General features: G+C 41.4%; 5 protein-coding genes across 9 annotated transcripts; 1 reads left to right on the top strand and 4 right to left on the bottom strand.

The window, feature by feature from the left end:
- Positions 1-18,358: 18,358 nt before the first annotated feature.
- IVD (isovaleryl-CoA dehydrogenase) lies at positions 18,359-33,447 on the bottom strand. Of its 2 annotated transcripts, none has more exons than XM_074289287.1 (12): positions 31,138-33,447; positions 29,368-29,457; positions 29,176-29,227; positions 25,458-25,627; positions 24,977-25,070; positions 24,577-24,713; positions 23,721-23,817; positions 21,634-21,727; positions 20,517-20,598; positions 19,772-19,876; positions 19,423-19,530; positions 18,359-19,109 (listed from the first exon to the last, which is right to left on the bottom strand). In XM_074289287.1, the coding sequence occupies exons 1-12, from the start codon at positions 31,318-31,320 to the stop codon at positions 19,089-19,091; spliced, it is 1,233 nt and encodes a 410-aa protein (XP_074145388.1). In that variant the 5' UTR covers positions 31,321-33,447; the 3' UTR covers positions 18,359-19,088. The 2 variants fall into 2 exon arrangements, with proteins under 2 accessions (XP_074145388.1, XP_074145387.1); XM_074289286.1 differs by having other exon boundaries at positions 18,359-19,088; positions 19,458-19,530.
- A 6,327-nt stretch (positions 33,448-39,774) lies between these two features.
- On the bottom strand, positions 39,775-45,977 carry KNSTRN (kinetochore localized astrin (SPAG5) binding protein). 2 transcript variants are annotated; one of them, XM_074289270.1, is made up of 10 exons: positions 45,913-45,977; positions 45,089-45,514; positions 44,798-44,892; positions 43,827-43,944; positions 43,081-43,128; positions 42,809-42,914; positions 42,532-42,625; positions 41,665-41,726; positions 41,107-41,181; positions 39,775-40,648 (listed from the first exon to the last, which is right to left on the bottom strand). In XM_074289270.1, exons 2-10 carry the CDS (start codon positions 45,139-45,141, stop codon positions 40,517-40,519), a joined length of 783 nt encoding a protein of 260 aa, XP_074145371.1. In that variant the 5' UTR covers positions 45,142-45,514; positions 45,913-45,977; the 3' UTR covers positions 39,775-40,516. The 2 variants fall into 2 exon arrangements, with proteins under 2 accessions (XP_074145371.1, XP_074145370.1); XM_074289269.1 differs by lacking the exons at positions 45,089-45,514; positions 45,913-45,977 and having other exon boundaries at positions 44,798-45,049.
- A 3,678-nt stretch (positions 45,978-49,655) lies between these two features.
- Positions 49,656-70,705, bottom strand: DISP2 (dispatched RND transporter family member 2). Its single transcript, XM_074289265.1, has 8 exons — positions 70,564-70,705; positions 65,651-65,986; positions 65,358-65,387; positions 64,545-64,668; positions 64,060-64,175; positions 63,492-63,619; positions 62,133-62,230; positions 49,656-61,602 (listed from the first exon to the last, which is right to left on the bottom strand). The coding sequence occupies exons 1-8, from the start codon at positions 70,689-70,691 to the stop codon at positions 58,309-58,311; spliced, it is 4,254 nt and encodes a 1,417-aa protein (XP_074145366.1). The 5' UTR covers positions 70,692-70,705; the 3' UTR covers positions 49,656-58,308.
- On the top strand, positions 56,991-129,454 carry CCDC9B (coiled-coil domain containing 9B). Of its 3 annotated transcripts, XM_074289267.1 has the most exons (15): positions 56,991-57,113; positions 104,898-105,163; positions 107,276-107,359; positions 107,750-107,825; positions 122,379-122,492; positions 123,047-123,154; positions 124,237-124,425; positions 124,668-124,784; positions 125,297-125,445; positions 125,793-125,851; positions 126,356-126,409; positions 126,825-126,921; positions 127,582-127,639; positions 127,722-128,258; positions 129,070-129,454. In XM_074289267.1, the coding sequence occupies exons 3-14, from the start codon at positions 107,322-107,324 to the stop codon at positions 128,238-128,240; spliced, it is 1,578 nt and encodes a 525-aa protein (XP_074145368.1). In that variant the 5' UTR covers positions 56,991-57,113; positions 104,898-105,163; positions 107,276-107,321; the 3' UTR covers positions 128,241-128,258; positions 129,070-129,454. The 3 variants fall into 3 exon arrangements, with proteins under 3 accessions (XP_074145368.1, XP_074145369.1, XP_074145367.1); XM_074289268.1 differs by lacking the exons at positions 56,991-57,113; positions 104,898-105,163 and adding an exon at positions 105,235-105,582; XM_074289266.1 differs by lacking the exons at positions 56,991-57,113; positions 104,898-105,163; positions 107,276-107,359; positions 107,750-107,825 and adding an exon at positions 120,965-121,132.
- Positions 129,455-136,298: 6,844 nt separating this feature from the next.
- On the bottom strand, positions 136,299-139,671 carry INAFM2 (InaF motif containing 2). Its single transcript, XM_074289264.1, has one exon. The coding sequence runs from the start codon at positions 138,983-138,985 to the stop codon at positions 138,554-138,556; it is 432 nt and encodes a 143-aa protein (XP_074145365.1). The 5' UTR covers positions 138,986-139,671; the 3' UTR covers positions 136,299-138,553.
- Positions 139,672-140,046: the final 375 nt, after the last annotated feature.

The following is a 140,046-nucleotide window of genomic DNA, read 5'->3' as shown; positions in this document are numbered from 1 at the left end:
GCTTTCCAAAACAGCAGCAATCAAGCAAGCAAAATAAAAATCAGACACATTTAAATAGCAGATTCCAAACAAGGTCCTTTGATTCCCAACAATATCCTCTCTAAGACTCAGTTCTCCCATTTGCCAAATTGGCATAGCTAATTCTAATTATACCTCATAAGACTCCTGTGGGGAAAGCAATTTGTAAATGTTGAAGAGTTATATAAATGTGAGTTACTAATCAGAATTATTGTCCCTAGGTCCTGGATTAGGGACAAAGGCAGGAGAAAAGGAGTTGGACTCTCAAAAGCAAGAAGCTTTGAGGATACATCTCTACCATGACTTTCCTCTTGGATTCAGTCCTCTTCCTCACTATTAGAACCCATTCTTTCTAATTTCCATAATTAAGGGAATAAATATTTATATAACCTATACTATATACATTTATATAAACTACTGAATTCCTGAGCTAAGAACTTAGCTTTTCTCAATTTGAGACTCACAACAACCCTGTAAGATAGGTACAATTATTATCCCTATTTTACAGTTGAGGAAACTAAGGGCAAATTAAGTTAAATGCCTTGCTCAGGGTTATAGAGCTACTTAGTGTCTGGGGTTACATTTGAACTTGGGTTTCCTAATTCCAGACCCAGCTCGGGACTCACTGCATCCTGAAGCTGCCTTCTCCAGCTGCAATCCTCTTTTAGCTAGATGTCTCCACTTAATGCCTACGTGATTAGGTTTTGGGTTATTGCTATAACAGGTCCCAGGAGGGTCCATTCCTAATTCTCCCATTTTCTGGGCACAGAAAGATGAATGGCTCTCAATTTATCCCTACACTCTAATGATTCCTGTCACTGCTCAAGTTGCCAAAGCCTGGGTTTTGAACTCTGCTCTGATCGATGTCCTCTCCTTCTGGAAAGAGTCCCTGAAACTCCTTTTCTCCTTCCTCTGTACTCATTTCTTGCTCAAATGAGATAGTCTTTTCTTTCATTCTCTCCAGTCCCTTTACCCTTCATCTTTAAGGATAAGGTAGGAACTCATCCAAAGGCTTTTAGGCAGTTTTGTCCCCATAGAAAGCATCACGAGTAGGAATGGGGAGAATCCAGGATTGAAATAGTATCTTCTCTCTCTATTTCCAAGAGAACACTAGGAGGCATTTGCAGTGTAGATGAATAAATGAACGAATGAAAAAGCATAATATACAATATTTATTAAGTACTATGATAAATACTAGGGATGCAAAAAAAAATTTAGTCTCTGGCCGGTACATTTTAATGGTAGAAATAACCCATAGAGGGGAGTTGTGGCCAGGGAAGGGTATTTGGGTTTGGAAAATTATAGAGAAGAGCCATGGAGGGTAGACTTGGCATACTTTTTGGGGTAACAATAGAAGTATTGATTTGTTTATGGTTCCAGACTAGATGTGGGGAAAGGTTTTCTCTTTGGAAAACATTAGCCAGTGAGCTTCTTAGGAGCAGATACTGTGATTTTGTTTTTGTTTTTTGCCTTTCTTTATATTTCTAGTGCTTAGCACAGGAAACAGCATTGTTATTGCTTAATTAATGAATGTTTGCTGATGAAAGTATGGATGAGGTGAGAGGGCAGGTAGTGAGAAGGGCACCACCTAGATTTGGGCCATAGAGTGAAGGATAAGGTGGGATACAGAGCTTAAATTTCAGAGCTGAAAGGCTGACTGAAAAATTGGAGAATGACTGAAGATATATAAATGCAATGAATATAAAAACAACAAATATGGAAAAGTCCCGTATAACTGGTACAGAGTAATGTAAATGGAGTGATGAAAACAATATATACAATGACTATGGTGTACATAGTAGGTGCTTAATAAAGGCTTATGAATGAAAGACTAAAAGTGAAAGGAACCAAAACAAAACTGAAAGATGTGTATTGATACAAATTTTGGCCCCCAGATGAACCGAGGAAATGTACCTTTCTTCTTTTGTAGGAAAGGAAGAGGGGACTATGGGTATGGAATATTGCATATCTTATAAGATACAGTAATTGTTTCATTTGATTTAACATAGCTATTTTCCTGTGTCACAAGAGATGACTCAGTGGGGCAGAAGTATATTCAGAACTGATAACATTATTTTTCAAAAAGCACATGAATAGAAATTTTCTTTTGAAAAGGAGATGCTGGGACAGGTAGGTAGTTTCGGTACATAGACAATGATTTTTGGAATCAAGAGGACCTAAGTATATTTAGAATCTATGGGGGTGGGCACAGTGAAACGATGCTGGAGAAGAAGCTGAGAAATTGGGGATAGAAAATGAGACAGGAAAACTGAAAGGGGAGGGGAGAGATCTGAGTGTGTGAGATTGTATAGAATGAGATTCTATTAGCTCTAAAGGCTACCTGACTTTAAGCCCAGCACTTTATACAGTGTGCCATCTAGAGGCGTCAAAAGGAAGAGAAGAAAATCTTCAGACAGTAAATTTTGAGTTTGATCCCTTGCAACATTCTAGATTGAATTATTAAAGAAATAGTGGATGTCTAGGAAAGGCTCTGATGATCACAAAGAATCAGTACAGTGCTATCAAGAACTAACCTTATTTTCTTTTATGACAGGGTCACACAATCTACTATACAGATTTTAGCAAAGTGTTTAATAAAGTATCTCGCAATATTCTTTTTTTAAATTTCCCATTTCATTTTTAAAAATTCAATTTTATTTTATTTGCAGCTCTGAATTATTTCCCTCCCACTTCTCTCTCCCACTCATTGAGAAAGCAAGAAAAACAAAACCTGTTATAAAACTGTATAGTCAAGGAAAACAAATTCCCACATTAGCCATGTCCAAAAAAAATTTTGCTTCCTTCTACCCTTCTGCCCATCATTTCACTATTTATCTGGAAGTGGGTAGAATTTTTCATCATAAATCTTCTGGAATTGTGGTTGGTCCTTTTGATCTCATATTATCATTGAGAAGAAAATCTGGCTAGCCAGTCCAATTAGCTGCATTTGGAACTGGATGAATGGCTATATTTAAAAAATAGTCATTAATGGTTGGAGAGGATCAATGGTTGGAGGTTTACAGTGGAGTACTAAAGAGATCTATGTTTAGCCCTGTACTATTTTTTTTTGTCAGTGAAACCAATAATGACATAGGAGGGCACACTCATCAGATTTGTACAAAGTTGGGAGGAATATATAATATACTGGATAACAGATTCCTAATTCAAAAACATCTCGATGGGCTAGAGCATTGGGGTAAAATTTAATAGGGACAAATGTAAATTCTGAACTTGGGTTCAAAAAAGTTCATTTAACAAGTACTGCACGAAGGGTGGGTGGAGGCCTGGTGAGAGCAGTTTGTCTGAAACCGATCTGGGGGTGTTGGTGGACTTCAAGATAATCATGAACAAGTGTGTAATGTAGTAGCCAGAAGAGCTGCAGAGAATAGTCGGCTGCACTAAGAGAGGTATCATTTTTACAAATAATGAAGTACCAATCCTGTTGTACTCTGCCTTGGTCAGGATACAGCCATAGTGTTGTGTTCAATTCTGGGTGCTACAACTGGGAGCATGATAAGCTGGAAATTGCCTGGGAGAGGGCAACCAGTATGATAAAGGACCTTGGGTTTATTTCACATGAAAAAAGTTGAAGGAATTAGTCTGGAAAAAATAAAGTTTGTTGGTGGGGCAGGGGAAAAGGGGAAGTGGGTCAGAATAGGAATGATGTGATGGTTGTATTTAAATATTTAAAGGGATGTCATGTGGAAAATGAATTTTACTTTTCTATTTGACCTGAGAGGGTAGAAACAGGAGCAATGAATGAACGAATGAATGAAACACTTAGTATATATATTGTACTAATCATTAGAGGTACAAATGAAAGAGAAAAAAAATCCCTGTTCTCAGACAGCTTCCATTCTAATGGAAGAGATAAAACACGGAAAGTATCAACTGTAAATCAGATGAAAAGTCCCATAGTACTTAGGACATAACAGCAGAACAGTTACTAAATGCTTTTCTTTTAATGTCATTTCCATTGATAAAATCTTAATTTCTGATGATAAATCATTTGTCAGTGCCAAGGGCTTTGGCAACAAGTTCTTTTTTTGACTCTTCAAAGATTTTCAAAGAGGTGAATCTGTGGAATCTGAGAATATTGAGTCTGGAGAAAAAGCAAGATTTAGGGGGAGCATGATAGCTGTCTTCAAGTGTTTCAAAGGTTGTCATGTTAGAAGATAGATTAGATTTATTCTTTTGGAACCCTAAATAAGATTTAGAAGTAATGGGCACAAGTTTCAAAGAGGCAAAATTAGGCTTGGTGTTAGGAAAGCTTTCCTGGGATGTAATGAGATCTCTGTCATTGGAGGTTTTCGAGAAAAAGTTGGCTATCCATTTGTTGGATATGTTGTATTAGAGATCCTTTTGCATATGAGGTTGACTAGATGGCCATTGAAACCATGATTTTCTGTCAAAAAGCATTTGGGATCAGGAAGATTTAGGTTACAATTACATTTCTTACAGTTACAAGTTTTATGTGTATGAACTTCCTTATCTGCAAAAGGGTATATGGAATAATTATATTACTGATCATCCAAGGTTGGTAGGCAGCTGGATGGAGCAATGGATGGAGCTCTGGGTCTGAGTTCAAATCCAGCCTCTGACTTTTTCTTAGCTGTATAATCCTAGGCAAGTCACTTGTTTATTATTTGTTCTTTGTTTTTGAAGAGTAACAATTGATTTTACAGATGAGGAAATTAAGCAAGCAGGGTTAAGTGACTTGCCTCATTTAAATCCAATTCACTCCAAAGTTAAGACATTATCCTGTGATGTCATTGGTCTTCTTCAAAATGAAGAACAACTTACCCTCATATCACAACTTCAACTTATTTCACAGGATTTGGGGAAAGATAAAATGAAATACAGAGTATTACTAAAAAAAATTAGTATAGTTTAAGTTTAAAAATGTACTTACCCTATATACACAGAGTGATTAAAACTTTAAAGAGCTATATGGATGTTAGCTGCCACTGCTGCTACTATCACCACCACTTCCCTCTCTCCCTCTGCATCTTCCTCCTTTTCCTCCTTGTCCACTTCTCCCTTTTCGATTCCCCTTCCTCTCTTTTTTTCTTCCTCCTTCTCCCTCTTCCCCTTTCCTTTCCTTTCTCTCTCTCCCTTCTTCCTATTCCCCCTTCACCCCTCCTTTTCCTTTTTCTTCTTCTCCTCCTCCCTCTTCCCCTTCCCTCCTCTCTTTCTTTCCCTTTCCCTTCCCTCCTTTCTCTCCCTTCTTCCTATCTTCCCCCTTTCTATATCTGCTCCTCCCCTTTCTCCTCCTCACCTCTTCCTCCTCCCTATTCTCTTCTTCCCTCTTCTCCTCTTTCTCCTCCCCAATATTTTTCTTCTTCTCCCTCCTACATCTCCTATTATCTCACCCTCTTCAGGTACCATGTACCAGCTTCCATTTCAAAATTCACAAGATTTAGACTTGGAAATGCTTTGAGGTCACCTAGTATAGTCTCCTCACTTTTTAGATGAAGAAACTAAAGTTAATTATTAGTCAGTTATCTAGCATTTATTAAGTGCCTGCTATGTACCAGGCACTGAGCTAAGTGCTAGGGCTACAGAGAAAAATAAAACCAGCCCCTGCTCTCAAGGAGTCTCTAGTGGGGGAATACAACATATCAACATCTATGTACAAAGAAGATATAGACTAGATACATGGGAGATAATCTCAGGGAACACACTAAAATTAAGAGGGATTGGGAAAAGCTTCTTGCAGAAACTGATTTTTAGCTAAGTCCTGAAGGATGTTTAGCTGAGCCCTGAAGGATGCTCTAGAAGCGTAAGGGACAGTCAGTGCCAGTGTATAACATCAGGTGGAATATCCCGTGAGAAAGGTAAGGCAGTCATTGGTTGAAGTTGGTACATCACTTGACTCCTGCTGGCCCTCTTGCACTTGGATGTTGACGTGATTAAGCAGTAGGGATGTGAAGTTGACCAAGATCTTGCCCAGTCACCACTGCCACTACTTTTGCCCTGGCTGGCTATGGTGGCAGCCAGAGCCCTAGGCAGTGGAGGCTGTGGGACCATATCCTCTACCTCCATATCCATCCCTTCCCAGCCAAAGAAGCTTGGACTGTGTGGGATTGGGAAAAGTAGAAAGGTCGTGGTTCTCAGAAAGTGAGTTGGATCAAGAAGGGAGAAGTCCAGCTGGGCTGGGCTAGCTTGTCTCTCCATAGAGTCCCACTTGCTGCTTTGGGGAGTTGGGTGAGGAGGGATGGTTAAACTGCAGAACAGAGATATACTCCTATGGGAAAATTTGTTGGGTACTCTTCATTTTACCACTCATCATGCTTTCTGGAACCAATTAATGGCAAGTACCGAGGTACTGCTCTATATGAAAAAGAAGTAAAATGTAAGAAGATTGGAAAGATATGGAAAGGGCTCAAGTTATGAAGAACTTGGAAAGACAGCCCTTTGATCCTGGAGGTAATAAGGAGCCACTGGAGTTTCTTGAGTAGGGGAATGATATAGTGAGACAATGCTTTAGGAAGAATAATTTGATAGCTGAGTGGAGGATGGATGGAGTGGGGAGGGACTGAAAGCAAGGAGATAAATCAGCAGGCTGTTTTGTAGCCCAATTATGAGGTGATGAGAATCTATACCAGATTGTCAGAGGAAAAAAAGGGGAGCATGTAAAAAAGGTATTTTTAGAAATGACAGGACTTGACTACTGATTGGCTATGGTGAAGATGTGAGAGAGGGTGAAGAATCAAGAATGACACCCACAATGTGAGCCAGGGTGACTTAGAGAATGTCTCTCCATAATTAGAGGGAAGTTAGGGAGAAAAAGGAATATATGAGAGGGACAATAATACATTCAGTTTTAGACTTAGTGTCTAAATGTTTGAAATGTCTAAATACTCAGCTATGTATATAAAACCAGAAAAATGTCAGAAAAACCTAGAGAAGAGAGGTATCAGGGAGAAATGGGTATTTGACAGTGCCAAAGGCTGCTGAGAGGTAAAAAACAGTAGAAAGATTGAAAAAAGACCATTAGCCTTGGCAGTTAATAACTTTAGAGAGAATAGTTTTAGTTGGATGAAAGGTCTAGAAACTAGATTGTAGAGTTGAAAAGAGAATGAAAGGAAAAAAATAGAGGCAAATTTATACTCAATTTAGAGCCAAAGAAAAGGGAGAAGTGATGGACTATGACTAGTGAAGATGAATAGTTCAAGTGAGAGTTTATTATGAGGGTGGGGAGACATGGGCATGTTTTAGGAAATAGGAGATCAAGGAGTGATTGAAGATTATTCAGAGAGTAGGATGACAAAGGGAATGATCTACTGGAGAAGACTGGATGGAATGGAATCACTTGTATAAGTATAGAAGTTAGTCTCGGCTAGGAGAAGGGCCATCTTGATATGTGAGCCAAGGGTGAAGCAGGAGATAGAAGCAGAAGGCATCCCGGTGATGTGAAATGAAAAGGAAGGGAGAATAAGGAGTTCTCTTAGAAATGACCTCAATTTTTTTTAGTGAAAGATGAAGCAAGGTTATCAGCTTAGACTGCTGGAGGGAGGCGAAGGCATGGGAAGTTTAAGAAGGTATGAAAAGATTAAGAAAAGGCTCTGTGGTGAGTGGGATAAGGAATTAAGAAGGTATTAAAAAACAACTTTGCTATATCAAGGGTTCAGTTGAGATTATATAACATAAAGTTAGCGTAGCATTATGACTTTTTTTTAGAAGACTTTTTTCAGTCTTTTTCAGGGATAGGCCTTTGAATCCCAATCCAACAATCATTTCACTGATCCTTGCTTTCCATTTACTCCTTTATCTTTTAGAGGGCTACTTGATCTTCTTAGAGTTGGAAGAAATCTTAATGATTATTTTACATGGATCCCATTAGCTAAAGTTTGACTTATCTAAAGTTAATTCGATTATATTCAGTAAATACTTGAGTGTACAGGTGCTGGAGAATTCCAAAACAGAAGCTAAATGAACTGTGATGCTAGGGTAATAGTGTAAAGTCTTTAGTGGAAGAACATGGCTTTAGATAAATAAATATAAATAATATATTTTTGGGGGGTGGGGAAACAACTTGGGAGATACAAAAAGGCCCCACATAAGAGGTGGCACTTGAGTTGAGCCGTGGAGGAAGCCAGGAGATCTAAGAGACAGAGGTGAAGAGGGCATTCTGGATAGCCCAGGCAAAGGAATAGAAGTGGGAAATGGGATATCACTAAGGCTTAAGTAAGAAACACAGAATGAATGAGCAGAAATCTGTAATAAGCCTGAAAAGGTAAGCAGATTGTGAAGTTTTGCATTTTATATCATTGGCAAATAGGAAGTCAGAATTGTATGAGCAGAGGAATGACATAGTTAGACCTGTATTTTAGGCACATCATTTTGGCATTTGTGTGGAGGATGGTTTGGAGAGGATACAGGCTGGATGAAGAGTATTGCAAGGGGGAGGGGAAGGAGAAAGAGAGAATTTGAATCTCAAAAGTTATAACAATCGAATGTTAAAAATTGTTTTTCCATGTTAATTAAAATGATAAAACAAAAACAAAAACTTTTTTGCAATAGACAAGAAAAAGTCATTTTCCCATATCTTTGGATGTATCCAATTTTAAGTATTTTATTTTTAAAATCATAAAAGTCGTATTTTCTTCCAGTTACATATCAAGATTTTTAGCATTCATTTACAAGATTTTGAGTTCCAAATTTTTCTCCCTCCTTCTCTCCCTCACCTCCCTTCTTATGAAGATGGCAGCTAGAAAAACATTCTATATAAAAAGAAGACTATTGCAATAGTCTAGTCTGGATGGGATGAGGGCCTATGTTAGCTATGTGTGTATAAGGGGCAAATGGAAAGAATATTGTCCTCATGCTGCCACTAGGGGGCAGGGTGTAGCTGACAACACTTCCAAGTGTGTGGCCAGAATCAGATTAGAATGTAATTCCTACCTGATTTTAATGTCTTGATGTATTAATAAAAGATAAATGCATGAACATGTGATTTTCTAAGTCAATATGGAACCCACAAGGCAGTTTGAGGGCATCTCCCTCTGTACATTTCTATTTGAGTTTATCGTCGTTGATACAGACACAACTTGGCAACCGATTGGATATGATGAGGTGGGGGAGTGATGGATGAAGGTGAAGAACAGAATTCAGGACATTAGGAAGAGGGCTGGGTTCAAGTGGAAAGATAATCTGCTGAGTTTTTAAAATGACAATTTCACTTAACTAATCTATGTAATGCTATCCCAATTAAATTATTTTTAAAATATCTTACTGACTTAGAAAAAATAATACAAAGTTCATTTAGAAGAGCAAAAGTCCAGGAACTTCAAATAAACCGGGGGAAAAGATGTAAAGCAAGCAGATTTAGTAGTATAAGATTTTAAACCATATTAGAAAGTGAGAGCATTGTTGAAATGTAAAATGGATAATGTTGATTATTCTAAATTAAAAATTTCTTTTATAAATGAAAATTATGTGACCAAGAATAAAAGGCATTCAGAAAACTGGGAAGAAATTTTCAGTCTCTCAGATAGAATATGATTGGGTTGGAATATTGCTGTGGTATAGGAAATTATATGTTGATTGATTTAGAAAAACATGCTAAGACTTTAACTTATGAGGCAAGATGCTACCCACCTTCAGAAAATCAGATGATAGAAGAAAATGAGCACAGTAGAGGCTTATATATGTGTGTGTTTATATATGAATGTTTATGGATATCTATGTGTATTATATATGTATGTGTATAAATACTGTATATGTATATGTGTATATATATATATACATACATACATATATGTATGTATGTATGTATGTATGTATGTATGTATCCAAGTTTATTTGGGTGGGGGAAGGAGAGAAAAAAAATCAAGTAAAAAGTGCATAGTGGAGAACTAAAGAAAATCTATAAGTAAGCAAAGAAAAGTTGTACAGCCTTGAAAACAATATGTAATGTTTATTATACAAATTTTCTTGAAATGGACATTTATTACTTTATATTGAATCCTCTCATGTTATACTGTGTACCTGGTGACTTTTTTTTCCTGTTCTTATTTTGTACTTAAGTTTAAATTTAAAAACTTAAAAAATTCAAAATACATTTTATAATATATTTATCAAATCTACAGGTGATATGAATGAGAGCCCTCATATGCTAGGAAACAGAATTGGTTATCTTAAAAGATTTTGGACTGAAATGATGGTTGAAATTTAATAAGATAAAATTTAATGGAGAAAAATGTAAAACACCACAGTGTCGTATAGCTGAAAAAACCCTAGTTTTGAAATCAGAATACTATGCTTTGGAGCCAGGCTCTCCTACTTACAAACTGAGTGATATTGGGCAAGTCACTTAACCAATTTAGGCTTGTTACTTGTAAAGTGGGCCACTCAGAGCAAATGATATCTAAGCTTTCTTGGGTTATTAAGATCACTTATACCTATATTGGATTAGGGAGGTAGGTGTTACTAGACAATATTGAGTTAAGGACATTAAATGACATTAACGGACTAGAACCTGAGTTCCCTCATCTTACTGTTACTTCATTAGTAAACATTTATGGAGACCTACTAGATGAAAGAAAGACCCAGACCGAACTACCCAAGAATACAAGAACCATGAGATCATTAAATACTGCAACGAGACTATACAATGATCAATTCTGATGGACATGACTCTCCTCAACAATGAGATGATTCAGGCCAGTTCCAATGGTTCAGTGATGAAGAGAGCTGTCTACATCCAAAGAGAGGACCGTGGCAGCTGAGTGTGGACCACAACATAGCATTCTCATTCTTTCTGTTGTTTGCTTGCATTTTGTTTTCTTTCCCAGTTTTTTTCCCTTATTGATCCAATTTTTCTTGTGCAGCAAGATAACTGTATAAATATGTATACATATATTGGATTTAGCATATATTTTAACATATTTAATATGTATTGAGCTACCTGCCATCTAGGTGAAGGGGCTGGGGAAAGGAGGGAATAATTTGGAACAGAGATTTTGCAAGCATCAGTGTTGAAAAATTACCATGTATATGTTTTGTAAATAAAGAACTTTAATAAAATAAGAAGGAATAATTGTATTTTAAATCTTTTCCTAAGTGTCTAGTGAAAGACTGTCCAGTTATAGGAATTTCCACTTCTTTTTTTTGGAGATCAGGGGCCCTCTGTATTCACTCCTCTTTTGAAGGACCCAGATGGAATCTAAAACTGGAATCGACCTTCAAGATCACCTAATCCAATTCTGTTCTTTTGTAAATGGAGAAATTGAGATTGGAGAAGAGGCTATCCGATGTGACCCTGGAAAAACTGGAATCCAAACTCAGGAATTCTGACTCCAAAATAAATGTTCTTTCCAGTAGAATAAGAGGTGCTATTTAAGTTTCAGGCAAGATGAAACTGAGATATTACAGAAAGTTTTTTACCCTTCTCTTCAAAGATGACTGATGACATCATGGGGTGTTATTTTGACTTGAGCAGAGTAGTACAAAGTTATCAGCTTCACTCTCTCTTCCAAACCAGGGGCAAGACAAAACTCAAGATAATTAGCCATGGTCAAGGATATACTGAATGCCCTTGTTTTTTATTTCCAACCAAGCTTCAAGAGCTCTACAGCGCCTGCTTCAGCCATTCAGGACCATTGGAACAAGTTATTCTCATTTACTCATTCTACCACGGGACATACCCCCTAACTCACAGATGGGTTTGAGGTCTGTTGGTACTCCCCAACCTGGTTCAGACTGTCTGCTGAGAGTTTTATTGGGATGTGGCTGCTTTGCATGCTACAGCTTCTCAGAGGTGAGAGCTGGGTGATACGTGCACACTAAAAGTTGATAAGCAACTTGAAAAAGGGCTCAGGAAAGGCTCACACCATAAGTGCTAGTCTCTCTGACCTCCCCAACATGTGTTTGTGTCTACAAGTGTATCTGAGACCGTCAGTACATTCAACCATTTCTCAGTCATTTCCAACTCTTCATGACCTCAATTGGGGTTTCTTGGGGATTTACTGTTTCCTTCTCCAGTTTATTTTACAGATGAGGAAACTGAGGCAAACAGGATTAAAAGTGGTTTGCTCAGGATCACACAGCTAGTAAGTCTGAAGTCAGATTTGCATTCCTGAAGATGAGTCTTTCTGACTTCAAATCTGACTTTCTATCCATTGAGTCACCTAGTTATTCTATATCTGAGAATGACATGTATTTTTAAATGTTTTATTGATGCTTTTATATGTTATTTTCACTTTCCTCCTGTAGATCAAACTTTTCCCTGTTACAAAGACAAACTAAGCAGACACATTCTATATGTAGTGACCATACCTAATAATGTATGCAAGATTCCGTTCTGGGAGCTCCCTACCATTCTTCTTCTAGAAGACATGGCTTTTTTCATTTTCTCTAGGACCCTTACTTTTTTCTTTCTGCTTTTTTTCCCCTCGGTGACAATTGAGTTAAGTGACTTGCCCCATCTAGCTACCCTTATTAATAAATCTTCAATTACTGAGTTTGATTGCTTTTGGTGATTGCTTCATTTGTATCATTGTAGTCCTGTATTTTGTTCTCTTGATTCTTTTTGTTTACTTTGTATACTTCTTTATACAATCTTCCCAATGTTTCTCTCACCTCTTCATTTTCCTCATTTCTCATTGCACAATACTCCATTGTATTTATAGATTATGATCTCTCAATTTCTTGCTAGTTTTTTTTTCCACCATGAAAAATGCTGTGATGATTTTTGTTGTTTAGTCCTGACTCTTCATGACTCCATTTGGGGTTTTCTTGGCAAAGATACTGGAGTGGTTTGCCATTTCCTTATCCAGTTCATTTTACAGACGGGGAAACTGGAGCAAACAGGGTTAGGTGACATGTGCAGAATCACACTGTTAATAAATGTGCTGCTAAGTGTCTGACACCAGATTTGAATTTAGGAAGATGATTTTTATCCTGTATCCACAATCACAATATCATCTTGGCATATATTGTATTGTTGTCTCTGCCTTTGACTTACTTGGGGGTATATATGTATAGCAGTGAGATATCTAGGCCAAAGAGTATGGACAGTTGTCTTTTTTCTTGTATTATGCCAAAGTGAAATAATGGGTATGTCTGTGTGAGTCATTTGTTTTTGGGTAAATAAAGCATATGTGATTGGGTCAGTAGTTTGTTTCTCTCTATTGCTATTTTCTTTCTCTACTAGGCTTAATTGCAGATTTTTTGGCAATAACCTTGGATTAGGTACTAAATCTAGAAGTGGAGTATTTTATGACAATATAGAAGAATGCAGCTTATTCTTGTTATTGTTTTTTTTTCCTTTCTCAGGCAAAGACTCTCCATGATTGACAGCTGTGGAGGTATAGCTGTGGCAGGGTACCAGGCTGGCCTGTTTCAACTTTCAAAGCCCCTCTAACAAACTTAAGGGGTTCCATTGAGAAAAGTGTGCACCCTTACTGCTCCGTTCCAGCTCCACGGAGATGGATCTATGCTTTGTTATTATTTTCTAGCTGTAAATTAGAGTATTTAAATACTTTAAAGAAATAATTCAAATTTGCAAGACCTAAAAGTCATTTTTCAATTGACAAAAGGTCAAAGAATATGGATAGGAAGTTTTCAAAGGAAGAAATCCACTATAAACAACCACATAAATAACCATATTCAAACTTACTAACAAGATAAATACAAATTGACCGAAAAAAAAGGGGGAAATCTCAAATACCAGAGAAGCTTAGGAAAAGCGTCACATTAATTATTGATGGACTTGTGATTGGCGCTGGCGTTCTGGAAAGCCATTCGGAAGCTGCCCCAGAAGTCATTAAACGGATCGCGCCTGTTGATTCACTAGATGCCACTGGCTAGGGTCACATCCCCAAAGAGATGAAGGAGAAAAAGGTCTCGCGTACGTGCAATTAGAAACTTTAACGATGTGGGAGAAGAACCGAACAAATTATGATATAGAATATAATGAGATTCTATTGTTAGGAGAAATGGTGAAGGGGGCATTGCAGAGAAACCTGGAAAGATCTGTATGAGAGGATACGGGGAAGTTACACGCAATAAACACGACTCTGAAAGCCTTTAAAACCAGTCAGTGAGATAACAATTGTGATTCCAGTAGACTGAAGACGAACTGAGGGACTAAATGTGCAAAAACACCTTGTGTTTTGACCAAAGTAGATTAATTTTTGCTAGACTCTCCGTATTTGCTGTAAGCATCTCCCCCCAACCATCGAGAGATTATTCATTAGAAATAACTGAACTAGTAATTTTTGCACTGCCTGCACGCGGTCTGGAGCCCCCGGAGGGGCGGGTGAGGCGCGCGAACGTGGACGGAGCCTCGCTAGCCCGGACCCTTTCGGAGAAGGCTCATTGTGTCCCTGTGCGGGGGGCACCGTTCCCCAGAGCCCGCCTGCTCTTTCCCTTTCTCCAGGCTGGGATACTCCCTGACCCTTTGCCATTCGTTTCTCAGGGAAAAGTCCCTGTTCCGACTTCTCAGTCAATTCTGCACGCGCGGGTCCCTGACCCCGGGAGAGCCGGGAGCGGGGGCGCTGCGGGCGGAACGCGGCCCGACGTGTGTCTGCCCGGCGGAGAGGCAGCGTGTTTCTTTTCCTGGTCATTGTTCGGTCTTTGCGCGCATTTGTGTGCCGAAGGCAGCCCGGCCCGCGCACGGGCCCGTCCCTGCCCTCGGGGGCTTACCCTCCGAGCGCCGCAGCTGACAGCCCCGCGCCCCGCGCCCGCCCGAGACTGGCTACCGGGGAAAGCCGGGGGCGCCAGGGCGGTCGGGCAAGACTGCAAACCCCGGGCCGCCCCTCGTTCCTAATTAACCGAGATAGTGCGCGCCAAGGAGGCCCCTGACTGCCCCAAGTGCCAACGGAGGCCCGGGGACTTCCAAGGGCCGTCAGACTGCCGGCGCTGACCAAGCCTCCCGGGGGGGGGGGGGTGGGGGGGGGGAGCGGCAGGGAGGGCTCGCGCAGTCTTCTGGAATTCCGGCAGGGGGCGGGCAAGCTCCACGAGCCCCGCCGTCCGAGCAGGCCGGCCGCGGGCCCCGGCGGGGCGTGGCGCCGAGACCGGAGCCGAGCTGGCGGAAGATAGCGCCGCCGCGCGGGCCGCAGTCCGGCCGCCCGCCCAGAGCGCGCTGCCCAAGTCCCCGAGCAGGTTACGGCGCCCTTCCCGGCGGCCGCTTCACCCTTCCGGTGCCGCGCGCTCCTCGGCAGAGACGGAGCCCTTCCCGGGGTTTTTCAATGCACAGACCAAACCGTGCAGGACTAAACGGGAAACTGCTTATCCTGAAGTAAAAGAATGTTAAAGTTTGCGTGTACTCCCCCCCCCCCCAGGTTAAGGAAGGCAGGGGCCGCTTTGGGGGCTCCCAGCCCTGCTCCCCCGTCCCCACTAAGTTTCCGCCTCCTCGCCCAGCAGGAACGCCGGGCTACATTCTCCTTGAGGTGGATGGACCGGGGGGTCCAGTCCGGAGCCCGGTAATGGCTCTCACTCTGCTGCAGACCGTGCACTAGACTGGGGTGGGCGTCTCGCCTTGGGTCACTTATGAGCAAGATTACAGGACTCGAGCGCTGGACAAAGTTCAGAAATTACCCAGTTCATTTTCTTCCCTTTACAGATAAGGAAACTGAGGACCGGACACTGAAGCTTGCCCAAGGTCATACAAATGCAGCATTTTTTTTTTTTTTTTGCATGTTACTGCTTTAAGACCACCTTTCCTAAACCCCTGAATGGTCATTTTTATATCTCTGGCTAATTTAAACCACTGTATCTTTTGAAAAAAATATTTATTTTAAACATTCTTTTAAAATCGAGTTCCAAATTTCTCTCTCTAACCTCCTCTATCACTCATTAAGAAAGCAAACACTGAAATTATACATGTGATATATAAAACATTTCCACACATTGCCAAGAAAATAGAAATAAAGTGTGAAAATTATACTTCAATTTGCACTCAAACCACTGGCTTTTAATGGTTATTTAAACCAGATCTTACCAGATGCATCCTCATGTAACTCCTTTAAGATATTCCCCAATCCTACTCTGATTTTACTTGAACTTTTCATTTAAAATAGAGTGTAAGGAGGAGAAGCTAAGGAACAGCCCACTGTGATTTATCCTAGAGTTCCATGCAAAAGCACTAAAACCCGGGGCTAGTTAACAGAGGGACTCAGGCAGGCAAGAAACCAAAGGGCTGTCTGTCGCAGTGCTTGGCCAGTCCTGACCAGAAGCTAGCCACAGGTTCTGCTGAGCATCATGCTAGGATCTTCCCTCTCCCTCCCCCGATTCCCTGCATGGCAGGGTGCTGAGGAAGGCATAGAAGAAAGCAGCACAGGCTGGTGGATTCAGTACAGCAGCAAGCTCAGTCTCTCAAGCCTCCCACTTTCCCCTGCTGTCCCAAGTCACAAGACCCCAATTCTAACTCTAAGCTCCACCGCGGACAAGTGACCACCTCTCTAGCTAGGCCTCAATAATAACAGCCAATGTTTACTTATAGTGATTTAAGGTTTGCAAAGCACTGGATACATGACCTCATTTGTGCGACAACTTTGTGAGATAGATATTATGCTGCCCATTTCACAGATGAGCACAACAGTCTGCAGTTTGTCTGGTGTTACATAGCTACTAAGTGCCTGAGGCAGAATTTGCATTCAGGTCTTCTGACTCCAAAGTCTTATACTTTGGATATTATACCGCGTAGCTGTCCCAAATGTCCTCACTGGTAGAATATGGAGGTCCCTTTCAGCTAGCTTCTTACGTGTCCACTAATTTTAATGTGCCCAGGGTAAGCCAGTGGAGAAATACTTAGTTTTGCCAGCTGGTTAAAAAGATATGTGTGTATATATCCGAGATGTGTGTATGTAGATGTATGTGTCTGCACATGTGTGCAAATACACACGCATACTTCTTCAGGAAATGTTAGCCTTTTTTGACTTCTCTTCCCACTTGGCTACCCTTGATGGTCTCTTTCCACTTGTTTGGTAGGGGAGAACACAGGAGAACAGTGCCAAATAATTCATATAATTCTTAATGCTGTAGAGAGGAAGAACTAGCTCTTTCAGGTCATTCACTAAATCTCTTAGGACAACAGTGAAGGCTAAGGACAAGAATGAAGATACAGGAATTTACATAGTGGCCAAGGAACAGGACATCAGTCAGAGTAAGAGGTCAGGAAAGGGGAAAATACATTTTATAACAGATGGGCTTGGCTCACTCCGTGTGTTACAAAATAGCCAAGGCCAAACTACCGTGACCAAAAAAAAAAAAAAAAAAAGACCTCAAGGTCTCAAGGAAATGCAGTCTGGAGATTGGCCAGCAACGTCCAGGTTGAACTGGTGACTGAAACAACCACAGGTGGAGTCACGAGGATGTAACTTAAACCCTGGTGCTGGGAAGGTTAGTGAAGAGGGCTCTGGGATGCCCTTCAATGCCCTTCAAGAATGCACATGAACCTTCCAGCTGCAGATACAGGCAACACTTCTAAAGGGGGCAAAATAGGTATACACTAACAAAGTTAGACAAAGTAACTATTTGATATACTTTCTAGTTCAAATAAAACTTTAAAACTTAAAAAAAAATCCTTGTTGCTCATATTTAACATGTATTGATCTACTTGCCATTTGGGGAGGGGGGGGAAGGAGGGGAAAAATTGGAACAAAAGGTTTGGCAATTGTCAGTGCTGTAAAATTATCCATGCCTATATTTGATAAATAAAAACTATAATAAAAAAAATCCTTGTTGCTTTGTCCTTGTGTTCTCTTAATACATGTGTGATTCTGGGATGTATACAAACCACATTAGGGGAATTTAGACCACTACAGTATTCTTTCAAGTCACTCCAACAGTGCACTAGACCATTCTCTGCTAAGCTCTAAGGCCACTAGAAGTTAGGTCAAGATTTTTGGTACCTTTTTAAATGACAGGTGCTTTCTTGGGGCTGATGCCCCAGAAACTATTTGGTTTTGGGGGGAATGAAAAATATCCAAGTCTTTGTAGGGTTACCTATAAGCAAAAGGATCAAGGAGCCTGCTAGGTGTGATGTGGCCCCTCCATCACAGCAGTAGGGTGCTTATGTGAGGCAAGAGTGAAAAGACTGCCTCATCTAGAAGAAACGGGCCTTAAGTGTCCCCAGCCTCAAGCTTCTAGGAGGCAAGACTGTGGAGTGGGGAAGGGAGATAAGATAATATTTCACTTCAGGGAGGAGGGTAGAAACAAAAGGGAAAAGCAGCAGCTGAAAAGGGGCAGCCTGAATGATTAACTCATTCTTCTCTTCTCCCACAGCTATAGTAGGTGGGAAGGGTTCAACTATCTAAAAAGTTCAACACAAACTAGACAAAAACCAAACACCCCAAAACAAACCAAAGAGGGAGAGATGGCCAACGATCAGTACTCTGTAACAATTTCCAGGAAGAATTTATGTGACTGATCATTAGGTCATCATCATTACATTTTGAGCTAAATAAGAGAGAGCACATTGACTTCTGATTACAGCAGACACCATAGAGGAAATCTGGCTGGAGTGCCTGGCGGTGCTTGTGAGAATGTGCAAAGGGACTGAGGAGAGAAGCAGCAGTTTTTTTAAAAAAGAAGAAAACCAAGGAAACTAAGCAACTGTTGGCACACACACGCTGCTCCTCAGACAGACAGAGGCGAGCCACCTCCGCTAGTGGAGAGGAAACCTTCTCCCAGGCAGCAGGGGAAGTATGTCCACCCCAGGGAAGCCCAATCCCCTTTCCAGCAGCACCGGCGCAAGGCCTGGGCAAATACTCTGGCAGAGGCTGGCCACAAGAGCTGGGTCGAGGTGGTCTGAGTGGGCCTGCTGCCAGGGTCTCGCGCTCCTTGGTGAATCTGCCCTGTGTTGAAGTCCAGCTGGCTAGGCAGACAGCTGGCAAGGTTGGCCTCCTGCTGCCCTGGGGCACAGAAAAGCTTCCACAGAAGGGTCATTTGGCTGCTCTGCTGGGGAGGGCCACAGACTTCTAGGTGCTATTTGAAAGCCTCATTGAAAGCCCGGCCAATGACCAGCCTCCGAATCTCACTGGTCCCAGCCCCAATTTCATATAGTTTGGCGTCTCGAAGAAAGCGTCCCATAGGGAAGTCATTGATGTATCCATTGCCACCTACAACCAAGAAGGGATCCACTGACATTAGTGGGAAAAGGGCGTGTGAACTGGCCAATGATGTGGGAAAACAGTGGATTTTTGCTCTCATTTCTCCTGGAGCTAAATTAGGGAGCAGATGGTGGTGGGGGCCCTGAAAGAAGCCCAGGGAACTATCTAGAAGGGTGGAAGGAGCGGGCATTGGGCTGGTGGTGGCAATGATGCCCCTTATTCCCCATTCCTCTGTAGTTACAGGTAGCTACGTATGTCTACACAGGAGATATGCAGCCATGTGCCCCACCAACTCCAGGCCCCAGTGTATCGGGGGCTTGGGGAACGGCTCCAACTTGGGCACAAAACCTCGGCCGAGGGGTGCAGGGGGGCACTCACCTAGGCACTGGATGCCGTCCAGAGCCACTTGTGTGGCTGACTCCGCTGCATAAAGGATCACACCTGCACAGTCCTGTGGGAGGATGGCACCACTCTGTACCTCTGAGAGGGCCCCTGTTGGACCCTGACAGAAGGGAGCACCTCAAGAGCCAGGAGGGCTCTTTGGGTAGATCTCTGCCTGAGTAAGGGAAGGAGTTACCCAGAGGCTGGTATACAGAGAGAACCCCTTCTTCTTTAGCACTCCTTCCTCCCTTTTCATTGCCTGTGGGTCTGAAAGCCCACCCCATCCCTTTTCTCTGACAGGAGGCACTTACCTTGGGAGTGTGACGCCCTTCATCACAAGCTTTGGCAACATTATAGGCATATTGCCGACTGGTTATGAGGCGGGTGTACATGTCTGCCATTTTCCCCTGCATCAGCTAGGCACAAACAAGTATCCAGGGTTAATATTTCTAGTCATTTCCTTCTAGGGAGTGGCTCTGGATTTCAGGAAGGAGAGCAGCAGCAGCACAGGGAAGGAATTAGGAAAGGAGTCCTTGGGGAACTTGCTCAGGGTACTAGTGTTGGCTAAAACCTGTGAAGGACAGTCTCCATCATTCCACCCTAAAAGACCTGGGCTTAAAAGTGCTTCCTTCTAAACAGCCTTTAAAGGGAGTTATTCACTTCCCCTTACGGGACATACCTCCTTCTTTTCCACATCTTTTCTATCTCCCACCACTGCCCCAAATAATAACAGAATGTTCCCACACCAACATCACAAGACAAGCCCTGAATTGACACAGCACAGCCTCCCGAAAAATCAAGCACATCTGCAGTAAGGGAACAAAGGAATGTTTAGTAAAGCCCTTTTCCTACATGAAAGCACCTAGAGAACAAGGGACTGGGCTGTGAGTCTCATGGATACTTCTTGTGTGCCATGAGTCTAAATCTATGGAGATGATCAAAGAACAACATTCAAGGCCACTGGGCTGCTGTTTCCACCAAAGGAACTTCAGCTAGGGAAAAGCCACCTCTGCATCCCAGGCCTTGCTTCTTCCTCCCCAGCCAGATCCTACTCACTTGAAAATGGCCGATCTTTTGGCCAAAGGCTTCCCTCACATGAAGGTAGGGGATGGTGTGATCCAGGACGGCTTGCATGATCCTGCCAGAGGGAAGGGAGCCCTTCAATGCCCATCTCTGAATAAGGAGAGATGGCAAAGGAGTAGGGTGGAGAGATAGAGCAGCACTAGTGATCACAGAGAAGCAGGACTTAGGGATCAGGGATGGCAAAGTCACAGAACCTTTAGGGACAACAAGGAGCATGATCTTCTGATCTCTTTCTTCTTATCTCAAAGCACTTGAGAAGTAGCAGATCACAAATGAAAAAGGACAGAAACAAAGTCAAAGACTTGGGTTCTCAAGTTAACTCTTGCCACTTAATACGATTGAGTCTCAATTCTCTCTTTTGAAAAACAAAGTATCGTTCAGTAACTCTAGTCAAACCAAGTGAGCTCTAGAGACTATTCTAGCTCTGTTTTTTTGGGAGTGAGAGTGGAGATGGGGGAGTATGTATCTGGGATCTGGGATATGAAAACTCCTCTCACAGATTCAGCCTGGGAACTCACCTGCAACTTCTAGTATAACACTCTGGAAACACCAGGAGGGTAAGTGACTTACCAGTATCCCAGTCAGTATGAATGTCTGTGTGTGAGGCAACACTTGAACTCTGTCCACTATATCAGACTGCTCCTCTGTCCAATGACTATATTTAATAACTCACTTGTATAACTTGTCCTTCTCTAACAGTTTTCAGTAGGGGAAAATTGAGATCAGAAAAAAGCAGTAACTCCTGCTACTCCTTGGCAGCAGGTGTTTAGAAGCCAGGTCTTGTGCTTCAGCCTAAATGCTGAACCTTTTTATTTTGCCCTAAGGTACATTGTTTGTGTGTGTGTGTGTGTGTGTGTGTGTGTGTGTGTGTGTGTGTGAGAGAGAGAGAGAGAGAGAGAGAGAGAGAGAGAGAGAGAGAGAGAGAGAGAGAGAGAGAGAGAGAGAGAGAGGAAGAGAGGAAGAGAAGAGGAGAGAAAGAAATCACCTTTGTCCCAGGGAAAGAAAAACTGAAACCCACAAGTGAGGAATCCACAGCCTTGAAGGGAGGCTGCTAAGAAGTGAGACTCAAACCTGGATAATGCACACTTACCCCAGGGGGCCACCAGACAGCACCAACCGCTCCAAGTCCAATCCACTCATCAGTACATAGACACCCTTATTCAGATGACCCAGAACGTTGGAGACTATTGGAGAAAACATCTAGTCATTTGAAAGCTGCCAAAAGACAGTATTGTTTCATCTTGGATAGAATGATATCAAAGTACACATTACTCCTCACAGTTCTAGATGCATGAGAGATCTTATAGGTCCCACGATGACAGAGTTAAGTTTTTTAAAGACATACTTTCTGGAGGGCATGCTGTACAATCAAGAGTTATTACTCTTTAAAGTTAACAAAACACATTGCTCACAACAACTTTTAATGCCAAGTATTATTTGCTATTTTACAGATGAGGAAAAGGGACATACAACTATCAAGTATCTGAGGTGGAATTTGAACTCAGGTTTCTTGATTCCTAGTCCAATATTTATTCCATCATACCATGATGGATTAAAAATCTCTTAAATTTACAAGGTTACATCTGCTTCCTTCTCATGTTTCATTGGTCAGATCACCTGCCCATGGTTTTTAGGAAACCTGAGAGAATGGGTAAAATCAGGTCACTTCTTTGGGCTCCTATGCTCATCTGCAAATTAAAGAGATTGGACTTAAGGTCTCTTTCAGCTCTGAAACAATCTCTATGATGGCCACCTTAGTCCCCATTTAGGGTCATGATAAAAAACCCACTTCATGTTCCCCCTATAGATACCACAATAATGGTATGTTTCCTACATACCAGTTCCCAGGATTTCTTGGGTTATAGTAGTGGGTCTAAATTAGGAAGATTGTGGGGACTAGTGATCTGGGTCAAATCTCCTTCTAGGAAGGATTTCTACTCTGGTGGAAAAAGAACTGGATCAGGACCTAGAGTCCTTGGATTATGATCATGGCTCACACTTATTAGTTGCATGAATAACATTTTACATCTCTGAGTTTCTGTTTTTTTGTAAAATGAAGGGGTTTGGATTGTGATCTCAAGGTCTCTTTCAGCTCAATCATGTAATCATCATTTGGAACCACTACAGAAACACAAAAAGAGAAAGGCAGATTTTAGGCCCTAAAAGCATTGCACTTCTATGCTCAGTGACACAAGGTCTTTGCTGAACATTCTTCTGGATAACACACCAGGACATTGGATATCCTTGGAGACAATGTGACTATCCCATTAATAAAAATGTCTTTTAGTCCTGAGTTTACAGAGATAATGCATTTAGTGAATTGAGCTTTGAGCTCTTAAAAAAAAACAACCTAATGATGGGTAAACACTAATCCACTTACATTCACTGCCTTGGGATAAGAATAATATATTGTTAGGCAGGTAGCTTGGGTAGGAAATCTAATTCAGAATTTAACAGTAAATGGGCCATATGGAATAATCAGACCAGCACTGGTCCTTCTTCAGCACAGTCTTGCCATTTTGCCACCTTGTCACAGATGCTGTTTCATAGGTACATATGAGGAAAAGAATATGGATGGTAAATTAGCATCCCTCCACTGGGTCTACATTGAGAGTTGTGTTCGATATTTTTTTTCATCTTTATTAGTGAAAAGTTAAGTTGCTAGTTTAGAAGAAAATTATTTGTACTCAGAAGGGAATTATTGGCTCAGTATAGATTCCAATTTTGGTCAAGATTAACATGAACCAGAGACCTAACCTACTTCCCCACATGAGAACTATGATTTATCCCCCCCAAGTAGGTATGACTACCTAGAACTATCTAGTCAGAAGTAACCTCTTTCCAATATCTAGACCCATGAAAATGGCGGCAGATTCAGCTAATTACAGATTCTAAATGGGGAGTCTAAAAGGACTTTTCAAGGAAGATTGGGTTAGCACAGAAGGCAGCATGAAGGGGGAAAAACATGGATTTTAAGTCACAGGAGCTGGGCCTGAAACCTGTTTCCAATGCCTGTGTGACTGGATAAATCAGCTAACTTTTGAGCCTATTTTCTTGACAGTAAAATGAAAGGGTTGGATTTGATGACCCACAAGAGACTCTTCAGGTCCAAATCTTTGATTCCATCATTTCTGGGTAGAATGGCTAGAAACAGGGCTCATCCTCAGGGACACTCACCAGGGACCTTGCAGTTTTCAAAGATCAGCTCACAGGTATTAGAGCCTCTCATTCCGAGCTTGTCTAGTTTCTGAGATGTGCTAAATCCAGGCATGTCCTGTATGAGAGAACAAGAAATACCCTGAGGCTAGGTCTTCATAAAGGATCAAAGACCCTCACAATGAGAAAACTCAGTGACCAATTAGATCCAAGGAACAACACATTAAATGAGGAAGGGTGATTTTTGTACTCAGGTAATGCAGAGGATGCCAAGCCTCATGACCCTAGTGACCCCGGGTCCTTGTAGATCTCATTCTAGCAGATAGCTACTCAGGTCACCCAAATTCCTAACGGAGCAGAAGACAGGGGAAAAAAGAAAGACTGGTCTTTGACCAACAACACAAAACATTTACAGGAGGTTTTTTTAATCTTCACATGGTACCAGATGAAGAACTACATGCAAGTAAAACTCCAGACATAATTCCTGTCCCTTCAGAGCTTAACAAACTTTGATATAGATGAATGGACAAAAAGACAAAAAAAAATCATATATATATAGCTTGAGAAGAGATGTTTTATACAGTACATGGGAATTATAAGCATGATATGTAGTGTAGGAGGAAGTTTAAAGATAGGTGTAAAGTGGTTAGAAGCAAATTTGTTTGAGATAGGTGAAGAGGTTAGTTCAAAAGCATAGGAAGAGATATAGGAAATGAGTTAGCCTAATTAAGGGTATGTTAGACTTGACCTATAATGTAATATAAAGCCAGAGGGTATTAGGAAACAGGGTCAGAACTGGCAAAGAAGAGTATTTGGATAGTAGAGGTAATCTTCTGGTTTTAGTGCATCCCTCTGGGATGTATTTGCTCCTGCTCACCTTCTCCACAATGAAGGCTGTAATGCCCCGAGAAACCGGCACAGCAGATACATCTGTCTTGGCGTAGACAATGAGAATGTCAGCATCTGGTCCGTTGGTGATCCAAAACTTTGTGCCATTCAGGATGTAGTAATCTCCTAAGGAGACGCAGCTCTGGATAGTCAGCCCAGAATACTTGTTTCCATTTTAATTAGTCAGAGACTATTGATTCTTTTTAGAATAGGACATTCCCAGATCCAAGAAACAGGGACTAGTACATTTATATGGCACTAAGCCCAAATGCATCTCTGCTCTCCTGCCACATTCTATCTATTCCCCATCCCCATCGCTTGCCCAAAGCCTTTCCATGATCCTGTCATGTTAGCCAGATGCCCAGTGTTGAGACTAAGAGTTATCACACCTTTCTTTTCGGCTTTCAGCTTCATGGACACAACATCAGAACCAGCATTAGGCTCACTCATTGCCAAGGCTCCAATGTGTTCCCCACTGATGAGCTGTGAGAGAGATCACAAAGCCACCATGAAAAAACCTCTTCCAGCCGCACCCATTGTACCAAATTTCTGATGCTTTCATTTGTGGCTTCTTCACCCTTGAAAATTTTCCTTTTGGATCTGAGAACTGGTAAGAATCCAGGAAAAGAAAGGTAAATTTTTCAAGAATTAGAGTGGTCTCTATCTCTTGTCTAAATGTCTAATGAAACATGTCAATCTCTATTTCTATAAGACCTCACATACTGGCTCTATCAACAGACTGGCTCTAGAATGCTGAGTTTTATTCCAATCATATCAGGTAAAATTAAATCATCAGCAAGGGTACCTGAATGACAAGTTATTCCCAAATGCCATTTTAGCATAGTACACACCCCTCCCATACATCTTTACCTTAGGGAGATATTTCTCCTTCTGGGATTCATTTCCATTTCGTACAAGCTGATTGATACAGAGGTTGGAGTGGGCTCCATAACTGAGCCCCACAGATGCAGAGGCTCGGGACATCTCCTCCATTACTAGCACATGGTCCAGATAACCCAGGCCTGAGCCACCATATTGAGCTGAGGTAGGGAGAGAAGGAGGGGGGAAAGAGATAGCAAAAACAAAATAATGGCATCCATAAAATACAACTGCTTTGAATTCTTTAGGGGAAATATGCCATGAGTGATACATTTTCAGACATGGCCAATGTGTTGATTTGTTTTACCTATCTGTACTTATTTGGTGCACAAAAAGGTTTTCTTGGTGGCAGGAAGTCATTAGGAAATGACTATGACATATACAAAGAAAAGAGCATTAAAAATATAAAATCCTAGAAAGGGAATCCATTTTCTATATAGGTATGAGAGTTTTGTGTAACAAAAGCCTTTGCCTTTCATAGTCTCTAGCAGGTTTCATCGAGACCATTCTTAAAAAGTCTTTCCTGCTTGCTAGGATCTGGCAAAGTCTCCAACAACTCAGGGTCCCTTATATGCCACAATGAAGCATTAGATCAGAAGCTGGGAGAAGGGAGGGAGAGAAGTATTACTTGGTAATAATGCCTCGATGCTTAACTCATTAGTGATTCTAATGATGGGAATTTCAGGTCACATTAGATTAGAGATTAGTTACCACAAAAAGGCATTCAAATAATTTTTACTTTTAAACCAGTCAGGTCCAAAAAGAAATGAGAAAATGAATTTCCCTTCTTTCTTAAGTGTGAAATACGGCATATGCTTTATGATTTGACTAAAGGATTAGCTAGCTTTGTTGAACTGGCTTCTCCTTCTGTCCCCAATCTTTTTTTCATTCTTTGGACAGAGGAGATAACTCAATGGACTTGGGGAAGCACATGACCAAAAATTAAAGTGCTATAACAACAAAAGTAATAATTGAAAATTAAAATAAGACTTAACCAGGCTTCCCCCAAAAGTGAAACATGATTGCCCAAATTAGAGGCTCTTTCAGGTTGTAACTGGAGGAAAATGTTTGTTTGTGTTAGTTAATATAGTAAAGCTTAATTGTTTACTATATGATTTAGTTACATAATAATTAAGACAACGTCCATTGTACTTATTTCTTGAAATAACATTTAAAAGTTTTTTAAAAGAGAGAGAGAAAGATTTTTTTTATATTATAGCTTTTTATTTACAAGATATATGCATGGGTAATTTTTCAGAATTGACAATGCCAAGCCTTTTGTTCCAATTTTTCCCCTCCTTCCCCCCATCTCTCTTCCCCAGATGGCAGGTTGACCAATACATATTAAATATGTTAAAGTATATGTTAAATACAATATATGCATACATGTCCAAACAGTTGTTTTACTGTACAAAAAGAATCGGACTTTGAAATAGTGTACAATTAGCCTGTGAAGGAAATAAAAAATGCAGGTGGACAAAAATGGAGGGATTGGGAATTCTATGTAGTGGTTCATAGTCATCTCCCAAAGTTATTTTGCTGGGTGTAACTGGTTCAGTAACGATATTGTTTTAATCTATGCTAAGAAAACCTCAGTCACTTAAACCTGTCTTCTCCAACCCCAAAGGCCTGTGGCATTTTCTCAATTGGAAAGGTAGAGCAGGGTGGATGGTACAGTTGGCTAAGCTGTTATATATCTTGTGTGTGTGTGTGTGTGTGTGTGTGTGTGTGTGTGTGTGTGTGTGTGTGTATGTCTTTAAAGGCATTTATTTTGAGAACTTAAAATCTGCAAATTTATTTTAAAATGTTAACTTTTTAGAAAAAAGCCTATATAATGTTTCATTGTTTTTATCCTATCCATTAATATTCTACCATAAGAAAAATTAAAAAAAAAAATCAGGTCTCTTTTCAAGATTCCCTCAACTCTACATGTGTGTGTGTTTTTTTTTTAATTGAGTTCTAACTCACATTTAAAATAAAATACTTTCTGATTCAACATATTATCTATGGGGACTAGTAGAGAACTAGCACTCTCATTTAGGAGGAGTCAATGACATTTTCCCCCTTCTTTTAATTAAAGTTGGAGAACTCCTTGCTATAAGGAACCACATGTGAGGAAGCCACAGAAGGGCCAAAGAAGAGTGTATCAATAAGAATGTCAAAGGAGAGAGGCCTCAAAGCCAGTTAAATGTAATATTGACATTCTTAGAGTAAACAGAGAACAAAACAAAGGGAATTAAATGTTTCCTACACCCAAGGTCAGAGAATAAAAAGGCTTTACAAATCCTCAGGTTTGGAAACCTGTGGTAAACAGCAGGACAAAGCAGATTTTTGTAGCAGGGATGGTCTCAAAAGTCCTAGGCTATTCCAGAATGGCATGGGAAGTGGGAATTTTAGTTACTCATCAGAAAGAGTACTTGGGCTTCATACCTTCTAAGCTCAAGTTCCTGTAGCTTATTAAAAAAAACCAAACAAACACAACCCAAGTCCTCAGGGTTCAAGATCAAAGCTTTTGGGACCAAAGTCATAGCAATCTCTTTCCTCTTCATTTTCTCTCTTCCCCAAATCCGACCTAGCAGCTCTCCACATAGAACCCTGACTGATAATTAAACCTACATGCCATAGACACATATTTTATCTTCGACATGCTATTCCCTCTGTCAGCTCTTCCTCTGCTGATTCTACCTATCCTTCCAGACTCCGATAGCCCTGCTGGATCAGCCCAGACAGATATGATCAGAAGATTCTAGATAACAATCTTTGGACTGCAAAGATTATATTGTGGAGACTAGTCTAACACTTCATTTTGTAGCAGAGGAAACAGGCCTGGAGAGGTTAAGCCACTTGGATGGCATATTGGATACCACAGTAATTTGTACATCTTCCCTCTCTTCATAGATTTTAATTGCCTTAAAGAAAAGAACTCAGTCCTATTTCCCCACAGTGCTTTTCACATGGTGAAAACAAGTGTCAAATAAGTTCAATTGAGCTCCAACCACACCCAAGTTCTTTGTGAGAGGGGAGGCTTGGTGAAGCAAAAAGCAGAATAAGACATGTCTATGGATTTCTCATTATCCATCCATTGTTTGGACACCGGTTAAATTTAACCAGAGATGAAGATTTTTAGGGACTATGGAAAACAGGTACATTCATTCACTCTTGATGGAACTATGAATTGGTCTTGCTATTTTGTAAAGTAATTTGAAACTATACTCAAAGAGTGAAAGAGGATAGCCACCGTATAAAGTTGGGAATTAACAGATAAGCTTTGTGATCATATTGATTCTGTAGTTGAAGAGGAAGGAGGAAGATGTTAGGTAGAAAAAAAAATAGGATGCTCTGAGCAGGGGTGGGCAAGAAATTGAGGATGCTGAAAATAACTGTGTGGACATGTATACTGTATTTAACATATACTTTAACATACATAACATGTATTGGTCAACCTAACACCTGGGGGAAGGGGTGGAAGGAAGGAGGGGAAAAATTGTAACAAAAGGTTTTGCAATTGTCAATGCTGAAAAATTACTCATGCATACATCTTGTAAATAAAAATCTGTAATTAAAAAAAAAAATAAATTGAGGATGCCGAGTCCTGCTGGGGAGGGTGAAGGAGGAATCTCTTGTCAATAAATACTAACTCTCCCCAACTCTGAGAATAGTGGCTACAAAGACCCTAGGAAAATTTGTTTTCTTTAAGGGCCAGACTCACCAGGGGCTGTAATGCCCAATACGCCTAGGTTTCCCAATTGCTTCCAGAATTCCTGAAAATAGAAAAGAAATTGCAAAACTAAGCCACCAGTACCTGACATGTAAAGTAACTGCACAGAACCCAAACACTCAATTCCAAGCCTCTTAGAGAAAAGACCCATTATTACCGGGTAGGTCTCAGCCACAGACTTACCCGAAGGTCCTTAAACTCGTTGGTCTGATCAATTTCTTGAGCCTTGGGGGCTAAGTGTTGCTGAAAGAATTTGAACATGGTCTGTCGCAGCTGGGGAACAGAAGGGAGGGGAGAGCTGGATGAATATGCATTGTTGGAGGAATCACTCACTCTGTAGGGTACACATGCTTTCCACATTCTCATCTGGAGGTCAGAGACCACCCTATGGCACACGGGAAGAACCAATCTCAGCTTGAGGAGGGGCATCAAACAGACGCTGAGGTAAGGATCTAGAAACGAACCGTCATTCCAGAGGAGAACAGAGCCTCTCAATTGGCTCCAAAACTATCAGGAGGATCGCGCCATCAAAGGTTAAAAACGAAAAAGGGTCTTAGAGGTGAGGGAGTCTAATCTCCAAGTTTATAAAGGTGATAAGTGAAGAGCCTAGATCTGAGTTTATCCCCAGACACAGACAATTTAAATGGTTAACCTCCTGGTATGGTCTAGATTTGGTTAGGACTCCTCAGATATCTTCTGCCCAAGATCTTACTTAGGTCCTCGACAGAAAAAAAAAAAGAAAAAAAAAAAAGTTCCCACTTCTGGAGTAGATGATGAGGAAACTGAAGTTGAGGAGTTAAAGTCTGGCTAGCCCAACATTACCAGGCAATGGTAATGCCTGAGGCAAGATCTGAACTCTGATCTCCTTACTCCGTGGTATTTTTTTTTTTTTAAGCCGCCCAAGGGCTATTGTTATTAAGTAGGTTAACACAGGAGGATAGGTTGATTGTGTGGGAAAGCATAAAAAGGCAAGAAAAATGCCAGAGGATTCAGGGACTGTTGGGTTTAACCCAGATAAGACCTTGTAGCGCAGGGGTGTCCGACTCTTAAATGACCCCATTGGGGACTTTTTGGCCAAAGATACTAGAGAGGTTTGCCATTTCCTTCTGCAGCCCATTTTATGGGTGAGGAATAGAGGTAGCAGGTGACTCCCCCAGAGTCACACAGCTAGGAAGAGTCTGAGTCCGCATTTGAACTCAGGTCTTCCTCACTCCAGGCCTGGTCTCTATTCACTGCGCTACCCACGTGTCCGTTAGACCCGGAGGTCTCTCAGTTCTCAGTCTCGATTAAATTCGCTGTCAGCCATCACGGAAACTCAGTTCACAGTGGGGGGCCTTACAACGCCACAGGGAAGAGGTGGCTTACAGAAGCAGGCGCTACATAAGGAAAAGCGTGACCCAAGCTTAGTGCATAGTGACCGGGAGCATCACCAGCAGCCTGATTCTCTGGAACGGTCTGTGCTTCCTGTGTCCATATCCCCTGAGAACGCCCTGGGACAGTCTTTACCAGAATGCCTTTTAACAATGTTAAACGTTAATCTAAAAAGGAAAGGCGAAAGCTGGCCCGGACTGCGAGTGGCGGAACAGCGCCCCGGGAGTCTCTCTAGAGTCCCCGAGCCTTGCCAGGGCCCGCCTACAGCGCCCTAGGAAGCTCCCAGCTCTGGCTCGGGCCGCCGACCTGGCGGCGCAGCCCACACGGGCCGGAGACTGCGGGAGCCGCTCTTCTCGGGTGAGGCCCCCAGGCACGCGGCGCAGCAATCCCAGCTCCCGCTCCAACTAGAGGAGGCGGGGGCCGGGCTCGTCTGTCAGCCTCGGGCCTCCTGGAACTGGAGAAGCTGGGCCGGGCCCGGGAAGCCCGAGCCTCGCTGGGCAGATCGGGGGAGCCAGGAGACAGCGCAGTCTAGCTGCCGCTCGCACGGCCCCCAACAGCTAGGGCCGGGGACACTTTTGCTACCTGTTTTTGCTCTTCACTCAGCCCGTTTATCGTGTCATCCACAGGCATCGTCGAATAGCCCCTCCGTGAGGCGAAGAGCGCGGGCAGCCGCAGTTTCCCCCAAGGCGGGCGGGCACAAACCAGCCAGGATGCGGGCGCCATCTCTGCTCCCAATCGCCGGCTTACGCTTTTGGCCCGGGCCATCCCCAGCAACTTCACCAATCCCCGAGCGCCTCTGCCTCTGCCCAATCGGTGAGGGGGTGGGGCCCCAGCAGCCTATGAGTGCTCAGGCCCTCCGAATGACTCTCCCCCCAGCCCGAGTTTCCTTCGAGCCAATCAGTGTCCTGGGAAGTGGGCCCCCTCCCCGCGAAGCGCCGGGTGACCGCGGCAGGCGGCGGCGCCCACATCTCGGAATAGCCATTACTAAGGGGAATGATTAGCGCTTCTTGAGACTGTCCTGCCCTTCGTCACTAAAAGAAAATAAGAGCAATTCCCTGGCAAACTGCTCCAGCCTGCAGCACTGCCGCGCACGCCCTTTGGACGCGGGGGAGGCGGTGGGGGCGGCGGCGAAGGCGTCAGTCGGAGAATCTCAGTCTCTTGCCCCATTCTTTTTACAACGCGTAAATAAGATGGTTGAAAGCAAGAAAACAATGACAGCCTGAAATGGTTGTGTAAGGGGACGGAGGAGGACTCTATCAGTCTAAGGTTACAGTTATTTGTTTTTGTTTTGTATTTTGCTGAGACAATCGGGGTTACGAGACTTGCCTGGGTTACACAGCCGGGAACGTTAAGAGTCCGAGAGCAGATTAGTCCCCAGTTCTCCAGATCTCGGACTGGTGCGCTAACCACTGCGCCCCCTAGCTGCCCTCTTATTTGAAATAACAATCGCATTTCGGTAGCGCCTACCAGGTGCCAGGCACTGTACTAAGTGCCTTTTTTTTTTTTTCAGATGTTACCTCAGTGTCTCCTCCCAACAACTTTGGGAGGGAGGTGTTATATTTTTCTCCACCACAGGCGAGTAAATGGAGTTAGACTGAGGTTAAACGACTTGTCCAAGGTGATACACGTAGTGTGTAGGCCTGATTTGAAATGAGATTCTCCTGATCTGGGCCTGGCACTTCACCCATAGTGGTGGTGATGGGCAAAACGTAAACCAGGGCCTAACCCGTAGCGCTGCTGGTTTCGTGGGCAGAAGAGACATCGCCAACCTGCTTTCCTGGGAGGCTACACTCGGGCAGGTGCGGGGCCACGCGGATTGCTGCCCATTGTTCAGTGACAGGCTTTAAAATGACAAAGTTCCCTTTTGTTTGTCAAGGAGATTAGAGTACCCGGACTTAAATCACTGCTTCCCTCTCCTCTCAGCACAATCAGTTGAGAAATTTCCAAGAACATATATGTTTAAGGCCAAAAGGTTTTAGAGTTGAGTAAGAGACAACAGCGAGCTGACAAGTATTAGAGCTTATGGCTGCAGTCCAGCACCAGGATCAGGAGTGCGCTAGCGTTTGCAGCTGCGGGGGATTAGGAGCCCTTCTTGGGTAAAGGTGAGAGTGCAGAAGAGCACTCTTCTTCTCCCTGGATCCCACCAGCTTGGAAGAAGGGAAAACTTGCTGACCCACCTCCCCAACCCAGAAGTCCACGGAAAACTGCAGAGTTAAAAAAGCCTGAAACTTGGCACAGAACCTTCTCGTCCTTTAAGTTCAAAGTCAAAAAATAGGTTGAAAAAAAATGAGCACAGAACAACAAAAAAAGAACTTTGCCACAAAAAGTCACTATGGTGTCAGGGAAGATGTAACTCAGAAGAAGCCATAAATGAAAGCTCAAAGAAAAATCTAATTGGACACAAGCTCAAGAATTATTCCGGGAAAAGGTTGAAGAGAATAAAATTTCTAAGGGGAAAAATTAGCAAAAGAAATAAGGGATGCAAGAAAATAATGAAAAGAGAGTTAAAAGCTAATAAGAGAGACACAAAAGAAATACTGAAGAAAATAACACCTTCTAAAACAAAATTGGCTAATTGGTAAAAGAAGCATAAAAATTCACTAAAGAAAAGAACTCCTTAAAAAACAGAATTGGCCAAATAGAAAAAGAGAGACAAGATTCATTGAAAAAAATAACTCCTTAAAAATTAGAATTGGACAAAGGAAAACTTGAATCCACAAGGCAGCAAGAAATAATGAAGTAAAAAAAAAATGAAAATACAGAAGAAAATGTGAAAACTCTCATTTGAAAAACAATTGATCTGGAAAATAGATTGAGAAGAGAAAGATAATTAAGGAATTATTGAACCACTTGAAAGTGATGATCAAGAAAGAGTCTAGATATTGTATTTAAAGAAAATATAAAGGGAAACTTTCCTGATGTCTTAGATCCACAGGATAAAGTAGAAATTGAAAGAATCTACAAAGAGATCGCAAAATGACAACTCTCAGGAATATTATAACCAAATTTCTGAGCTCCCAGGTCAAGAAGAAAATATTGCAAGCACTCAAAAAGAAACAATTAAAATAACCTAGAGGCACAGTTAGGATCAGACAAGATTTTAGCAGCTTCCATGTTAAAGCAGTGAAGGGTTTGGAATATTGAAGGGATATTCCAAAAACCAAAAGGCCTAGGATTATAACCAAAAATAATCTGCACAGAGAAACCATATATAATTCTTGAGGGAAAATGTACATTTAATGAAATAGAAAAAAAGAATTAATAACTACATTATGCTAAAAAATATCATAGGCAATAGAATGATCTAAATTTTTTACAGCATTTTTGTAAAATTACAAATGTTTTTGTCTGATAAAGATCTAATTTCTCAAATATATAGGGAACCGAGTTAATTTTACAAATGTAACAGCTATTTCCCAATTGCTAAATGGTCAAAGGATAAGTTATTTAGTAGTTTCAGTCTTGTCCAACTCTGTGACCCTATTTGTTTTTCTTGGTGAAGATACTGGAATGATTTGCCATTTCTTTCTCCAACTCATTTTACAGATGAGGAAACTGAGGCAAACAGGGTTAAGTGGCCAGAAGGTCAGATCTGAATTTGGGAAGATTGATCTTCCTGACTTCAGACCCAGCACTCCATCCACTGTACCACTCAGCTGCCCCAAAGGATTATGTGATCTAGTCCAACCATTGTCTTCAACACTAAAGTGATTCAGGCCAATTCCAATAGATTTGTAATGGAGGGAGTAATTGACATCCAGAGAGAGGACTATGAGAACTGAATATGGATCACAACATAGTATTTTCATCTTTTTTGTTGTCTGCTTGCTTTTTTTCCTATTTTTTTTCTTTTTGATCTTATTTTTCAACATGATAAATATGGAAATATATTTAGAAGAAAAGCACATGTTAAACCTATGTTGGGTTACTTGCTGTCTAGGAGAGGGGAGAGGTAAGGGAGAGAAAAATTTGGAACAAGTTTTGCAAGGACGAATGTTGAAAACTATCTTTGCATGTATTTTGAAAAATAAAAAGCTATTATTTTTAAAGTGCTATAAACTGAGTGCATATTTAAGAATAATTTTCTTTTTTTGGGAGGGGGGGAAAGGTGATACTCCTAATATGGAAAAATGATTACACATGTATAACTAATTGCCATCATTTAACTTGCTTAAACATGTGGAAAGTATGGGAAGAAGAGAATTTGGTACTTAAAATTTACATAGAAAGTAATGTTAGAAAAAAAAGTAATAAAAACAAATTTTTAAAAATATTTTTTAAAAAACTACCACAAAGGAGGGGTTGGATAGGGCTGCTGACTGTGGGGTCCCTTTAAATGTAAGGTATTGGGAGATCCTCAGTTTTCTAGAGTTAAGGCCCAATAAGCAAACACTGAGCTTGACATTAACAATCTTCTGTGCTGACCACCCTCTGGATGACCTCCTCTGGCAAAATCACACAAGTATGTTCTGAGCTCAGATACTCTCCAGACAAACTCAGTACAAGACCAAGCACCCATGTTCTAGTCATGCTATTCTGCTTTGAATCAAACTTGTCTCATTGTTGCTGTTACCCTGAATTGTCGGGGCTCCAATTTGCGGTGTAATCGCTGTGCAGGTGATCCCTGGACTCTGGCACTTGTGTCTAATTTTCCTCCTCTGCTTGCCAGCCCTTTCCTTCACTTTGTGGATTTTGTTTTGTTTTGGCTTTTTGATGAGATTAATTGGGTTTAAGTAATATGCCTAGGGGCACACAAAGTGCCAAGTGTCTGAGACTGAATTGGAATTCACACCCTCCTGACTCTGGAGCCTGAATTGTATCAACTGGGCTATCAGCCCCATGGTTCCCTCCATTTGAAACTTGTGTTTGATTACTCTGTTGGGGTCCAGCCATCTACAGGTTAGAAGCGAATTTGATTCAGTTGACATTATGGAGGAGATTAACAAAGCCTATGTGCCGTGAATTTTGGGAACCAATCTTTTCTTTTCCAATATTTCAAAATAATGGAGGCTGCAGAATTGTATTAAAAAAATTGAGAATCTCAGTCCTGAAAGTCTAGGCTCTTTGGTATATTTATTATATATGGCAGCTCTTCTGTTAAGGGCTTACCTTAATTGTGCATACCTACTGCTTTCCATCTCTTTCCATTTACCTGGCACCTGAAAATTTCTGTTACCCACAGCTGGACCTATTTGAATTGAGCAGCTTGTCCCTATTTCTTGATTTGCAACTTGCAGTGACTCAAAAACAAAGAAAAGTCTTAGTCAAAGAAATCCAACCCTGTGTTCAAAAAAAAAAGGGGGGGGCTCTTGTTTTTAAATGGCTACCTAGGCTAAGACTAAGAAATCTGAGCCTGATGACCCAGCACCTGGCATTCCATACACTAACAAGAAATCTACCTATTCTGTCTTTTTTTTCTTTATTCTTAAATCTGGAAATTTTGTCATCAGTCCTGAGAGAAAAGAAGATGGTAAGATAGTGTCTTCCAAGTGAGAGAGGAAAAAAACCTTTCTGGATGACCTCTGAAAGTAGAGGAACCAATTCAGCCTGAAGATAAAACTGAATCATTCCCCCCCCCCAAAAAAAAAAAAGTAAATAAAAATTTAGGTCTGGCATTTAAAGTAGTTAGTAGCCCTGTGTCACATGAAATGTATATATTGATGAAAATCAGTTTTCAATAGCCAAATGATGGAGATTCTGACAATTTATGTATTGTAAAGGTTTTTGGAATTTTCCCATTCTAGGTAGGGACTATTGGTATCTGGGGAGAGGAGGAGGAGAGCAAGAGTATTATTGGTAGCTTAAGAATGAGCAATGATTTATATTTTATTGAATGTAAAATGTATTCTCTTAGCATTGTATGTATTCTGTATCTAAATTCAGCTGATTTTTTTCCTATGGTCTCATCAACCAAAGGAAAAAGGTTAAAAAAAAGGGAAAAAATTTTCTGTTCAAGTTTCAAAAATTTTTAAATAGTTTCATTTAAGTATTTCTATTTCTGATCAAATTAAGAGTTTAGAAAGGAATACAGATAGAAGGGAAAGAGATCCTTTCCTTATTTGCAGAAATTTATGGCAAAATATGGTAACTGGCAGCATGACAAACTAAGACTGAACTTGTGACTGAAGTATTAATCTGTTTAACATTTTATATATATATATATACATACATATATATATATATATATATAGTGATGGGATTAATGTTTTAATAGTTTCTATAAATTGGAAAAGCTTAGTGTGTTTTAAAGGCCATTGGTATTTAGGACTGTTAAAAGTAACAGATTTTATGGAAAATGCATACAAACAACATCCAGACATCTCTTACTCTTTCCCTAGCCTGGAGAGTGAAAAAGGAAGGTGATTTTCCCAATTAGAGAATGCTCAGGCCCAAACCAAAATAATGAAAAGTTTTTCCTGTAATAATTCCAAAACCAAAGTTTGCCTTTTGAATAACCACTTAACTCTTATATTAACTTTCCAACTCATAGACTTAAGTCAAAGGCAAATTTAGAAAAATAAAAATATTTTGAAAATGGAGTTATGATCCTTTATGAATGATTTGGTAAAACTTTACCTATTTAGAAGCAAGGTCACTTGAAACTAAAATGGACCATGCACTTATATGCAGTGTTTTGCTTGGAAAAATGAGAAAAGTTGTTGCAAAAACTTTTGGTTATAGAAGAAAATTATTTGTGAAGTTGATTGGGAAATAAACATGTGAATGATTGGCAAAGTAGCAGTGAAGGAAAGTTTAGTACTGTATCATGATGTAGAACTACAAAAAAGCCTAATCAAAGTCCATAGGATAAAAGGGAAAGACAAAGGAGGTTGTTTGCACTAATATGTCAAATAATTAGAGGGCACTATTGAATAATAACTTTTTCTAAAAGATAATAATAGACAGTAATTTTCATCCAAGTTGGGACAACATAAAGTTCTCAGCTTTGCCAATTATCAAAATATCTAGTATATGCCAAAAAGAAAATCCAGAAATTAGTAGAATATTAGCAGGAAGTTTAAAATGATTTCTCATTGAAAGAGGAAAATGGGAAGATGTTTGTAAAGTTGTGAACTTCACAAGAATTGCTTTTCTAAAGCTTCATTTCATAAATATTTTTATTCTTATAGATATGTAAAGCAGCTGGTACATGAATATATGAAATCTGCATTGGTTTTCTTAAGAATAAAATGGGAATAATGCCATCTATCTTGCAGAGTGGTTGTGAGGATCAAATGAGCCATTTGTAAAAAATGCATTTAACAGGACTAGAATTGTAGTAAGCTTATTCCCTTCCATTCTTTTACTCTGAATGCAAGTAGTACAGAATGCTAAATATTGATAGAGGAATGGAATGGTTTCTGTAGCTAACCTGACTCATTCAACTGCATTAATGTCATTTGGTTGGTGATTAAGATTTGTTTCATATTTTAAATTCATACTTGACATAAATGAGTTTCTTACATTATAATATCTTTGTATAGAAGAGAAGTTGTGGGATGTTATCTAGATGCATCTTTAGGATATTTTTTCTTTTTGACCTGAATGCTGTGATTTTTAAATTTAGGAGGCAGAGGTCCCTTTTAGTTAAAGACTGTTTTAAGAATTCAAAATGCTGAGGGGGAGGGGAGGAGGAAGAGGAAGGAAAAAAATTAAGTAAAAGATTCACAGCAGAGAACAAAAAAAAATTTAGAAGGAAGCAAAGGTAGCTTTGAAAACAATTTATATCAATTTACATGTTTTCCTGAAACATCCATCTATTTATATTGAATTCTCTATGTTCTGTCCCCAAAAAATCAGTGTTCACTCATGGTTGTCAAAGTCTCATTGTCATTGAAAAGTTTTGTGGGGCCTTGCCAGATTCTCTAAAGCTTTGCACTCTAGTAAGATTATAAGGTCTTAACTCTAAAAGCTACTGGGGAAGGGCATATAAATGGGAACCGTTCTTCCCTGAGACTTGGGATAACTTCATTTAGAGAATACAAATCACCAAGGTGAGAATGCACTCATGCTGACTGAACCTCACAAATACTAAACAAGGAGGAAGGAGGAGTGTAGATGTGCCTGGAGCCAGCTTGTAGGCCAGAGGGAAATCTGTAGTCTCCCAAACTAGGTAACACCTCCATGAGAAGGGGTTGCAGGAAAGCTGCTGACTGAGGTGCTCTTTGCCCGCCTGCTCTAAGGTCTCAATGAATGACAAATCAGAGGTGGGATTATGGATGCTTCCCAAGTGTCATCTATTCCCTGGAGTCTGGAAAAAAGCCTACCTGACAGCATGTGGCTACATGGAGGGAGGGATACAATTAGAATTGGGACAAATGAGGAGAGTGGAGCCCGGAAAGGAACACCAAAAAAGAGAGAAGCATCAGTGACAAATTTTGGCTACCTTCAAATTCACTTCCTCCCTGACATCACATGGGAAAAGGCTTTTGCCTTTGAAAAAGGAGCCCAAGGATCTCAGTGGCTTCGAGTACTATTGTAGACAATTTGGGATGGGCATGAGAAGCCTGATCCAACTGGGCACATGCTGGTCACCTAGAGTCTTGTAACAAATATTGGAAATAATTCTTAGATAAATAGTCTTATTAATGGCCCAGGGAAAAAGAGCCAAAGACCAGTAAGGTCAATACTGTGTAGAGGCACAAATTAGTTTTTAAAAGATTGCTTGCTTTCATTCCTTAATGTTAAAGAGATACACTTTGTGAAGGACTTTCTCCCCAATGTCCCAGCCCAACCCCAAAGCCCCTGCTAAAGTGCACCACCTGGAGCTGGAGGGTGGAGTGGTCACCTATCCTGTCTCTTGCTCTGATCATACAAGGGATATTCCCTTCTCATAGGTTTGGCCCCAGCTCCTCCAAATCACCAGACCACTGTATCATCTTCTCCCACCACCTCAGGCAATTGGGGTTAAGTGATTTGCCCAGGGTCATACAGCTAGGAAGTGTTAAGTGTCTGAGGGAATATTAAAACTCAGGTCCTCCTGACTTCAGGGCTGGTGCACTTTCACTGCACTGCCCCCAATATATCCTCTTAATTTATAATCCTTCTACAAGCTTTACCATCTAATTTGACACTGAGCCCTAATGACCTTTCATAGCCCTGAACTCATATATTTTTTCTCTCAAGTAAAATGTGCGTTCTTTGAATTTCTATTTATAAACTCAGTATGTAGCATAGTACTTGGCACACACAGTATTTAATAACTCCTTTTCCATTCTATTTTAGTGCAAAAATATTTATTTGTAGACGTATTTTAGCTTAAGAAAAATTTAAAAAAATACCATCAGGCGAACTGGACCAAGATGATCCCAGTAACACATTCATTCCAAGTCCACTATCCTAGTCAGTTATTTCACAAAGATATCAATCATCCATTTGTACACCTTCCCTCCTTGTTTAGGAAAATCTAAGTTAACCCATTTCAAATTCAGAAATTTGGCTGGAAAACAGAAAGGAAGCAGCGTGTGGTAGACTTCATGCCATAAAGATATATTTAAATTCCAACTGGGAAGGTAAAACCAAAAAAATATGGTTCAAATCAGATTATGACAGCATGGTACTCTGCATCTCTTTTCTTTTTGTCCACTCTACAAACTCTTTAACATTTCTAATTTCCAATCCCCAATCTGAAAATGATCCTTTTGTTAACTCATTTCAATTTCTGATTTTGCCCTCTAGCTGAATTGCTAGTTAGTGACCACAGCAAGGTAGCCCAAGGATCCAGTTTTCCTTTTTGGATTTTAAGGTTGTCCACATACCAATAGATGATTCACATCTCTGGTTGCTTGGCCAACATAGAAGCTTAAAAGGCAGGAATGCTCCTCATGACAAACTTGGATTATTCCAACTTTGTTTCTGAAGATATTTTAGTTGGGACAGTAAGGGAAGTCCTGTCCTAGGAAGACTTAAAAAAATGTTCTTATAGGTTGGCCTTAGCTGAAGGAACAAGCCCTCTTTCTTCTCAAAGTGCTAGTAATTGTTCCATTTGCTCAAGGGCAGCTGTAAGATCATCTCTTTTGTTGTTAAATGCTGCCTGTTTTTCAAGGAAATGAGTTCTTTCCTCTTCTTCCATCTTCAACTTCACTTTCAATACCTACAAAGAAGGAGCCATTGGGAAAAAAAAATTCACTTGACTCTTTGGGAAATATGGCAGATGAATTTATAATTATCATTCTGTTCCACCAGGGAAGACACAAAATGGCAATTAGTAAATTATATATGGTTGTCTTCTATATAAATAATATGTATTCTACCATCAATAGGACATGTTTTTTATGAGTTTTTTGAGTTTTACCACCTGAGTGTTATAGAGTTGGTATGGCAGTAATCTAGATGATTAAATTCTTAAATAATCCAGAATTCTAGATTTCATGTTATTAGACATATTTGAAAAGTTCAAATGTGTATTCAAGCTTTAAAGCAGGGAGTTTAAATGTATTGCCAAAAGATCATCAACTCCATGAGCTGTATACAACTTTTCATCCTGTGCCAATCATGGCTTTGGAATATCAAGAATATAGGGAATGCAAAACCTCAAAACAACACACTTACCTGTAATTCCTCCATCTGCTTTGTAGCTGTCTGATTAAAAAGCTTCAGTTCATCTTTCAGACTTTCCAGAAGCAACTAACATAAAATAAGATGGAGGGCAATCTTTGGATCAGAAATTAGATCAAAAAGAAAATTTGGATCAGAAACATAAAAGTTTACCTATTCTAGTCAAATATATTGGTGTTATAAACTATTTTACTCCAAAGAGAATTTGAACGAGCTTCTAAAGTGAACAATTATCTTATTTCAGAGAAGGAAGAGAGAAAATTTGGTCCTTTGCATCATATAGTTCACTCCCAGAAGAAGGGAGAATTTAATAAGGGATGTGAATGAAAAAACTATATATGAGATTTAGATTTACTGATAAAAAATAAATAGCTACCTACTAATTTTTAAAGAAAAAATTTTTTGGTCTAGACATCAGTCTTCTCTTCTGGATAATTAAAGGTCAAATTATGCTTAGCAAGTTTAACATCATGCAAGTCCACTCTATTTTTAGCTATTTTTTTTTTTTACTATAATCAGCATATATAGTATAGAAAATACCCAGTCCCTCACCATAGACTCCATTTGACATTTCATTTTTTGTTGCCGATTTTCCAGGATCTGTTTGCCTGTAACTGATAAGTATGTCCCCAGTGAGTGATTGATACAGAAGTTCCTGAGCCTTTATCTTCCCCCTCATCCCAATCTACCCCAAGAAATTGAGCAACTACTACATATAACAAATTATGTTAGATACGTTGGGAAATGAAAAATGATGTTTCAATTGAGAAGATAAGATAAAATACAAAATATTTTGAATGCCTACTATTTCTAAGAACATAAAAACCATGCTATATGCAATATACCAAGCAGTACAGGCAACTAATCTTACAAGAATTTACACATGAGAAAGATATCATTCTTATCTGTTAGCTACACAATTAGATAGTGAAGTGGCTAGACTACTAGACCTGAAATCAGAAAGATTTGAGTTCAAATGCTGTCTCAGATACTTATTGGCTATGTGACCCTGGGCAAATCATATAACCTGTCTGCCTCAATTTCCTTAACTGAAAAGTGAAGATGATAATTGCACCAACTTTTCAGAATTGTTGTGATAACAGAACAGCAATAATATTTGCAAACCATTTTGCAAATCTTAAAGAACTATATAAGTAACAGCTATTATTTATGTATTCATTATTAAACAAAAGCTTCTACTGACTCTCACTAAAATCTTATCAGCCCAACAACCTTTCCTCCTTCTCTGCACCTATCCCCCATACTCTGACTCTAACAGCAATGACTATGTTGAAATCTTGAGGATCAGTTGTCAATGAGCTAATAACAGGAATTATGATAATGTGAGGTCCAACTCTTTCAAAGTCAGATTAACAAAGAAACTCTGGAAGCTTTCACAGAAGGGCACAGGCCTCTCACCTGGGTCAATGTTACCACTCTCCAAAACTGCCAAGTAGCTATCCTGAGATTTCTCCAGCAGCTCCACCTTTTGAGTCAGCACCTTCAACTCTTCCTGTGAGATCACAAGGTTTCCAATCAGTCTGCCTTCCAGACATGGCCTCTACAATTTCTCCTACTTTGGCTAGGTGTGGCCCAAGCCTCCCTTCCTCCACATCAGCTCTGGGGAACCTTGTGTCTTTGGGCTACTTGAAGGGTCATCCCTCGGGATTCCTATTCCACAGGACTGACTTCTTACCTGGCTTTCAGTCAGCTTTAGTTGCAACTGCCTGTTAACTGTCTCCAACAACTGGTTTTTCTCTTTGAGCTCTTCCTCAGCTTTCTGTTGATTTAATGGTTTGTAGCTGCAATGATAATTTGAATCTAAATTATGCTTTAAAAAAAAAAAAAGCTAAAAACATTTTCCAGTTGCTAGAAATGACAGCACTGCTTAGGCAGTAGTCTGTGACACTAAAATAAAAGGACACTAAATTTGAAAACAAAAGCAGTTTCATTTGCCCCAAGATTTACCTCTTTTTAACATTCTTCTTAATAGCAGAATCCATAGTCTTCAACTGCCTAGAGAGTCAACAATACAGAAAAAAGCCAGTGAACAACCTGAGTGTCGTTGGCATTGAAAATCATTGGCTTAAAGCTGTAAGGGTCCTTTAGCAATCATTTAACTCTTCCTTACTATGGCTATAATGGAAACCAGCACAGAGACTCTTTTAGTCTGTAGGAAAAGATTGGGGACTACAAGCCACACCAGTATTATTAAAGGGACTTTCTCCCAGGTCCTCCAAATTTATTTCTAACCATCTCCAAGCCTCAGGGCTAAAGGAAAGCATATTTATTTCAGCTCAGAGTGTTAGAAAGAACTCTGAATTTTCTACAATAAAGGGAAATGGGCTAACAAAACCAAACCATCCAAAGATGAGCTCTAAGATGAGCTTAATTAGAAGTTATGACTCCATTCAAACATGACTAATCGGTTTATTTCCAATTCCATTATAGACATTATAGCTACGTAAAAGGTTGTGATGAGAGGGGAAAGGAAAGCTTCAAAATACCTCTTATAGATTTCAATTTGTCCTTTCCAGAACAGACCAACAAAGAGATTTGGGGGACTGACTGTGAGATGACACCTCAACAGCAGTGTGCAGTAATTCCTATGTCATATTCTACCGAAAACTTCCCGTTCAGTTGTGGTTCCTTGGAGTCATTCCTACCAAACCGTGCATCTGAGTACCGGAGGCTGTTTCTATCCAAGCTCGTACCTCTGCTTGGTGGTTCTGTACAATTCATTCTCTGAGCCTGCGGGGTTGAGAGGTTTGTGGAGTTCCTCCTTGGACTTCTGGGGTATCTTACTCTTAGAAGCGCCCCGAGGATGTGTTTCTGAGAAAGGAAATTTTGAATAAAGCTTTTTATTCTCAAAACATATGCATGGAGAATGGGACAATATTGACTTTGCACATGAGCCGCGTTAGTTCCAGGTCTATCCCGTCAGTACTTATGCAGGATTTATCCTCCCCTGCCGGTCTCTTCCTGCACCTTTAACTCTAAGTCCCTGGGCTCTCTGCACGTCTGCCCTGACTCCTCCCTTTTGCAGAGCGCGGCGCTGAGGCTGGAGCCGTAACAACCACAGACTGCCCCTGTTTTCCGTGCCTCGCGCGGGAGAAGGGGACCAGTCCGCAAGGGCGCTTCTCGCCCGGGAAGTTTCCTGGCTGACTGGGAGTGATGGGCAGTTTATCGAATGCCATGTGATCAGATCTGTAAGAGGAGCAGGTGGCCAGCTTGGAGCGGGAGAGCGGGGAGATTTATGTGGGGCGGTTAACTGGTAATGAAGGCAGTGATCCAGCTGTGGGGGAAGGGGCTACCCCAGGGAGAGAGAAGGGGAGCTCAAACGCCGCGCTCCTCTAAAGGCCTTTCCGAATGCTCTAGATAATTCATGCTGTATTTCGCAACAACCAAGACTTCGGACCCGTTCTAGCTGTGCGGCTCCGGGCAAGTCACTCGCACCTCTATAAGCCTCCATTTCCTCATCTGTACAATGGGTGAGAAGTTTGTGAGGCGGAACAAACGAAGAAACCACCGTGGAGCGCTTGGCACGGTGCCGGGCCCGTAGTAAGTGCTACACACATGCTAGTTACAGTTCACCTGCGCTATCCCCCGTTCCAGCCCCGCCCCTGTATTTGTGCAAGCTCGGCCCAGGGCCGGAAGCAGAGCTCGGACCGGGCCCGTCACTCACCCGCTGGCGGGCCTCCGCCCCACGCCGCCGGGGGGGCCGGGCCGGGGAACGCGGGCCTCGCCGAGCTCACTTTCGCCGTGGGGCCGGGCTGCGGTCTGCAGGGAGCGGGGCTCCGTTGGAAGCGAAGCCTAAGTTCCCGGGACCCCGGCCGGCTGCCCATGCGGGACGGCCCCCGGGACCCCTTCGGAGGAGACCCTCCCTTCGTGGGACGCAGCCTCCTTCCCCGTCCCCGCGCCTCCCCGCCCCACCCCCCGGACTCCGGGGCCCCTTCTCCTTCCCAGCTGCCTCTACCCGGGACGCTCAAGTGCCGAGGCCGCGGCTCCCAGTGTGCACCCGCTCTCCATCACCGCTCCGACCCAAACCGCCGGCCGCTCGCGCCTCGCGATTTCAAATAGAAACTTCCCGTGCCAGGGGGCGGGGCGGGCCTCACCCCGGCGCCGGCCGTGGGGACGGAAGCTGAGGGCGCGGCCATGCTGTACGGCAGCGAGGCCCGGGAGAGGCGGGGACTGCCGGGACTGGCCGGTGGAGCCGGGCGGCCTGGGGCGGGGCGGGCCGTTCCCGAACGCCCGGTTAGGGGCACTTTCCGTCTCTCCGGGAGTGCATTTGGGTCCGGAAGGACGTCTCAGCCGTCTAAGCGAGTGTCTGATTTCCGCGGGATCCACGGCTGACAGCGAGGGCCCGGCTCCAGGTCTGGCGCTCCGCCGCCCTTATGTGGGCCTGTGATTAAAGTACAGACTAATTAGAAAGTATTATTGAATTAATAGTCATTTTAGATTAAAATACTTATTTTTGCAATCTTTTGCCTTTATGTCACTGTTATTTCTGAATACGTGTCTTCCCCAGGATCATTGTAATAAAGAAAACAGAGGGAGAGAAAACCGTGCAGCGAATTAAACTCCATCCGCCGTGCCCGCAGATGCAGTTTCCCACACCCATCGTTCCTCTGTAGTTGCAATTTGTAATTTTCACTCAGGAAAAATCCGTATTCTTATTTTGCATTTTTCACTTTGGCAGAAATCTATATTCTCACCCCTCAACTTACCCCCCTCCAAATTAAGAGTCAAAGAAAAAAATTCCTGTTTTAAATGGGTCGTTAAATACACTTTCACACTGGCCTTGGTCCCTCCCATCCCCCACTGCCGCGAAGTTCCTCTCTCCGAGTCTGTCGGAGCAAAGGGACAGGGGTTCCTCACTTCCTGATTTCAGAAACGGTCTCCAGTCCGCGTGCTGATTTGAAGCACTCATTCTTTCACCTTGCTGTCGTGTTCTTTGCTCCCCGGGTCCTGCTTGCTTCGTTCTGCGTCCCTTCACACGAATCTCAGGCTTCCCTGAAATCATTTTCTTCCTTTTTTACCCACCAGTACTCCGCCGATCCATCATTTATGTACAGAACATGTGTAGTCATTCCACACTCTGAGCGCCCTTCAGAGCCCCATTCTTTGCCACTTTAAAAGATGTTTTTGCACAAGCCTAGTTTGTTTTATTAATCCCTCCCTTAATCTCTCCACTCTCTAACTCACCCCTTCTTTCCTTTCCCTCCAATGTCTCTGGTGCATGAAATGCACTTCTGCGCCCACCTCTGAATGTGATGTAAACGAGGGCGAAATATCAGCTGTGTCCTCCCCACCTTCTTGCTGGGTCAGCTGTCTAGTTGTGGGCCTGTCTCCCTAACCTTCCTTTCTCTCCCCCAGCTGCCCCCAGGGTGTGCTGCCTCCCCTCTTTTTGTATTCTTCTCTTAAGCTCATTAAGACATAAGAGAAGCACCTCCAGGTCTTCTGGCTGAGAAGACTCCCTAGATGATCCCCCTGATCATTTCTCCATATTAGGAAGCAGGAAATCCCAGTGGTCCTCCAACTTTTACTGTCCCTCAGACTGTGGGAGGCCGGACTCTAGTAAAAACAAAGCTCACACTCTGTCTCCGCCCCTCAGCCCATTTGCCATAACCAGAGGGCGGCATAAACATCCTCAGGGCCGCATAAACATCCTCAGGGCCGCATCTGGCCCCAGGCTGTAGTGTGAGAGCCCCTGCTGCCCTAGTGTAGTCCCTTAGCATTGCTTATTTGTTTACCTTTTTAGCTTTCTTTTAACTTGTGTTTGAACTTTGAAATTTCTACCAAGCTCTGTCTTTTTCATCAGGAATACTTGGAAGTCGTCTATTTCATTAAAGATCTGTTCTACCTCCACCTCTTCCCATGCTCCAGTAGCTTGCTCAATGTTGCTGGGTAACGTTTGCTTTCTGGAATCTGGGTTCCAAATTGTCCACTAAATCACGTTTAATTCCGACTCCTCGGTAGTTAAATGTTGCAGGTAGTATTTGTTTTTCTTTCTTTCACCTGGAACTTTTGTATTTTGGCTATAATTTCTAAAGTTTCCATTTTGGCACTTCTTTTAGGAGGTGACTAATAGATTTCTATCAATTTCCACTTTTTCCTCGGATTCCAAAAGATCTGGGCAGTTTTCTTTTAAGATTTATTGAAATGTTATTTCTTTGTTCTGGCTATGGCATATAGGTAGTACAATGATTGTTAAAATTTTTTCTCCTTGATATATTTTCCATGTTCCTTGTTTTTGCTGTAAGATACCTTACATTTTCTTTAATTTTCTCATCTTTTGACTTTGTTTTGATATTCTTGTCGTCTTCTATTCCTTTTAATAAATTTTAATTTTAGTGAGTTTGTTGCTTTAATAAGATTTTGTGCCTTTTGTGACATTCCCTTTCTAATTCTCCCATAGCTCTCATTTCCTTTTCAATTTTTGACTAAAATGTCCTTATTTCTTTTAGAATTTTTTTTAAACTTGTTTAATCTTCAGGAATTCATTGAATTTGGGCCCAAGCTTTGCTTTAGATGTTTTGGAGTAATTTTCATCTGCTATTTGTCTCAAATTATCTTGCTACCATAGTAGTCCTTTATGGTGGATTTTTGCTCATTTCTTAAGTCTATTTTCTGACTCTGGACCCTAATTCTAGGCTCTGTACACTTCTGGGCTTGTGCTGCGGTTGTATTCTTGGTTGTATTCTTTTGTGTTATAGGGACAGGCTGGAGATCTGCAATCCCAAGGTGATTTAACCTGGGGCACAGTCTGTTGTTCTGGACTGATCTCTGCAAGTTCCTGACCTGGGCTTGGCTTGAGCAACAGTAGAATGCTTTTGACTCAGTTCCTATCAGCCAGCAGCAAAGCTTGGCAGATCAGAGTGATAGAATTGTGCTCTTTGCTTACCTTTGGCCTGGGATTCCTGACCTGGCAATTCTTTTGCAAGCTTCAAACTGAGGTAGGATACTAGAAATGAAATATCTGTACTCCTTGGATCTGAGCCAATGAATAAGCTTCTGCTTGTTTCTCAACTAGATCCTTTCTTGTTGTACCATATGAGACCTGCTTACCTGGGAACACTACTCCCGGGTACCGATCTCTTCTTGTCAGTCCCGGTGGGCACTAAAATTGTCTCCTCTGCATGCAGTTCCCTGGTAGGAGTCTAGAACCTTCTCTTGCCCTAAGGTAGAATCTCTTTCTGAGCTCCCATATGCAGTATCTTCCTGGCCAGATCTTGTCTGCAGAATTTTCTGCCTGTTTCTGCATGCTAATCTGGGTTGGTCAGATGTCTCACTAGAAGTTTTTCTGGATTTTCCCATCTGCATTTGGTCTGGTGTGTTTTCTAGATCTGTTTGGAAGCATTTGTGACGAACTTGTTCTTGCTTCTTGCGTTTCCTCCTTAAGCTTTACAAAATTTTCCCCACAATTTCCTAAAAAGCTTTAAGGTCATCTAAAAACATAAAATGGAACTGTTCTTAATCATTGTCAGCACTTCCCTCTAGGGAATTTTGGCAAATGGGATGTAGAATGTACTGTGGATACTGATGTAGCAGGAGCCTCAGTATCAACTGAGATCCTGGGACAGGATGAATGCACTCTAAAAGCACCTTAGACCTTGCAACCGAGGGGAGGTATATAATAGAACTGATATTTACCAGCATTTCCCTGATATGGGTTCTTTCCCCTTACCCACAACAGAAGAAGGCTCAGGACCCTCCTTCCTTTCCAATTCTTAGGGATCAGTTTTATCTAAAGACACAAAGTTTTCTGTAGGAACTGATTGACATTTTGTTTCTAGCCTAAATTCTTGTTTTGGAGAAGGAGAGTGTCATCATTCCTTCTACTCCAAGTTCTAATCGCTCAACTGTATTGTTCATGGCTCTGAAGGAATTCTACCCTTATATCATAAAAATCACTTTAAAATTTTCACTTACTGATTAGATTCTCAAATTCCAACTTGGTCCAAGAGGGCTTGATCCATACTCTTCACATCCCAGTAATTCAGAACTCTTCTAAGTAATCATTCTAATGTCATTCCCTAACCCCCACCTAGTTTCATTACCCTTAATACCACCTCCAAAGTGTCACTCATTCCCAGCCTACTCCTTCCACTGAGCCCTTCCATTGTGTGAAATGCCTGCTCCATAAGTAACAAATTTGCTTTAATCTTAAATCTTTTCCTTTCCAACTCCTTCCATCTTCTGACTTTTACTGGGGCTCGGCTCCCTCTTGGTGACACAATTTCCCTGGCCACCCTTTCTAGCACTGGTTGTACTTTCACTCATTTCCCTTAATTCAGTGATTGTAGTAAGGGAGTTGGAATACTCATAACTTCCAGCTTCTCCCCCTACTGCTATCATACTTGATTCCATTCAACTCCAATTTTTCTTTAGCAATTTGTTCCCTCTATCATCTTATGGATATGTACTCTCTCACTTATGTTTAATCTCTCCTTTTCTATTGGCTGTTTCTTTATTGCTTACAAATTTACCCATATCTCTCCCCCCTTTAAAAAAAAAAACCCTCATTTGATCCTTCCCTCCCCAATAAATAAAGTACTTAAGAATTCTGTCAACAATAGGTATCTCTACCTCCTTTCCCCTTATTCTGTTCTTTATTTGGCTTCCAATTCTATTATCAAATGGAAAATGTTTTCTCTAAGGTTACTATTGATCTTTTAAGTACTAAATCTAGTGGGTTTTTTTTAGTTTTTATCTTTTTTTAAGCTCTTTACAATCTTTGACACTATTCAATCATCTTCTTTATTTTCTCATATGTAGATTTTTGGGCCCTTATTCTTTCCTGGTTCTCTTATCTATCCAACTTCTCCCTCTCTATCTGCTTCCTTGGATCTTCATTCAGATCATGCCTGCTAAGCATGGGTGTCTCACAGAGCTCTTTTGTGATCTTTTCTCTCTCTTTCTATATTATTTTTGGATGATTTCATCAGATCTCATGGATTCAGTGAATGTCAACACTGATTTTCAAAATCTATTTATACAACCCTTAATTCTTTGCTGACTTATAATCTATTTTCAACAGCCTGTTCTAATTTATCTTGAACTAGAAGCCTAGTAAACATCTTAAACTCAATAAGTCCAAAAACAAACTTATCTTTTCTTCTAAACACTTATCTCTTCCAAATTTCCCTAGTACTATGGAGGTCACCACCTGTTTCCTAGTCCTCTGGGCTCACAATCTTGGAGTCATTCTGGATTTCTCACTATTTCCTAGGCACTCCTCCCCATATCCAGTCCAGGTCAAGGACCATCCATTTCACCTTTATAACCCCTAATATAACTCTTTCACTCTTCTGATTCTGTTACCAATCCAATATAAGCTCTTATCATCACCTCATGCCTGGTTTATTACTATAGCCTATTGGTGAGTCTCCCGGTTTCAAGTTCCTTCCCACTACAAATCCATTCTCCATTCAGCTGCCAAAGTGATTTTCCTAAAGTGCAGCTCCAAATATATCATATCCATACTCAATAAACTCCAGTGGCACTCTGTCACCTCCAAGATTAAATATAGAATCTTCTGTTTATTGTTCAGTTTGCAATCTATTCCTCATTCCCCATCATTTCCAATATTCTTATGCCTTATACCTCCTCTTCTCATCCCCACCCTCCACATATTCTATTCCAATGATACTGGTCTCCTTGCTGTTCCTTAAAGAAAGTACTTCATCTTTTGGTTGTTGGCATTTTACTGGCATACCCATATTTAGCATGTTCTCCCTTCTCATCTCTTTCTCCTGGCTTCTCTGGTTTCAAGTCCCAACTAAAAAAAAATCATACTTCTTACAGAAACCTTTCCCAATCCCTCTTAATTCCACTGCCTTCCCTGTGTTGATTATTTTCCTATTTATTGTGTATGTGTGTGTGTGTGTGTGTATGTATGTGGTTTGTATATAATTGTTTGCATGTTATTATCCCTCTCTCATCCCTGCCATCAGACTAGGAATTCCTCAAGAGCAGGAACTAACTGTCTTTTGCCTTTCTTTGTATCCCCAAATTTACACAATGCCTAGAAGCACATAGTAGGTGCTTAATAGATGATAATTGACTAACAGGGAAGTGGTTTGAAATCTTGCCATAAAAGGATGATTGGAAAAAAACCTGGATCAATGATATTGTCTGGAAAGGAAGATGTGACTATATGAAAGGTTATCATCATGGACTAGAGGGAATAAACATGTGTCTTAATGGACGGAACTGGTGTCAGAAAGTCACAATATGTCAGGAATCCATTTGAAAGAAAGAGGAGTTTTATAACAAAGCAGTTAAGAAAGTAGAAGTGCTTGTTTTGGGAGGTAGAGAGTTTCCCATAATTGGAGGAAGATTAGATGAATATTTGACATATTGCAAAGGGCATTCCGTATGTTAGGTCAGAGCTGACTGAAGAATAATAAAATGGCCAGCTAGATGGTACAGTGGATTTAAAAGTACTTGGCCCTGGAGAAGAGAAGAGCTAAGTTCAAATATTGACTTTTGACACTTCCTAGCTATGTGACCCTGAGCAAGTTACTTAACCTCAATTGCCTCCAAAAAGGAAAACAAGGTAAGAGTGCTTTATGTCATCTCATTTTATCCTCACAGTATTCGATTATTATCCCATTTTATAGAAAGAGGTTGAGTCATTGGCCCAAGGTCACACAAAAAGTATTCTGCCTCGTAAGGCAGAATTTGATCACAAGTCTTCATTCTGAGTGCAATTCTCTATCCATTGCACCACTTAGCTCACTTTAAATGATATCCTTGGGTGCTTCTGACTGGGATTCTCAGTTTTAACTCCTAATTTTGCCTTCTAATGGACTTGGGTGGCTAAAGCTTGGCTTATAAGTACCTATGTAAGATTCTAGGGCAGAAGGTAAAACTTTAATCCCCATTGGTAGTTCTAGTCTCTATTTTTTATCTCCCCTTCCCCACACCCACTCTCTACTTCCTTTAATAGCCTATGTTATTTTTGGCTCAGTTGTTGGCACAGGTGTTAATATACACAAAAAGTCCAATCAATTGGAACATTGACAACTTGCTTCAACTATCTAGATCATTAATCCTTTTAGCTCTGGATGCCAAGAGTAAAGCCCTCTTAAAGATGGATGAGTATGAACGGGGCCAGAAGTTAAAGCCAGCTGAGTTACTATCCCTTTGTCAGAAAAATGTTGGCTTAGCTTCAACAAGAGAACCATGTTAATTGCCTCACATAGTAAGTTCGTCAAAATGCTTGTTGACTAACTTATTGATTGACTTTAATTCTTTAGAAGTAGTCATTTTGATCAAGGATAGTGCTCAAGTATTGTTTGTCTTTCTAAGGTCCTTTGAACAGAGCCCTAGTTCAGGCCTGGAGAGGATGAATGAGACAATAAAGCTTATTTCTCTTTCTTGGGGCCTGTAAAACTATTGAAATGACTCCTAATTTGATATTCAGATCTGTTGGTTTCTATTGTCAGGATATCAGAAGACACCTTGTTTTCTAGAGCTAAAGTCTGTCAAGCAAGCTGTGCCCTGAGCTCGCCATAACAACAATCCTTTGTGCTTACTCTCTGGATGATCTCTCCCTCTGACAAAATCATATAATTATTGTATGGCTTTGATCAGAACCAGGTATTCTCTGAGCTTGGACAAGTTCCAGTTACAAAGCCCTGCTATGAATCAAACTTGTCACATTGTTGTTGTTACTTCTCGTTGTCCGGGTTACAGCTCACTGCAAAATCATTGGCATAAATATTGAGACCTCCCCATGTTGCTTCTGGTCCCCATATGAAGGGCAGAGCCCTGGTCCATGTGTCTGGATCCCTCCATAATTGCAAGCTGTTTCTCTCACTTTGAAATTAAACTTCTGTTTGATTCCTGACTTTCCTGTCTCTGATTTACTCTGTTCAGTTCTAGCCATCCACAAGTTAGAGGCTGGTTTGGTCTGGTAGACGTTATATATCTCTTTGTTCTCCCTCCATTCCTTCCTCTCCCCCATCAAAACATAAAGGATCTTCCCAACAGTGAGAATGGACTATGGATCACTCATATAATTTCCAAGAGGACTCGTAGTCCTGGTATAAATATTGAGATTTCCCCATGCTGCTTCAGGTCCCCATATGAGGGGCAGAGCCCTGGTATATGTGTCTGGAACTCTACTTGATTGCAAGTGGTTTCTGTCACTTTGAAATTAAACTTCTGTTTGATTCCTGACTTTCCTGTCTCTGATTTACTCTGTTCAGCTCTAGCCATCCACAAGTTAGGGGCTGGTTTGGTCTAGTGAACATTATATATCTCTTTGTTTTCCCTCCATTCCTTCCTCTCCCCCATCAAAACATAAAGGATCTTCCCAACAGTGAGAATGGACAATGAATCACTCATATAATTTCCAAGAGGACTCGTAGTCCTGCATCTAAGAGATTGCATGTTGCCTTTACATAAAGGTTAGATTTGGAGTATGTTTTGTAAACCTAGGCATAGTAAGAAAGTGTAAGGAAAGATATACTCACTCAAGTTTCTTTCTTCTACTCTTCCAGGACCTGAATCAGAGCTTAAGATAAATTACCTTGTCAACCTCAAGTGAACCCACATTCCAGGGATTCTTGGGACATGTAAGATTTTGACTTGGGTTATAAAAAATTTCACAGAAGTATTCCAGAAACTATCTCATAGATATTTTAAAATCAACATATGCAAAATGCACTTATTATCTTCTCCTCCTCTCACCCTCCTCCTTCTTCCTTCCCTATTATTTATTGTCAAGGGTACCATCATCTTTGCAGTCACCAGAGCTTACACCTAAGTGCCATCCTTGACTCCTCATTTTCACCCTCCACATCCAACTAATTAACAAGTTCTGTTTTTTTTTTCCACCTTCAAAATATCTGTCATATAATTCTCTCCTCTCTTCTGACACAGTACCATTATCCTAGCATGGACTCTTATCATTTCATACCTGAACTATTTCAGTAGCCTGCTGAATGATCTCCTTTCCTCAAGTCTCTTCCCATTCCAGCCTGCCATCTACTCAGCAATCAAAGTAATCTTCCTAAAGCATAGGTCTGACCTTATAGTCCCATATTTAACCAATTGCAATAGCTCCTTATTACCTCTGGGATCAAATATAAAAAACACTTTTTGGCTTTATTACCTGCATCCTTATACTTTATACTCCTTCTCAAAATCTGAAATACAGTGACACTGGCATCCCCTCCTTGGAACTCTCTTTGTCTTTATCTACATGTTTTACCTTCCCTGGCTTTTTAAAGTCTCAGCTTCCTCTGAAAGAATATTTATTTCTTATCCTTTAAATAATATTAGTACTTCCCCTTAATTATCTCCAGTTTATCCTGCGCATAGCTTTCAAGTGCCTCATTTAGTCTCAGAATCAAAGTTGATCTGAGAGGATGCTGGCACACCCACCATACCATCTTGGAGACTATTGCCAGATTAGGGTTAGAAGCAAGATCTAGAAGGACTTTAGACATCCAGTCCTTTTATTTTATAAATGAAGAAACTGAGGCCCAGGGAAATGAAGTGACTTGCCCAAAGTTACACAAGAAATAAGCAGATTCCAATCTCCTGACCATTTCCTTTGTCCCGGATCTTTTAGCTATATCAAGCTGCCTCCTGTGTTCTGAAAATAGTGCTTTGCAAATAGCAATTTTGCTTATGATATCAAGGTGGCTAGGTGATACAAGTGCACTGGGCCTATAGTCAGGAAGACCTGAATTCAAATCTGGCCTTAGCTTCTTATTGGGCAAGTTATAATTTCCCATTGCTCCAGTTTCCTCATCTGTGAAAAGGGGGGGGGGTAATAAGAGCATCCCACCTCCCAGGATTGATGTGAGAATAAAATGAGATAATCCTTCATTGGCTCCTCAAGGCTGACAGAACAAAGTCAGAACTCTAGCCTGATATCCAAGGCCCTCTGCAACTTCTGTTCCCTTGCATAGTTAACTTTATAACTCATCATTTCGCAATAAAACTCTATCATATTCCCAAATTGGCTTGCTCTTGGTCCCTGAACAAAATATATCCATTCCCATCTCCTTGTCTGGAATTCTCTTCCCCAATTTTATTTATTAAGTTCCATCCTTCTTTCAAAACCCAAATTAAATTCTCCTTGAGGCCAATTTCTTACCTTTCCCAGTCCTTGGTGATTGAAACTTCTCTTGACTAAACTGTTACATTATCATCCATACCATTTGTTGGGCATTTTTAGAGTTGGGTTGTTCCACAGGTTTCCATAAAATATTTATTGTATTTTTATTGATCTTTTAATGGATACATCCTGTTCTCTCAACTAAATTGCAACCTTTTTGAAAGCAAACTGTGCCCATCTTTGTACTCTCAGCTTCTAATTCTAACAAAAATCCCTGCCTGTGCCAGAGGATTTATTTCTTAATTTTTTTCCACCAGGAGCTGTGTTGGGAATTCTAGGTAAGGAAGTTCCCTCTACCAAACAGCAATTTATCAGAAATTCTGCTGCAACCTACACTTTAGGGAGTAGTCTGGGGTACTGAAACATTAATGGAGGGTCACCTAGCCAACATATGCCAGAAGCAACACTTGAATCTGAGTCTTTCTGACTTGGAAATTCCAAATGAATGTGACTTAGTGATTATATCCTTTTAAATATCAGATCTCCTAGCAAATCAGAAAAATCTCTCAAGAAGGTTCTTTGAACTTGGTAATGGAGTCAGAGGGGGCTAGCAAACACTGTAGGATGCTGGGATGGGAAGAACCGGTGCTGAGTGAACTTCTGTCCAGTATTAAAAACAGACCCTTCAGAAAGCAGGAACAGTCTCAGGATAATAATTTCAGTAAAAATGATGCTTTTTCCCTATCTCCCCTCTCTATGTCATGGTGTAGGATATCCCCCTCCCCAAGCCTAGAAGGCATAACCTTGCTCACCTCCCTCTGCCTTTTGATACTCTTAGATTCCATTAAAGCACAACTGGAGTTTTCACTTTGTACACACACACACACACACACACACACACACACACACACAGGAGAGACAGTGTGACATAATATTTAGAGATCTGCTTGCTGGGGCAAGAATTCCCTTCAAGTCTTGACTGATACATATTGGCTGTATGATCCTGAGCACATCTCTTCATATCTCAGTTTTCTAGGCAGCTATCCACTTTTAAATTGCAGAAAAAAATAACAATTTAGATTGGTAGAAATTCCTTACAGAATTCTTTACATAGATAAAGTCACAAGTCCTTTAAAAAATTATCTATTACATGAATGTATCTATATCCATATCTGTCTATCTGCCTGTTTGTGTATCTGTCTATTTACTTATTATCAATCTATTTATAATCTTGTCTATGTATTTATCTACCCAAATAACATCTATCATCAACTTATTTATGATTTATCTATTTACTTATCAACCTACTTATCTCTGATCTGTCTATTTATGTCTACCTATATCTGTCTATCAACCAATCTATTATCTATCAATCTATGAACTTTCCATTTATCATCTATATGTTGTTTCCGCTAATAAAGTATAAGCTCCTTGGGAGTATTTTTTTGTCTTTATATCACTAGACTTAGCATAGCACTTAATACATAGTAACTTGTTGATTGATTACCTTATCTCCATGAGCCCGTCCCAAAAGGCAGGCACTCCAAGATTCTGCCTTATTCATATTCTAATCACAAACCTTACTGCCAGCCACTTGGTAACCCTAAGTGGGCCCAGTTCACTCACTAGAGTGCTCTGAGGAGCACATATCTATATCTTCTCTTGGGAAGTTCAAGAATCGGATCAGCCTGAATGCCCATTAGCTAATAAAAATCTCCAGCCAGATTCAGGAGATGGATGGCATTGAAGGATCAGGGAAGAAGCTTTGGAATTTGTCTTAATGTTTACTGTTTCCTCCCCAGATTCATTCGAGGGACAATAGGAAGAGACAATGAGCAGAAATCTGGAGACTTATACCCTGCCAGTTTTGAGAAGGACCCTTGATTGGTGAAGGAAAAGGTACCCATAGAGATATGAGGAGGTAAATGTTTTTGGGACAAGGAATAGCTAGGGCAAAACTTGTTAGTGGAAGAACCCTAGTGAGTAAGTTAAGGGGCTTAAGGATCCTCGGCCCCCATAAGATCCTTCGTCCTCCAGGAATTCTACCCATTCTCTTCACCCCAATGAAAATCATCAATCCCTTTTTTGATTTTTCACAGGGCACTTTGTACCTCTTTACCCCTATAACATTCTACCTTATGTCATAATTCCCCTTATAACACTACCTTATGCATAATTATTGTTTATGAGCTGTTAGTCTTCTAAGTAGATCTTAGATTTCTTGAGGGTAGGAATCATGTCATGTATCATTTTTATATCCCATGCCTTCCTTGGGGGTTCAGTATATCTTTGTAGGAACTTAATGCAAATGTTGAGCTGAATCCAAAATGCAATGCTTCAGGAATAGAAGGTGAACTTTCCAACTCAAGGAACACAGAGTCATAAGTAGAGCCGCTTTTTCATTGTTCTCTACAAAGGAACCCACCAAACAGATCTTTACCTCCCTCTCCCTGGTTATACCCTTCTTGAGTCTCAAGATATTTTCTGGTCACACCCATAAAACTGAAAGGGCAAGGGTATCCATGGTACAGAGACCCTGGGGCCCAACTCTGGGGACAAAAAATTTATTTGAAAAAGGAGCATGAGACAGTTCTGAGGAGATGCCCAAAGTCTAGGCTCCAGGAGGCTGCTGGGAGGCCTGCATTATTTTTCTGGTCAGTAAGAATTACTTGGGAGGGATTTTCTTGGCTGATCCCCAAGCCTTGATGCCTAACACTGAAGGAGCACCATGGAAATGCAACTCTGGGAAGCATTTTTTTCTGTTCCTTCTCCAGCCAGGGCACAGAATTCCCTGCTGGGATTTGCCTTGCTATTGAATTTCCTCTTCCGTCTTATCTTGGCAATACCTTTCACAGGAAGTGTCCTCCTTTTCTCTTGTAAGGAATGGAGGGGCCACACTAGCCAGTATCACAAAGACAGGCCAGTCTTTTCCTCTGGAGAACCTTTTAGCTTGTTCTACTCCGGTTGAGAGTAGATAGTCAGTACCACAACTAGACCATCTGGCAGGGCTCTAAGCTTCCCCAGCAGTTTGGTGCAACATGTTGGTGCTTGGGGGCAACTTCAGACTCCAATCTGGCCTTTTCATTCTTCTCAGTCTTCATTCTACTGAAGGAGTCTCAGCTGCTATAACCAGAATTTTGGGTGCTGGATCTGCGGAGCCATACATCGGGCAAATTGGGCTGGCTATTGGGCAGTACAACAGCGCCACCATCACTGCCTCCCACACCACCACGGCCCTTCCAGGAAGAGCTACTCTGGTGGGAAGCAGGTGATGATGGGTCATAGACGGTTTCCCGCAGGGCCAGCCACAGAGTCTCACGTTTTCCATTCAGTTGACCCCTTTCTGGAGCTGGGGATCTAGCCACATCTTGAACCTCTGGGGAGGAGACCGCTGAATCAGGCACTGGAGCACTGGGCTCTGAGGTGCTGAGGCAGGTCTCATCCGAGACGCTAAGCCCTTCCAGAGAGCTGGCTGAGGAACAGAGGCAGTGAGGGGTCTCCTCTGCCTCAGCCTTGGGGGAATGAGTAGGAGTGACAGGCTGGGTTGTGGATTGCGGAGTCCCCGTTTCCAAACTCTGGGAATCCTTTCCAGCCCAGGCTTTGGGGGCTGGGCTACTCTCCTTATAAGGAGAGGAGGTCTGTAGAGCAGGGCACTCGTCAAAGACAACTTGATGGTCCAAAAGGGGCTCCTGGGGTTCAGGCCTCAGAGTTTCCTGGTGGATAGGTGGTGGAGGGGCCCGGGGATAGCAATGACTTTCTTGGAGCTGCAGATCTTCAGACAGCATTGAAGGACGATGGGACAACTTGCTAGTGGCTGTGCTGGTATCAAAGCTGTTGCTTCGGCGGCGGGCTAGGGGCTGGAGCTCATACTGTTCAATGAATGCAGCTGAAGAGACCCCAGCAGGCCCTGGGCGGTGGCGGGCAGCCTTCTCCTTACCAGGCTCATGGACTCCATAGTCCCGGGGAAGGCGGCCACAGGGCCAGAGGATCTGGCCACAGTTCTTCTCAGGTCCAAAAAAACAGCAGAGGGACTGGAAGAAGAAGCTGGCAAAGCCACAGCTGATGCATTTGACCATCATGAGGAAGATGCCTAGCTTGCGGTAGAGTAGGACTGTGGCAGGTAACATGAGCACTCCCGCAGAGAAGAGGGCAGAGGCCCCCACGGCGGTCGCACAGCTCATCTGGCGGAGGGAGAACGCCACTCGGCTGAGCCGGTCCGGGTGGGGACAGAGGTGGTAGGAGATGCAGTAGTTCACGGTGAAGTCCACAGAGAGGCCCACGGCAGCGGAAAGGAAGAGAGACTCGGCAGCATTGAGCTGCCACTCCAGAAGCACGAGCAGTCCCAGGGTAAGCATCACAGTGCCAGCAATGGCTGTCACAGAAAATAGACTGAGCAGCACATTCCAGGTGCCCAGCAGGAGTATGGCAAAAGACAGGGCGATGGCCAGCCCCAGGACCACCACAGGCTCTGTGCTCAGGCTGTGCTGCAGGCTGTAGAGGTCCAGGCGGCTGGTGAACCAACCATTGCGTAGGCCACCGGGGGCTGTGCTCAGCTCTCCCTCCAGCCAACGGCTCACTTCAAGGTAGAAGCGGTGGGTTTGGCTGTAATCCACACTATAGTGGAAATTAGTCTGAAACTGCAGAACCAGGGCCACCAGATTACCCTCCGCATCAAACCGAGGCCCCAGGTCCCTGACCCCATCGGGACTCTGTTCCAGGGCCATCATCTTGAGACAATGCAGGAAGAGCTGGGGACCAAAGGGGAAGTGGAAATGGCCACAGCAGAGGCCAGGGCCATGGTAAGCACACCGGTGACCAGCCATCCACCGCTGCAGCTCCTCCACAAAACAGAGAGTGGGCTCCTCTTCCTGTTCAACATAGTAGAAGCTCTGATTGCGAGCCCGGTGGCAAAGCGTCAGAAGCCAACGCTGGGCCTGAGGGCCCCGAGCCGAGAAAGTTGGGTCACTCACCAGAGTGCCATTGCTGCGGGGATCCAAGGGATCTCCTGTGTCTACAGGGAGGATGCCCCACACCATGGCCACGGGCATGTGCCCACCTTCTCCCTGAGGCAGGCGTTCAAACATGAATTGTTGACGGTATTCGGCATCAAAGCGCTCAAAAGGGTGGCTAGGTCGGAAAACTTGTCCCCTGGGCATGGTCAGAGTAGGGAGCCGCAGTCGTGGGCTGAAACCAGCAATATAGGCCCCTCCTGCTGCCAGGGCGGCAAACCAGCAGATCCAGATGTAACGAAACTTAATAACACTACAAGGCAGCAGCCGCTGGAAGAGCAGATGGGAGGTGCCCGTAAGGGCCCGTTGCAGGGCACGAAGCTGACGCTGCAGAGCCAAAGCTAACCGCTGGTGCCCACTGCCACCCCAGTAGCCCCAGGGCCGATCTGCACAGGTAGGAGCCAGGTAACGCTCATACAGCACCATGGAGGAGGGCAACCAGGTGAGCATGAGGGCCAGGTTGACCAGCACAGCAGTACCCATATAGATGGCAAAGCATCGGATGGCAGTTAAGTGACTCAAGTAGCTGGCATAGAAAGCTGTGCCTGTAGTGAGTCCAGAGACCAAGAGCAAGTAGCCAAAATGATGCATGGTATGGCTGACCCGTTGGGGGAGCCCAGATGAGGGTAACTGGCCCTTGCTGAGGCTCCACAGGTCAAAGAAGACCAGAGTGTGATTGGCACAGATGCTGCTGAGCAAGACGATAGCAGTCAGATTGACGAAGGGAAAATAGGCCAAGCGGAAAGCCACTCGGTAGAGGAAGAAGGCAACTAACAGGGATCCTACCACTACCAGCAACACCATAAGTGTGATAAAGAGGGAGCGGAGGTACAGGGAGATGCTGAGAAAGATGGCTCCCAGCGCCAGCACAGGGTACACCGTGTCCCGGGCGAGGTAGTGTCGAAACAGCTGCTGCTTGAGGCCCAGGTCCATTCCTGTGATGGAGGTGTAGTTGTCGAAGAGCTCCCAGGAGGAGGCCAGATTGTCCAGGTATATACCCATCATGGAGGCCCCTTTCTTGGTAGGCAAGAAAAGAAGACTGTACTTGAGGGAGGGCACCTGGTAGTCAGCAGTCTGGGGACTCAGGAAATCGCGATCGACAAGGAAATGCAGAAGCTGGTAGATGGCACTGACTCGGACACACTTTTCAGGCACGTGGGTACAAAGCGGGTGCTTCTCCCTTTGGGTACCCAGGCAGGTGGGCACAAGGGCCCCACGGTGGTAATAAGGGGCACAAGCCCGTAGAAGAGCCAGTGTGCGGACAATGTCCCCCTGGGTGATGTCCAGGCATGAGGAGCGGTTATAGAGCACAGCAATGTAGTTGCCTAGGGACCAGCTAGGGCAGCACTCATTGGCAGAGGTGCGCTGACATAGATCCCTGAAGTGGGCATGGGAACGGATCTGCAGAAGGACAGCAGTGGAAGGTTTCAGGAAGCTCAAATGGCTGAAGGGGTATCCCAAGAATTAGACTATCCCCTTGCCTTCCAGAAGGATACAGAGGAGCAGGATGGATTATGTGGGGACCAATGTCCTCAGCCCTCACCTGATGTTAATTCAACAAGTGACCATCTGGCTTCTAGCTTAGAGGAGTTTTCCCTTTGAGGAGTGGAGGTTATGAAAGACACTTTGGAGAACCCAAAGAACAGCAATAGGTCACTCTCTTGTCTATTTAATTGGGGAGAATGGAGAGGAGAGTGGAGGGAAGCAGGCAGATATAGTCAAGAATAGGAGGAATAAAGGATGAGGGCAAGGAGGATGCCAGGGGCAAGGTCATTGCCTTGTTCTTTACAGGGATTTCCCACTTAGAATAGGGTCAGCCACCTCCTGGGAGCTTTTTCTTTCCCAAACAGGTCACATGTGATCCTATCCAATCCTCTCCTCTCTTCTACCCTTTCCATACCCTAATGTCCCCACAAACCCATATGGCTCACCTTCTCCTGCTCAATTCGACACATGGATTGAATGGCTTGCAGATTCCACAGGCTGCCGGCTGTGGTGGACATGAACACCAACTGGGAGTAACTCTTCTCTGCAATACAAACTCCAAGAACTTTAACCTCCAGTCTTATAGACTCCTAAGGACCCCATTCAGGACCCTAAAATCCCCATGGGAAGTGGAAGAGACTGAATCATCTCTATCTGTGTGATAAATGGGGAAACTGAGGCACAAAAAAGGGAAGAGATTAGTCTAGGCTTGTATGATGAGACAGGAAGGGGTAAAAATAATTTCTGATTCTTAGTGTTCTCTTATTATACTAGTCTCAGGTAGGATAAACACTTGAAGTTTTCACTAAAGAGAAACTGAGGCACACCCTATTGCCTCTTAAAAGGGAATCTAAATTGTTACCGGGAGTTGTCTAGTTCCTGTTGACACAGGAACAAATAATTCCATGCTTATCCTTAAGATGTGATTCTTGGAAGATCATTCCTCTTTGGCATACCTAAATGCTTGTTCACCTAGTTCCCAACCTTTTAATTGGGTGCTGTGTCTATGGTGAATAGTCCCCTTCAGGGAACTAGTTCAAAGGAACAAAATGTAGCCAAAGCTGCCTTGCTAAAGTCAAGCAATTCAATAATTCTTGCAATCACAGACAGTTCTGACCCTGGATTTTAAAACATACACTTCAGGCATCTTTTCCTCAGAAGGCAGATAGCATGGGTACCATAATCTCCATTTTTACTGCTGAAGTTTCACTAAATCCTGTCCCACTTTTAAAAACTTGCTTCTACTCCCTTGCTTCTCAGGCTTTCTGCTCGGATTCCTTGATCTTGACTTCTCCGATTTCTTAAAAAATGTTTTTGATCCCCACTGATTAATTTCCCTGGATGCCATTCACCCCTTGCTTTTCAACTTGCCTTTTCTTCTCACCTTAGCTGGTCCTCATGAACTTGACCTGTGCTTACCTCATAGTACCTGCCAACCCTTCTCTTGTTTCTTCCTTTTGTTTTGATCGAATTCCTCATCTGCCCCATACTGCTATTGGCAAAGTCCCAGGGGTTGGGATGGACACAGGGGGAGTTCTGCTGCAGTGACCTGAGCCAAAGTGCTGGTTAGATTGGAGTAGCAGATGGGGGAGGAAGAAGGAAGTAGGGAGCATATGGAGGGTCTGTGTTCTGTCTAGATGGGCAGAAAATAACAGTGAGTGTATTCTTGTGCCTCTGAAAATAGGATGGGGGAAAGCACTGGATTAGAAGGCTTACAGATAATGAGTTTCTTATTTGGAGAGCCAGTGGAAGGAGAGGGAGAAGGGGCTGGATTGTTAAACTAAAGAGGGCAAGATGCCACTCACCTGGGGGGCCACAGAAGAAGCCATCCTGCTGTCTGTCCTCCCAGGATTCCACCATCCTACGAGGCCGGACCAGCCATTCCTGGGCACTGTCCCAGTCCGTGGGGCTCATTGTAATAGAGCTGTCAGAACTGAGGTAGAGGAAGTTCCCATCTCAGAGTAAGCTACCAGCAAGGCCAGGAAATGTACTAGTAAGAGTTTAACTTGACAGTTAGCTCAAGAAGAGAGGTCAGTTGGGATATGTGATCACAGTTCTCTTAGTGGACAAAAAGGATATGTGCTTCTGCCCTTTAAGAAGTTACCTGAGGCTGTGTGTGTGTGTGTGTGTGTGTGTATGTGAGAGAGAGAGAGACAGACAGAGAGAGAGAGAGAGAGACAGAGAGAGAGAGAGAAAGAGAGAGAGAGAGAAAGAGAGAGACAGAGAGAGAGAGAGAGAGAGACAGAGAGAGAGAGAGAAAGAGAGAGACAGAGAGAGACAGAGAGAGAGAGAGAGACAGAGACCACAGTAGTCATGCCATCTTACAGGGACACAGGTATCCTACCCCCCCCCCCCCCATGCCATGGCCCATACCTATTCAGGTCAGGGTCAGGAGTTAATGAGAACACCTTCTTGTGGCCAGTGAGTTCCTGTACGATTCTCCAGACTGTCAGTTTTTGCCCAATATCTGTGTCCCGAGGCTCAAAACCCTGCAGTGAGGTTCACAGGAAGGGCAGGATTGTTAGGATGTGGGGATAAAGCCTCCAACCAGCAATCCCCTCTTTTCCTTTAGTTCCACAAGCCACCAGTCTACCTCCCATGTCCCATTCCCATTAATGCAGAGACCAAAAGAGATGAAGCTCACCTAGATTACCTGATTACTGAGTAGTAATCTCTTTTTATCCTGAATGTTCCCCTTTCTCTTTAACTTGTCCATTCCCTCTTATACTTCCTTCAGAAGCATCTTACCCAGACACCATTTTCCCCAGACTCCACCCCATCTTACTGTCTAGTGGGAAAGAGAGAAGCAGTGAGATCTGGTACTTCTGCCTTTCTCTCCTTGTCCCTGTGTCACTCACCAGTAAGGGCTCTGAAAAGTCAGGCATCTGTCCCCCAAGCAGTCCAGCTATTGTACAGAGCAAGACAGTGGCCAGGCATACCAGCAGCACAGCCAGGGGCCACTCAGCAATCAACTGGGAGTAGCTAGAAGGGAAGGGAGCCAGGGCATGAATGGGGGTACCCTACTCTCAGCAGAGAAGAGTTCCTCAGGGGAGGGAGCTGAGGACATTTCCTGATTACGTTGCTCTAAGGCATTCCCAAATTGTGCTCCATGAGACCCATGATGTGACTAGGTATTCCACAAGAACATTTTAATACTAGTGAGTGCTTCAAATGGGAGCCATTCCTCTTAACAGTCCAGTATAAGGCTTCTCTTCTTCCCTGAAGGGGACAATGCTGAGCCACAGGTTACCCTTACTCTCCAGGCTCATTGGTGTTCAGGAGTCAGTGTCCATCATAAAAAAGCACAGCCCTGGGCAAAAGGTTCTATCTATTTGTCTTCTCAGTGCACATATGAGCCATGTATGCACCCCACCTCCACCTCAAAAGTTCAAAATCGGCAGAAGTGATTCTTCAGCTTGGTGGTTGATCTCCACAAATATTTATCCCTTAGGGCTTGTGGATAGCTGGTCAAAAAACTGATTGTAGAATGCTGTCCTTACATATTTTGTCAAAGAATAACAAACTCTAAAGTATATTGTGGCCAATACTTTGGGAAATACTGTCATGGGGAAAGCTATGGTAATGAAAGTTGGGGAGAATATGAGGTATAACCCAGCAGGGGAAGAACATGATGAAAGATATGAGAGGGTAAAGGGAGACATAGTTCCTACCTTCTTGGCATCTGGAAAGTCTGCTCATGCCTGTAGATAAGAAAGATAGCTAATTGGAGAGTTATTTCACAGCAAAAGGAAGCAAAACCCCCACCAGGTCCTAAATCTTTCTTCTAGCGACATTCAAGATGTTCTGCAGTCTGGAAGCCTGTCCCCAGCATATTATATCTGGAACTTCCATAGCCAGGAATTCTGAGGCTTGGGTTCTCAGGCTCTAGCCTAATCCCATGGACAGGGAGAAAATTTCCCCCTGTTGTTTCTTACCTGCATCCCACCCTAATCTCATTTCTTACCTGACGCTTACCACGTGGTGCTGCACAGGTCTGGGCTTCCAGGAGCCATCCCTCTGGGAGGGAACAGGGGAAGGGCTGAGGCTAGAGTGGTGGGAACACAGGGCAGTTCTGTCCCCAGGCCCAGGCAAGATGTAGCCACCTCGGTACTCCTGTTGGACTCGGGGATAAGGAAACCGAGGAGGACCTGAGGGACTGGATAAATTCTGACCCTGTGGTTGGAGGGTACTTGAAACTGGTAATGGACCCAAAGAGATTAGGGGTGTGGTAACTGGGCAGCGGTGGAGAGGGCATCTTTTCTCCTGATTTGGATCAGGCACTGGATCCTCAGTCTGGGAACTGTTTGGAGAGGGAAAAAAAAGAAGAATCAGAATTGGAAGGAAGAGAGAGTCAGTGAGGCTATCCCACGGCCATAAATGTGTCCCTACAACTACAACACTTGGGGAAGTAAGGGGTCACTGCCTAGTAGATCTGGAGTCTTGGGGCCCCTCTGGATAGCTAGTCTCTGTAGCAAGCAGTAGGTGAAAAATGTGGAGTGGGGGCAGGTGAGAGGGTTTGGGTTTCTCTGTATTCAACTTAAATTTCATGACCCATCCTTTTGCTATCTAGCCAAAGGATTTGTTTTATTATGGAATAGAAAGCTTGGGTGACCTGGGTTTAGTTTTTAATTCTTTGAATGATATTGTTAAAATATACATTTGACCATGTCATGCTTGAGAATTGTCAGTGACAACATATTTGCCTGTGGGACAAACATAAAATCCTCAGGATAGCATTTAAAGCTCACCACAATTTGGTTCTTGCTTGATTTTTCCAGTCTTATTTCATTTATTTATTTGTGTGTTTATTCATTTATTCATTCATTTGTTTATTTATGTACTTTCCCTTCCAATCAAACGGACCTACGGACATATAGGACATTGCATTTTCTACTTCCCACCTCTGCAAAAGCCTCCCTTGTCTAGAACTCTTTCCATACTTCCCTTAGATTCTTTGAATTCCTAGTTCACTTTTAAAGCATAGTTTAGGAGCCATATCTAACAGGAATCCTTTAATAATCATAAGAACGCCTTCCTTCCCTCAAGGTTACTAGTTATCTCTAACTCTTATCATTCTGTGTGTTCACATTGTGACTCCTTAGTAGATTATAATCAGTTCCTTGAGAGTGAGGATAGTTTCATTGTTGCCCTCCTATTCCATCTACTACTTAACGCTGCACAGAGTGCAGTTTGTTGAACTGAATGAAATTAACTTAGATTGTGTGCAGAATCTGCATGATGAGTTGAAAGCTGACCTCAGAATCAAAAGACTTGGGTTCACCTTCTATCTCTGACAAACAAGTTATGTGATCCTGAGCTAATCACTTAATCTTCTCCAAGAGTTTCTTATACAAATGAAATCACAGATCTGGTCCAATAAATTAGTTAAATTGAGTGGCTTCAGGGAGGTTCAGTAGAAGTTGCAGCAAGTGTCAGTTTTCAGTGTCATGAGGATAACAGTACTAGAAATTGCTTGGAGATAATCCCTACTCACCATGCATGAGTAGAATTTATCAACATTTAGAGACATTTGGACTATTGAAAAGAAACAATGAGTGACTACACACTTTGTAGGGACTGCAAAAAGTCTCCTTGGAACCACACTGGACAGGAAAAGTTTCTTTCCTAGCACTACTGGAGAGATTGCATGATATATACTGCTTGCAGGGACTGCAAGAATCTCATTGAACTAGACTGGGCTGGAAGGATTTCTTTCCTAGCACTGCTGGGAGATTTCCCTGTTCTGTGGATGGCCAGACCCTGTGAATGAGTTTGCCCTAGTTCTTATTCCAAAGCCAACATGAGCGCTGTTCTGAAGAAGCTTTGAACCAGGGTTCTGTTTAAAATGGGATGGGAGAAGGGATGGGGAAACAGAGAGAAAGAAGAAAGCAGCATGAGCACAGGCTGTGTTCTGTCCAGATACCAAATAAATTGGATAGAAAATTAAAAGATGAACTCATTTTTGTCTTTCTGGTGAAAACATAACTAACACTGTTGGCCACAGAAGGCTTAGAGTTAATGTGTTCTGTTTTGGGGGGAAGGGGTTGGACAACAGATCCTATCCTTCCTCCTAGGCAGTGATGGAAGACAACTGTCTTTTTTAAGATCAGAAATCTGACTGACACATAAGGAATAGACATTGTCCTTCCAAGCATCCATATGAGGAAAAGGAAGAGATGTATTATAACTTTACATTCAGTTTACTTCAATAATCATTAGTAAATAACTCATCTGGTTCCACCTTTTTTAAAACCTTTTTTGCCATTTCCCTGTCAGATGTTATATAGATCCTAACTTCAAAAAGTACCTTTTCCTCCCATTCCCAACATTCCTAACTTCTTCCATTTAGTCTGATTTCTGATAGAGGATTGAGGAAGGAAGAATTTTTGTGCTGTTTTTCCTTCTCCAGAAAACCTCAGCTATTGATGTACCTAATACTCCCAAAGTGGTAGAACTTGAGAATCTATCCATCTTCTTACTGGAGCAGATCCCAACCTTCTGTTCTTCTGCATGTTAAAAGAGCCAAATCCCACCCGTTTCAAAGGAAAAATCTTTCTCAAACCAAAACTCTTATTTCCTAGTTCCTGTTCCCATAGGTTGTTTGTCCTGATCCAGTGATAATAAGAATTCATTATTTTAGCTTCTTCTTCAGAGTGGTTTTCTTTTGCCATCTGAGTTCCCAGGAAAGAAGTGTAAAGCTGATTGTAATGATTAATTTCCTGGATTTGCCTGCTTGTCTTGGAGAGATCCAGCATGCAAATGAATGGGGGAAGGAATACCATATCCATTGGCTTCAGCCCAATGGGATTAACAGTCCTTGACTTTTTGACTCCCAAGTCCATATCTTTTTTTCATTATCTACTGATTTAGATGGAGAATGATGGGTGTATAGGTATATTTTACTTGCTCAATCAATCAATATTTATCATGTATCTACTTTGTGTCAGACATTGTGCTAAGCCCTAGAATGAAAAAAAAAAGGGTAAAAATATTTTATTTTCCCTTTAAGTTGAATAATTATAAATATATGAGAAGCTATTTTAAAAGAAAGTGGTAGAAAAAAAGTGGTAGAGAAATGCAGTAAAATGTGGATTTTTATGTAATACAAATAATCATCTCTTAATTTCTATCTTGGGACAGCTAGGTGAAGCAGTGTATAGAGTTTGGGACCTGAAATCAGGAAGATTCAACTTTCTTAGTTTTAATATGGCCTCAGATACTTATTAGCTGTGTGACCCTGGTAAAGTCATTTAATTCTGTTTCCTTTAGTTACTCATGTGTAAAATGAACTGGAAAAATAAATGGCAAAATGACAAGCTTCCTTCTTTCCACAAAAGGGGATTACAAAGCATCAGACATGACTGAACAACAATTTCTGTCTTGAATAAGATCAAATAGTCCATAAAGCCATCTCTTTGATTGCTCCTCAATCTCCTTGGTGGTGACTTGGAAGATCTTTCCCCCATCACCAAAATTTACTTGTGTATTACTTTTTTTTTCTTTTTCTGAATGCTCTATTTTAAAATTTTTTTCTTACTACATTTTCACAAGCTAGTTTGTGTTATAGTTTTTTTTCATTTAATGTTTTTCTTTTTTGCTAAACTGTTCATAAAGAAAGAGACTGTCTTATTCATCTCTATACTCCCTACAGTGCCTAGCAGAATGTCTTTCATATAATGCGGGCTCAAATATAGTGTTATTGGGTTGCTTTCAAACATTCTCTTAAGGACAGGATTTTTGTACCTTTCAAGGTAGTACCTTTATAACAATAAACTAATCCAGAAAAATGTAATGATAAACTACTTGATTTCTTCTCTTCTCCATCCATGTTTTTCCTCTAAACCCCCATCCCAGATAACAGATGTGTGATTTAACAGTGGCCTTCTAGAGACAAGGCCACCATAATTGATGTCTAGAGCAAAGGAGTGAGTCTAATTTCTTCTCAGGCTTAAAAGGAGGACAGTGCCATGGCAGAGGGAAATATCTGGAAAAAAGTAAGACTTTTCAAGGGTCCATAATTATGTGGTATATATTCTGTCTACTCTACCTTTAGGGAGCTCTGGTCACACATATGAGAAATAGTCAAATATGAGAGGAATTGACTTTAATCATAAAAGCAAGTTGTAGATTTGTTTTTCTGTGCTGTGAGCACTAGACTCATTTCCAGAGAAGTGATTCTTTCTAGCAGTGCCAGGTGCAGGTCTGAGATTCTAAGTCTGCCTACCTGGGCTCAACTTTGTGTATGTGACTGCCATAGGTGGAACAGAGACGCAAGTAAACAAACTCACAGGTACACACATGGGAACACATGGACATGCAACTTGTCAAAATGATGAACAAAGGCAGAGTCAGACATTCATAGATGAGGACCCAAAGGCACACCCACAGTGTTGTATTCACATGCACACACTTCTCTACACAATCACGTAAGCAGAGGCTCACAAGCTCATCCCCTGACAGATGGTCACAGAGGGTGGATGTTTTTTCTCAGGAGATGCAGGGCAAGGTATAAAGAGCTGGGAATGATAGAGGTGGGAGGAGGTAGGCTAAAACTGGGGGACAAGAGAAGGGTTGGAGCCAAGAATGAAGCAGATAGGTCAAGCCACCGGGCTGGGGATAGGGAAGATGGGCAGGACTGGAAGTGGGGGCAGGGAGGAATGTTGAGATTGGGAAAAGATATGCAGGAGTAACGAGGGAATGGTGTGTATGGGAGATGGCATAGAGGAGCCTGTGGAAGTGATGATGGGGAACTATGGGAGGGGGCCACCGCGATGCAGAAGGTGAAGAAAATGTATGAAGGCTGCCCGCGGTTGCCCAGGGTGTGGGGAAGGTTTCATGAAGACGTGGGAGGTTGGGTTGGGTCATGGTCTACCTTACCTGTCTAGGAGACTGCTCTCTGGGGCTAGGTGCTGCCCTTCGGGAGGCTGCTCCGCCCTGGGGCCAGGCGTGGATGCGGAGCCGGGGGCCGGACCCGGGTTAGGGCCGCTGCTGCCTCGGCTCTCCATGCCCGTGGGCGGCGCCGCTGTCCGGTCTCTGGTGCTGAAGCGGCCGTGGAGGCTGCTTCACTGCGCCTGCGTTTAGTCAAGGCAGTCCCCGTCAATGGGCGTGGGTCGGGAAAGGGCCCAGCCAATGGACCCAAAGCCAGGTGGGGTGGGGCGGAGTCGAGCGGAGGTCGGCTGGTTCCCTGGGGTGCTGCTTTGACGCTCTCAGTCTAGGAACTCCCGACCAGGCTACTGTCCACGATGTATACCTCTCAGAAGGAGCCAGAATGGAGGTCTGGGCATTGTGAATCAGCCCTCCTGCACAGAGTTTTTGTCTGGAAGGGGCTCTCAAGATTTCACTTTTTCTTTGTAGGACTCTGGGAAAGCCACGCTTGACTCCTCTGTGTACAGAGCACTTAAAGAGATCTTTAAGAGAAGGAATGGAAATAGGAGAGAAAAGAGGACATTGAATAAAAGTGATAGAAAGGGGTAGAAGACGGCAATAGAAGAAATTACATACATGTGTGATATATATATATATATATATATATATATATATATATATATATATATATATATATATATATATATACACATACTTGGCTTTCTCTGAAGCTTTTCTGAAGTGAGTTTCCAAATCACTGAGCTAGGTAGTGGATTAAGTAGCTAGCTGGGTGGATGTTGAGGGAAAGTGAAGGCCTGAAATAAGAAAAGGGTATTGAGTTTCCTCTTTCCATGCTTAGAAATATCATTTTCTCTCTCCTCCTTCTCCTACCCAATCATACACAGTTTGCCTCCTCTTCCTGGCTTCTCTTCCCTGTCTCCTTCTCTCCTCCCCTCTCCCCCCTCCCCATCACTGAAGGATACTTCAAACTTTATATCATTTGTCACAATTTAGCCAGGCAAGTGGCCCAGTGATAGAGCACTGGGCCAGGAATCAGGAAGAGGAGGTTCAAATTGGACTGAAGACAGTCACTAGCCACTTAACTCTGGACAAATCATTTAATTTCTGTTCACTTTAATCTGCTGGAGAAAGAAATGGCACACCATTCCAGAATCTTTGCTAAGAAGACCCCATGGACGGTATTGACATGCTATGGTCCAAAGGATCACAAAGCTTTACACATTACTGAACAACAAGTATCATGAATTATTTCAGAACTAGCTCCTTGGATGTTTCTGACATTACAAAGGTGAAATTTCTTATTTGAGGAAGGCAGAACTTTAGAGCACAGGACACTTTAGCAGGGGAGGAACGCCTTGTGTGGGGTGCTCTTATTCTGGACAGTCAGAGAACAACACAAGGACACTGGGATGGGAGTGAAAATGAAGGGGGAAAAGTGTGTGTCAGATATGTGGTTAGATTAGTGGAATATTATGTTCAGTTTTAGGTACTAAAAAAAAGGAAGTTGACCAAGATGGTAACTATACTCTATAAAAATGGTTGTCCAAAAGTGGAATAGACTATTTCAGGAGTTAGTTTGTTCCCAATTCTGGAGGTCTTTAAATGGCTCTTGGATGACCAATTTTTTTATTATTATATATTATTATAGTTTTTATTTACAAGACATATGCATGGGTAATTTTTCAACATTAACCCTTTTAAAACCTTCTGTTCCAACCCTTCCCTCTGATGGCAGGAAGTCCAATACATGTTAAATATGTTAAAGTATATGTTGAATCCAATATGTGTATAAATATTTATATAGTTATTTTGCTGCACAAGAAAATTTGGATCTAGATCTAGAAAGAAAGAAAAAACTGAGAAGGAAAACAAAAATGCAAGCAAACAACAAACAGAAAGAGTGGAAATGCTTTGCTGCTGTCCACACTCACTTTCCTTAGTTCATTCATCATTGCTGACTCTCTTCATTACTAAACAATCGGAACTGGCTTGAATCTGGATGACTAATGAACAGAATTATAGAAAGGATTCTTTTTTGTTCAGGAACCAATTGGACATATAACTTCCAAATTTTTTTTCCAATTCTGATTTTGTGAAACTGTGGCTCTCTCATATGTATGTAGAAAAGTCATGGAAAATAAGGCAGAAAGATTAAGTTAAAGCTATTATTCTAACATGTTGAGATTTTTCTGAGCTGAGAGGAGGAGGCAAACTATATACAATTGGTATAAAAAGGTGTAAAACATTTTGCAGACCTTCAAGCATTGCATAAATGTGTGGTGTTATCAATTTTTTATATGTAAATTAATTGATAGGGTTTTTTATGTATGCTTTCTTTACACAGCTTCCTTCCTCTCCCCTTCTTCCCCCCCTTTAGAATCTTTTGCTTTTGAATTCTTTGGAAGAAGAATTTCCCATCCCTCTTCCATTCCTGATAGAATTTCAAGACATAGGATCTAGTTTATCCTTTCCTTATGAATAAGGTGTTTGATCCCTATCACTTCTTTGCCGAGATGGAAACTAGGGATTTGTTTATATATCTTTCCTCATTTCTCACCTGATTGTACTATTTTGGGACTTTTCCACCTTGTATCTTCTTTGGATACCTGCCTTACTACCACCTTCTTTTTCAACTTTCTTTTGTGTTTTTTCTTTCCCCATTAGATTGTAAGCTCCTTCAGGGTAGGGGCTATCTTTCTGTTTTGTATTTATATCCCCAACACTTAATATCATTCCTAGCACATGGTGATATTTAATAAATGTTTATTGATTAACAGGTTGATACTGTGGGATTGAGTAAAAGTGTTGGTTAGTTTTGCTGAACTAAATTTTCTTTTTCACCCTTTGTTTCAAGAGATGGCTTACTAGGAAGGGAAGTAATATATTTGGGCAACAAGATAGAAACAAAAGATATCAATAAACATTTTTTAAAATTTTAAAATAAAAGATAAGGCATTTGTATTTTAATTGGTAGAAACCATTAGAGACTTTTGAAGGGGCAGAGGCATGACATATGAAGATTGATGTTTTAGTAAGTTTAACCTGACAATGGTGTGTTGAAATAAGGTCTAGACTAGAGTGACAACAGTGGGAGAAGAAGTGACGAACTCCAGGTATATCTTGTAACTCAGTGAGCAAATAAGACTGCATTGTCTCTTAAATTATAACTTTTTTGTTAAGAGGGCTGTTTGAGTGACTTATAAAAAACATTGGAGCTTAGTTTGGGGACAAGTACTAGGTTTTTCTTGGTACATTTTTCAAGAGCAATAAGGAGACAAATTCACTGTCCCAGAAGGAATAGTAGACATGGTAACAAAGGAAAAGATTTATTTTGATAATGTACCTTTGCCTCCAAGAGATTGTTTATTAAACAGGATAAGATGTTGCCCTGTGCCAGGATGGCAAAAGTTGTTCCTTGGTTTTTGCCTCTTTGCACTGCTTCCTTAGTGATGTGGGCCATGAGGGTGCCCTGGAGGACAATGGGGAGTTCCTCCAGGCCCAGATGAGTGTTTTCCAGGACAATGAGGGGTCTCTCCAGGACCAGGTGGGTGTTTGTCATGGCAATGGCCATGGCTAGGTGGATGCCCTCTGAGGGGGCACCGTCCTTGTAAAAAGTCAAAGAGACATAGTTAGAAGTCACCTTCTTACTCCCTATGTGTGTGTGTGAACAAATCATCACCCTTTTTGGACTTCAGTTTTTTTATCTGTAAATTGAAAAGGCTGGATGAACAATCTCTGTAATCCTAAATTACAACCTCACTGATTCTAGTGTCTTACATAGAGGAAAAGGAACCAACATTTACATAGTACCTACTATGTATCAGACTCTATGCTAACCATTTTACAAACATTATCTCATTTAATTCTCATAACCACCCTGGGAGGTAGTTGCTATTATTAACCTCATTTTGCAGTTGAAACTGAGGCAAAAATGGTTAAATGACTAGCTCAGGGTCACACAGCTAGTCATTATCTGAAGCTACATTTGAACTCAGGTCTTCCTGATTCCAAGACCAATACTCTTTCCATTTTGCCAGCAACTACAAGATAATAAGAGGTATAAGTGGAAAAAAGATAATTCCTGGTCATTATCAGGACTCTGCCCCTATTTGAGGAGACCAAAGAAATCTTGTTGTTGTAGAATAATAATAACAATAGCTAGCATTAATGTAAGATTTGCAAAGCACTGTACAGTTTTGTTTTATGCTCATGACAATCCTGGTTCTCCAGGATTGTCTTCCTAACTTCGGGTCTAGTGCTCTGTCCATTGCATCACCTAGCAGCCTTCCAAACATTCTCACTGGTCCCCTATCTTTTAACTTAATTTGTAGCTGGCAGAAAGGGCTGAAAACCTGGGGCCCTGGCTTTGCACACAGAGCAACAGAGAAGTAAAGAAGGAGTAATGTAGGAGGTCTTGTGGCTGGCAGTCAAAGTGACTTCATTTTATCCTCTAATCTGTTGTATGATTTTGACTCATGGGAAATCTCAGCTTTACTCCTCAGTGACATACACACACAATTATTTCCTCTTCCCCTTCCATTTTTAAACATCAGCTACCATATAGTGTTTGGAACTCTGATAGTTTTATGAGCTATAAATCAGATAGTTGTGAAAATCAGATAATTGGACCTCCTACTCTATTTCAATCAATATTAATCAATTTAATATGATTCCTTTTTTTTTCTTTTGTAATTTGATATGATTCTAGGGGGAAGTGAGTATACATTCCACATATTAGAGCTGTGAGCTGCAGATTCTAAATTCACTTGTTTAATCATAAGAAGTTAACCAGAAGCCTTCCATCCTAATTTTTTTCTTATCATGGTGACCAAGCCCAGTGTAGTGAAGGTGAGTCAGTTACATGGGAAATCTTCCAATTCATTTTTGTACCTCCAGACCATTCTGTCTTGTGCAACATGAACAGGTGACCGTCTTATGATCATATTATGACCCCCTTATTCAATAGAGATTCCCCATGCTTCACCCAAATTATGATCCCTCTTTGCTATTATGGGGCTCTCAAGAGCAAGATCTATCAACCAATAAAAATCTGTATTTCGCCATGTCTCTTTTTCACATTTGGGTATCAAATTTTATAAATACAAGGCTCTGTAAAAGGGGATCATGTAAGATCATGAGGAAGGTCTGAGATCCACTTTATTGGAGAGGACCCTTTAGTGAAGTGCCATTGGCTCAGAGCTCTGCCTTAGTCTTCTTCTTCTTCTTCTTTTTTTTTTTTTTTTTGTTAGTTGAACAATTTTAATCTTTGCACACAGTTCTTATAGGAGCAGATTGGGTCCATGAGGTGTACCTGAAGACAGTGTTTCCTAAGAGGATAGGATAAATAAGGATGCTAGTCAAAGGAGACAAACAAAGGTTAGGTTAAGGAACAGTGTGGTCCTGTACCAGGCTATCTATCCATAGTTGTAAGCCTTAAGAAGTCAGGAGGACAAATAAGTAAAACAGGCAGGGAAGGTTTGGAAGGGACCCTAAAAGGTCATCAAATTAATCATCCTGCTTTTAGATGGTACCACCCTTAAAATACATGAACCAATCCAATGCTAGTAATTGTAATGATTAAACCTGGCTCCAAAGAAGAGATAAGAAAATATACTCTCTTTACAGAGGTGGGGAATGATGGGTATGTAACAATTTGTGCTGTCAGACTCTGCCCATATGCTCATTAGTTTGCCGAATTGTTTTTCTTTTCCTTTTTTTCCTTCTGTTTTTTTTAAGGGGTGGGATGAGGATGTGAAGATAGGCTATATTTAGAAGTTAAAACTAATACAAAAATAAAAAAGAATCAATGAAAATAAAAATTAAATAAAATACACTGATCTGGTGAAATTCTTTTCTTGTAGAGACCAATAAAGGTAGAAGCTCTATGATGCAATTTGCCTGACCTTTCCAGGTGGAGCCTTCTGGGTCATGGTCTTGGAGACAAGGGTTAGGCTGCAATCCTGCTATGATTTGGATAATCACATTTTCTAGTTCAATTTGCTGGTGTTGGGAGGACTAAAGAGTTAGGAATAGGGTAGCGGGAACTGGACAGTCTGCAAACCATCACTCTGCTTCATCTTTTAACTTTATTCCCAATATGAAGCCCAGACTGACTATGGACAGGCCTGGAGGAGATCAGCTGGACAGCAAAGCTTTTTCTCCATCATTCCTCTGAATCCGCTGGTTCTCAATCTGCTGTCTCTTCCACCCACAGCATGCTGGAGTAGAATGAGATGCCTAGGTCTCTGTATTTGGCAGAGAGCAGCTGGCTGAGGGCCTGGGCATGCTGAGCAGAGAGGGAGGTGGGCATGATTGCAATGTCACAGGTCTGCTTTAATCAGGTCTACACCAGCTATAACCCAAATTGGAGTTTAAGTGGAGTGTTGTGGGGGAGGGAAGAGAGAAAGCTAGAGGAGAGGGGAAAAGAGCCAGGGAAACCAGGTGGAGAATGGAACAGGAGGGCAAGCAGTAGGAGAGAGAGATGGAGGATGGGAATGGGTTTCGGGGGTGGAGAAAATATTGTGAGGGAATGAGCAAGACAGATGGGAAAAGAGGAGAAAGAGCCAAGAAGATTGCTGCTGAAAAGGCTAAGCAGGGAAGGGGCAGGTGGAGAGAAATGAGACTGAAGACATCCTGGGGAGGTTATACATCCTTCCCTCTGTTTTCCATTCTGAAGAGGTTGATGGGTGGCTCCTTGATGTTCCCATTAGGAGTCTTGAGGTAACTGGGAATGGAGGTCAGGGGAAGGAAGAGGGGGCTAAAAAGCCTTAAGAAGAGAGGAGGGAGATTCCTTACCTTTGGACCTGGAGGATGAGGAAGAAAAAGAGAAAAACACATTGGTCATTATTTCAATAATCCTGTACAAATGAGAAGTAGCTGCCCTTTCTTTAGGGGCTAGCATCCCATGTATAGGTGCCAGTATCTTTCCTATAGGAGGAGTCCAATTAGCCTTAACCCTCCCTTGGTTTAAGACTATCAAAAAATGCCCTTGAAAGATCATATGCCCAAATCTGAATCCCAAAACCCATTCCCTAAAGGGTTCATTGCTTCTCTGTTTCACTGCCAACAAACTAAACCTAACCTCTTGGGGGAACTGAATGGTACCCATAATATAATTCCTTGGAACTTTTTTGATGAATCTTAATTCTACAGAGACAATAAAGATGAAAATGATTTACTAATAATTAGGAAAAATAATTGATGGAAAATAATAGCTGAATTACAAACATCTATGATATTTCTCAGTTTCACCCTATCTAATCTGGTCTCTAGAATCCTTTTCACACTCCTGTTTATCTATCTAGTATTTATTAGGCAGAGGTAGAGCTTATTCATAAGTATCTCAGTCTTACTGGGGTCGGGCTTATGTGCCTCTAATAAATGATTGTACCTTTTTAAAGCTCTAGAAATTGTCTTCTCTTTTTTTCAGGGAACTCCCTCCCAACATTCAACAACTTCCCTTTTCTTGTTTCTTCTCCTTTTCCTACCTTGTTGGGCTACCTGTGGGTTTTAACTCTTGGTCTATTCAAAGAGCTAGAGAGACTTTGACCATTGTGTTTTCTCTCACTTTTCTAAAAGACTTATTGTCTATTGGAGGGAATGTGGGAAAACTGGGACTTAATGCATAGTTGATGGAATTATGAAATAATCCAACCATTCTAGAGAGCAATTTGGAACTATGCCTTAAAGGGCTATAAAACTGTACACACCCTTTGATCCAGCTGTACCTCTACTGGATCTGTATTCCAAAAAGATCATAGAAGAGGGAAAAGGATTCTCATGTACAAAAAATGTTTGTAGTATCCCTTTTTGTAGTAGTAAGGTACTGGAAATTTAGTAGATGTCCCTTAATTGAGGAATGACTGAATAAGTTATGGTATATGAATGTAATGGAATATTATTGTTCTATAAGAAATGATGAGAAGCTGATTTCAGAAAAGCCAGGAAAGACATACATGAACTGATGCTAAATGAAGTAAGCAGAAGCAAGAGAACATTGTACACAGAAACAATGAGATTATGTGATAATTGTGATGGACTTGCCCCTTTTCAACAGTGAGGTGATTCAAGGCAAATTCAATTGACTTGTGATAGAAAAATGCTATCCACATCCAGAGACAGAACTATGAAGACTGAATATGGATCAAAGCATAGTATTTTCACCTTTTATTATTGTTTGTTTGCTTGCTTGTTTTTTTCTTTCATTCCCCCACTTTTGATCTGAATTTTTTTTGTACAGCATGATGAATATGGAAATATGTTTAGAAAAAGTACACATTTAATCTATAATGAATTGATTGATATCTTGGGAAGAGGGCAGAGGGAGAGGGAGGGAGAAATATTTGAAACACAAGGTTTTACAAAGATGAATATTGAAGATTATCTTTGCTTGTATTTGGAAAAAATATTATTAAAAGTCTCATTGTACAACTCAGAAACATAATACTGAAGTACTGTGCTGTTATATTTAAGAGATACCTGACTTGGAGTCGAGAAAATCTGGATTTGAAAGTACAAAGAAGTTTCTTATAAACACTGTATAAAAAGGTTAGTTTAAGAAGGTTTTGGGATTCAAGTACTTGCTAATTATGTGACTCCAGGAAAGTCACATCCCCTCTTAAACTTAATTTTTTCAACTTTAAAATGGGCATAATAATATATTCAGTCATTGTAAGGATCAAAAGAGTTAATGTAGGCAAAATGATAGCTTTGCATATGTTTGCAAGGTTCTATTATGCTTATTATAGGCTTAATATGTAATAATGCTAGATCATTTCTATCCAAAATAGTAGAGGACTATTTTTCTCACAGAGTGCATGAAAAGCTTAATATATGGGAGTATGATACTTATTTAACTACTCAGAGGCTGTTGGTCTGGTAAGATACTAAACTGGTATTCCCAACATTTCTTCCCCACTAATTACTACTTTTAGCTTATTTCAATAAAATAATATAAGCAATGTGGTATAGTGGGGGAAAGAGGGTTGAAACCTGCCCTTTGAGCCAGGAAAACCTGGGTTCAAGTCCAGCCTCTGATACAAATTGTGTGATCTTGGGCAGATCATTTAACTTTTCCAAGAATGTATACAACAAAAATGGGGAGCATGAAACTAAGCATGTCATAATACTCTGCCACAAAGAAATACCCTGCAATCACAGTATAACGGTCAGTGTAAGAATACCAACCCAGAGGCGTGAGTTTGCTCTTAGTCTCAAAATGGTAAAGAGGCTCGTGCTCTCATCACTAATATTAACAGCAGTTGGTGTCTTCTTTCCTAATTGTGGTAAATGCTTGCTAAGTAACATGGAAGATTCATTTCACTCTTTTCCCTTTAACCCCTAATCCCATTTCAATCCACCCTTTAGTTTTAAATTCCAATTTATTCCATGACCACCAGATTGATTCCCTACCTGACTCCATCCTTCTGGGTCAACACGCAGGGAGTAATTTCAGTGATATACCTGAAATTCAGAAAGTAATGTTAGTTACTGTGGATACTAATTGGAGCCAAAGGAAATAACCTTATCTTCCTATCTTCCCCTTCTCTAACAACTTTGATCCCTATTCATCCTCAGGACACAGTAGATAAAAACACACATATATGGTCTTCACTTGTTGTAAGTTTCAAAAGACATTCCGCTGTGGGATGGAGCTGAATCTATATGGGGTCCCATGCTGGGAAAATACCAGTTATAGTCAAGCTCCTAGTCTTTGAAGGCAAGATTGAAGGAATCATAAGGGAAAGAAGTGGGATGTAGGAAGGATAGGCCTTTATCCCAAATCAAAGCTCCAGTTTTTTCATCAGGTCTCATATCAGAGTTGTGCTATTTTTGTAGTCAATTGAGAAATTAAGGTTTAAATTTCTTCTGGGAAATAGCCAGAAAATTTCACTTAATCCCTGTGGACATTCCTTAACCTTTTTATGTCTTAATTTCTTTCTCTGTAAAATAAGGGGATTGATTGGATTAGGTAATTTCAGAAGTCTTTGGGCTCTTTTCTTGTGTGTAAAACGAGAGGATTGAACTGGATTCCTTTTAGCTCTAGAGCTATCATCATCCTGTGATGTGTGAGTAGGGAAATGGACTACATAATTCAATTCAACAAACATTACGTGACTAAAGAGAGCAAAATAGTGTTCTAGGTGATAAGAGATGATACAAATTTTAGTAAAAACATGAACTAAGTTGTAAAATTGATATTCACTAAGAAGATATAACATTTACATATGCTGTAGTACAAAAATAATACATGATAAGTGAATTAGAATAGTGAATTACATAAATACTATAGTGTAAAGTAAGTCATGATAAATGCATGAGGAAAGTGCAAACATTGTTTTATTACCAATTAGGGAGGAGGCAATATTTGAGTTGGGCTTTAAAGAATAAGTAAGGGGGCAACTAGGTGGTGTAGTGGATAGAGCACCAGCCCGGAAATCAGGAGGACCTGAGTTCAAATTTGACAGCAGGCACTTAACACTTCTTAGCTGTGTGACTTTGGGCAAGTTACTTAACCCCAATTGCCTTGGCCAAAAAAAAAAAAAAAAGGCAAAAATAAAATAAGTAAGAATTCATTAGATTTAAGTTTATGGTTGGAGAAATGACTGATAAACATTGGGATCATAGATTATTTAAAGCTAAAAAGTGCCTCAAAGGTTGAGTCTACCCAACCTTTTTTTGAGACAATTGGGATTAAGTGACTTGCCCAGAATCACCCAGCCAGTAAGTGTCAAATATCAGAGGTCATGTTTGAAATGAGGTCCTTCTGACTCCAGAGTTAATTCTATCTACTGTGCCACCTATCTGCCCAAACCCCCTTATTTTATAGACAAGTAAGCTGAAATACAGAGAAGTTATGTGACTTGTCCAGAGTCACACATGTAGTAGGCACCTGAGACAGGATTTGAATTCAATTTTTCCTGATTTCAGTTTAGAGTGGGACTAGAGAGTAGGAAGACAAATTATGAGATAATTGAAAGAATAATGTGGGGATAGTAAGGGTTATACTAAAGAGGTGTCAGTGGAAACAAAAAGGATGGGATGAACGCAAGAGATAAATTGTGGAGGTACAAACAATCATATTTGGTATATGAAACATGGGAGGGGGAAGGAAGAACCAATATTAAGTCTGAAGATTTGAACTTGGAAGATTGAGTCAATGGTGGTGCTACAGACAGAAATAGTGAAGTCAGAAGGAAAAGCAAATGTAGAGGGAAAGATCAATCTTGGATTTGGTCAAGTTGGGTTTGAGGTGCTGGTAAGTCCAGGGGGGATTTGGAGATTTGGGTCTGGAACTCAAAAGAAAGATCAGGACTGGAGATACAGATATGAGAGTTATTTACTTGGAGCTAATGGTTGAACATGTGAGAATTCATAGGACTGCCCAATGATATGTTATATAGAGAGAAGAAGGCCAAAGATGGAGTCTTCAAGCAGCAGGAAAGGGATAAGCAGCTAGCAAAAGAGGTAGAATAGGAATGGTTAGAGATGTAGTAAGGAAACAAATTTCTTTATCTGCAAAATGAATTTTAAAGGAAATGGAAAATCACTCCAATAGCTTTTTTTTCCCCTGAGGCAATTGGGGTTGAGTGACTTGTCCAGGGTCACCCGGCCAGGAAGTGTTAAGTGTCTGAGACCAGATTTGAACTCAGGTTCTCCTGATTTCAGGGCTGATGCTCTATCCACTGCGCCACCTAGCTGCTCCCACTCCAATATCTTTACCCAGAGAACTCTAGACAGAGTCAGACCTAACTTAAATGACTGAACAACAAAAAAGGGAAGCAGAAGAATGTGATATTTTTGAAGCAAAAGGAAGAGAGAATGTTCAGAAAGAAGGGAATGGTCAGTGATATCAGAAGATCTCAGAAAGGATAAGTACTAGAACATCGAAGTCATTGGGTTTAGTGATTTGGAGTAAATAATGTCAATAGGGTCATGAAATCATTCTGATTGACTCCACTGAAGATTCATATATAATCTCAACTAGACCCTCCCTATGTCTTACACACCCTCCACTCGTCCTGATCTGTATCCAGCCACTGGACCCAGATGGCTCTGGAGGGGAAAATGAAGTAGGTGACCTTGCCCAGCCCTCCCTCACTTAAATCCAATTCACTTGTATGTCATGTTTATGTTTATGGTCCTCTTTGAGAACAAAGAACAAACAATAACACACCACCATGGCTTTTTTATTTTTCTCCTTTTCATTTCTCCTCAAGTCTTTCTCTATTCACCCTCATACTATATGTGGCTATACAATGACAACTTCCTTTTCTCCCCTCTTCTTCATTTCCAATCACTCAGCTGTCTTCTTCCACTATATTTCCTTCATCTATTCCATCCCAGGAAAAATGGCCTTTATCTTTGCCAAGGTGAGCACTTCAGCATGTACCCTTAATTCCATCCAATTCACTTTCTCCAGCTGATTGTTCCTTCTATCAATACCAGTATCTCATTAATACAACATATATTGGAAATATTGTGAGTTCAATTTCAGACCACTGAAATAAAGCAAGTTTCACCAAGTTTTTGGTTTCCCAGTACATATAAAAGTTATGTTCACATTATAATGTAGTCTATTAAGTGAAGAAACAATGTACATATTTAAAATATTTTGTTGCTAAAAAATGCCTAACATATCTGAACCTGCAGCGAGTCATTAATATTTTTGCTGATGGAGGGTCTTGCTTTGATATTAATAGCTGCTTACTTAGGATGGTAATAGTTGCTGCAGGTTGGGGTGACTGTCAATTCCATAAAACACGACAACAATGAAGTTTGCCACATTAACTCTTTCTTTCACTTGAACACTTAGAGTCCATTGTAGGGTTTTCATTGGCCTAATTTCAGTATTGCTGTGTCTCAGGCATTAGAGAGACCTGAGGAACAGAAAGAGAAGGATGGGGGCTGATCAATGGAGCAGTCAGAAGACGCAGAACATTCATCAATTAAATTGTCATCTTATATGACTGCAGTTCATGATGTAGCAGTATCTGCACCTATAACAATTACAATAGTAACATCAAAGATCACTGATCATAGATCACTATTACAGATACAAATAATAATGAAAACATTTGAAATATTACAAGAATTACCAAAATGTGATATAGAGTCACAATGTAAGCATATGCTGTTGGAAAAAAAAATGGCACTGGTACACTTGTTTAATACAGAGTTGATACAAACCTATTTGTAAAAAAAAAAAAAAAAAGAAAAAAGAAAAGAAAAGAAAAAAGAAAAAGAAAAAAAGTAATGTCTTTTTTAGTATAATAAGCAAAGCACAATAAAACGAGGTATGCCTGTATTCAATGCCTGTGTGATAGTGGCTTCCCTATTGCCTACAAACATGTCCATGTCTCATCCATATTTAAAAAATCATAATCCTCCATTTATAATCCTCCAAAAATTAAAATCTCCTCCTCTACTTAACTAAACTCCTTTTCCAACGCGTACTTCTGATCCTCTGTTCCCATGCCATTTTAAAATCTCTTCAGTCTGTCTTTCAATCTGGATTAAATTGAAATAGCTTTTTCTGGAGTTATCAATGATCAATTGCCTATCCTAATGGTATTTTCTTAGTCCTTCTTGGCTCCTTTGCAAAGAGAAATTTTCCCATCTGTAAAATCAAAAAATTGAATTAGACAGTCCCTGAGATCTCTTCTAGCTCTAGAGTTATGACATTCTGACTCATTCCTTTTTCACGTTAAGATCTAGGAAAGGAAGCAATATATTTGGAAGAGGCTCAACTCATTTCTTCTTCTGTCCTTCTCATCTAACTCTCAATTTACTATATAATCCTGATTCTTCTATCTAAGGTAGCTCTCTCGGAAGAGAGACATACAGTCATATACAAACATATTCCCAATTTTCCTGTTGCAAGCTTACTTGAGGACTTTAACAATCTAGAAAATTAGTAGCTGTACAACTAACCATTATCTGCTTAACTGAGTGAAGATTTGATGTAGGGAAAGAAGGATGGCATGTCCTCAGAAATCTTCAACTGTAGTGAGTGAGGAGGGGCTGGCTGTTAAGTTCCTGCCAGATCCAAAGAGAAGGAGAAAGATCACAGAGGCAGGAGTGGCCTTCAGATAGGGAAGAAAGCAAAGGGTTTGTTCATTTTTTCTTCTGCTGAGACAGTTGCAAAGGCAGGGTTGCTTTGTATTGAGTTTAAATTAGGTGGGGCTAGAATAAACAGTAGTAGGATTAGATTCCCTCTGGGACAGCCCAATATAGAGCTATTTTAGTACCATGAGGAATTTCCTTCTTTTCTTTTCCCCTCCTTCCCTTCCCCATTCCCTCCCTTCTTCCCTCCCTTCTTCCTTCCCTTTCTTCTTTCTCTCCTTTCCTCACTCCCTCCCTCCTTCCTTCCCTTCCCCTCCTTCACTCTCTCCCTCTTTCCCTCCCTCCCTTCTTTCCTCCCTTTCTCTCTTCCTCCCTTCCTTCTCTATGCTATTCATATAAGAATAATAATCAATTAGAACTATTTGGTTAAATGTCTTTCTAGCAGTATCCACTCAGTTCATTCAGCTTGGGCACCATGCAGCATGTGGCAGCCATGGAGATACTGGAGGCCAGATTCCAAGCTGATGTTGAAATCTGCCCCAAGAGAGAAACTCTTGGAATCCCAGGATCTGGGGACACAAGTTGGGGGGTGGAGTAGGGAAGTTGTTTGGTCTAGGAACCGAGTGGGACTAATGCTATATATAAATTGCTGAGCTAATCCTTTTCCCCTCCCTAGAGTCTCTCCATAGACTGAGGTGAGGTAATCCCTGAGGTCTTGGGGTAAAATGTATGTATGTATGTTTGCTTTTGCTATACCTTTGAAATAAACATTCCTTGGTAAACATTAAAAACAATAACTATCTAATGGAACTCATATCTAATCAGGTGTAGTTCAATATCAAGAACTATGTCATCCTACTCTTCCTGCCCACTCTGTGTTATAAAAGAATCAAATCAAATGATGCCTTTTTTATTGCATCCTCTATATTTAGTTGTAATAGACTTGTATAAATGTAAAACACCTAGCAGAGCCATATTCAATGACTCCTAGATTCAGTTTGTTTGTTTTTCCAGGAGATGATTGAAAAGCTAATAAACGGCATCAGGTACAATTCTGGCACAGAATGCTGTTCTTCTGCTATTTACAAATAAAAGAAAGCATTTCTTCATGGATTCCTCCTTCCCACCCTTATTCCCCAGATTTAAAACAACAGCAATCCAGAGTTTAAAACAGAGCTAAAAATATAAGGTGTATAATTTTATTCTCATAACTGCAGAAATTAGGAAGGCTATTACTAGTAAATCACCATTGGTTCTTTTTTCATACTGCTACAGTACAGAACAGTCAGGAAGATTTCAGTTTAAGGTCTACCTCTGCCACCTCAAGCGGACAGGTCACTTGATCATAGTTGTTGCTGTTTGCTGTTGTTGATCCTTCATCCTTAAAATGAACCAGTGACATCATGCCTGTGATTCTTGATTTGTTCATGAATTGGATTTAAGTGAGGCAAAGCTGAACAAAGTCATTAACTTTACTTTTTCCTCAGAGTTATCCAGTCCAGTCCAGTGGAAAAATGAAAGTCAAGGTCACAGGTGATGGATGACATGCAGTGGATAATCTTGACCTTTCTAAATTAAAATCTTTCCCAGGCTTCAGTTTGTCTGAGGCAATGCACATTCTTACCATTGAATTGAAGTCACCAAATATTGTGCTATATAAATGGATTAAATCTGGAGGATCTTGTTGAGTTCTTCATACTGCCACATTATGCACATTTATTTTCAAAGTATTTTTCTTGCAAATGCTTATCATATGCACTGCAGTATGAAATGACCAATATCCTGGTGCCAGATATTGGGCTAAACATTGGGGTTACAAAAGAAAAGCAGAAACAATGCCTGTCTTCTGGGAGCTTACATTCTAATGGCAGAAGCAACGTACATAAATGTGGTTACCTACAGGATTTTTGTGGAGCTCAAATAAGATCTTGTATGTAAGGGACTTTGCAAAATTTAACATGTAATGTTGTTATTTAGTTGTTTTAGTCATATCCAATTCTTCATGACCCTATTTGGGATTTTTTTTGACAAAGTATTGAAGTGGGTTGCCATTTTCTTCTCAAGTTCATTTTTGCAGATGAGGAAACTGAGGTGACTTACCCAAGATCATACAACTAGTGTTTTAAGCCAGATTTGAACTCAGGAAGATGAGTTCCAGTGCCCCATTCTCCCTTTAATGTACAATAGAAATGCCAGTTCTTATCTGCCCTAGTAATTGCTTCTGTTCCAATCTCCATCTTATTCATCCAATTCCAATAGTAATCTTGATGTCAGAATACTCCCTGCCTCATAACAGAGAAGTTATGGACTCAAGATGCAAACTGAGATTTTTGGGGGGCATAGTCAGTGTGGGAATTTGTTTGTATATTTGTTACAAGGATTTGCTTTTTCTTTCTCAGTGGTGGGGAGAGGTGATGAGAGGGAAAGAAAATAAATGCTTGCTAATTGAAAAAAATAAAGATGGGTTCATCTATTTCAAGCTTCTTTCTTGAAGTTAGAAGAACTGGATTTGAATCCCAACTCTGATATACAAGTATATCACCCCTCCTAGGCTACTTCCCAGAATGTGACTACTCTCTGATATCCGAGGAGTATGCCTTTAAGTGACCATCTTTTTTAAGCAATAAGTCATATTCAGGAGTCCCCACCAGTATGTTTCCCATGAAATGTGTTAGCCAATAGACACAATGAACTCTTAGCAAAGGTATTTACTTAGATGACATATAATACACCCCACCTAAGATAAATCTAAGTTGTACTGATCCACTAAAATATATTGGTATCATTGATAGCAAGAGTGGACACAAACTTAGAATCTATTGGTAATGAGATAACAACATAAAGAAAATCTGTGGTCAAGGCAATTTACAACCCCAGTATTATAGGGTCCCTTTTCTCCTCTGGAGTCTTCTTGAAGCTCCCCCTTGTGTTGACTCAATTGCCAAGGCTAGTTCTCTCCTGAGTCCATACTTCTTTGCTATCAGAGGTCCTGCTTTTCAAATTTACTTCCTCCCATCCTGGTATCCTTGTCGGTTTAAAATAGAAGTTCTCTAAGAGTAGTGCAGAGATTGCTGGAGGTCCCTAAGATTCTTTCAGGGGGCTAATGGGGTCAAAACTGTTTCCAAAATAAAATGAAAGTACTTTAATTGAAGTGGGTTGCCATTTTCTTCTCAAGTTCATTTTTGCAGATGAGGAAACTGATGACTTGCCCAAGATCATACAACTAGTGTTTTTTGTTATTTTATTTTATTAATTTTATAATTATTCATTTTTACAGTATATATACATGAGTAATTTTTTTATAACATTATCCCTTGTATTCATTTTTCCAAATTTTCCCCTCCCTCCCTCCCTCTACTCCCTCCCCAGATGACAGGCAATCCCATACATTTTACATGTGTTACAGTGTAACCTAGATATAATATATGTGTGTAAATCCAATTTTCTTATTGCACATCAAGTATTGGATTCCGAAGGTATAAGTAACCTGGGTAGAGAGACAGTAGTGCTAACAATTTACATTCACTTCCCAGTGTTCCTTCTCTGGGTGTAGTTGTTTCTGTCCATCATTGATCAACTGGAAGTGAGTTGGATCTTCTTCATGTTGAAGATATCCATTTCCATCAGAATACATCTTCATACAGTATTGTTGAAGTGTATAGTGATCTTCTGGTTCTGCTCATTTCACTCAGCATCAACAATTAGTGTTTTAAGCCAGATTTGAACTCATATAATATAATAAATATCAATAGAATTAACTCATATAAACAAAAACTCTTTGGGACAGTCTTCAATATTTTTCAGTGTGTAAATGAGGTCCTGTGATCAAAAGTTTTGAGAACCACTAGCCTAGAGCCTGGATTCTTAAACTCTGATTTCCAACCCCATATGGAGTCTTATACTTGAATGTAGGGGTTATAAAATTATGATTATCAGCAAATATTTGATTTGTATGCCTTTTTATATACCTATTTTATAAACATTTTTTATGTCTGTATAGTCATTGTCACATAAAAATTTCTTAGGTAAAAAGGGGTAACAAATGGAAAAAGTTTAAGAAGCTATAGAACATATTTCTCTACTTCTTTAGTTGTGCCCTCTCTAATTTCTAGATTGTTTTTCCTGCTCATTAAGTTACTACCTTTCAAAATGACATAGCTGATAAAAGGGGAAGAGAAAAAAATCCATTCTTCCCCCAAAAGTGATTCTCTTTCAGTGCCTAGTTCTTCTTTAATGCTTGCTGCAAATGAGAAACTGGCTGTATAATTAGTAATTCAGTCTTTTAAAAAGTCTTGATGGAGAGGAGGAAGGGGGAAGGAGAGTGGCCAAATTTTCAGGTCAACCAATTCCAAGCTGTTCCTCTAATTCCAGCAGAGGCAGGTGTTTACACTGTGTAGAGAGAACATTAAGTATTAACACCTTATTAATACATTAACACATTATCATCTGTGATTACATCAACTAAACTTGGGGGATGGATTGGGAATTAAATCCTCCCTTACACTTACTTCAAGGACAAATACTGAAAACTGATAAGCCAGTTATCAATAAGAAAATTAATTGTTAGGACAGAGAGACACAAGAATGTTGTAGTGGGAAGAGAGATACCCTGAAATTCAATGAGTTGGCCCATTTGGGATTTCATCTGGGGTGCATAGAGAGTGGGAGACTGGGAAAGGACTCCAGCTGATGGGTTCCTTTTTAAACTAATTATATGGGGAAGCTAGAAGGCACAGTGGATAAAGTGCCAGCTAGAAGGCACAGTGGATAAAGTGCCAGCCTCAGACACTTAATATTTCCTAGTTGTGTGACCCTGGGCAAATCACTTAACCCCAATTGCCTAAGCAAGAAAAAAAAGTTAAACTAACTATGCTTGCTAAAAGGCCTAAGGTCAATTGTTTTTTGTTTTTTTTTCTTCTTGCATATCATAGTGCTATAGGATAATGTTCCTATGGTCCCATACGATGACTTTCTGGCTATGAAATGCATATCATATCTATATCTTAAGGAACTCTCTAGCATTATTTGCTGAATTATAGATGGCGCAATAGGCATTAGGTAAGGGACTCCTTACTTAAGGTAACTGTCTTTAAGTGGTTAAGATTTTCTGCCAAACTAGATACCTTTTGAGGTCTCTAAGAGTTTTGAGATGCTTTCATTCTGTATGACTGTGGAATATAGAACAGTAGAGCTAAATAGACCCTTACAGAGAATATCTATCACAACCCCTCATAGAATTGGGAAATTGAAGCTAAGATGAGAAAAGATTTCTTAACCTTAGTTAACAAATCAGGGTCAGGGTTGAAACTAATGTGAAATCAGTTCACATTTTGTCTAATGTCAGAACTGGATGGGTCCTAGGATCAAAGAATAGAGATAGGACCTATAGAATCCAGGGTTTTCATTTCCCAGATAGGAAAATTGAGTTACAAAGAGCAGACTCGTCCTAAGGTTAAAATAAACAAACATTTATTAAGGATAGAGGTTCTATGTTCTACACAGTGCTAGAGGTTGAGATTACAGAGATGGTAATGAAATAATCCCTGACCTCAAGGAGTTTTTACATTCTGTGGTAAAAGCAGTGTATACATATGCAGTTAATCATGTTTTCTGAAGAATCAATATTTAAAAATACCCAAAGGACAATGGAGAATTACATGAGAAGTTGCAGAGAGAACAAAGGACCTAAAGTCAGTGAGACTTTGTTTCAAATTCTACACAGGCAAGTCAATTAAATTCTCTGTGCCTCATTTTCTCCATCTATAAAATGGGACTGAAAACATCTGCAGTACCCACTTGCTAAGATTTCTGTGAAGCTCTAAAGGTTTAATGTATGTAAAGTGCTTGGCCAGCCTTCAAAGGCTATAAAGTCTTCATCTGTTATTATTAGGGTGGGGAGAAATAGGCTGCCAAAGATTATATAGCCAAAATTGGCACTAATATATGTTATCATAGAAATGGATAATAGAAATAAAAAAAATGGGCCTCTCATTAGAAAAGCAAAATAGCCCATGTTAAGCATGCTTTGCCGCTTACTTCATATATGACCTTGGGAAAATAATCTAACATGCATTGAGAAGGCTCAGTGAGTACAACCCTGAACCTGAAATCAGCAAGAAGAGTTTAAATCTTGGCTCAGGCCCTTGATGTTTTGCCAGAACTTGAAACAAGGTGCTAAGTCAGTGGAATTGATAGAGGCAATGCTTATGTACTTAGTACTTACTAGAGTTATGCTTTAAGAGAGCAAATATAAGCTAGGAGCCTCAACCAGGATTCAGTCCCAGACAGTCAGAAGCCTGAGAAAGCAGGCTTCTCAGAACCACGGAGAGAAATAGGGCTCCAGAAAAAGTAGCAGAGCCCCAAGTGAAGGAGACAAGACTTTGAAGAAAACAATAAAGGATTTGGACTTTAATCCCTGGTTGCACTTGTGATTACTGAACTAAAACTAAAGCTCCTTCCAGAGACCTCCAGAAGCCCTCCAAGAAACCTGCTCCCAGAGAACATTACATTTTAGAGAAGAATATTACATTTTGGTGTCCGAATGTGGGACAGACACAATCCTGATTTCAGTGGAAAAGTCTCGTCGACCCAGAAATTAGGGTGAGGACAAAAATAGCAAGGAAACTTTATTAAAGAGCTAAAGCGGTACTTCAGCTAAAATGAGACAGATGTTTAGAAAACAGCCTTCTTTTCCTATTCAAGGAAAATGTGTAGAGAGCATTGTCAGACTTATGAAAAGCCAAGATTTGATTATAATTTGGGAGCAGATCACTGAACTTTTAGAAACTGTACAATACACATCTCCTTGGTTCTCTAAGGAAAAAGAATTGGATCTAGAGGAGTGGAAATTAGTAGGAGAGAAACTTGTTGACTCTACAATGATTATGGACCTGACTCAATTTCCAAAGATACACTTTATACATACAATTTAATACAATTGGCTTTAGGAAATTATATAAGTTATAGAATAAGGAAAACAATGAAAGAGCAGGAGGGGGAGGATCCAAATAAACTAGGTGAAAAGGATGAAGACTCAGATAAAAATGGAGTCACTTCACAGCAGGAGCATTTCTAATCCCTTAACCTACTTCCCTCAATTAACCCTTCATGGATGGAGGAAGAAGGAGAAGGGGGAAAGGCAGTGACACAATTAGCACCATCTCTCAAGCAGCCTATGGCAAGATTACAAAGGGCATTGGTTAAGGCTAAGAGAGAAGGACAGGATATATCTGATTTAAAAATAAATGCATACCCTGTGATTGAAGAGCTTGACTCTTCAGGTCAACAAAGGAGAAGACACATTCCTTTTGATCTGGAAAAATTAAGGATCTGAAAAAGGGTTGCACTCTTTATGGGGCTACATCTTCTTATGTTAAGATGTTACTAGATAATTTGGCTTATGAAATCCTAACCCCCAGTGATTGGAAATCTATAGCAAGGACATGTTAGAACCTGGACAAAACTTGTGGCTTTTGGAGTAGCATGAATTATGTAGGATTCAAGCCCAATGCAATAAGCAAACTGGAGTTAATGTGCAAATCACCTTTGATCAACTAGCAGGTGAAGGTCAGTATACAGAGAATTCAGCACAGATTAATTACCCCATAACAGCTTATGAACAAATTACTACTGCTGCAATAAAAGCTTGGGGTTCACTTCCAGGGAAAGATTGAGGGGAAACCTTCACAAAATAGAGCAAGATCCCAATGAACCCTTTGTGGATTTTGTGGGACATTTGCAGACAGCTGTCACAAGAACTATTGGAGAAAATGCAGCTACAGAAATAATGACCAGACATCCGGCTAAGGAAAATGCCAATGAGTTTTGCAGAATAATTATATGGGAACTACACAAAGATGCTCCTTTAGAGGAGATCACAAGATGCTGTGCCACAGTGGGCACAAGTGCTTACCATACCCAGACTATATTGAAGATGGAAAGACAGGGTCCCTCTTGGCAATAGACTTCTAGAGAGAATGGTTTCAATGTGGAAAAATAGGACATCTGAGAGCCCAGTGTAGGTACAGAGATAGAGTGAGAAGACAGGCTGAGAGAAGACCTAAAACCCTATGTCCAAAATGCCACAATAGCTTCCACTGGGCCTCAGAATGTAAACTGATCCAGGGAAATAAGAGGTGGGGTCTAGCTCCAAGACCTCAATCAAAAGACAGGTGGGGCATGATGGTAGCAAGGTTACATCTTTAGAAGCTCAATACTCTGGTGTGATCAATCAGCTGAAAAGTAATCACATGACAGAAAGGGATTACATGATCAACCAACAGAAAAACAATCAAATAGCAGAAAGGGATTATAATTGGAGAGAATATAGGCCTTTTTTTTAACCCAACAGAAGGGCAGTGTCCAGTGCAAGCAGCTCAAATTGCCAGGTAATGAGGAGAAATCTATAAAGTGGTAAATAGAAGGAACTAGATAGATTAACTGCTTGGGAGAAAGGGTTTGTTTATCTCTACAAATGGAGAAGGAAACAGAAGGATAGCAATGAGTACCTGGAAAGAGACAGAAAAAGAGGAAAAACCTCAAAAAAAAGAGAAGACCTAAGAACAAAATCTGCAGGAGTCATTGGATTCTCTAACACAAGATGAGACTATTGCAGGACTTCAAAACTTGCAGGAATTATTGGATTCCTGGCACATGAACTAATGGAATTAGTTTACAGATTGGTTTTGGACTATTTCTAGGACTTATGGACATTTATAATTCTTCATGTTGATTCATGTTATTTGTTACATCACTACTAACCTGTGTTATGTTACTGTGTGCTTATGTAACTTATGTAATTATGTGTACTACCTCCCATATTGATGGATTTATGTATACCTGTTTTAAGAGTGAGCCCCTTCAAAAGTCTGCTAATCTGATTTGATTTCCCATTTCCTTTGGTATTTTCATCTCCCTTCCTGAGATGTCAGGGAGGGCGTGATCACCTCATTTTTAATTGTGTTTTCACCCCTTTTTTGAGCAGTCAGGAAAGGTGTGATCATTTCCTTTTTTGGGGTTCTTACCTCCTTGAGAAGTCAGGGGGGTCATGACCACCTATGTTCTAAAAACAAAAGAAAGCGGAAGATGTTATGGGCCAGAATTTAAAACAAGGTGCTAAGTCAATGGAATTGATAGAAACAATGATTATGTACTTAGTACTTACTAGAGTTCTATAAGATTCACACCTTTAAGAGAGCATATATAAGCTAAAAGCCTCAATTAGGATTCAGTCTGGGAGATTCAGAAGCCAGAGAAGGCAGGGCTCTCAGAACCAAGGAGAGAGATAGGCCTCCAGAAAAACTAGCTGAGCCCCAAGTGAAGGAGACAAGACTTTGAAGGAGACAATAAAGGATTTGGACTTTAACACCTGGCTGCATTTGGGGTCATTACTGAACTGAAACTAAGGCTTCTCCCAGAGACCTCCAGAAGCCCCCCAAGAAACCTGCTCCCAGAGAACATTACATTTTAGAGAAGAATATTGCACCTTGCCAGCTCTGTGACTATGAGTAAATCAGTGATTCTCCACCTATCTCAGTTTCCTCATTTGTGAAATGGGGATAATAATAGCACTGCCTTAATTGGGGCACTAATGCATTGTTGGTAGTTAAATGAACCAATCATTCTGGAGAGCAATTTGGAACTATGCCCAAAGGGCTATAAAACTGTGTATGCCCTTTGATCCAGCAGTGTCTCTATTGGGTCTGTATACCAAAGAGATCATAAAAGAAGGAAAAGGACTCATATGGACCAAAAAAACCTTTGTAGTAGCTCTTTTTGTGCTGGCAAGAAATTAAGTGGATATCCATCAACTGGGAAATGTCTAAGTTATGATATGAATGTAATGCAATATTTTGTTTTATAAGAATGGATAAGCAGGATGATTTCAGAAAAGCCTGGAACAGTTATATAAACTGATGCTGAGTGAAGTGAGTAAAACCAGGAGAACATTGTACACAGTAGTAGAAAGATTACTGATGATCACCTAGGATAGATTTAGTTTTCTCAGCAATACAGTTGATGAGGTTTAGATTTAGGGAACCAAAATGAAATTAGGGTTTCTGGTGGTCAAGGAGTTAAATGATAAGGTCTAGTGGCAGGTTTGAGGTTCAGGGAACCAAATGGAGAGGTTTGGCTCCCCTGTAATGCCTTGGGATTTGGCACAAGAGTAGGGAGTTCTCAGCGCAGAGGTTCTCTGTAAAGGAATTTACAGACCCGAAAACCTAGATTGATAAAAGAGTTTATTATAGGAATTGGAAGTAAGATTAGAATCCTGACAGAGAGGCATAAAGTCTGGATAGGGGAATAGATAAGGATAAAGAGAGGATAACACTGGACAAGAATATTATTCCAGTAGGCAGATCTATGGAAAATGGAGTTTTACACTGAGAATGCACTTCTCAGTGGACAGAAAGTCCTGGCAGCTGAGTAAGCCACTGAGGTCCATCTGCAAAAACCTTAGTTGATAGAAGCTCATTATATTGGTTGTCTTGGTGGGGGTTGGGAAACCCAAACAGATCATCAGAATGGGGGCTGAGACAAGCCCGGATCTCCTATTGGAATTCAAAGGGATGCTTTTGACCAGGATTTGTGAATCAAAAGCCCTGGCATCCTGGATTTATATGCCTCAGGCAGGAGAGGCTGGGAATCTGAAAGAAATTACAGGCCAATCTGAAAGGAATCACAAATCAATAGAAAATACAGTTTTTAAAAGGGACCACAACCTGCGATAATTCCAATAGATATTGATGAGGAAACCCCAAAACTCTTAAAACCTCTTTGGACTCTGCTTCAGGGACTCTATCCCACCCCAAGCACAAAACAGTTTCCTCCTTATCTAAAAACCCATTGAATTCTATTCAAATTCTAACCCTGGCTGGAACTCAAGCCAGAAGCCAACCTGGTACTCCACCCATGAGCCCCTTCAGATTATCAAAAGCCCCCTATTATAAAAAGGGCTAAACTGGAGTCCACTCTTTGCAGAGATCCAAAACATGGCATCCTTACACCGGCCATGTCAAATATTTCTGCCCACTGGACCTGTGGTTCCAGTACTCTTTCATCTCTACCCTCAACTTTACTAACTAAACTTTACTTCCAAACCCCATAATAAACTTCTTTTATCAATCTAGGTTTTCAGGTCTGTAAATTCCTTTACAGAGGACTCTTGTGCCGCTACTAGACCTCATTTAACTTTGTATCCTTGCACTGAATCCAAAGGGATTGCAGGAGAGCTCTATTTGACTCCCTGTGCCCTGAACCTGCCACTAGACCTCAATTAAACCTAATTTCATTTAGGCACCCTTATCTAGTTCTCATCCATATTGGATAGAAAATGCCATCCACCTCCAGAGGGAGAACTATGAAGAATTAATGTGGTTTGAAATATAGTATTTTTACCTTTTTTTTTGGGGGGGGGGTGTTTATTTGCTTTTTCTTTCTTGTATTTTTTTTCTCTTTTGTTCTGAGTTTTCTTTCACAAAATGACAAATATGGAAATATGTTTAAAAAGTATTGCTCATGAGATTGCTTGATGTCTTGGGGAGGGGGAGGTAAGGAAGGGAGAGAGAAAATTTGGAACTCAAAATTTTACAGAAATGAATGTTGAAAACTATCTTTATATGTAATTGGAAAAATAAAAAAAATATTGAGGAAAAAACTTCCAACCAATAGCACTCCCTCTCAGGGTTGTTATTGATGAGAGTTAGGTAAAGCATATCTAAATGAAATTAGGGTTAATTGAAGTCTAGTGGCAGGTTTGAGGTACAGGAAGTCAAATAGAGCTCCCCTGCAACCCCTTTGGATTCGGCGCAAGGATACAGAGTTAAATGAGGTCTAGTAGCGGCATAGGAGTCCTCTGTTACAGACGCAAAAACCTAGATTAATAAAAGAAGTTTATTTGGGGGTTTGGAAGTAAGGTTAAAGGTAGAAAGACACCCTGGCCAGGGTTGGCGCCGGATGGACAGGAACCCTTGGCATAGCCGGCATATATGTTTGGGGCTCCTGCAAAGAGTGGACTCCAGTTTCCCTCTTTTATAATGGGAGGATTTTGGTGAAGGGGTGGAGTCCCATATTGGCTCCTGGCTGGTTTCAGCCCGGGTTAGAATTTGAATAGAATTCAATGGGTTTTTAGATAAGGAACTGTTTGTGTTGGGGGTAGGGGTTGGGGAAACCTGAGCAGATCATTAGAGTGGGGGCTGAGAAAGCCCAGATATCTCCCATTGGCATTTATGGGGGCTGGGAATTAGAAAGGAATCTTAACCCACATCATTATGAGGATAAAATGAGATAATATTTTAAAATTTAAAGTACTAGATAAATTATATTTTTTATAGCCTGGATTTGTTTCTTCATCCATTGAAGATTAGGGATGGGGAGGAATGGGGAAATATCTTTAATATATCTGAATAAAATAGGTATAGGTTCTTTTGGTATTGTTTTCCTAAGGCTTTCAATTTCTTTGGTAGTCTAATCTATGGAATAAGGCTAGCTTAGGTAGGGCTCTGAAGAATGAATTAGGATGTGAAAAGGTTATTATGGGGCAAGTTGGACTATGCCCTAGGAAGCAGATTGACCTGAACACTCATCTCCTACCAACCCCCATCAATAAACTCACATTCCTCTCTGTCCTTGGCTCAGTTACATTTCTAATTGTAGTGGGACAGTATTGCCATTATGGAAGTTGTGGTAAGGGAGTAGGAATGGGAGTAGTTAAAGAACAGACCAAAGAAATTCTTTTTAACTCTGTCTCTGATAGACTTTGTTCCCAAGATTTATAATCCTTTGTAAAGAGAAACACAGACAGGTAGTGGCAGTGCAAATAGATGAAGGCTCCATAAACTTTAAAGAAACATAAAATTGGATTTTGAGACTTCTACACAAAGCTCATTTGGGAGTGGCTTGGCTCTAGAAGGAGAGACTTCCTGTGTCTTCTATAAATAAAAGGAGGATTACATGGGGACCACCCAGGGCAACTGTGCCTGGAGCCAATATTCTTTTGGGAGGTACACCTTCTTCATTCTCCACCTCTTTCACCTCTTTTTCCTAACTACCCAAGATTTCCTGACTACCCAATATCTATGACTCACAGACATATAGTATGCCCTGGAGATGTTGATGTTTCTAAATAAGTTTAGGGATCAGTTTAGGGATTTAGCAGCTCTACATCATTCCCAAAAGCAATCAACCTGTTCTTTAAGTCAAATGTGCTGGCTCTCCCCAATAGAACGTAAGTTTCATGAGAGCAAGAATTGTTTTGGTTTCTGTTTCTGTCTTTGGGTCCTTCCAGGGTTCCTGGAAGTGATGGGCCAGTGTTGCTGAATATATGCTTGTTGTTTGCTGAATAGATAGGTTCCGTGGAAAATGTTGGCTCTGGTGTCAGATAGAGGACATGGGTGTGATTTCTACCACTTACAGCTGGAGTAAGCTAAGGAAAGTCACTTAATCTCTTTAAGTCTCAGTTTCCTCATTTCCACTGATAGAAAATGGACTGCATAAAATAGTGTGAATAAAAGATATCCTGCCATTTATTGTTTTGTTATTTTGGATTAAACCTATTTCCTTTGAGTGGTCATTGATGTCATTGAAGGGTTCCTGTAATATTTTGAGACTTGATACAATTAGTACAATTCATTGAAGGAAGCTGAGTAACCCAGAGGATAGAATATTGGGTTTGGATAATGACAATAACAACAATAGCATTTATATGGCACTTTAAGGTTTGCAAGGCACTTAATAAGTATTATTTTATTTTATCCTTATAATAGCTCTGGGAAATTGGTATTATAATCTCCAATTTTAAGATGAGAAAATTGAGGCAGAGGGAGGAGGTTAAGTGCCTTGCTTTGGATTTTACATTCAGTGATTGTCTGAGGTCACCTATGAATTCAGGTCTTCCTGAATCAGGATTTGCTGTTCTAGTTACCATATCACCTAGCTTTCTCAAGGCTTGGGATACAAAAAGTTCGAATCCTGAAACACTTATCAACTTTATGACCCAGGGTTAAACCACTTAATCTTAGAGACTCATTTTTCTTCCACAGAATGGAGAAAATTATCTATTCACTACCCATCTCATAAGAGTTGACATGAGGAACATGTCCTGTAAATCCTAAAGTGCCCATGTCACTCCTCCACTCAAGAAGGTTCATTTCTTCTTATTGTCTCAAAAATAAAACCCTTATTCGGTATTTAAAGCCCTTCACAAGCTAACTCCAGTCTATCTTTCTAGAATGCTTTCACATCACTCCCCTGGGTACTTTATCCCAAACATCCTTGTTGCTGTTCTTCATGGATCCCACATTCCATTTGTAGACTGTCCCATCTGTTTCTCTTCCTCGATCCACTCAGGACTGCAATGCTTTCCCTTCTCATCCGAGAATCCCTGATTTTCTTCAAACACCACCCTCTTTAGTCATTCCCTTCCAATGCTTAGTCTCTTTCCTACAACCTGAAATTACTTTGTATTTCCTTTTGGTTTATATCTATTCAATCTGTGTACGAGGCTGCTAGATGGTACCATAGTGCACGGAGCTCTGGGCTTTGGAGCCAGGGAGATATCTTCCCAAATTCAAGGCTCTTACTAGCTAGATGACCATCATCATGTCACTTAACTCTGTCTCAATTTCCTCTTCTAAAAAATGAGCTGAAGAAGGGATTAGCAAACTGCTCCAATATTTTTGCCCAGAAAACCCCAAATGAGGTCATGAAGAGTTGAACATGACTGAAACAACTGAACATCAGTCTGTGTCCTGGGCAAGAGCTATTTCTATTTTTGTCTTTTTAACACTACTTAGCATTTACATAGTGTTTTAGGGTTCACAAAGTGCTTTATAAATATTTTCTTATGATCAACTGTGAGGGACTTGGTTCTTTTAAAAAATGAGGTGATTCAAGGTAATTCCAATAAATTTATAATAGAGCCATCTGCATCCAAAGAGAGAACTATAGAAATTAAATATGTATCAAAGCATAGTATTTTTTTTTGTTTGCTTTTCCTTTCTTGTGTTTTTTTCCCCTTTTGATATTTTCTTGAGTAGCATGATGAATGTGGAAATATATTTAGAAGAATTGTACATGTCTAAGCAATATCAGATTGCTTGCTGTCTTGTGGAGGGGGAGTGGGAAAGAGAGGGAGAAAAATTTGGAACACAAGGTTTTGTAAAGGTAAATGCTGAAAAGAATGCATTGCATGTATTTGGAAAAATGAAATACTATTTAAAATCTCAAATATTATCTCATTTTATCCTTAGTGAAGGTAAGCATAATTATTATCTCTATTTTACAATGAGGAACTGAGGCAGTTCCCTAGAATTACACAGCTAAGGAGTGTTTCCAGCAGGATTAGAATCTAGCTTTGATTGATTTCCAACTGAGCCAATGAGCTATCTAGCCCAATACTTGGCAGAATGCTTGCCCCATTTCCCCCTCCCCATCAAGGGCCTGAGAAAAATGCTCATCCCATTGCTTTGGAATCCTCAGGGAATATACTGTTCAGGAATTTAGGGATGAAAAAATGAAGAAACTAAATATTAGTTTGGGAGTAAAGGAACCTGACTTCTAGCCCTGCTTTTTCTACCTTCAGGTATATGATCTGGTCCAAGTCATTTTATTCATCAGAACAAGAAAGAATCTCAAAAACCATTCTTTTACAGATGGGGAAAATGAACGACTTGTTAGCACCCTGGATACCTTAAAATCAGCCGGAGTCAGGATAAGCAAAAATCCTTGGTCTTTATTCTTGGTCTTATGAGTAGAAGTGAATTGGATCGATGCAGGTTCTGCAGGACCTCTCCTATCTTTCTCTACTGCCCAAGGTGACTCTCTCTTATCTTACTCCACCTCCTAATCCTTCCCACAATTCTCTGTGTACACCAAAAGATTGAACCAGCACAGAATAGTGGAAAGGGCCATTTTCCAAGCATATACTAATAGAGAATTGTCTAATTGGTAACTAGCCTTAAGTACTTGGTTGTCCGACCTCAGTGCATCGGCTCAGCTTCAGTTCTTTACAACTTGTCTGATGTTACTCAAATAGTAATTAGAGGTAGAATTTGAACTCAAAAGTCTCTGATACTCCAGAATCAGTGCTCATTCTGGTATACCACACTTCCTCCCATGTCTTCATACCTTTGGAGTTCAGTTTTCTCATCCTGGAAAAAGAGGGGGCTGGAGAAATAATTGATTTCTTTGGTCCACATTCCATGGCTAAGATTCTTGTTATAAAATACCCTCTCTGTCCTTGAGGCTTGCAGCTTCAGTCCATGTTCTCATATTATCCTCTCTTTACTCCAACCCTCTTACTTTTTTTTTTCCCAATCAAAATCAGTGTTTGTTGACATGTTGAATAATACAGTACCACCATGTATGATACAAAGAGACTCTGACTTAAGTGGAAATGGTGAATGGAGAAGAAATAGGAAAGTTTTTGACATGAAGTAAACAAGACCAATGTTATCCCAGCATCTTTGGAACTTAGGAACTTAGGGCCAGAACTGGAGGCCACAATTGACAAATGTTTTAGCATTACCAGTTAAAAAAAAAACAAAACAAAAACAAAGAAAGGCTGTTTCCAAGTGCTAAACCAGCCTCCATGGAAAGCATGGCCCTGAGTTCAAATGTGACCTCAGAACCTGATACTAGCTATGGGATCCAGGTAAATCACTTAATACTGATTGCCTCACCAAAATAAATAAATAAAAAAGAAAGGATTTTTTTTGTTTGTTTGTTTGTTTTTGGCCATGCAGAGAGTACTGGATACTAGACTTGCACCTACTATTTATTACTAGTGTGACATTGTGGAAAAAAAAAAAAAAAAAAAAAAAAAAAAGCTCTATCTCTTAAGAGGATCTGGATTCAAATTCTGTCACACACGTTTTTTAGTTGGGTCACTGGGTCTGTCACTTAACCTTTTCCTCATTAGTAAAATGAAAGAGTCAAACTAGATCAATAAACCAATATTTATGAAGTACCTTTATGAACTCTACTACTATGGACGACACATAGATGTGAGTTTTGAGTGCAGAATGCTAATTCTTCTTCTCTCAACTCTAGATTGATTGTCCTCTTGCTTGATCCAATGTGGTCCTCTTCAGAGAGCCAGAAGCTGATTTGCTATTGGACTCTTTGAAACTAGGTGTGTCTCTTTGTTTAGAGATCACAGATCTAGGCTTGGAAAGTTTCTTCATCTGTTAAACTGGGCAATTGGGAATAAAAGGCAAAAGCCACTTTTCTGAATTTTTACTTCCTCATCTGTAATTGTTCAAATGTTCTTTCATCATCCCATTTGAGGTTTTCTTGGCAAAGATACTGGTGTGGTTTGCCATTTCCTTCTCCAACTCATTTTACAGATGAGGAAATTCAGATAAACAGGGTTAAGTGACTTGCCTGGAGTCAAAGAGCAGGTCAGTGTCTGAGGCTAATTTAAACTCAGCCTTCTGGACTCCAGGACTAGTGCCCAGCTACCCTCATCTATGTCAACATATGAATAACAAAACTTGTCACTAGATTGCACTAGAATACTGGCTTTGAGGTCAAGAACTTGTTGCTGCTTAGTGAAGGAATGACTTTTATTTTATTTAAAAAAATTTTTTTTAATTAAAGCTTTTTATTTTCAAAACATATGAGTGTCTAATTTTTCAACATTGACCCTTACAAAACATTGTGTTCCAAATTTCCCCTTCCTTCCCCCCCACTCTCTCCCCTAGATGGCAAGTAATCCAATATATGTTAAACATGGTAAAAAAAAAATATGTTAAATCCAATATATGCATGAATGTTTATACAGTTATCTTGCTGCATAAGAAAAAATCAAGTTAAAAAGAAAAAATGAGAAAGAAAATAAAAAATAAATTGCAAGCAACAACAAAAAGAGTGAGAATGCTATGGTGAGATCCATACATAGTTCCCACAGTCTTCTCTCTGGTTATAGATGGTTCTCTTCATCACAAGACCATTGAAACCAGCTTGAATCATCTCATTATTGAAAAGAGCCACATCCATCAGAATTGATCATTGTGTAATCTTGTTATTGCCATGTACAATGATCTCCTGGTTCTGCTCATTTCTCTCACCATCAGTTCCTGTAAGTCTCTCCAAGTTTCTCTGAAATCATCCTGCTGATCATTTCTTATAGAACAATAATAGAAGGAATGACTTTTAAAAGGACTACCTGAATACTTACTATATGCCAGACACTGTGCTAACATTGGAGATAAGAGATAGAAGTCTTGACTTCAAGGAACTTACATACTAATAGAGGAAGAAACATATATAGGATGTTGTTGCTGAGGAAAAGAGGGTTAGTTTGTAGTTGTGGGGGATGTCACAAGGATGGTGATTGGGGTATTTTTGTTACTCAGTTGTTTCAACCGTACCTGACTATTTATAATCCTATTTGGGGTTTTCTTGACAAAGATACCTGAGTGTTGGCCATTTCCTACTCCAGCTCATTTTACAGATAAGAAAATTGAGGCAAACAAGGGTGAAGTGTCTTGCCCAGGATCAGACAGCTAGTAAAGATTTGAATTCAGGAAAATTTGAATGAGAAAGAATTTCTGACTCCAGGCCCAGCACTCTCTCCACAGCAGCACCTAACTGCCAAAGCTGTGTCATTGATTTGATTACTGTGCCCAGAGCAAGAGATGAAAAGGGGAAGCTGTTCACGTGCAGTGAGAGGCAGATGAGGAGATGGTCTGGGTGGACAGCTGGATAGTTTAGAGTCTGGGATCGTCTCATGGGCTGAGTAAAGCCAGTTGGCACTCAGTTATTAATCAAGAAAGCTGAGCTTCAGGTCTGACATTTCAAAATGAGTAGATTAAATTCTATAGAGACTGAGGGCATGGATTCAGGAAGCCCAGATTCAAGTTGGAGAAAACTAGTCACAAATAGACTATAGAGATAAGTTTTGCCTGACTTCCCATGTATGACACTGTCGCTTTCTCAAGGGATAGGGTAGGAACAGGAAGGAGGAAGAGAATTTGCAACTCAGAATTTTAAAAAAAGAATTAAAAATTTTTTTGTATGAAATTGAAAAACATTTAATGAAATAAAATAAACTTTAAAACCGGGAATAGCAAGTCAGCGGTGACAGGCAGAAGAAGGCTTGAGCAGTGAGCTAAATAAAGGGAATTTGAAGGTAAATACAAATACATAGGAAGGTTGGAGGGGATGGGAGTGAAATATGACAGACTTCTCCTCCCTCAAACAAACAAACAAACACACTGGATGTCTCCCTCAGGCCTAACTAGCGATAATGTGGAAGCTGCTAACTGATGCGCTAGTGAGCGCTCCCTTCCCCAGAACCACCGCGTCAGTGTTCTGGGGGCTTCTCTCCCCTTCCCTCTGAGGTGCTTTGGGCTCCTCCTCCCTCTGGGCAAAATGCTGGCTCTCACAATCTGTGATCCCGTGAAATCTAACCCCAGTGAGAGTGTGGTGGGAGCCCGTGCAGAGAGAAAGGGAGGACCGAGCCAAGAAGCCAGGGAAAGCGCCATTTGCCATTCTTTAGCTAAACTCCTGCAGCCTAGTGCCCCCTGGTGGGGACGAGGCAGTACTGACAGGGTACTCGGAACACTGGCTGGGCAGCAAACCCGATGGAAGGGCGATGCTGTGGAAGGAAGCAAACCCATCAAATGCTTACCTGTCACTGTGCCTGCTCCCAGAAAGCCCTCATCCTAGTGGGAGGGAAATGGAAAGGATGAAGGAATAGATGAGAGGAGGAGAAAAAGAGGGGGAGAGAGGCAGAGACAGTCAGACAGAGGGAGAGACAGAGGCAATCAGAGAGACAGACAGAGACAGAATCAGTCAGACAGAGGGAGAGACACAGTCAGAGAGAGAGAGAGACAGAGGCAGAGAGAGAGAGGCAGAGACAGAGACAGCGAGACACAGAGAGACAGAGACAGAGAGAGATAGAGACAGAGAGAGACAGAGGCAAGAGACAGAGAGACAGAGATAGAGACTCAGAGAGACAGAGACAGTCAGAGAGAGAGAGACACAGACTAACAGAGAGACAGAGACAGTCAGAGAGAGAAGTGGATAGGTAGATAGATGAGCAGATAAATGAGACTGATGGGGGACGGATGGATATATGGAAGGACAGGTTGGTGGGTAATAGCTGTGTGGATGAATGGAGAGAGATAGACAGAGGGGCGGAGAGGCAGAACGTTTGTTAAGCACTCAGGGTGTGTCAGCAGTTTCCCACAACCGTAACACACTGCTAAGCACTAGGAACACAGATGCGAACTTTTGTGGACCATTTCTACCCTCAGGTGAAGTGTGTACGAAGGAGGGAGCACTGCCCGTAAAGGGGAGCGGGGACACACAGCTGACCTCGCTCCCTCGCTGTGCAGACCAGGGAACTAGGAGGAGGTACCCAAGGTGCCAGAGGCAGCGAACCGAGACCCGGAGCTAGGATCGAACTCAAGTCCTCCGCACCCGAGTGCGCTGCTCCTGGTCCTCCGCCACAGCCGCTGCCCGCGGGGTTACAGAAGGGCGGTGAGGAAGCTCCTTTTCCATCCTGTCCGGCAGGTGGCGAGTGAGTTCCCGACGCACAGAGCTGGTTCTAGCCAGCGCGCATGCGCAGGGCACATGTTCTTCTGCTTAGTGACTGAAAAAGGTCCTGGTCCTCTCGGAGGGGCGGCAGGTCTCCTTGTTAGAGTGTCAGCGCCTTGACATCGAAGACAAGTGCTTGGCACACAGTAGAGATTTAAAGAATCCTTTTTTTTTTTTTTCTTGATTGATCCTTTGCAGCAAAAAAAAAAAAAAAAAAAAAAAAAAAAATTAAAAGGGGGGAGGGGAAGAGTTTGGTGAAACTGACCAACGTATCGATCCGCTCTGACACACGGCGCTCCGCACGTGCAGCCCCTTCCGTTTATAAAGAAAGAAGAAAGTCGTACTTTAAAAATTAGAAACTAAGCAGAAGCCCATCCACTGTGAATAACTGAACAAATTAAGGTGCGTGAGTGTAATGAAATATTACTGTACTGTAAGAAAGGACGGGTGTGATGGATACAGAGAAACACGAATGGTTTCCATACTCTAGTAAAAGTAGGCAGAACCAAGAAAAAATATGTGTGACTCCAAAATGGAAAGAACAAGCACAAAACAACCAAGGGTTAGTGTTTCAGAATTTTGAGAAATTAAGGTACGACCCTAAAGATGCTCCTAGCCCATTCCTTTGCATATATGCACACATACAGGTATGGGACATGACAAATATTTTTGGACTTTATTGATGTGTTGGTTGGTTTTGCTGATTTTTTCTCATCTTCCTGTTTTTTTTTTTTCTTTAAAACTATTATTAGTAATGGCAAAGAACTGGAAGTTGAGGGGATGCCCACCATTTAGGGAATGGCTAAACAATTTGTGATATGATTTGTGATGGAATGTTTAAGAAATGCTGAGTAGTTTGATTTTTAAAAATCATGGAAAAACTTGCAGGAAATAATGAAGAATGAAATGAGCAGAAGCAAGAGAATGTGGTACATAGTAACACAAAATTGTTTGAAGAAAAACTGCGAACAATTAAGTTATTCTCCGTATGATACTCAATGACCTCCAAAGGACCTCTGAAAGGAGTTACTATTCACCTCTAGAGAAAGTATAAACAATATGATCTTATGTATATTACATGTCTATTTGTATCAAATGATGCCCTTTCCTAGAGTAGGGTGGGAAGAGAGGAAGGAAACAGTTGCAACTTGACATTAAATAAACAAACAAACAAATAAATAAATAGTTACACAGGATGGCTTTCTGGGAAGGATAGGAAGAGGGATATTCTGGTGTTATAAGAAAAGATATTGATAAAAACATATTTTACAAAGGCTCTATCTCACAAGGTTGCTATTAATGTGACTGGAACAATCAAAGGAGGTCCCTGATCTGCTTTCCTGAGATATCTTTCATGGAGCCAACAGAGTGCGGATGTCCAGCTCCATGGGAAGTGTCCCAGTGTAGAACATCAAGGGATAAATTAATATCAAATCTGAGGCCCATCAATGGAAGCCAAACATGCTGTATTAAGGAGGTGATATTTCAATATACTCTGCTCTGATTCAATCCTGCTGGGTAGATCGAGGCCAATTTTGGGAACTGCATTTTAAAAAGAATATTTATAAATTGGATTACTGTAAGGAGAACTGCCTAAGATGGTGAGGTTTTGTCATATGAATATTGGTTAAAGGACATGGAAATGTTTGGCCTCCGAGAGGACTAGAGTGAAGAACCAATCATTATCTTTAAGTAATCGAGAAAGACTGTCAAGTGTAAGAGAGATTTAATTGGCTTGGTTTGGGTTGGGTTTTGTTTGCTAGATTAGAAACACAAGGCATGGCAGTTGCAAAGAGTTAGTTAGATTAAGCACTTAGTTTGTTCCAGACACTATGCTAAGCACAGGGAATATAAGTATCCTGGAGAATATAGTGTGTTCTCTTTCACTGGAGACCTTCAAGCAAACACTAGATGGCTACTTGCTGCATGTGTTGTGGGAATTCCTTTTCCCATAGGTTGAACTAGATGGCAATCTATGTCCTTTCCAACTTCAGAATTCCGTAATTCTGTGATACTTGCATGTAAAGTGTATTGAAAACCTTAAAGTATGTTATAATATTATTATTGTCATTCTTCTTTTATTATCCTGCCTCAGGAACTCTCCTTCCTGGTTCCCAGTTCTGGCTATCCCAGAAGACTATATGAAATGGAAGACTGGAGTGTGTGAAAATCTTTGCAGGTGGGAAGCATGGGGAGCAGTGTGTATTGTATGTGCAGGTGGGAAGCATGGGGAGCAGTATGTGTATTGGGGAGGGGTCTCTGATGCACCTGGTGGCCAATAAGTACACTGCTTAGAGGCTAAGAATCACAGATAGATTCTTAGAACTTACAAGCCACTTAGTTTTCTAACTTAGCTTTAATCACTGAATCAACTTAACAAATCTCAGTCAACCTGAGACCTGTTAAAAACTGTAACTCAAAATGGCCATTGTATCCAGGTCATCAACATTTGTCCTGGTCTATATCTGACCACTGGCCCCAGATGTCTCTGGAGGTGACTTTGCACAGCCCTCTTTCACTTAACTCCAGTTCACTTGCATCATGTCCCTGATGTCATGGTCTTCTTTAGGAACAAAGGACAAACAACAACAACAGCAGGAATCCAACTCCCTCATTTTATGGAGGAGGAACTGAACCCCAAAAAGGTAAATCACTTGCTTAGAGACTTATGGAGAGGGTCCCCAGAGAATAATTGACAGAGAACCAGTATTAAGACCCAGGTGCTTTGAAGCCAGACACAGACTTTCCACTGCACTATAATTATTCTTTCTACTGGGGAAGAGGTTCAGTTCTATTCAAGACATGTTTAAGCATCTACTGCGTCCAGAGCATTGTGGAAGATGATAATGGAGATCCAATCTTTAAATAAGACACTGAAGTCTGCCTTTATGGAATTCCCAGTTTTGTGGGGAGATTGAACATTATACAGGTGACTTTTCTGCTTGGCAGTGCTGTGGCGCAATGGATAGGGTATAGAGCCTGAAGTCAAAAAGACCTGATTTCCAGTGTGTGATCCTGAGCAAGTCACTTAATCTTGTTTGCCTCCATTTCCTCATCTGTAAAATGAACTGGAAAAGGAAATAGCAAACCACTCCAGTATCTCTACTATGAAAACCCCAAATGGGTTCATAAAGAGCCAGACATGACTGAAAACAACAACAAACTCAACTACTTGGATGACTCTGTTGTCTCATCTAGGTTGATGGGAGGTACCCCAGGGCAGAACATCCTGGGTTAAATAAGTATCAAATCTTAGGCTGCATTAATGGAGGCTAAACAGGCAGTATTAAGGAGGTAAAATCTCACTATACTCTGCCCTGGTCCAATCCTGTCAGATATATTGAGATCATTAAAAAAAATTTTTTATAGCTTTTTTTCTTTTTCACAATATATGCAAAGATAATTTTCAACATTCACCCTTGCAAAACCTTGTATTCCAATTTTTTCTCTCTACCTTTTCCCCATCCCTTCCTCTAGACTGCAGGTAATCCAATATAAGTTAAACATGTGCAATTCTTCTAAACATGATTCCACATTTATCATGCTGCACAAGAAAAATCAGATCAAAAAAAGAAAAAAAAAAAAAAAAGGAGGGACAGCTAAGTGGTGTATTGGATAGAGCACCAGCCCTAAAGTCAGGAGGACCTGAATTAAAATTTGATCTCAGACACTTAACTCTTCCTTAGCTGTGTGACCCTGGACAAGTCAGTTAACCCCAATTGCCTCAGCAAAAATAAAAAAAATAAATAAAAATGGGGGGGGGAAACATTGAGAGAAAAAAGCACACAAACAACAACAAAAAGGTGAAAATAATATGTTGTGATTCACATTCAGTCTCCATAATCCTTTCTCTGGATGCAGATGGCTCTCTCCATCACAAGTCTATTGGAACTGGCCTGAATCACCTCATTGCTGAAAAGAGATAGGTCTTTCACAGTTGATTATCACATAATCTTGTTGTTGCTATGTATATTGTTCTCTTGGTTCTATTCACTTTATTTAGCATCAGTTCATGTAAGTCTCTCCAGGCCTTTCTGAGAATATCCAGTTGATTGTTTCTTATAGAACAAGAACATTCATATACCATTACTTCTTCAACCATTCCCCAACTGTTGGGCATCCCCTCAGTTTCCATTTCTTTGCCACTACAAAAAGAGCTGCCACAAACATTTTTGCACATGTGGGTCCTTTTCCCTTTTTTATGGTCTCTTGGGAATATAGATTGAGGTCAATTTTGAGAACCGCATTCTAGGAAGACTTTGACATTATGATCTCATCTATGTCAGTACTCCTATATGCAGATAGCAACTCATTCATGCCCTCTTATCATGTTTGTCTCATCCATGTCTTTTTATAAATCCTCCACAAAGGGTCCACTTAACACGCTGTGGACCTTCCATAGCACAAAATATCATCCCAATGCCTGAGAGAGGCCAATGAAAGTTCTGGGTGCAATACCAGCAAGGATAAATCATTTCTGACCAAGAGTATCAAGAAAAACTTGTTCGATCCAAAGTCTACTTAACCTTATTTAGAACAATTTTATTTTTCCAAATACATGTGAAAAAAAGAATTTTCAACACTCATTTTTGTAAGAATGTTCTAAAATTTTCTCCCTCTCTCCCTTACCTCCCCCCTCCCCAAGAAAGCAAGCAATTTGATATAGGTTATATTTGTACAATCCTTTTAAACATATGTCTATATATGTCACGTTGTGCAAGAAAAATCAGGCCAAAAGAGGGAAAAACCATGAGGAACAAACAAAGTGAAAATATATGCTTTGATTCACATTCAGTCTCCATAGTTCTATTTAGAACACATTTAATGATCAACTGTTTGGTCCACCGATTCCAGATCCCATTAACTTCATATCTTAAGCTCTTAGGAACACTGTAGATTTTTGTGTGTATGTGAGGGAGAACAAAACTGTATTATTCATTTATTCTTCTTTTGACAATTAACTATTAAGTATGCAAAACATTGTTTGCAGTATTGTTTTATACAATTGCTAGTGGTCCCATTAAAAGCTATAGACCATAAAACCATTAAAAAAAAAAAAAAGGCTTCCTGGAGGAGGTAACATTGAGTCAGACTTTAAAGGATGGACAGGAATTCAGCAGAATAAGAAGGGAGAATGGGGGAAGTAGAAACGGCATAAATTGCTGGCCTTGTCTAACTAGGGCAAATCAGTCAGCTGGGCCTCAGTCCAATGCTGTTTTTATTACACAATGCTGCCTTTTAGGAAGATGGCAACTGGATCTGTGATTTCCTCGATACAGGAAACTCCCAAGGAGGAAGAGTACTCTATCAATACAGAGAAACATCTTCTCTGAAATCTATAGTCTTACAGATCACTGACAGGGTGATTTGCTCAAAGTCAAACAGTAGGTGCCTCTAGAGGTGAGACTTGAACTCAGGTCTTTTGTGGTTCCAAGGCCTGTTCCCTATCTATTATATCACACATTTTTCTGAGTTGTTTCTGTTCATTTCAGTCATGTCTAACTTTTTTTTTTTTTTTAAGGAGTTTGGCCAATCTTTTCTTTTCTTTTCTTTTTCTTTTTTTTTTTTTATTAATTTTATAATTATAATAATTCTTTTTGACAGTACATATGCATGGGTAGATTTTTTTTAATAGCATTATCCCTTGTACTCACTTCTTTTCTGAATTTTCCCCTCCTTCCCTCTACCCCCTCCCCTAGATGCATGTCCAACTCTTTATGATTCCTTTTGGGGAGTTTTCTTAGTCAAGGTATTGGAGTGTTTGCAATTTCCTTCTCATTTTACAGCTCGTTTTAAAGATGAGGAAACTGAGGCAAACAAGGCTAAGTGACTTGTCCAGGGTCACACAGCTAATAAGTGTCTAAGGTCAAATCTGAACTCAGGTCTTGAACTCTATCCAAAGCAGCAGGAAATATGGAGCTTGAGAAAGAGCCCAGGACTTATGCAGGTATTAGCTGAAGCCATAGGAATGGCAGAGAATGTAAAGTGAAAAGAGAATCAATTAATCTCCCAACAAGCATTTGTTAAAGACTGACTTTAGGCTAGGCACTGTATTAAGCCTAAGACAAAAGGGAAATAGTCCCTTCTCTCAAAGAGCTTATGTTGTAATGGCAGAGAAAACATGGATAGGTACAAATATATACAGACTATATACAAAATGATTACAAGATAGTCTGGGGAGGAGTTACCCTAGCAGCTGGAAGGATAAGGAAAGTGATGAATTCAGAGCATTTGCCAAAGAAGGAAATCTATGTGAACATTTCAGGAGAAAAATCAATTGAATTTGACAAGTATTTCTTAAATTCATACTATGTACCACGCTCTCCTGCTTTTGAGGAGCTTATGTTTTGCTGGAAGAAAACATTATGTATGCCAAGAAGAAAATATGAGAAAATAAATAAATATATATGAGTATATATGTATGTATACATATATGTATATAGTATACACACACTATATTAGTATGTATGTACATGCAAACACATACATGGATGGTAATTTCAGAGACCAGAAAATACTAACTATTGAGATGATTAAGAAAGGTCTTTAGTGGAGAGGGGAGGAGGATCTTGAATTGGGCCTTTAATGGAGCTGAGATCTCCAAGGTAGGGGTAGGGCAGTAGTTCTTAAACTTTTTTTCTTAGCATCTTTATATTATTTTATTTTTTGTAATGTGAATGTTTATTTAAAACAAATGAAAAATAAGAAAAAATAGGAAAGAAAGACATGGAAAAACAAAACAAAATTGTCATGTCCCCAACAGAACATTAGGGAGGATTCTAAATATGTAACAATAAATTCTCTTTTGTCCTTTGCTGTGTACTTTTTACTTTATTCTTTTTTCCCCTTTTCTCCCTCCACCTCAAACAGGCTGCAATTAAGTACAGATATATTAATGTGTGTGTATGTACACATATGCACATGCATAGCTACATATACATAGACATACAGACTTATATACACACATATTTATACGTCTAAGAATATTAATATTGCTGACATAATATAGGTTTCTCTCTTGATTGAATTTTTTAAAAGTTTGACTTTGTCTAGGATCAAAAATTACTATCCCTCCCTTTTTTTTTTTTTTTTTGCTGAGGCAATTGGGGTTAAGTGACTTGCCCATAGGCACACAGCTAAGAAGTGTTAAGTATCTGAGATCAGATTTGAACTAAGGTCCTCCTGACTTCAGGGCTGATGCTCTATCCTCATTATCACCTAGCTACTCCCCTACTTTTTTTCTAATAAATTCTACTCTTCATCATTGTTAATATGTTTATGCATAGTATTTTATTAAAAATTATTGTTCTGTCTAAAAAATTTTGTCTAATATGACAAATTAGATTGATATTAGAAATTATTAGAAATATTAGAATCATATTAGAAATAAAAACTAATTTTGAATTTGTAGACTCTCTGGAAGGGTTTCAGACCCTCAGGATTCTCTGGACTAAATTTTGAGAACCATTGCCCTATAAGATAGAGACATGGGATTCGGGAACATGATAATTATCCTACGCCTTGAATATGTGAGGAGTGGGGAATGATAGTTGGTGCTAAAGCAAGTAAGACTCTGATACTACTAATCAACCCAATAGTATTCACCTACCTCATCATAGAACTTAGACCCAACTCCAGCAGGCTACTTAATTGGTACTTCTTTCTTTTTCAAAACTACCCTTGATATTAATTTTCACCAGATTTTCACCTACTCAGGGATTTTACAGACTGAAGTGAGTACATGGCGGCGAGAGTTGTCCTTATTCTGAACCTCTTGGGGCTGGATATGAGGCATTTGGAGATTACCATCTGTGGCATAGTAAAAAGTGTTCTGGAATGATGTCAAATAACAGTAGGGAAAGAGACAGCCTTTCAGAAATAGAAGTGATAACAACATTGCCACAAGATGCTACTGAATTCCAGCGGATTGTAGGAACTAATCTTGGTTTCAGAAAAAAGAGGAGGAAATATATCTTCTTTTCTCCTAGTAAAGAGATAAGAATCTTCGGGTGTAGGATTCTATACATACTGTCAACTGTAATTATTTTGAAAGTTGTCTTTAGCACTTTTTTTTTTCTTTGTTACAGAGAAGGATCTAATAGGAAATGATTCTGATGGGGAAAAAGGAAAAAAATAAAAGTTATAAATTGAGTGTATTTAATGGTGGGAGTAGAAGGAAAAAAATAAGACATACTAGATCAGGAGTTTAGGAGAAATGCATTAACTATAACACTTGGACAAATCCTTTCACTTTTTAAATGTTTTCCTCATCTGGCAAATGAAGAGATTGGATAGATTATTTCAAAGTCCTTTCCAGCTCTGATATCCATAATAAAAAATAATTTTAAGAAAATGATATTCCATAATTAAAATGTCAATCTAAAGATCAGCTAAGTAGCACAGTGTGCCAGCCTTAGAGGTGGGAGGACCTGATTTCAGATGTGGCCTCAGATGCTTTCTAGTAAGTTTTGGAGGTAGGATTTTAATAGAAGTCTTGATTCCAAGTCTGTCCCTCCTAGACACAATACTGTATGGCAACTCAAGGAATAGAGATTGAAGAGCTGGAGAATCTCAAATATCTGGACAGATATTCTCAAAGATAAGACATTTGGAGGGGATTTTTCTAGAAAATGTTTCCAAAAGAGTTGGGGCTGGTTTCTGTCTAGTGGAGGGGACAACATGAGTGAGGATCATCAAAAAAGCTAGTGGCGGTAGTGGTTTCTCAGTCTGTGCTTACTGTAGTACAGGAAGTCATCATGCTAACTCATGTTGTACCCCATAAAACATTTATGGAAATGGATTTTTAGAAGCTATTTCAAAGAGCATATGCCTGAATTTCTGAGATAACTCCCAAGGACACACTGAACTCAATGCTGAAGGAATTAATTTTGAGATAATCCTCTTCTTGGTCACTGAACAGGAAGAGTTATTCCTTTCTTTTTCCTTTCTAAGCTTTGAATGGCCTGGTACAACTCAGACATCTTTTGAGAGACAGTTGCTCCATCCTGGCAGCATAGACTGCTATTACATAGTAGCTAAAGAGGGAACTCATCCACCCTGAATGAGCTGAACCCAGGTTTTGAGACTTATTTTGCTTTGTGTTTTCTCCTCTGAGTGTGCTCAGAAGTCACTAAACTGTGAGATTGAGATCTTGAGCAGCCTTGAAGGCAACCTTGGGAATTTGAGAGAGCTCCTAGGTTCCTGTGCTACTGCATGACAGGAAGCGGCCTTTTGAGTCTATAGATGGAAGATCTTGGGTCCTCAGGGTCAGCTGCCCCATAGAGAGGCATGCTTTCTACTTTCATTACAGTATTTCTTTAGAGAAGATAATCTGAGAGAAAGAAGAACCCAAGTCTTGGACTGGCTTGGCTGAAGCATGAACCACGAAGATATGGACATGAAGACCCAAAGGAAGATCAAATGTAAAATGCTATTCAGCAATCATGAAAATTCTCTTGATATTTTAAGTATCAACCTCTCAGGAGAGTATGATAATAGTTATGTTACTGCTGCAGCTTGTTTAGATTTTTCTATCAATTCATGTTTGAGAGTATTGTGTGTATGAGAGAGTATTTTCTTTAATACAGAAGATATAAGCATCTAAGTGGGGCAGTGGATAGAGTGCCAGACCTGGAGTCAGGAAGACCTTACTCTAGTTCAAATAAAATACTTCATAGTTCTGTGATTCTGAACAAGTCACTTTACTTTGTTTGCCCTAATTTCCTTATTTGTAAAGAAAGATAGGGCAAACCACTCCAGTCTTAGCCAATAAAATCCCCCAAAAGGGGTCACCAAGAATCATTGAAACAAGTAAATAGCAACAAAAAAAAAGAAGAAATAAATAGCTGTCCAATACATGATCTATATTGTACCTTGAATACCTTCTTATACCCCTCTTTTGGAAAACCCTTAGATATGAGCAAAATTTAATCTTTAAATAGTTTTCCTCAGGATTCTGAGGTGGGATTATAAAGAGCCAAAGAGAAAAAGAAGATGGGGAGGCTGACTATTCTTTTAGGTGGTCAGATTCCCCTAGTTCACTCTTGTGCTTGGGCCAAAGCTGAGAAGAAAGAAAGTGGAGAAAGAGATCCCAGCACTATGTAAATGAAAGGTATTATTATAATTATGATATAAAATAATTGTTCTTTTCTTATTTGGTAGAATTCAGGTAGAAACTAACTATCCCGGGACATGTCATCATCCTGTTAATATTATTTAAATTACTATTCTGTGGACTATTATATTATATGCTTTTTGAAACTGAAAAAAACTTTTTAAAAAAGTTCGATGAATTGCCTTAGAACAAGACCCTGGGCTTAGTGTTGGCTTTTAGGCACTTGGAACAAATTCATTTATCCTAAGCATGTTAATCGAAGTGATATTGTCCCCTCTGCTCTAAAGCTGGTTGTGCTGCTAATCATCCTAGTTTTACTTAGAGAATAATTCCCTTTTCTGGGTTTCAGCTTCCTCATTTTAAAAATGAATGTATTATATTAAATTTTCTTTAAGGTCCCTTCTGCCTTAACATTCCATGATGCTAAAAGTTAGGGGTTTAATAAGCTCTCTAAGAATGAGTGCATTTTTAAAGACCCCTTGAGAAGAAAATACCCAACCTAGAGGAATAAATGATAAACAATGAAATTTAGGCATCAATGTTTGTGTGTGTGTGTGTGTGTGTGTGTGTGTGTGTGTGTGTGTGTGTGTATAGTTTATTTGGAGGCAACAGTAGCTCTTTCTGATAGCCTGTAAGGTCCACTTTTTGATTTTTTGTTTTTAGACTAGTTAATTTTTAAAAACATTTGTATTCTTTTTTTTTAGCTTTTTATTTTCAAAATATATGCATAGTTTTCAACATTTCCCCTTACAAAACCTTGTGTTCCAATTTTTGTCTCCCTTTTTTCCCCCCACCCATTCCCTTAGATAGCAAGTAATCCAATATAGGTTAAACATGTGCAGTTCTTATATACATATTTCCATAATTATCATGTTGCATAAAAAAATCAGATCAAAAAGGAAAAAAAATGACAAAGAGAACAAAAAGCAAGCAAACAACATCCAAAAAGTTGAAAATATTAAGTCATGATCCGCATTCAATCCCCACAGTGCTCTTTCTGGATACAGATAGCTCCCTTCATCACAAGTCTATTGGATATGGCAGAGAAAGGGCAGGGATAAGTGTGATGTGAGGCCAGAATTCTTAATCAGCTAATTCAGCCTCCATTGTCTCAGTGACAGAGGCTGAAACTCATAATGAGCTCAATCTGAGATTGTCTTGATTAGCATATCTTTATTCAATTCTGGAACTTGGTTAGCCAGATGGATTCCACCTAGCTCCTCCTTGATCCCTCTCTGACCTCTCCTCAACTACTCCCTGGTTCCTTTTATTACTCCTTAAATTCCACTTTTATGTCCCTCTCCTTTCCTGAGACCTTAAAAATCATGGTCCTCTGAAAGCAAAATGCTCATTCATGTATGACTGCCTTCATCTTCAACTCTATTGTATTTATTTGAGCCTGTGTGCTATTCACCTGTCTATGTCATAGTCGCTCCATTTCTTGAACTGAATCTCTATTATATACTATTTTTATAATATTCTTTTACAATTATGTTCTCTCAAATCGATTTCATATTTCTACTCCATATTACCACTTCTGGTACCTTTTTACCACTTTGGATGGGGGAGAGCTCAAACTGTTGTGAAAAAGACCAAATATACACTTGGCATTGATTGATCCTTTTTTGATCCTTAAGGGAGAAAATGGGAAAGAGGGACACTCCCAAATTGTCTATACTATCTACGCTAGGTAGGATAAATAATGACTGGGGAAGAGGTGGAAAGTGAAAAAGAAAAAGCATACTCAATTTCTTAAAATGTGGTCTCATTTGGGGTCTGGCAACTGAATATGAGGGTTGCAAAATTATGATTTATGACCAGTAAATATTTGATTTGCATACCTATTTTATATACCTTACATACCTGAGATTATGTTAAAATTTCTCTGGTGAAAAGAAGTCACTAATGGAAAAAGTTTAAGAAGCCCTGGCTTACTATAGGCTAAGAACTTTGCTAAATGTTGGGAATATGAATAAAAAAACAAGATAATTTCTCCTCTTAGGGAGCTTATATTCTAAGTAGGGGGAGACAATGCATAAAGAAAGCCTTAGCTTTCTAAAGGCTGATGGAAAAACCTTGTGGTTCTTTCTGACATGAGGGATGATAAAACCCAGGTATCCTTAAAATATAGAAGAAGGTCAGATGTCAAATCTATTGCTTCCAGGATCAAAAAATAAAATATTCAAAAATATTCGAAATAGTCAAAGCCCTTTATAACCTACTCCTACCTTTCTAGTCTTACTCTTTCCTTACCTTTCCTCCTCAACATATACTCTTTGAGCCAATGACATTGGCCTCCTGGCTGCCCCATGAATAAGACACTCCATCTTTCAGCTTCGGGCTTTTTCTCCATTTGTTCCTTTTACCTGAATGTCTCTTTATCCTCTCCTCTGACTACTGATATTCTTGGTTCCTTTAAGTCTCAACTAAAATCCCACATTGTATAGACTTTCTTACACCCTCTTAATTCCAGTGTTTTGCCTCTGTTAGTTATTATGTATATAGCTTGTGGTATTTACATTTATTTCCATGTTGTTTCTCCCTTAAGATTATCAACTCATTGAAGTCAGGGACAGTCATTTGCTTCTTCTTCTTCTTTTTTTTTTTTTTTTTTTTTTAATCCGCTACACCTAATTCAGTGCCTGATACATAGGAATTGCTTAGAAAGAGTTTACCAATTGATGTTAGAATATCCAAGGTCTGAAGGATATAGCGATAGAACCAATTGCTGTAGCAGCAGTGACCCTTAGGGAGCAGTGGCTAGGCAGATGGTAAGGGTCAATATCCCACCATCCTACTGGAAGAATTCTAGTTGATGACTCCCTCCCAGAAAATGAAATTGCTTCCATCTGAATTGCTTTAGGACGATTCTGAAAATCATCTGGCAAGATAAGTATTGGACACAGGTTCTTTCTCGAGCTGAACTGTCAAGCATTCAAATTCTTCTGCACAGAACTTTTCACCCTGATGCACTGGTCTCATTCTTTGAATGCCAAATGTGTGTTTGTCTAAAAGACTATTTTATGGAGACCTCACACAAGGCAAACTCTCCCACAGATATCAGAAGAGGTACCAGGACATTCTCAAGGTTTCTCTGAAGAACTTTGGAATTGGTTATGAGATATAAGAGATACTAGCACAGGACTACCCAGCATGGCATGCCTGACTCAAAGAAGGTGCTGTGCTCTATGAGCAAAGCATAATTGTATTAGCTCAAAAGAAATGTGAGATGTACAAATGTAGGAACATCTCTGCTTTAAATCTTTACATGCACCATTTGTGCCCAACCTATGGGCTACTATTCCCCACTACTATTGGTCTGATCAGCCACAATCAGACACACTGTACCTTGACACTGACATAATGGCATCATTTTGGTCCTCTTTAGGAATGAAGAACAATAACCAACTCATCCTGTTTATCCAAGTGTCTAAGTTCCTAAGTAATGAGTGTGGGGAAGAGGACAGAAGTTTCAAGGATTGTAGTAGACTGGGCTTCTTCAAGTAGGGTAGGGATTAGGGGAAGGGGAGGAAGGGGAGGACTGGCACCTAGTTAATAAGGAGCTCCAAATCCCTCTTCTCTCTCTCCAAGGCAGCAAGCAATCCCATATATGCCAAACATGTGCAATTTCTTCAAACATGCTTCCATATCCATCATGCTGCAAAAAACAATCAGATCAAAAGAGAAAAAAACAAACAGCAACAACAAAAGGAGAAAATATCATGCTTTGATCTGCACTTAGCCTCCACAGTCTCTGGATGCAGATGGCTCTTTCCATCACAAATCATAAATTGCCTGGAATCAGCTAATTGTTGAAAAAAGTCCATCACAGTTAATCATCACATAATCTTGTTACTTGTACAACATTCTCTTGGTTCTTCTTACTTCACTCAACATCAGTTCATGTAAGTCTTTGCAGGCTTTTCTGAAATCAGCCGGATTGTCATTTCTTATAGAATAATATACCATTCATATACCATAACTTATTCAGCCATTCTCTAATTGATGGGTATCCACTCAGTTTCCAGTTTCTTGCCACTACAAAAAGGGCTGCCACAAACATTTTTGAACATATGGATCCTTTTCCTTTTTTTTTTGTGATCTCTTTGGGATACAGATTCAGTAGTAATACTACTGGATCGAAGGGTATGCACAGTTTTCTAGCTTGTTATGATGGGCAGCATGACCTATTGAATAAAGAGTGGCCTAGAAACCACAAAGACCAGGTTTTGAGTCCTGCCTCTGACACATACAAGTTGCAAAGAAAGCTCTGACCTGTGTTGGTAGAAGGTGTTTTCTCCTGTGGGAGTTCCATATACCAGTGAAATCACAGGTCCAGTCCCTATTTCTATCCCTATTCTTAAAATCAAACCAAGGAACATGCAGAAATTCATGAGATTCATGCTCACCTCCAAGTAGTTCTAACTATCCATATAGGAAAAAGCAGAAGGATGAATAATATCTGTTGTCTAGCCTCTCACATATGTTTGGATGGAAGCCTATGGAGTTCATTCGCTGGCAGCTAAGAAGCTAAGAGCTCTGGTTTGGGGTCAATCTCACTTCCACTTACCAGCTGTAGGAATCATTTAACTATCATCTACTTCAGTTCCCCCAGGGTAGTTGTGAAGATCAAGTGAGATAAGATTTGTAAAGCACATTCCCTAGCACACAGTAGGTACTCAATAAATGCTCGTATCCTTCCTTTCTATATCTTGGGCAGTTATTGAAAAAAGACAATGAATTAGCTTAGAATTGAAGCCCCATCCCCCAACTGCCAGTGCTCTCCCTCCCAACTTACCTTGTATATATTTGTATTTATTCTGTTTCTATTATTCATTTATTTCTATACCTCCTTCTTGCCTGCATTAGTACACAAGCTCCTTGTTAGAAAGGATTGTTTCATTCTTTAAACTTGTATCTCCAGTGCCTGCACAAAGACTGACTCACAGTAGAAACCTAATAAATGCCTGTTGATTGATTGCTTGAAGGAGTGGAGATGAGTCGAGTGGCCTTTGGGAAACTGAACTTTTTTTTTTTTTTTTTTTTTTTTAAGAACCTAAAGCTTCTCCCAAGAAGAGAGACTTATCTTTTAGACTCTCGTATTCGTTCTGAAGTTACACTCCTCCCAGTGTGCCCCCCCTTCCCTCCCACTTATGAGAGAACAGGGCTGAGGATGGCATGGAATGGCCGGTACAATGAATTGTGCACTGCTTTGTTTAAGGGGATACTCCCCTTGATGAGATCCCAGATCTGGGCTGATGCTGGAGGATTCTAAAATGGCTAAGTAATGGACCAAGTAGCTTCCTGTAGAGCAGGAAATCGAGAGTGGGAAAGATGGGGCAGCCGAAGGGTTAGGAGACAGGAGAAGGAAGAAGATTCTGAGTTCTGAATTTCTTTTCCAGCTTGGATTCTTGGGAAGGAAAAAAATACTCCCTTCCTGTGGAGGCTAGCAAGTGTTTCCATTAGCCCGAGACCCAGCAGACCATGTCTGCTCCCTCGCTGGTGCTCCTCCTCCACGCCGGGCCCGGGGGGCAGCAATGGGAGGCTGAGGTGGAGGGGCCGGCCCTGTCCTGGGCTCTCCCGGCCCTGTGTGCCTGGGTGTATTTGGATGGGTGGGTGGGACTGGTGTGGCGCCGCTGAGGCACGCTTGGCCGAGAGCCCGGAGCACTCTCTTGTAATCACAACATGATCTCGTGTGCGAAGCAGCAGAGCCGGCTGGGAGAGGCCGGCAGAGGCCCCAGGTCCGGCTCTCTGCCGCCGGCTCTGGCTTCCCCAGGGAGCTGCTCTGAAAGCCCCTCGGTGCCCGCTGCTACCGCCGCTGCTGCCATGTACCCAGCTGTGAGTGGCCCCTTGGCCGTAGCCAGGGAGTGGGGCTGGGGTCTTTGGTGCGGTGGGGGAGGAGCCAGCAGGCCTGCTAACACCATTTCTCCCATCCCAAGGAGGGAGAGTTGCTGCCGTGGGCAGCCAGACAGACATGGCTGGGAGTGAGGGTGGGGTAGGGAGGAAGCTTCTGTTGGGTGGTCAGCAGTGGCAGGGCTCTACACTGGGACCTGGGGCTGTGGACACCAGGAAGATTAGGGGCTGGTACGCCAGGAAGGGGAAGGCTTCAAATCCCCTCCAAGGATGTTAAAGTGGGAAAGCAGTTCCTACAGAGGGAAGGAGGGCCTACTACAGAGTCCCCACCCCCACTCTGTCTTCCTGGCTAGCTCACTCTTTGCTGCCCAGACAGCTGGTGGTAAAGGGCACCAAGGAGAAAGGGCCTATGGGACCTGCTCCTGCCAACGCCCGATTGGTCGGGTTGGCAGTGGAAGAGACCTGGGGTGTAGGGGGAAGGGGGTTGAGGAATCCCAGGAGCCTGGGCAGAATGGAATTGTTGCTTCTTTTTCCTTGGGGTTCTGGTTTTGGGATGGAAATAGCCCATCCCATCCAACCTCTTGAATCCCCTGGCTGTTTCCCAGCCACGGCAGTTTCTATTGCCAGAGGCAGAGCCATTTATAACTCCCCTTCCAAGCTCAACAACCTTGCTCCCTGGAGAGCTCAGAGGGGGAAGGGTATGGACGTAGCTTTATAGGGAGGGGGAATGGGGTAGTTCTTCAGGGTTGGGCTGGGAGTTCAGAGGAGCCTGGCTAAGTTCCTCACTTGTCAGCTACAGGGATTCCTCTACCCATTCTACCTCAGGAAGCAGTAGATATCTGATAAGCAGATACAGAGATGTTTTGCCTCCCTTTCCCCCTCCAATATCAAGGCAGACACTTCTGAACTGGGAGTGTGGTTGGGACATAATAATGGCCTCTCCGTGGGCCCCCTCACCTCTGTCACTTCTCCCGCTCCCCCTTTCTCCCTGTGGTCTTAGCTCTGGCCCCACGAAAGGGGCTTTAGTCTGAGCTGGTCAATAGGAGGGCAAACTGAGGCAATGGGGCACCATCACATTCATGGTGGTTCTTGACCTACAACTCTTCCATACTAGGAGAGCTGTCAGGTGGTAGTCTAGTTGGGGGAGGAAAGAAATAGGGGAATCTGGTGAGCTCAAGGATGGCTAACTAGGGAGTCCTCAGCACCTGAGCTGAGCCTTGGGGCTTTGCAGGGGACTGGGATGGCTGACTCTCTGCTTCGAAAGAAAGAGCAGAAGGATGAAGAGCTGGACAGGAGAATTGTGGCGCTTAGAAGGAAGAACCAAGCATTATTGCGGAGGTATCAGGTCAGCAGGGGGCCAGGGAACTGGTTGGGGAGGGAGCTAAGGAAATGAAGGCTTTGGAAATTAGGGGAGGTGGTATAGGGGACAGGAGAGACAAACACCCAAAGGAGCAAGTTATCTAGAAGTAGTGAGACCAAGGCAAACCATGAGGACAAACCTGGCTGATTGAGAGACTCCACATGCCTGTCCCTCTGCCGCAGGGATATTTCTTGATCTGTGTGTCAAGGTCTCTTTATTTGTTGCAGTCCACAATTATATGTCTAGTTGTGGATTGAGGCTGGATACATGCTAGCATCTCTCTCTGTGTCTTTACACAGTCCCTCAGTTAGTAGTGACCAGTGGCTATGTCTTCTCGTGTCTACCTTGGAGTGTCTTTCCTTTTCCTTTTGAATCCCCAACTGCTTAGCGCAGTGCTTGGAACTCAGATTAAAAGCTTAATAAGCACTTTTTCATTTATACATTTCCGATATATTGTCCCTTCAAAGAAGCTGAGGGAGGAGGGTGGAGGCTGTGTCTGTGAGAGGCCCCTGAGAACTGACTCTTGGGATGTCACACAGGAGATTGAGGAAGACCGGAGGCAGGCAGAGAAGGAGGGTATGGCAGTGACTGCTCCTCGGCCACCTCGGGCAGATGGACTTACCATTACCATTACCAAGGCTCACAGTGTAAGTCTGGGCTCTATGTGAGAGTGGGTGTTGAGTGGAAGGGGATAGTCAGCCTGTGCCCGGTGGGAGGCTTTACTTGATTCCTCAGAGTTCTAAGGGCAAGGAGATCTTTCTTTTACCCATCAACTGGCCTCAAGAAGTGCCCACACAATCACTTAACCTTCATTTAATTAAATTATAGTCAAGTTTGTAAGCATTTACTAAGTGCCTATGGTGGAAGCAGCTAGGTGTATAGGAAAATGGGGTGTTGGGCTTGAAATAAGACCTTTATTCAAATCCCTTTTTAGGTGTTTACTAGCTGAGCAAGTCACTTTGTCTAGCTCAGCTGAAAAATGGGAATAATAATAGTGTTGCCGTCCTAGGGTTATTGTGAAAATCAAATGAAATATTTGTGAAGCATTTACCAGTGCCTGGAACACAGTAGGCACTTAAGAAATACTTGTTCCCTTTTCTTTACCCTTTGCTCCCATAACTCCTTGTACCTCCTGACTGCTCCTCACCAGGAGAATGAAAACATCCCCAGGGTTTGCAACTTCTGTCTTTTTTTGGGTCCAGGCAAGGGGTCCTGACAATTAGCTTCTTCAATTTCACTGTGTCTGTTGTCCCCTTCCCTTCCTGTTCCTCAGTGCTCTCCTTCACATTTTTTGCTGAAGGCAGCCCTTACTCTTGTTATCTAGGGTAGCCATATTCAAACCTCGGGGAGTTAAAAAACCCAGTTGGGAAGAGAAAAAGGAGGAATGAGGGGTAAGAGACAAAGCCCCATTGTCTCTTCTCCTAAGATTTCCCAGCTCTTGGGTGACAGGGTCACTGAGGCATTTCCCTGCCCGCTGGGGTGGCACTGGGCCTCCAAAGAGTCTAATGCTACTGGTATGCAAGCCTCTTTGTGGAGCAGACTGATTTTCATGGCTCCAATAATGTTCTTTTGCTGATTTCCAGAGAGAGTCCTTATTGGCATAGGAAGTAGGGGTGGGAGTGGGAGAGGAACAAGACCATAGAACCCAGGCATCCCAACTTCTGCCCATGGAACTCCAAGTTAGTTTTCATTCTGAATGCTGAAGGGTTAAGGAACCCATCCTCTTCAGGAGAAGCGGGTGGTGAGTGATAGGAGAGCAAGCAGTCATCCCAACAGCCTGGGCCCAGGAGTGAACAATGAGGAGGAACTTGGGGAAGAGGAGGAAGAAGAGGATGAGGAGGAAGAGGATGATCATACCTTTACCTTTCGGTTGGGGAAGCGAGTCCAGTTGGCAGTGACCATGGAGAACAAAGTCAAGGTGAGGTGTTCCCCTGAGTGTAGCTGGGAGGGGGTTAGGGTAAGGTGATGGAGGATCACAGTGATAGGGATCAATCTCTGCTTACTCAGCTGCTCAGCCACAATCAGAACTCCAGGACCTAGCTCTCAGCTCCAAGCTACTGACCAATTTCTTTTGCAATGGGAGGAATATATATATATATTCACCCCACTTTTTTCAGCTTGAAGGTTTCTCTATTCTCTCCCCACACTCAACACTTCCAGGGCAAGAGGATTGTGTCAACTAAAGCTGGGAGTCAAAGAGATGAAGGCACTCTGAGAGGGGGCTCCAGCCTAGGAAGCCCTATGCAAATAGCAATCACTATGGAACCTGGACAAAAGGTAAGTCTTCCAGGATGGATAGGGTCCAGGCAGGATTCCAGAGCCCTAGGGGACTGAGTGCTGCCCTGAGGGACTGTTGGAGGGAAGAGACAGCGGGGCAAGTTGTATGTATCTAAAGAAGCATCTCCCATCTGTGGGTGGCTCTGAGAAGTTGCTTGAGGTACCCAAGAGTTTTCTGCTATAGCAAGAGGAATCATCAAAAAAACCAAAAACAAACAAACAAACAACAAAAAAAAAAAAACAATTACAAGGTGGCCAGACAGAATTGGACTGCATGTGGAGAAAGATAAGTGAAGAGGAAATTATTGCTATTCATGCTCAGCCTACTACAGATGAACATCTCAGTTCTAAGTATGACCTCTGGGTGGCAAAAGTGCTTTTTCTTCCTATATCCTTCCTAAGCCTTCCAAGGGATAGTGTCATAACTCTTCAAATCCTTGCCTTTTATCCTACAAAGATCCTGGGAGCTTCTTGTTCCAGACCTAACCTTTGCCCCATTTCCCTTGTCCCAGGCTGTGGGTCCAGGGTCCCAGGAGCTGGGGAGGGATTATGTTCGATGGAAGCAAGAGCGGGAACAGATTGATCTTGCACGTCTGGCACGGCACCGGGATGCTCAGGGAGAGTGGCGTCGTCCTTGGGATCTGGACAAGTCAAAGCATATGTATGTGCTATTGTGAGGGTAACCATGTGGCTGGGGAGGGAGCATGGTCCAAGAGCTCTGCCCAAAGGGAAGGTGTGACATTCTCAGAGACAGGATCCCTATCTCTGCCTTGGGGTTCCTATACTTTTTTGCTGGGTTCCATATTCCATGCTCTACACTGCACATTTTGTGTCTTATTTTCTAGGCCCCATGTCTTTCCATTCATGTTGTCCTTCTGTTCTACCCGACTATGGGAAGGTACTTTGGGGAAGTACAGGTCTGGACTGCAGAGCATGTCCTTATTGAACCACACTGTCTTTGCAACTGCCCAGAACAGTGGTGGAAACTTAATTCTTATTTCTCAACAGGTTTCAGGATGCCAGCAAAACCAGGGATCTGGTCATGCCAGGGGGTAGCAGCAAAAAGGGTGAATAGGTCCCTCTCTGCTTTACATCCTACTTTCCTCTTACATTTCTGACTTAATTTTGGGTGGAGAAACTTGAAGTATGGGTAAGGGCTAATGATGGGTTAGTGGTTTGGGGTTCCTTTATAGTTTAAGGAAGTTTCCTTTATAGATTTTAATTTTCCCCTTTTAGTCACTGAGCCTTTCTTATCTGAACTGCATGATAGGATGCACTGATCTCAGAGTCAAAATTTTAATTTTGATTTTAATCCTAGGTCTAACATTTCCAAGCTTTGTGATATGAACAAATCACTTAATTTCTCTGAGTTTTAGCACAGTGCCTGGCACATTCTTATTGCTAATAAATTAACCTAAACTGGAATTGATCTTGACTCCTTTCTCACTATTGTGAGGAAAGTTTTTTTGTCAAGCTTAAACATTGCATATGTTTACACATTATTATTATAATTATCCTTATTTGGGATGCCCAGCCTCCAAAGCCATTTCCTGTTCCATTTGTTCTCACAGGACCCAGGAATTACCCGAAGTTCCAGTCTAGGCCATTACCCCCTGATGAAAGAGGTAAGCAGAGTCAGGAGATCTAAAGAGAGGAGGGTGGTAGGAACAAAGGTTTTACATTTCCCCAGCTCCTGCATGAGATGCACAGAATACTGAGCCCTGGGCTGATGGATCAGGTACCCTGACACTGCTCTTATGTGTTCTTTCTCCCATAAAGTCTTCTCAATTGAAAATGACATCTCCTTTCTAAAGTTTTCTTAGATAATTTCTTCTGGACCTTTCTTTTGGCCACATTAGATTCTATTTTGTACCATATTTATTTATATACATGCCATTTCCACCCCAACTTGTTGGATTATAAGCTCTTTGATGGCAAAATTGCATTTTTTAAAATCTGTATCTGCAGCACCTGATAGTACCTCGTATTTAATAAATGTTTGTTGAATTAACAAATGAATGCATGTATCTTCTCTTGTAGGTAGTGGTGCTCACAGTGGGAACCTAGGTAAATCCAAGGTACCAGCCATGAGCAGTAAAGCCCGTGGGAAGGACAGGCTAACTGGCCGGGCCCGCAGGTAATAGGCACCAGGGTGAGCAAAATCAGGCTTTGGGTGCCAGGTGAGTATGCCAAGCTAAGGCTGATTGCACTCTGCCCGGCCACGGCCTCTTCCTCCCCACACCTTCTCCCCATCTGTGACAAAGGCCACCAGAGAGCCAACAGTCCGGGTACCTGGTTTTCTGTCCCTCTGAGGCAAGGTCACCTTCTGCCTGGCTCTGTCCCTTGTTGCAGGTTAATGAGATGCTGGGAGAGGCTGTCAGCGGCAGGAGTCCAGTACCTCTGGGAGGTTGCGATGTAATTACAATAGCGACATCCCTGGAGGTACTTCCTGGCATGCCTTTCTCAGGCAGCACAGGCAGGTACATGCCTCAAGTCCCCATAGGATGTAATAGCATGGGCAGGGTGATAAACAGCAGCTGTGCATCCAGAAGCAAGGAAGCATTCAAGGAAGTGGGGAGGGTGGGAGACTCAGCAGGGTGGATATGACGATTCACAGGGCCAAAAACAGAAGTGAGAAGGAAAAAAGTTCTGAATTATTTTCATTTTGTCCCCAAACTAATTGTGTGAACATTCATACCCAAGTTCCTCCCTTGGGAGACACATTAAACTCAGGAGGGGTTGCAGGGTGCACGGGGTAGAGGGAAAGTAGTGCCCACCATATGCTCTGCCTGGACAGGTGGGATACAAAAGAGGAAGAAGAACAATGCTACCCCAAAGAGGAGCCAGAGAGTCAGGTGGGTGCCTGGGGGATGCAACTGGAACCAGGAGAGAAAAGAAACCCTGGATTCACTGACTCATCTTGCTCGATCACTTCAGGGTTCTCACAACACAAAGAGGTCACAGAATGAAGAGGAAGCAAAGAAGGTGGAGCACAGTGACCAGTGTGGCATTCAGGAGCCCAGCGCCGGCCTGCCCAGCCTGGATGGGCACCAGAGAGAGAGAGAAGCTAAGCCCAGCACCAGGCCCACAGCGTCCAGCTCAGAGCTGCGGTCCTCCCGGAAGATTGCACCTGTGCTTCCTTTCTTCTCCCCAGGAGACGCCAATAGCTCTGTGGTCAGAGCCAGCTGGAGCAGCAAGCCAGGTGAGGGACCCAGCATGGAGGAGAGCAGCCTCTTCTCCTTTCCCAACCCTTCAGAGAAGGCCCAGAAGCTAAGCGACAATATGGCAGAGCTGTGCCTCGGAGAGAGCGCTGAACAGGAGATGAAGTTCCAGGAGCCCAGGGAGGAGGGTTCAGGCCAGGCTGGAATTCAGGGGAATCTCGGCACACTTAGGCAGCCCTCCCAGAAAAGCCAGCCAAGGGCAAGGAGCGACAAGAAGAGTGGTGAACAGGACTGAGATGAATCCCAGAAGATGGTGAGTGGGCCAGCTTTTCTACCTGGGAGTTTGGAAAGGAAAAGAAAAGAAGTGCTGAATCAAGAACCCTAAGCTTTCTGGGTAACAAAAGGTTGGCTCCTGGTTTGCTGTGCCAGGCTGGCTAAACAGCATGATACACTAACAAAAAAAAAAGCTGATTTGAGGGAACTCTTCCCCCTCCCTGGATGTCACATTGTACATCAGTGTGGACACGTTTGCGCATGTAAGCTTATACACCCATATGCTTCTTACAGCAGCACCTCAGATTTTGAAACAGCTGGCAACATATCCCAAATCCCCTTTGGTGCATCCTATAAGCCACTCCCTTCTGCACTAAGAACAGAAATTGCTCATTGTGCTCAGGACCCCAGAACATACCTATATCATTTACCTACCCACCACTTAGAGTCTAGGATATTTCAAATTTGTCTATGCACTAGTTCCAGTCCACCAGTTTGAGGGTTCTCTGCCCTCTCAATATAGCTTCAATGGCAGACACTGGTAGTCAGGTCCTGTGCTCTTTCCAAATCCCCTGCATTATAGCCCACTGCATTTAGGTGTTATCTCACTTAACATTGCTTCAGTTCCCAAAAGTTTACCATCTCCCAAAGCTGTTTCAAGGAGTAAAAGGTGATTCAACTAATGGAGCAAGATGATTTTGCTAGCAGTGTGAGAGAAAGAATGTAGTCAGTTGACATAATCTGGGGGAACAACAGGATCTGAATTGGCATCAACATTTTACTGAGTTAGGATTAGAGTGGGAATAAGGATTCCTAAGATTAACTATTGTATCCCTCTTTCTGTCTTTCAGAGTGATGAAAGAAAAACAGAATTTCTTTGGGCATCACTACCTATGGTTGATTCCCTTGAGTACCTAGTAGTATCTTTTTCTCGTGAATCTCATTTCCTGGATTTCATCATTTTGGCCCTAGATTTCATCATGTACTTCCTTTTTTTTTTTTTTTTTTGCCAACTTCCCCCTCCTGAGTATTGCCCACTGCTGTCCACCTTGAGTTTTTTTTTTTTAATCTTATTTATTCCTTTGCTCTGCCAGAGAAGGTTTATCCCTTTGCCAAAAAAAAAAAAAAATGAACCTTGGACAGTTTCTGAACTGTTTAACTTCTGAGTTATGCGGTCCCTGTAGTGCATGATTGAAGAGGTGATATTTGAGGAACGGAAGTAAACTCATGATCCTGGTTGGGCACTTGTGTTGCTGAATATGCTGTAGAATTCTGGGGGACCTTGGACTTTTTTCCTTCTGGGATCACCATCTCTATTTTCAGGCTGTGGAAAATCAGCCTCCTGAAATGAAATGCAGCCTTTAAAAAAGGCCTGAGTGGGACTATGCTGGGTTCTTACAATAGGGAGTGAGGAAAAGATGACAAAAAAAAAAAAAAAAGGTTAGAATGCTGGGATGGTGTAGGGAGAGAATGAGAAAATCATTTCAAGGCTTGTGAGAACATTTCTGTTCATGTGGAAGTACTACCCCTGAAGGACATATTTTTGGACTCTAGGATAAGATGGAAAATCCAGTTCCCAGCTAGGGAAACTGGAAGACCCTTATCTTCTAGCTGGATATATATAAGTCCCTGTAGTTGGTATAAAGCATTGAGATTCCTCTCTCCAAAGGAAAACTGATTTAGAGGGGAGGCTGACCTTGAATTCTGACCACCTCTAACTACACCTGCCCTTAAAAAGTTGGATGACTATCCATCCGGATTGTGGTGCTTTCTTCACTGAGAAATTTGTGTGTTTTGTGTCTGCATGTGTGATACTATGAGATGAGGAATGTAGAATAAGAAACTATGAGCAATGACTTAAGTTTTTTAGTGGGTTCCTAGGCTGGAGGTATCCAGTTTAGGATGGCAGCAAAGAAATGATATATCACTTGATGAGAGGCAGAAATCTCAAGTTTGCAGAGCATTTCTCAAAAAGATGTCAGGAGAAACAGTGCCACAAATTCAGTTGGTTTTAATCCCACACCAGAAGCTGAAGAGAATGGTGAGTAGCTATGGAAGGAACAAACAGTATCTCAACTGAAGTGAAATTGTAATCTAAAGCAAATAAAATTAAGCATTCCTGACCAAATAAAAACTTATTTCTGTGATTTTTTTCTTCTCCTATGTTCTGCTTACTTTTCACTCTGCTAACCAGAAGACCTCAAACCTAGGGCAACCTTCACTGCTTTATCCCAAAAGCGATATTTGTTTTCATGGACTTATAGAACACTATATTCTTGATAAAAGCCTCTTAGAAGTCTCAGCTTGGCCTTCACAGTCTTCTGGTCTATGATCTGGGAGGGAAAACAAACTATAAGAGATTTGGGGAGAACAACAGACTGTAAAAGGGGCAATCCTTGTGAAAATTTGGGAGGGGAGCAGAAAGAGGGTTTAAGGATGGAATTGTTCTAAAGCCCATTTTAGATCAAGGGAAAGACATACTATGCAATTTTAAAGAGAAACAGTTTTATATAATCCTGACATTTTCACTATACAGTCTGGGCTCAATATAGCTTAGCTCCAAACTTTTTTTTTTTTTTTTTTTTTTTAAACGTATTGCACGGTTACAGAAATGACAAGGTAGATTCAGGTTCTGCAGGACTATCCGGTTTTTTTGGAGAGTGTCTTGATTCCTCTTAACCATCAATTCTGTCACAAGGATTTGGGGGGCATTTCTCCATTTGACTTCATACTCTGGTTTCTATTTAAGTCTTTGGGTAGGGCCTGAGCTGTTCCTTATTCCTGCACTGTCTCTGCTCTGTTTACATCACTAACATTCTTGTCAGCTGCTGCTGAGCCGCTCCCAAACCACAATCCTTATTTCTTTAATGTTCTCCCCAGTAGTTAACTCTGTTTTTGGAGTTTGCCTCTGAACTGTCCTCCCCCAGGTTCAAAATTTGTCAACCATAGGAATACCCTGGCAATATTCTTCTCCAGATTCCAGAGAGGTCCCATGTAGGTATAGAAGAGGAAACATTTGTGGCAGGAGCTACAGGAAAGGTTATGGTGGTTGGGGGTTTTTTGAGCTAGAATTTCAGGAGGTCAGTTTGCCATTTAATCTTAAAACTGGCCTCAGGGAATGGGAAAAGGGTTGAACTATAACAATACTGGAAAGGAATAAGGAGAATCACTAAAACTGGTATATATGTAGGATCTTTCTTGAATTCTTGCAGTTATGGATCCAGGGGAGGGATGGGAAATGAGACCCAATTTGCCTTTTGCATTTAGCTGAGTCATTTGTATCCGTTAATTCCTCCAAGTTCAGCACCATTTCCGGAGCCACAAAGGTTATCAGGGTAGGAAGCATTCACTCATGGCAGTACGTACTCTTAAGGAGTGGGAGAACTCAAGGCTGTGATAGCTCTATAGAGGAGCTAGTGCTACTTTTTCCTAGACAAGTCTGCAGGAGCTCAGACGTCAAGGCCACTTATTATCCATCCACTTGATGCCAGGCCTGGCACCAGGAGGAATGGTATGTGGCATCCGCTGCTCCTTTTATGGATTAGCTTGGGGAACAGCAGGCTGCAGGCCAGGGGGTGAAATAAAACACATCAGAACCTTTATAGGAGACAAAAGGGGAAGCTAGTTCAGAAGTCTCCTCCCCAATAAGATCTTCTCAGCAAGATCAAGCCTTTTATAACCTTCAAAGAAGTAAGGAACATCACTGTTATTTTCCCTTTTCCTTTGTATTTTTGGAAGACCTTTCCAATCTGCCTTCTCTTCAACCCTAACTCTCTACCATATTATAACAGTTTTCTTCCTGTTACATAAGGATGGGAAGTTGTTTTGTCACTGAAAATTTGTTGTGTCAAAATCAAGTAGCTTCACATTAATGCATTCCTCGATTTTATACTGACAGAGAAAAAGGTTAGGCTAGGTAACTTTCTACCCTCTATAGTAATATTATAGTTTTCCTTTCCTTTCCATTCAACATCTCTGAGGGATAAATACTGTGTGGAAAAATAACACCTCATATTTATGAGTTATCTGTTCCCAAGAGCTAAAAGCAGGTTTGCATCTCACAGCTTCTAATAAATTCCCATTTAGTGATAGAAAAGTAAAAAGTGACTTAACTAAGGTTATATAGTTATTGAAGAAGTAAATATTAGTGCCTAAATTCCCAGGGTTCTTTTACTATATTGCCCCCACTCTACAAATAAATATATATATTTGTATAGCATGTCACTTACAAAGTGCTTTCACACACATTATCTCATTTAATTCATCAAAATTACAAATATAAATTATCCCCCTTTTACAAGTGTGGAAACTGAGATGCAAGAAAATGAATCCATTTGGCTAGAGTCCCTAAGATGTTAAGTGATAGAACTAGACCAGTATTTTTTCCACTATATTACTTCTGTTTTTTGTACCTCAACATTTATAATAGCATATTATACACAGTAGGCACTTAATAAATGCTTGCTGGATTGAATTACTAAGCCAGTTTCAGAAAACTGAGTGGGCATAGAACTCATTTACCAAGGACAAAGTGGGAGCAACATATCTTTAGGAAGCAACTCTGCTTTATCTAAAAGCTTCATCTAAAAAGCTCAGTCTGTTGATAAAACAGAATGACAAGTAAATTAGAAATGGAAGGTGTACAGAGCAACATAGTCTCTACCTGAGAGCCAGAGGGTTTGTGTCCAATGAATGAAGAAAGTCTCCTACCCCTGATATAAATTGGTCATTATGTTACCAGGACTTAGCAAAGTATCCATTCATGAAACAGAGGAAGTCTTCCTAACAAGGCTTAGCTACACAGGCCACATGTAGACCAGTTTATAGTCAGCTATTTGAAAGAACTAATCATGCATCACAGATGCTTTTGTGAGGGATGTGGTTTTTTTGGTGTGTGTTGGGTGGGGTGGGGGTGGGGGGGAGGTAATAGTATTGGTTTTGTGGGAAGCTTTCTTCCTACTAAGAAGAGCCAGTTGTGTTTGCTATTTAGTTCTCAGACAAGTATGAACACAAGCAGGGGTCAGGAAGAAGATAGAAAAACTAAGTTCAATCAGCAGAATGTCCTGCTAGTTACCAGGAAGGTCAGAATCATCATGGAGTATAGAGTGAAACTGTAGTTTTGGACTCACGCTGCTGATAGCTCCTTAGTGATAACTTAGCTGTTCCCATTTGTCCCATTATGCCCAATATGAGATATATCTGATTCTGTACTTGGAGTGGAGGTGACTATTAAGAACAGGGACATGTGACCAAAGAGAACCCTATTTTTTACCTAACAGCAGGAACAAAAGCATTGCACCAGAGACAACAGCAAACCAGGGGCTGTGTCAGCAAATGAAACAGATGTACTGAAAAACTGCAGAGGGAGCAGGTATTTTCAAAATACCAACAAGCAAACAGAGGCCTGAGCAGAGAGGGCAGTGGATCCAGTTTTATAAAATGATGCACAAGAGAAGAGAATAGTTGTGGAATTATAAGGGATTTTTAAAAACCACCTCATCCACTTATCTCACATTATTACAGTCAAATAAAAAAAAAAGGGTAAAGAAGCATTGATTATATGCTTACTATATACCTTTCATGGAAAGGAAATTAAGGAGGACTAGAAGGTTTAAGTGACTTGCCTGAAGTAACACAGTTAATGTAAAAGCTAAGACTAAAATCTACATCATTTAGGTTCCAATTTGGTGTTCTCTCTATTGTGTCTCATACCTTTCCCTTACTTAGCAGAATATAATGGAGTTATCTGAAATGAGGAGAGCATATTCCAAGAAAGGGAAAAAAAAACATAATCAGAAATTTAAGATGCAATCCACACTGTGCCCTTGGGAAATGTAAAAAATCTGTCCCTTTTAAGACTGGAAATTCATTTTATATTCATAGTAATTTTGTATTTCTCCAACATAACAATATATAGGAATTCCCATCTACTGCCTGAGCAAAACCAGAAAGCTATTTCAAATATCTTGGCTCCTGTAGTCCAGAAGAATGTCAGGTACACCTACATGCCCTAGATGTTAAAATAAATTAGGAAGTTCAGTGCTTGGAAAAGGAAATCAATATGCCCTCAATAACTTATTCTCACAAATCACAGGATGTGTTATTCACACCCACAAAGCCAGTTACATTTTGCCAAATGTAACCGAACTGTTGTAGCAGCCAATATGATGGGTATAGCTGTGATGCTTTTTTCATGGAATAGCAAATTCAGAAATACTAATACTTCTCTATTTGCAGTGGGGTGGGGAAGGCATTCATTCTAAGGAGCTTTAAGTAGTTCCAAAATTCAGGTTCTATCCTTTTGGTTTCTTTAAACAAAACAAGTCGCTTCTAGTTCTACTTGAAACTTCAGACTATGGTGAATGAAGTAAACACTAAAGTGAAATGCCCACTATTTGAGAATTTGCTGGTGGAGACAAAAGAACTGTAATAATAACAAAGCTGGAAGTGGAAAAGCTTCCAAAGTAGTAGCTTCACAGCATATATACCACAAGTTTTAGAAAGAAGGGGATTATGCTACAGAAGCATTTCAGAGAAATACTTTTCTCTACTTCAATCTCAAGTAAGGAAAAATTTCAAAACATAAACTTATAGCCTTAACAGCACAAGGAATTCTCTAAAATCTCACTTAAACAAAAAAAAAAAAAAAAAAAAAAAAAAAAAAAAAAGGATCTTCTGAATGCCCAAGAATAAAAGCATAGCAATATTAGAGGCACGAACACACACACACACACACACACACACACACACACACACACACACACACACACACACACACACACACAGTTCCAGTACTTCGGGTACAAAATAGACTCAAAAAGAAAGCCAACTTCTTGGCTTAAACCTCTCCCTGCTGGCTTGAGAGTTAATGGGTATTTCTGCAAGTAGGATTCCAACCCCTGCAAATAAGCTATTTCCATTCAATACTCCCCAGCCAATTGGGCCCTGTCTTGATGGAACAGTTCCCTTCTAATTAGACAGCAGGGGCCTGCATATTGCACAGTACAGACTACTGTCATGTGCTACAATGTGTGAAGTTGTGTACAGCTGTAGAAGCAACACACACACACACATATATACATATATATATATAAAGAGAGAGAGAGAGAGAGAGAGAGAGAGAGAGAGAGAGAGAGAGAGAGAGAGAGAGACTGAAAGAAGTATGTAACCCTTTCACTTCTTTGCTCTGCCTTACTCAGCCCTCTAACAAAATGCTATTGTGTGACTTGAACAGGGGAATAAAAGCAGGGTGGACCTTTTCCAAGCCTCCAGCAACTACAAGGTGATGTCAAGCCCAACAGCTGCCCCCCAGCAGCTCTTGTGAAGCACTGGCCTCAGGGGGCCCTCTAACAATGGCTCTAGCTCCACATTTGTGCTGGGTAGCATTTAGCTAACAATGCATTCATTTGAATTGCTTCCCCTATACTTTGCTGCATGCCTAATCCCTTATATTTGTACCTTGTTACCACAGCTTTTCAAAACTGCCTTTTAAGGTTTCTGAAGCTGGCACTCCCCTTCCCTTGCTGGAAAGTTTCCTTTCCTCCATTTCCCCTTCCCCCAGTTAAATCCATGAAGTAGCATCTTACAATGACTCCGGGATAGGACTTCTCTGAAGAGTCACTAGATTAATAAATCCACACCACTGGAAACTCTTGAGCTAAACATGAAAAATAGGGCTTAAGAGAGGAAAGAAGCAATGGTATCAGAAGAATTTTTAAAGTCTTATTTCAATTATCAGCTTGTTAAGCATACGGTAATTTCTCACCCTCATCATTAAAATTTACTCAGTTACTACTGAGAGCTTCTATTGAAGCTTGGACACCTCAGCTGAGTTAGGACAGTAAAAGACACCTTATGTTAGCATACACAACTAATTCCCAAGGTTTTAAGATTGCATCAAATCTAAAGTGAAGTTATTCCTTCTTTTATTAACCAATCTAGCCATATCCCTCAAAGTATCCCTAAGAGTCAATTTGTTTTATATCTGCTCATTTCATCTGAAGATACCCTTCTCCTGGTCGCCATCTTTTTCTCTCCAAGTTATCTAGCAAAATACATTTAATAAAATTCTTACACAGGCTTAGGCAGAGTTCTTAGAATGTATTTTTGTTCACCTGAAAAATAAAACTTTTAAAAAATATACAGGACTTTTGAGTATAGGTTTACCTTAAATGGCTGAATTATAAATAAGGTCTCTGAGCATGTTCACACCTAGAGCTGGAGCTAATGTCCCATTTCCAGTGAAGGCTTTAGAGAGTTAGTGGGGCAGCAGTTGGATATTAAAATGGTCTTGCTAGATTTTTTGATCCCAAGATGAATTAAGACAGTCCTGAAATGCTGGAGAATCCCAGATGGTCTCTTGTTCAAAAGGTCTCGAGACAACAGATAAACTTACAAATTATTAAAATGTAGGACTAAAAAGTCACACAGTAAATATAAATTGCAGACTATTATTGAAGTAATAAAGGTGATTATTTCATGTTTTTCTCCCCACCATTCTCTCTACTGGGAAAAAAAAAGGCCCCATAGACTTCCTAATGACCATAGCCAGTAGTTGAGAAGTCTTTCTCTAGCCAGTACTCTTCAGAGTGCTACTGGCCTGTTCTTAGACTATTACAGCTCTGGTGCTATTATCTTGGCCCACATAGGACAATGGCTTAAAGCATAGCTGCTGTCTGGTAAACCTGAATTGCAGCTGGCTAAAGATTAGGCCAGATAACAGCAGAGATGAACCATTTCAGGACACACAGGTGGAAAAGGTTTTTGTTTGTTTGTTTGTTTTTGTTTTTGCTTTTCTTTTTTTCTTAAAGTGCCATATTTTCCCAAAAAGGAAATACTAAAGGGTTTGCTCTCCTGTCATTGCACTGCAAGTGCTTAGCTATTGCTAATGGCAGAGGGAAATGGAATCCAGATAGAAAGAATGACTCCTGCTCCTTCAAAGCCATGTCATTTTCCTTTGTTTCTTAACCCCACAATAAAAAATATATGCTGCACAAATGAGACTTTATCAGGAGAGAGAAAAACACATCAATTTACCTTTCACATGATTTTTTTTTCCTATTTGCTGGCTAACAAAAGCTATTTGTGCCTAAACACAATTACAAGTTTGAAGCCCACCTCCGCAACCTTTCTGATTCTGTGGTACAGTTCCTAAACCACAGAACTGGTGACAAGGCTCTTATTTCACCAGAACAGATTTAGTCCCAAGGAGAGGGTTAGGCTTTCACTACAGGATCAAGAGGGAGGAAAGTCTTGCTTGATAAGAGTGTGATTACTGGAGTAATGCCAAGACCTTGAAGGGCAGCAAAAAGGCAGAAAAATTCTTGCCAGGCACTCTTTGCTCACTTTTCCCCAACCCACAACCCAGTGGTGGGAAGGTTAAGAATAAAGCAGAGAGAGGCCTTGCACTTTCCCTTCTTTCTATCCTGGCTCCAGTCCAAATAATTGGAGATGCAACAGGAAGCATCTTGGGAGGATGGGGGGTTGTCATCCCATTTCCCATTCTCCCAAAAAACTGCTACCGCTCCTCCTGAGAATTTTTCAGTGTTACAGCAAGTCTAAAAACTAATCCAACAATAAGTGTTGTTGGTTTAAAGATGTCACAAATCAATCAACTGGAGGAAGATGGAGGAGACGGGTGATAAATAAAGCAATTTCATGACTAAAGACACTGTGCCCTCCTGACTAGCTGCACCTGGGTAGGGGGGCAGCATTTTTCTGGACGATAGCCCTTGCTTGACACACCAATCAGTAGCTATTCAGGGTGTGGGTGAATATATATATATATATGTATATATATATAGTTCTATGTAATAGCTTCTAAGTGCATATGTCAACAACTATATACACGAATTTATAAATTAAATGCATCTGTGGCCATTTGCAACTAGGATGACACCTGAGCTCCACTACTTATGCTTCCCACTTTTGTGGGAGCTTCAACTTATAAAATGAGCCCCCCTAATGCTCCCTCCAACCCCGAGTCTGGGGTGGGGAAGATGGGAAAGCACGGGATACCCCTCCCCTCTTAAAGATACTCAAGAGAGAGACCAGGAGGGTTCAGAGCTGGGAATCTCCCCACCCCCCACCCCAACCATCCTCCTGGCTCGGGCCCTGGTGCATCACGGTCCTCTGAGGACGCAACAGAAAGCCAGCGGCGAATTTTGGTCCCTCTCTCCGAAGCAAATCGGGCCCGGGGGCGGCTGGCTGCTACGGCTGGAGATCCACACTTCCAGCCGACTCTCCATGCCCTGCACCGGCGGCTGCAAAGTCCTGCTCCCCTGGGGTTGGGAAGGCCAGGGACGGGTTCCCAGCCGCCCCCTATCCAGAGCGGCTTCAGCGACTCCTGGGTGCCGCCGTCGGCTCTTCCTCCTCTGGCTTTCCGGACTGGCCGGGTGGCCGGGCCATGGTCCCAGAGTTCTGCAGCGGGGGCGCATCTTGAGGAGCCTCGATCCTCGGTGAGGCCGTGGCGTTGAGTCCCCCTGCCGCTCCCCCTGGGGTTCCGGCCGGCGCCGTGACCGTGGCGTTGGAGGGGCCGGGGGGCGGGCCGCCCGGACCCCCAGAAGTGCCGGCCCCCACCGGCTGCCAGATGAGACTATAGTAGACGGCGAGGACGATGGCGGCCAGGGACACGGACAGCACGTAGGCGAACACGGTGGCGAGCCGGACCCACTTCTTGTTGGTCTTGGCCGCCATCTTCGCCTTCTTGTCCCCGGTGTAGGTGGCCGGCTTGCCCCGCTCGGCCGGGGCCGAGTCTCGTTCCTTCATGGGGGGGCCCCGGCCTTTGCCCCGGTGCTCCACGGCCCCGGCTGCTGGGGGCCCCGGAGGGCTGGAGGAGACTTGGAGGCGTGAGGCGAGGCTGCACTGGGGGGCGGCCTGGCGCCCTCACGACCCCTCGGGCTGCTTGCTCCGGCCGCCGCCAGCCCCCGCCACCTCGTCGCTGCTGCCGGGGCCTGAGTCCGTCACCGCCGCCAGCGCCGCCGCCGCTGCCGCTGTCCCGTCAGCCCTCCAGCCCCTGCCGCCGCCGCCTCCGTAGCCACCGGCCGGCTCAAGGTCCCCATCCGCTGCCGCCGCCTCCCGCAGCCAGCCCCTTCGGCCGCCGGACAGACTGTGCACTGCGCTCCGCGCGCCGCCGCCGCCGCTCCGGGTTGACCACCAGTCGGTCCGTCAGTCCGCCCGTCTGTCTCCGGCGTCCGCGCGCGATTTCTTTCCGGGCCGGACTCCTCCGGGATGGGGGGGAGGGGGCGCGGGAGCCACTAGGGGCTTGCTTCTTAAAAGGGCCACGCCGGTGGTCCGGCAGCTCGGGTCGGGAAAGGTGGCTTCTTAACGAGAGACGCTAAGTCCCGCCAGCTCCACTGGCTTCTTCTTCTTCGGACGACCCGTTAGCGAAGCGGAGCGAAAGGGACTCTTAAAAGGGCGATGCCTTGGGGGCGGTGCTGACGTGCGTCAGGGGCGGCGGCGCTGGGTGGGAGGGGAGGGGGAGCGGAGGGAACCGGGAGCTCGGAGCGCTTCTTTAAAAGGGGAGAGTCGTTGTACTGGGCGGAGTGCTGAATTGGTTAGACCGCAGGGGTGGACTGTTTTAGGGCGGGCTGCCCAACTTGAACGGGAGACCTTCTCCTCGTTTAGCCTCACACTCTCTGGTCTTAGCTTGTCCCGACCGGACTTGAACTAAAGGGGAAGTATCCAGAGCTGTGGAAGGAAAGGGAGCTCATCTCGGACTTCTGTGCCTCAGTTTCCCTCCGTGTGAAGTGGGTTTTTTACAGTTTCAGTTTCCTCCCTTGAAGGCACTTGGAAACTCAGCCCTTTCTCTCCTCCAACTCTAGACTCTT

Source organism: Sminthopsis crassicaudata, chromosome 2 (assembly GCF_048593235.1).
Source record: "Sminthopsis crassicaudata isolate SCR6 chromosome 2, ASM4859323v1, whole genome shotgun sequence".
Lineage (NCBI taxonomy): Eukaryota > Metazoa > Chordata > Mammalia > Dasyuromorphia > Dasyuridae > Sminthopsis > Sminthopsis crassicaudata.
This window is presented reverse-complemented; position numbering and strand designations above follow the sequence as displayed.

Bases quoted from the DNA above. Each gene is read 5' to 3' on its own strand.
- CCDC9B (XM_074289266.1), top strand. From the start codon at position 120,980: ATGATCTCGTGTGCGAAGCAGCAGAGCCGGCTGGGAGAGGCCGGCAGA. The intron at 123,155-124,236 runs GTAAGTCTGGGC...CATCCTCTTCAG, and splicing joins CCATTACCAAGGCTCACAGT to GAGAAGCGGGTGGTGAGTGA. The intron at 126,410-126,824 runs GTAAGCAGAGTC...CTTCTCTTGTAG, and splicing joins ATTACCCCCTGATGAAAGAG to GTAGTGGTGCTCACAGTGGG.
- INAFM2 (XM_074289264.1), bottom strand. From the start codon at position 138,985: ATGAAGGAACGAGACTCGGCCCCGGCCGAGCGGGGCAAGCCGGCCACC.
- KNSTRN (XM_074289269.1), bottom strand. From the start codon at position 44,957: ATGGGCAGCCGGCCGGGGTCCCGGGAACTTAGGCTTCGCTTCCAACGG. The intron at 42,626-42,808 runs GTAAGAAGTCAG...GTGATCTCACAG, and splicing joins TAAAGCTGACTGAAAGCCAG to GAAGAGTTGAAGGTGCTGAC. The intron at 41,182-41,664 runs GTGAGGGACTGG...ATTTTATGTTAG, and splicing joins AATGTCAAATGGAGTCTATG to TTGCTTCTGGAAAGTCTGAA.
- DISP2 (XM_074289265.1), bottom strand. From the start codon at position 70,691: ATGGAGAGCCGAGGCAGCAGCGGCCCTAACCCGGGTCCGGCCCCCGGC. The intron at 64,176-64,544 runs GTGAGTGACACA...ACCTCACTGCAG, and splicing joins ACTTTTCAGAGCCCTTACTG to GGTTTTGAGCCTCGGGACAC. The intron at 61,603-62,132 runs GTGAGCCATATG...GTCCTTCTGCAG, and splicing joins GTCGAATTGAGCAGGAGAAG to ATCCGTTCCCATGCCCACTT.
- IVD (XM_074289286.1), bottom strand. From the start codon at position 31,320: ATGGCCCGGGCCAAAAGCGTAAGCCGGCGATTGGGAGCAGAGATGGCG. The intron at 20,599-21,633 runs GTAAGTGTGCAT...TCCCTCTGGCAG, and splicing joins CTGTCTGGTGGCCCCCTGGG to GATCATGCAAGCCGTCCTGG. The intron at 19,877-20,516 runs GTGAGTAGGATC...GTTTGTGCCTAG, and splicing joins AAAAGATCGGCCATTTTCAA to CTGATGCAGGGGAAAATGGC.